A 144179-nucleotide genomic window follows, 5' to 3' on the forward strand; every position below is an offset into this window, starting at 1 on the left:
GGTAGTTGGTAATCCATGACACCAAGCGGGGGTCCACTCGTATCCTAGCCAGTTTGTCTTGAAGCAAAAGGGGCTGGATGGTATTGGAGGCACTCGAGAAGTCCAGAAACAAAATCCTGACCGTGCCACTTCCCTTGTCCAGATGCGAGTGGGCCCGATGCAGGAGGTAGAGGATAGCATCCTCCACCCCAACTTCTGTCCGATATGCAAACTGTAGCGGGTCCTGAGCATGCTGCACCTGAGGCCTGAGGAGGTTGAGGAGGAGCCTCTCCAGTGTCTTCATAATGTGTGATGTGAGTGCCACCGGTCTGTAGTCATTCATCTCACTTGGCCGGTTCTTTTTCGGAACCGGAACGATGCAGGATGTCTTCCACAGGGTGGGCACTCTCCCTAGTTGTAAACTGAGGTTGAAGACGTACTGTAGAGGCTCCCCCAGTTCAGCGGCGCAGGTCTTTAACAGCCTGGGACACACCTTGTCCGGGCCAGCTGCTTTCCTGGGGCGAACCTTCCTCAGTTCCTTCCTGACCTGGTCCGCAGTGATGCAGGGAGGGGCATGGGAGGGGGGCAGGGAAGAGGGGTCAGCTCTGGAGTTGGTTAGAGGGGGGTGGGGGATGGGTGGAGGGGACCGGTCGAACCGGTTGAAAAAATTGTTGAGCTCGTTCGCCTTCTCCACTGTCCACTCCTCCCCTCTACACTGCTTTTCGCTTTGTAGCCTGTGAGGGTTCTCACACCATCCCAGACCTCCCTCATGTTGTTTGCCTGCAGTCTCTGCTCCACCTTCCCTCTGTAGCTCTCTTTCGCCTCCCTCAGGCACAGCTTCAGTTCGCGTTGTGCTGACTTTATTGCCTCCTTGTCCCCATTTTTGAAGGCCACCTTCTTCTTGTTGAGGACCGTTTTCACCTCACGTGTTACCCAAGGTTTATTATTAGGGAAACAACGCACAGCTTTAGCAGGGGCAACCACATCCATACAGAAATTAAAGGAGTACCATGGTGATTTTCACACTTTCTCGGTTTTATGTGCTATTTGCACAAGAGGCATTGAAGAAACACAATGAGCAATGTATTAAATATGTCCGTTATGTATTTTTGGAGAAATATGCGTTTTAAATTCATCATCCTATTTTCAACCGGTTGAGAAAGTTGTCATTTTTCTACGTCACGAATACAGTAACTACTCCCATTTCCACGCCCCGTAAAGAAATCTGACAGGACACACCGTCCTGCTGTTCAGACAATGCAAATATTTGACTAACGTTAGGTTCACTTAAATTAGAGTGCCTTTAGATTATTTCTGGTTATATTCATTTAGCTAGCTAGCTAACGTTAGCTAGCTAGGAGGTTTGCTTTCATAAGGCAATGTTATCGATAACGTTAGCTTGCTAGTTTGCTTTTATGAGGACGTTATAGTTGTGCTTTTATCTTAACTTGGCTAGCTAGATAGCAAACATTATAATTGGATATAAGTTAACGTCCTTACCTTAGCTATCTATCGATACTTGATATACTACTAAGCTAGCTAGCTTGTGAAAATTCAGTCTCCCAAAGAGAGCGCGTATCATGGGGGTAGCTATGGTAACGGGGCACGGTCTGTCAATCATAGCTAACTGACAGTTCTCATTACCACGCCCAGACGGTTCGGGTGAATTTTTATAGTGGGAAATTTAGGCTTAGAAAAATACGTTTTAAAGTACATTGAAATGACTGAAGAATAAAAAAATTATGCACATTTGTTTTGTTGTTGCCTGAAGACAACTGGGAAGTGTCACGTTCAACCACCATGGTACTCCTTTAAAGGTAATCCGCCAGGCAGTGTGTCAGTCCCTCTATGTCCTCTCCATGCGAACTCTGTAGTACACTCCAGTCCGTGTAAGTGTTACTGCTGAAAATATTTAAGTTATATACGTTATTTTTTAAATTGAGTGTCTTTAAATAGGTTAGTGGTATTTTATAATGAGGATATTTCACACTATAACGTAACAGTTTTTTGGTTTGCTTTGGTTTAATGCACCGGATGTGAACTCAACTGAAACATTGCCAAAATGTGGTGGAGGGTTGAATATTCTTTTAATGCCGTCCCATCCCCATACAATAACACATCACATACTGTAGAGTACAGAAAAACATACGACAGTTAATGATGACACATTTAGGTACTGAAACACATAGTGTGATAATGATTTTGCATTATTTTTTATAAAAAATCAGATGTCAATGTTTCACCTTAAAGTTACAATCTCGAAGATTTCGGTTTCGTTCTCTTTGGCGGTACCAATGGCGAAAAGCAGTAATTGCAGGTGTGTTTTTGGACCTCACTTCCCAGAGATCCAACCGGATCCAACCAGTGTCGCCTGTGTGACGTCAGTCAGTTGGCACCTGGGCCACACCAACTATAACACTTACTATTTACTGAATAAAAAATGGTTGCTATAAAAGTAACGTTATGTACACACTCATTCATTGTCTAACATTAGGCTAACTTAAGCTGCATTTACACTGCCGAGCTGGGTTAAAATGCTGTAGCAGACCTGGGGTAGAATTAGTGATGATCAATTTTCACAGACGTTCTTTATCCACGTTTTGCCCAGTATGAACATCTTTACACTGCAGAGAAGAATTTGCGGGATTCGCTGCGGCTCGTACAGTTATGTATCTCGTACACACTAAACAGTCTTTCTCGTGAATGACTGTTGTGTGATATTTTTGAAACAACTGCCTTGCAAAATGTTACCGCTGGTGTTTCTGGTTTTGCTAGCAAACTGTTCGAGAATAAATCGGAGCTGGGTGTTAAATTAGCAATCAGAACAAGAATAATAAAACAAAAACAAAGGAGATTTCATCAAAAAAGGGCAAGGCTGAAGGACCATATGAGGAAGCGTAATAAAATAATAACGCTAATCCATACTGCTGTATTCTTTCATTTAGTTTTCTCCGGTTTGACATTTTACACTGAAATCAGACCTGGCTCTGTTCCACCTATACCCCTGGTTAATGCTCTGTGTAAAAACGGCTTTATTTCCATCAATCTAATATACTGATGAACTTGATGACAATGTAAATAACGGTAACGTTAAGGCCAATTCAGATCAATGATTCGCAACGAGCCGAAACGGTTTTAGAATGTTGCAGAGAAAATTGCAGCGGTGTGAACTGGTTAGTTGCAGAGTGTCTGAAGCCGTTGCCTGGGTTCTCAAAAGACCCACCTTGTCAAATCGCCAAGTGCAGTTAGAACGTTTACAATCAAACGTCTTGGAATTTTGCAAGTTGCATCCAGTCTCGTTGCGAATCATTGATCTGAACTGACCTTTAGTTAGCTACGCTGCACCGTTGCAACAAGGTAGCATTGCATTCGAGAGACGTTTTGCGAGGTCGGTACCAGTCGGTAGCATTAGCTAGCGTTTTTTCTAATTGTTAGCTGACATTAAATTGTGTTAATTACATTAGCTAGCTAACGCAACGTTACCTGATATGAGAGATGGATACTGTGTGCAACGTTGTCTAAACTAATGTTGCCCTTCTTGACATGGTCCGGTAGCTAGCGTTGCAAGGGTACCCTATTTAAATCTTTATAACTCCAGATGTGAACACCACAGAGACTTGAATAATGGTTTAAATGAAGCAAGACATTTATACCATTTACAATACTAACTAAACTTAGATTAGATAATATTCATAATTTTGTAAGAAATAAAGTACCACAAATGCAATTGTCTAGGCAATCAAAATCAAAAATGAATTTGCTCTTTTTTAGTTTACAATGAAATACTGAGAAATTGCATATATACATCAAGTTAAACTATACATGTCATGGATCAAAAACTTTTTGACCACAAGTTCATAAATTCTAAGGGTGGATATGTATAACTACTAAAGATCTACAAAGCAAAAAATAACAGTGTACCCAGCATCTCCAAATCTATCCAAAATGTCAAAATTATGCATTGCTGTATATCACAACATATTCACGTATTTCTAAAAAGGGCGACAACACCGTAAACAACGTGTGATATTACGCACAGCTATTTTGTGCCAAGGTGTCACAAGTGCGCATATATTTCACAAACGGATTGTCCGAGACAATATATGACCACTCAGTCTCAAAAGGGACATCTCTACGCATAAAACCAATGGTAAGGTTGTATATTTATTCAATATTTAGTCCCAGATATTGACTGTAGAATGGTATGGTATAATTTTTGAAAACTTTGTCTTTATTGTTTATTTCATTATTCATGAGCTGCATTTTCACTGCTATATTCGGCATATCTGTATTGGATGTAATGAGCTTTGAAAAAGTCATTTAATCAATTTCTGGAATGTTCCAGACTGTTTAAAGAGACAGTCTACTTGATGTATGTAAACCTTTGACCCACTGGTATAGTATATTACTATATCTGATATAGTAAATTAAAGCTGAAATGAGTCTCTAATCGATTCTTTTAAAATTACCTCTGATGTGAAGAAAGTAGATGCCCTACCTAATTGACTTGCCAAAAGAAATGTATGGTAACATGAAATGTGCAGAGTTGTGAAAAACTGAGTATGAATATCTGTAGCCTAGGTGTATGTAAACTTTTGTCTCAACTGTACATACCCTGGGCACTGTGGTTAGAAGTCGTATCGGCTGCCTGGACATAAATGCTAGATAGGAGAGATTTAGGAATCGCAAAGTGATTGGTGTAGCCCCATCGTGCTTGTTCTCAAGCCAGATGGGTCAATTCGTTTCTACGTAGGTAACTGAAAGGTAAACAGTTACGAAATTTGATGCCTGGGTTGAGCACTGCTCATTTTTTTCGACACTGGATTTAACCAAGAGCTACTGGCAGCTACTGGCTTCGAGCCCTATACCGACCTCACTCAAAAAGAAGCTCCTGATCCGGTCCAGGGGTGGAGAAGTGCCAGGTGATGTTTTTGAAAATAACAGCGCACTTGTGTGGCAGTCCTCTGTTGATAAGCCCTGACTTAAAAATCTTTCCTTCTGCAGACCGATGCCTCGGATAGAGGACTAGGTGTGGTGCTGTCACAGAAGGTGGATGGGGGAGGCGCCCGGTGCACTAAATCAGCCACAAGCTCAGAGTCTGTACAGTACCATAGAAAAGGAATGTCTTGCTATAAAGTGGGCTGTACTCTGCTACAACTTCCTGGGTCGATCCTTTAACCTCTATTCAGATCATGTCACCAACTCTCGGATTACCCTGTGGTATCTGGCAGATTACCCGGTGGTATCTGGCACTCCAGCCATTTGGGTTCGGGTTAATCCATAGGCCGGGGTCTGCAAACGCTTCTGGCTGTGGAGGAGTGTGTTAGGGCTTAGTTTGTGGGAGAGGGTCAGGGTAATTGGAAGCAATTCTTATTATTTATGTTGGCCTTTTTATTTTTCATATGCGGTAACTCTGTCATCATCAGCACCATCACAATGTAAAGACCTAAATGCTACAACTAAAACATATACATATTATAACAGTAGGCTATTTGTTGCAATATCATCCTATGTGTTCCTAGTTCAAGATTTAATAGTAAACAAATTCTGATACATCAGTTCTGTGCAAGCAATACGCTAAGCCTAAACCTTCTCAGCATCGATTAGTCAATCATATCCTCATACTTGTTCATGCATGGGTGTTCCCATGAAAGCAGGTGCACTCACATAAAACCATGCAAACATGCGGACAAAATATAAATTCAGTAAATCCTATATCCTTCTGTGGGGCTCAGAAAATTCAGTTATACATTTTTTTACCCCATGAAAGAAAACATTACATACTGTAGAGTACAGAAAAACATACGAGAGTTGCTGATGACACATTTAGGTACTGTGCCACATTGTGTGATTATGTTTTTGAATTTTTTGAAAAAAATCTTATATCAATAAATCTTAAACCTTCACAAGGAGCACATCTACAGTGCCTTTGGAACGTATTCAGACCTCTTCACATTTTCCACATTTTGTTACATTACAGCCTTATTATAAAATGAAATTCTCATCAATGTACACACAATACCCCATAATGACAAAACAAAAACAGGTTTTTAGCATTTTTTGCTAATTTAATTTTTCTTTATAAAACTGAAATATCACATTTACAGAAGTATTTAGACCCTTTACTTGGTACTTTGTTGAGGCACCTTTGGCAGCGATTACAGCCTTGAGTCTTCTTGGGTGTGACGCTGCAAGCTTGGCACACCTGTAGTTGGGGTATTTCTCCCATTCTTCTCTGCATATCCTCTTAAGCTCTGTCAGATTGGATGGGGAGCATTGCTGCACAGCTATTTTCAGGTCTCTCCAGAGATAGTTAGATTCAAGTCCGGGCTCTGGCCGGGCTACTCAAGGACATTCACAGACTTGTCCTGAAGCCACTCGTGCATTGTCTTGGCTGTGTGCTTAGGGTCGTTGTCCTGTTGGAAGGTAAACCTTCGCCCCTGAGCACTCTGGCACAGGTTTCCATCAAGGATCTCTCTGTACTTTGCTCCGTTCATCTTTCCCTCGATCCTGACTATTCTCCCAGTTCCTGCCATTGAAAAACATCCCCACAGCATGATGCTGCCACCACCATGCTTCACCGTAGGGATGGTATTGGCCAGGTGATGAGTGGTGCCTGGTTTCCTCCAGATGTGACGTTTGGCATTGTGGCCAAAGAGTTCAATCTTGGCTTCATCAGACCAGAGAATCTTGTTACCTCATTGGTCTGAGAGTCCTTTAGGTACCTTTTGGCAAACTCCAAGCGGGCTATTATGTGCTTTTTACTGAGCTTTACTGGCTTCCATCTTGCCACTCTACCATAAAGGCCTGATTGGTGGAGTGCTGCAGAGATGGTTGTCCTTCTGGAAGGTTCTCCCATCTCCACAGAGGAACTCTGGAGCTCTGTCAGAGTGGCCATCGGGTTCTTGGTCACCTCCCTGACTAAGGTCATTTCCCCCTGATTGCTCAGTTTGGCCTGGCGGCCAACTCTAGGAAGACTCCTGGTGGTTCCAAACTTCTTCCATTTAAGAATGATCGAGGCTGGGCCGGGTAGTGTAGAGGTATAAGCACTCACCTACCACCGCAGAGACCGGGGTTCAATCCTCGGCAGCGGTACTTCCGGCTTGGTCAGACGTTCCTACGAACACAATTGGCAGTGTTCGTGGGTTGGAAGCCGGTGACAGTATGAACCCTGATCGTTGCATTATCTGGGGGAGATAGCATGAACCTCCGCATGCGTTATGTTCTCCCAGTGAAACTCCTTGCTGTCAGGTGCAAAAAGCGGCTGGCGACTCCACATGTATCGGAGGAGGTATGTGGTAGTCTACACCCTCTCCGTCAAGTGATAGCGCATCGACCAGGACTGTGATATACACGGGAATTGGTATAATGACTAAATTGGGGAGAAAATGGCAAAAAAGAAAAAAATGTTTCTTAGAACAATGAAACAAGTATGATTAATGGGAACAGGATGCACCTGAGCTCAATTTTGAGTGTCATAGTAAAGGGTCTGAATACTTATGTACTTATGTCATTCTAGAGAAGAAAACTAACCTGACAGTGGTCCCACCCCTCTTGATGAACGTGCTGTGGTCAATACGTTTAAACACTCCAGAGCTAGGAAAAGCCCCGGGCCTGACAATATAGGCAGCCACCTGCTCATCTCCTGTGCAGAGCAACTAGGTCCCATTTTTCATTACATTTTCCAGCTGTCCCTCAATCAACAGAGAGTGCCGAAAATTTGGTCTACAGTCTATAGTTATCCCAGTGGCCAAACACAATCACCCCAAAGTACTAAATTACTTCAGGCCAGTTGCCCTGACCTCCTTAGTCATGAAGTGTTTTGAAAGACTGCGGAAAAAAGAGCTCCTTATAGAAACAGAGAATCTTCTTGACCCGCTACAGTTTGCCTATAGGGCTAAGTGAGGGGTAGAAGATGCTACTGTCACTCTGCTAAACCTGTTATTTAAACACATTGAAGGTAGTAAAACACATGCTAGGATTTTATTTGTTGATTTTTCATCTGCTTTTAATACAATTCAACCCCACATTTTAGTAGATAAGCTCTTAAAAAACTTTGACCTTGATTTTAACATAGTGGGCTGAATTCTTGACTTTTTAACTGACAGAACTCAGAGAGTAAGAGTGAATGGTTGCTTGTCTGAGGAGATGTCATCATCCACGGGGTCTCCTCAGGGGTGTGTCCTTTCACCACTCCTCTACATTCTTTATACTGATGACTGCCGCAGCCAGCATGACAACAGACACATTTTAAAATTTGCAGATGACTCTGCTATTGTCAGTCTCCTCCACGCCGATGAAAATGATCATGGTCCTGTCGTAGATGATTTCGTACACTGGTGTGATAGGGCATTCCTGCAATTAAATGTGGCAAAGACGAAGGACATGCTCATTGATTTTAGGTGCAAGCCCTCTGCGTCTCAGAGCACTACCATCAAGGGGCAGGTGGTAGAAGTTGTAGAAACATGCAAGTACCTTGGCAGCTTGATTGACAATAAGTTGAATTTTAACTCCAACACAAAGATGCTTTGAAAAAAGGGCCAGCAACGACTGTTCTGCCTTCGTAAACTGTCAAAGTTCCATGATAAGACCCTCATGACCCTTTTTTACAAATCCTACATTGAGTCTGTATTAACATTTTCTGTAATCTGCTGGTATGGAAATCTTAGCATCAAGGCCAAAACTGCTCTTTCCAAAATAGTGAAAGTCAGTAGTAAAATCCTAGGTGTCCAGCAAAGTAACCTCACTGACCTGTATAACAGACAGGTAGTGTGGAAGGCTAAATCCATCCTATCAGTCAGCGCCCACCCCCTTCACTCTGAGTTTCAGATCCTACCTTCTGGCTCGTGGTTCAGATTTCTCCCTGTAAAGAGCAATGGATACAGGCACTCATTCATTCCCACCGCCATTTCCCTTCTGAACTCAGGCCAAGGGGGTTGATAGTAGTAGTGTTGTTCCTTGATGATGATGATGATGATGGTTGTGACCAGGGAAGGTCAACCTAGGACCTCTGTTGTTTTCCCTGAGTCCGCAACATTCAGTGCCTGATTCAGTTTGATGTACCCTATGTAGGCTTTTATTTATATTTTATTGTCTTGTATCTATATCTTGCTGCAAAACCAATTGCCCTCCGGGGACAAATATAGTTGAAAGTTGAAGTAAATGTGATATTTCAATTTATTTTCAATAAATTTGCAGAAATTTCTAAAAACCTGTTTTGGCTTTGTCATTATGGGGTATCGTGTGTAGATTGATGAGAATAAAAATGAATTTAATCCATTTTAGAACAAGGCTGCAACGTAATAAAGCATAGAAAAAGTGAAGGGGTCTGAATACTTTCCGAAGGCACTGTATATTCTTTGTAGTTGACAAAGCGTATTTTATTCAAATTTGGATAGATTTTGGATGTTTCTAGACCCACAGATATTTTAGGCCACTGTATTGATGGAAAGCTTGTAATTCCCACTTGAAAATGATTCAAACAAAACAATAAATCTTTAGTGAAATATAAGATTATGTGATTTACAGCAATGCATTATTTGGACATTTTGGATAGATTTGGAGACACTATTTACTTTTTGCTTCATAGATCTTCAGAAGTTTTCCATATCCTCTCTTAGATTTCACACATTTGTGGTCAAGTTTTTCATTCAGGACATGTATAGTTTCACCTGTTTTATATAAGGAATCTCAGTATTTCATTGCAAACTAAAAAAGGTCAAATTTATTTTTGCTTTTTTACCTAAACATTTGCATTTGTGGCACTTTATTTTTCCTAAACTAATTTAAGTCAATATTGCAAATGGTACAAATGTCTTGCTTTATGAAAGCCATTATTCAAGTCTCTGCAAAACTTTAAATAGGGTACCCCCTAAATGGGCAAGGATTGACCAGATTTGGAATGTGCGCTATGGGGAATTTAGAGGGTACCCTATTTAAATCTTTATAACTCCAGATGTGAACACCACAGAGACTTGAATAATGGCTTAAATGAAGCAAGACATTTATACCATTTGCAATTTGATAGCCAGCATGCAGAGGGTTTAATATATTCAGGGGCTTCATCATTAAATGGTTAGAAAGTAATTACAAGGATCTGAAAACTAATTCTATAAGTCACTGGTAACCAAGGAAGAGATTCAAGCACTGGGGTGATGTGTTCCCTCTTGTATTTTTGATGAGCTAAAGACAAGCCACAGGTCCTTGGCTCAGACAAGAAAACAGAGCATTATAACAGTCTAAGTGTGATAACACAAAAACATGAATAATTTTCTCAGGGTCCCGAAGAGACAGGTGTAACAATGTATAACTATACACAGGAAATTTGTGGCCTCTGGCTCTCAGACCATGGGACTGAGTCATGTTCATCATTAACTTTTTTGGTCAACCAAGGAAGTATGCAACTGTCCCTTTCCTCTTGTGACCCTGCAATAAACTCTCTGCTTGATCAATTAAGCAGCAGCTAGGGGGCAAGGAACACCCCCTTTTTGGAGGAATGGGGAGCCCAATTTAAGAAGCTTAAACATTAACACAGTAATCAGTGGTCTATCTATTCGTTTCATTGACCGCTCCAATAGCACAAGCCAATCAAATGTTTGCATGGCCAAAATAATAAACCAATCACATTACAGAACTCACACATGGGGTTTCGTCGCATCAGTTGTTTTGAGCATAAAAGTCATCAAAAAACTTAACAACTTTGCTCTAAGGTGAGGCATTGTCTAACTGGCCAGACACATTTCCTTAAGGACAACACCAAACTTTGCTGTGCTTCAGAACTCGCACCTCACTGGAGACCAGCCTGCGTTGGCCTGCCACTGTCCGCGAAATAAATAAACCAAGCCAGTTTATTTCCCATCTACAGCTGTTTGAGGAACACGTATCTGCATACTTTTCCTCCGTATCTCCCTTGCGGCCGGGCCCAAGTGGAAGATTTGTGTATATCCATCACCTTGCCTGGAACCTGTCGCGACTCCGACTTCACAGAAGTTTCCCAAGCCCCTGCGCACCTGCCAAGGACGCTGGGACCAGCTGACGAGCCAACCAAGCATCACCTAATGGAATAAAGGACTGGCCTCTTGTATTATCACCGTTAAGCATTGAAACACATTTTATTTGACACTGACATCAAATTATGGTATAGAGTAGAATTTGATATACCTGTTTAGGTTATTTTTGTGCTGTTTGTTGTTGTTTTGTTTGTTGTGCGTATGTTGGTCAGGAATAGCAAATTCCCTGACCTTGTAGTTTATGTTGTTAAGCTTTATTTTTATGAGACTGACGATTACCAAGTAACAGATTAGCGTGTCACTAACCAATAACACAAAATAACCTTCGTTAAATGGTAGTACTGCCAACCTCTTATGTTCATCCATCACAAAATCATTTCCTCATATAATCTTATTCATCATATTATACAAATTATTGTTTTCAATTAGCCTGTTACAAACTCTTTATCATAACCAATAAATGTATATTCTTTATTTCCAAACCTTTGTCGTGTCCGTGTTATTTCAATAAGTTGGGCTCTACTAACGTATCAAATTCTGATTGGTTGTTGAATCTCCATTCATCTGAGTAAACCTCACTACACAGGACAGGTTTGATATTAGCAATGTTCTTTAAATAGAAGAAAAACAGGATGGGGTTTCTTGGTATGAAAGGCAAAATTCAAAAAAGAATAAAAAATAACCAACATTTTTAGGGAAGGATCTGATAAAAGTTCAAATAAGAAGTCAGAGGACCATCAGGTTGCTGGAATTACCAAAAATTATTAGGCCCGAAAACAAGATTTTCAGTTTTTTTGTCATTCAGTTTAAGGAAGTTGGAAGACATCCGGTCCTTCATGGCTACAAAACAGTGTTAGATTAGACAATCTACTAAGATCATTGTGTTTGATAGCCAAGTACTGCTGTGTGCCATCTAAGAAAGAAATATATATTAAAATGTCATAGTAAAGACCCAGTCAGCACATAAAGGGAAATAACAATGGAGCATTGAGGCATCCCACATGGGAGAGCATTAGTTGAGGACAGCTTATCACCAGATAAATCACTAGATAAATATTAAAACCAATTAAGGGCAGTCCCTGATATGCCAACTCACTGCCAAACATTTTAATCAGGATATCATGATCAACTACATTAAAGGCTGCACTGAGATCAAACAGTACACGTTTGATAGCGACCTCACCTGAGTCATCCTGCATTAGAATGTCATGCAGTCCTCCACAATGCAGTTTTTCTGCTATGCCCCTGACTGAGACTTGGACTGAAACTTTTCTAAAATGCCATTAGCCTCCAATGTGTCTAGTAATCAATTTGAGACCACTTGTACCTTAGAAATAAACAGCAATTTGGAGAAGGATCTAAAATTTTATGATCTAAAATTTCTGGATCAATGCCAGGTTTGAATACTGGCTAAATTAAAGTAGTCAGGAACACAGCCCAAAGTGAGGGATTTATTCTTAACAGCTAATATACAGGGGCCTACTGTTCCTGAAACCACCTTGAAAAAACTGGCAGGCATAACATCATAAGGGATGGAAGATAATCGCAAGTGCAGGACAGTCTCTGTGTTAAGTCCTTTAAAGAAATAGGTGTGAACTGAGTCAGGATATCAGTATTACAATAAGGATGGGATACAACTAAGAGGCTCTGATATCCCTTATCTTTTCAACAAAAAAGGTTGGAATTGCCTGATTCCCCCAAATTTCTGCATGTGTGATCTATATCAGTGGTTCTCAAACTCGGTCCTGAGGCCCCTGTGTATGCTGATTTTCATTCCAACCACAATTGCAATCCCAGAAGTTTAACAAGTTGTTAATTTTTTCTTAATTGGCTGCACTGCATGCTAAACAGGGATTATTTCCTCTCTTAAACCACATTTATTTATTTAAAAGGGACAACACACAGTAATCAACATTTCCGCAGTTGCATGAAGCGGTAGAGTGCCAAAGTTATCTCAAGAGCTAATTTTCATCTGTAGTCCCTTAGCAGGTGAGATGTTAATACTGGGTACAAGATAGCTACACGTACATACAGTAAGTTCCATTTTCGGTATAAAAAATGATATTGGAAAGAAAAAAAAAAAATTCAAATATAGTAAATTTACAGTGTACTATGAGAGCAGTGCTGATTTGCTTTTAGCCATAGCTTCAATTTGTGTAAAAGTGCGGTAGTTGTTGCCTGATCTGATGTCTGTAGGTATAGTGTTCCAAAAGTGGGATGACAGAAAAGGTGGATTGGCTAAATTTGCTTTTTCTATATGGCACATCACAGTCTTTCCTCTCTGTTGCTCGTGTGGTTCTTTCAGTGTATGATTTGTACTTTACAAATTGACTAAGTGGAGGAGGGGCCAAACCTTGAAGGATCTCAAAAGTAAGGCAGGCGTCATGCCAGACATGGCTATGCATGCCATGAAGAATAAACTTCCCAGGTTCATAATGTATCTTCCTCTTCTTTCAGCTTTCCCCATTAGGGGTCGCAACAGCGGATCATCCGTATATTTTCTCCCCCATGTTCATAATGTATATTGAGCTATATTGCAAACAATTACAACACAAACCTACAAATTAAAGACTGAGGTGAATGGATAGGCTCCTAATTGGTGAAAGTGGACAGCTGACCATTAAAAAGAACCATCTTGAAGACAATGAAGAATTCAACAGCAAAACCAAATAACAATGTGCCAAACCTGCACTGTGCTAATAGGTTCAGGAAACTTTAAAGAAATGAAAATATGTTAAACAACCAAATTAGGAACTATGAATTAATCTCAGTCTTTCATTTGATAATAAATACCTTGGATATTTGGTGGGTTATAATCATAGATGTTGTCATGTGCAAATTTGGCAGCACATATTTTGCATAGGTAACACTGGCAATCTTTCATTGAGCTTTTCAAAATTATTCCACGTGGCACTATTTTGCAAGCTATCTATCTTTTCAAATGTCGGTAAGTAATGTTAAAGTGAATGCCCTGCCCACCCACTCTATTCCCCTTTTTGAGCAGTAACCCAGGTAACAGTGGCGATCTTATATTCTGAATGATTTGAGAATTTAAAAAAGAAAAAACATTTTTTTTAAATTGTATTTAGCATTCACCATGCATGCTGGCAAATGACATTCAACAAATAAACAAATTATTCACATCCCTGGTATGCATGGTATTTGGTTTAGGTTTGCAGTCTGTGACAAAACACCCCCAATGGACTGTCATGATGGACTGTCTCACAAAAGCGGGTTCTTCATGCCAGAGGTCTGTTCACACTTACGTCAGAAATCGATCACTTACAAATGTGAATGGTCAATGCAAAAAAATGTGATCCAAGCAAAAAATCTTAATTGACCATAAAGACCTGTACTGTGAGTTTCAGTTTATTTTCCATTTTTTCAAAAACACATTTTTAGTCATATTTATGATGAGGTTTTTTCACATTAGTTTTTTTCTTTGGGTTTATGTAATTCATGGGTGTCTTCTTGTCCTACCCACCATGAAGAGACTTGTGGAACCAATTTATGAACAGCTGGCATTCATCATCTGATACACCTGTGCGCATGTTTCATGAATCCCACCTTGGTTTGTTGTAGGAATCAAGAAAAAAATGTAAGACAATTTTACAAATGTTTTGAGAATGAGGACCAATGACTTCTTTAGATAAAACCTTGTTGCTAAAACTAAAGAAGGTTAAAAAAAAAAAAAAAAAAAATCATATTACTGAAAAAGATTTTAATAAATCTTTTACAAGAAATATAGCACAAACCTTTGATCATTTAATCAAACAAAAGTTAACTGTAGTAGACAAATGTTAAAAAGCTATTGCAAAAACAAAACAAAACAAACAAAAAAAAAACAAACAGTTCAGCAGATTTTGGAAGCAAAATCTGCTGAACTGAATAAATGAGATGTCCATTCAGTGACGTGTCAGAACCCTGCCTTATGAGCAAACACCTTCAGGGTATCTTTGGCCTCTCTCACCAATTTTGCCAGACTTTCCTGATTAAGAAGGAAATTTTTCAGACCCTGAATACCAATGGGGGCCACAAGTAATCTGGCATTATTACTGAACATTCTGTCTTGCTATTTGCTGTCTCAATGGAGAAGGTTTTAATTCTTTTTGCTTATGATACACCCAAAGTCCCCCCTGCCTTAAGTTGTAACATTGAGGGTCCGAAAATGAGTATTTCCTGATTAACCAGGGAAAATCACATTCCTGTATATTTGATGGAGTTCATGCCACAGTTCTGCAGGGCTCAGATGTAATCAAGTTTATCCATTAGCACAGGTTATGTGCAGGGTCCCATGAGGTTCTGGGGTGAGTGTATGCTGGGGGTTGTGCTGCTCAGTGGGGCACTGGTTCCAGTGTGTACATCGAACGCCCTGTATCCAGGTCCCTCATGTACTCCTGTAGCGCCTGAAGTCGTGCGTCAATCTCCGACAGGTCAGCACCTGCATCTGTCAGGCTCTCTGTGACCACAGATGGAGAGAAGAATAGGTCTGTCGCGGCCAAAATAGCTGATTTCACAGGCATAATTCACAGAACAATAATTGAGGAATGCAGCACTGGAACCCCAGGGGTGGAATGAAAACTGAAAACACACCATATTACATCTTGATTTGTGGGAGTATGATCGTTTAAATCCACAAAGTACCAGCATTTTCAATTAGTATCAGGGGCCTCATGCTTAGAATTTACATGGATTTCAACCTATATTTTATGGTACGACCAGTCAAAAAACTACGTGTACGTATTATTCCGAAAATGTGCATACGAATGAATAAAGCTTCCAAAATCACACATACACATATTTTGTTTATAAATCACAAATATCTCTAAAAGTGTGCACTCGTGAACAAGCTTTACTACACCCGGTGAGCGCACTCAATTATGCTTATGGTGGCATCATACATATTAGCCTATTTCACTAATTAAATTGCTAGGAAATGGCAATAAAATTCTGCTAAATAGTCGTAGTTGTAATAAAACAAAAGGAAAAGTAATGGCAGAAAAGCAAGTAAAAAATAATTAATTAAAAGTGCTGTTGATGAAGATATAGGCAAGAGCACAACTATTGTTTGGTCCCATCAGCAGTACTGTATCCAGCAAAACCAAATATGTTGTTTGGCACGCTGTGACAGGATGGCCCTGGGTAAATTGTATCGACTCATGGGAGACATTGATCCTTATGCGCATGCAAATCTGCCTGGTCCCGAAAAAATGCTCACTGTATATCACTCCTTCGCAAAGCCAGTGCTAGTACAGCATAGTGCTTTAAACAGGAATAACTCACACATAGGTTTTTATAGTCATGCCTATAATGAGTTAGTATTTCACAACTGTAAAGCAATTTACATATGATTTCTTCTAGTTGCTAGTACTATCACATGCCATTGATTTAAAACACGTTCCTTAGGCCTACAGTCTATATTGAACAGTCTAGCATCTCTCCTGTGAGCATAACACCCGAAAGGCTGCACTTCTTTATTTCCTATTACTACCTCATCGAACATTAGGCGACAGCATCAGTTTCAGCATTACATTTATTTGGCAGATGCTTTTATCCACAGCGACGTACAAAGTGCATACCAAAGGTCATTGGAACAACTACAAAACACAGGTCCGATAAAGTGCAATACTCATTTCGTACAGCTATTCATAGCCAAATTTCACACAGTGAGCATTACTCAGCATCCACAGAAACCTAATTTCATCACGATTATGAAATCATGCATTGCAAATCATACTATGATTATGAAATCACACTATTTTATTCAAATAAATGACAAAATGGATTTTTGAATTCCCACATTTTTATTTATAAAATATAGCCATTTTGTTACATAGGTCAAGGGAAAACGTATCAAGGCATATTACATACACACTGAGAAAAGCACTAAAATGTGCAAAACAAGACAAAATGCTAAATGGAAAAAGTAGTTGAAATTCAAAGTGAAATATTTTTAAATAAGTTATTTTTCTGTCATAATGAATACAGCAGGCTATGCTTCTCCCTCTGCTTCACTTTTACATACGCATTGCTCTCCTTGCACTCATCAAATCCACAGAGAACGCACAGCTGTGGTGGTTTGTGTGAGCACGGACCACACACAAATTGACTGCATCCCACAAAGTTGTCTTTAGCTATATTCCGACTGCATGTGCCGACATGACACCGCGTTTTCAAAATTTATTCAGTCTCATTTTCAGAGAAAACTGAGACGCGGAACCTCCGTACAAAATAATTTCTATAACTACAATGCCCAAAATTATTAATCCCAACCCCAATGTCTTCAACTTCATCACCTGATTGCAATTAATGAATTTTGAGTCATTATATGTGCGAAATTAGTTTTGATGGCACTTGGTGAAGCAATTGATATCAAAGTGTCCATCATTCAGTTTCTGAATAGTGTGCCGGAGGAAAGAGTGACAGTCGCAACAACAGCTACTGCCTATTGTCTGGCGGAGGGTTTTGTGAAGAAAATGGCACAACATGGCCTGTATTTCAGATTGGGAAAGGGAAAACTTGTCTCATGCTTGGAATACAACTGAACCACCACAAGAAATAGTTTGTACCCACGGTCAGGAGCTTGTGTAGAGGTACACACATTTTCATGACAATTTCAAGGTTTATAAATCTCACACTGTCATGGATTTCAGCATACGATCAAATCTGTGCCTACGACCATTTAATGCATGAGGCCCCAGGTGTGTAGACCTATAGGTGCAATGCCTTTCATCATGGGGAATCACAGTGCTAGACTCTCCTTACCTTTATCTGGGGCTTGGGTCCTTCGAGTGGGAGTGCTGCACAAGGGCTTCTTGGCAGGGTATTGGCCTCTGGGCTGGAAGGAGGAGGGAGGGATGAGGGAGAGAAACAAGATTTGGAAGATCCACTTCAATCAATGGGAACTCCTAACTGGCACATCTGCATTTAGCAGACCCTTTTACCCAGAGCGATCAACATACATAGCTTATACTTACAAGGTATTTACACAGCTGGATACTCAGAAATTCAAGTTAAGTACTTTGCTCAAGGGGACAATGGCAGTGCCCCACATGGGAATCAAAATCTCCAAGTTACAAGCAAAGTTCCCAAACTACAATACTACACCGGCATTTTGGTAGGGTCATGGTCTTCTATCCATCTCCAAACATGAAAATGAATTGTCGCCCTAGACATACTCACCAGGGCTTGGACATTCCACAAAGGTTTCCTCCCTCTGAAACACAAAACCGAAATTTTCAAAAAACATTTTAACAAAATAAACCACTTACAATGCAGTACGAAGGTTTATGAGTTACTGCTAGTTACTTTATACAAAAATAATCTAGTTTTGCCAATAAAACATACTGTAATTTAGTGTTTGGCTATAGCAAAATAGCATACTGAGCAGCATGATATACAACGGCCATATAAATATACAACAATTCTTCTCAATTACATATTTCCAAAAAGTTAACCTTTTTTTACCTAAATAAAAACAAAAAAAACTTAAACATGCTGCTTGCATAAGTAATCAAATCCCACACAATATTTGTTAGAGCTCCCTTATGTAGCAAAAATGTCTAAGTCTGCTGGGGTAAGTATCTACCAGCTTTGCGCACTAAATGAGCTCTACACCATGCTGGGGAAAACGCAGTCAAGCGTAAAAGTACTTCTGGATCGCTGAGGATGAGATTAACCGATTTGATGAAGCAGTTCCATATGAGTTGCCAGCTGTCAATGGAACCTTAAAAATCCACCAGATCATCGCAAAGGAACCTGGAAAGATCCACCATTGGGAGGTGTCCTGCTCCTGCTCCTGAGCAGGCATCTCCTGTGAGTGCAATGCTCCAACAGAGGTGGACTTTCAGAACCAAAATGCAGAAGCAGAAACAGAAGACAGCCTGTCCACGAAGGTGAAACCACCAGAGGACTTAAAAGGAAAGTTCGTAATAGTCAATTACGATTACCAGCCAATTGTCGGCCAAGTTCTGAAGGTTGTGGGAGAGGGGATGGAATTCAGTTGCATGCAACAAGCAGCTGAAAGAAAGAATTCATTTGCGTGAAGTTAAGGACATCACATACTACTTCAAGTCGGATGTCCAAGCAGTAATCTCCAAACCAGAGCCGCTTACTACAAAACGAAGGAATTCGAAACTCTGCAACTCTGACTGGGAAAAGTTTACAGAGCTTTATTAGTCCAAATTGCAAGTCACGCACCAGTTAGGCTACAGAATACTACATAGGCCTACACAAGAAAACGACATACACAAGAAATCTAAAAAGAAATCCATGTTTTAAAGATGTTATTGAATGATGAGTTCAGTTTGAGAACATTGATGAGTTCCATTTGATGTTCAGACAATGGATTTGGTTAATATTCTGATGTTCAGAATACAGAAATGTTTTGTTTTGATGTTGGTGGAATTATTTTTTATGCATTTTCTTTCAAATGCCTGATGTGATGTAATGTCATGATACTACTTTGAGAAAGATATCTACTGTTTTGTGATGATTTTAAGCAAAACTAGTTTTTTGCACAATGTTTATGGAATGTTTTTTTAATTAATGCTTTGTTAGAAATGTTCACTGCTGATTTAATCCTATGTGAATGAAATTGTACCTCGTGTCAGTTAAACTATGTTGCATAGTAAAACCTGTGTTCTTTATGTGTGGCGTATGGATCATTTCTCTCTCTCTCTCTAGTATGGAAGCGATCTAAGTTCAGCTAGCCTGCACATGTTAAACATCTTATCCTGTTTTATTTACAGTTTTATAACATAAGAAATAGCTAAAAGAAAAATACTATTGCTGCTACTAATAATAGTTCATAAGATCATTATTGTTATTGCTGAAGGAATCACATTTAATCAATATTTGTGGGCTGTAGTGATACGTGTCATTCAGGGTAACAAAATATTGTCATACAGTATAACACCAGTATTTTATATTAAAATACAATAACTATGTGAGACTCAGAGAGACAAAACAAATCTCAAAGGATGAAGTGAAAGATATTTTCATAGATTTTTGCATTTTTTGAGATGTACCCATGACACATCAAATATGTGGTATTTAAAAATAAAATAATGTCATTTTTTCTGGGTAGTTATAGGCCTATTTCTGCCAGTCTAAGCATGGATATATAACCTTGTGATTATGAAAAATGGGCATAAAATTAAATTTTTTGAAAAAACACTTGACATTTTGCTAGGGTACATTCATGTGAATGAATGAAAAACATGAATTACTGGCTTATTCTTGAATATAACTAATATAAGGGCATAGGTGACACTCCAATGAACATAAAAAAATCATTTTAGGGAATTGTAATTGCAGTTTTATTTTTTTGCTACTTTGAAAACCTTGTGCGTCTTTGACCCATAAACGAGTAATTAGCATTACCATCTGTTTTATATACCGTTCAATAAGGAAACTCATCTCGCTCATGGTCACTATATTTTCTTTGCACTACAGTCAGTGACCATGTCAAACTACACCTACATGCCCATTCTGCTAAAAACATTGTTTCAACTACTCAATTTCATAATTTGTCCTCATTTCTCTCGTACTACTGCTATTTTCTGATATGCAAAGATTGGCGGGAAATGTCTGTGCTGCTGTCAAGTCTTCCTGTTCTCCTCAAATTCTCAGTGGTCAGTGATCGAGCTAAGAAAAACAGCGAAGAGGAGTCCTACCTACACGGTTTCATTTATAAGTTGATGTGCAGTAGAAGCCAGCGAATTTGTGTGCAGATGATAACGAGGATGAGGAGAAAGAGAAAGAGCAAAATTGTTAATTATGGCTTTTTGTGGAGCAATGGCTGCTACTTCTGTACGGAGGTGTGTGTGGATGCGGAGTTGGAGCCAGGAGTGGTGGGATCATGACGTGAATGGCTTCACTGAAACAGATTTCATCCAAATTTACATAGCAATTATACGCTCATATCGCCTAGTTTCACTCACTGTGGCCAAGCGGAATCGATAACGTTTCAGAAAATGTATAACTTTAAAAGATTTAATTCAATCTTCTACTGGGACTTTTGCCATTTATTGAGGATGTGACAGACAATTTCGGTGCCGCTGACTATAATCAAATGTTTTTCACATTTACTGTTCGATTGAGCAAGTACCATTCAAAGTACATTTTTATGGGTTAGTGCTGTCCAATTGTGCTAGCTACCTCACATTGACCTTGTACACCGATCAATAAAGGCTAACAGCACAGTACCACTTAATTATTGTCACTTCTATCACCACTGTAATGAACTAAAAAAAAAGGCGACAAACGACCTTTTCTGTGAGAAATGTACTGTCGAACTCACGCACATACACTATCGGCGACATTCTAAAACTCCGTTTTGCCCTCCCTATCTAGAGTGACGTAAAAGTTGCATGAATTCCGATGACTGTTCAGACTGAGGTTGCACTGCAAAAAATCAGGCCTGTATCTGATTTAGAACCACATATGGAAGTGGCCCAAATCAGAATCGAAAAGATCAGATTCCATGTGATTTGTGCTGTTCACACTGGTATGAAAAAAACATATATGAGCAAAAAAATCAGATTTGGGCCACTTTTGCCTGCAGTGTGAACGTAGCCTAAGTTGGTAACACTGCATAGTTCATTTTCCAGTTGAAGTTAAGAATGTCATGGGTTTTGAGATTGCATGGATTTAGTAAAATATTGCAATGAATGAAGAAGAAAAAGCATGCTTGCCACTTAAATGCAATTTATCCCTGTCAGAGGCTCCCTGGCCCTGATGGGTGTTTGGGCAAAGGATAAGTGGGACTGTGAGTTGACTGATATGGAGCCTGTAAATATAACAATCTCTCCGTCTGAAAGCCCAATATCCTAGTAAACATGCGGGGGCGACATAGCTCAGGAGGTAAGACCGATTGTCTGGCAGTCGGAGGGTTGCCGGTTCAAACCCCGCCCTGGGCATGTCGAAGTGTCCTTGAGCAAGACACCTAACCCCTAATCCCTAACTGCTCTGGCGAAGGAGAGGCATCAATTGTAAAGCGCTTTGGATAAAAGCGCTATATAAATGCAGTCCATTTACCATTTAAACCTAAAGCAGAAGAAGCTGTAAAGAAAACGATTGATATTTTGGAGGAATGTGGCATTGCGAAATAAACTACTTCTCCTTGTTCATCACTCTTACTCCCTGTATGTACACCAGATTGTACTTATAGATCAGTTATTGATTATTCAGAGGTTAAAAAGTGTGCAACTAAGTTAGCTTCCCTTGTGGCTGATCCTAGTACTGAGCTGACTGAAATACCAAAGGATCACAAATACTTTTCTGTTCTGGATACTGTATCGGTCATTTCTGATGTGCATTTTTTAAATGGTTTTGGACTTTAACCCCTTAGCACGCAAGCCAAACCTTGCCCATTTAGGGGGTACCCTATTTAAAGCTTTATAACTCCAGATGTGAACACCACAGAGACTTGAAAAATGGCTTAAATGAAGCAAGACATTTGTACAATTTACAATACTAACGCAGAGTACTTTATATTCATAATTTTGGAAGAAATAAAGTGCCACAAACGCAATTGTTTTGACAAAAAATCAAAAATGAATTTGCACTTTTTAAGTATGCAATGAAATACTGAGAGATTGCATATATACAGCAGGTTAAACTATACATGTGCTAGATCAAAAACTTCTTGACCACAAGTTCATAAAATCTAAGGGTGGATATGTAGAACCACTATAGATGTATGAAGCAAAAACTAAGCAGTGTACCCAGCGTCTCCAAATCTATCCAAAATGTCTAAATTATGCATTGCTGTAAATCACAACATATTCACGTATTTCACTACAAATCAACTGTTTTGACTCAAGAAAATCACTGTTGCATCATTTTAAAGTGGGAATTACGAGCTTTCAGTCAATACAGTTGTCTAAAATATCTAGGGGTCCAGAAACATATCCAAAATCTCTCCAAAATTTGAATAAAATGTTTTTTTTCATTATAAAGCATATAAATGAGCCCTTTATGAAGGTTTAAGACGAAACATTGCTATCAGATTAAAAAATAATGCAAAAATAGTGTCACACAATGCGGTATAGTACCTAAATGTGCAATAATGAACTCTTGTATGTATTTCTATACTCTGTGCTCTGGTATGTTTTCTTGTATGGGGATGGGACAACATGAAAACTATTTTCAACCATCCACCACGTTTTGGCAATGTTCCAACTCTTACGTCATCACTGTTGCATGCTTCACAAACACTACAGCTCTAACTAACACTTACACTACAGTGTGAAATATCCACATTATATAATACCACGAACCCATTTAAAGACTCTCAATTTCAAAAATAATGTAAATAACTGAAGTATTTTGAGAAGTAATACTTACATAATTAAATCTTATCTATGTTCAGTAGATGGAGACAGAGACAGTAAATAAATGATACTGTTCTATTCGCTTCTGTTTTGCTCCAGAAAACGATGTCAGCTAACTTTAATCAGCAAACATATGGCTTAGCTATGCTCAGAAGTCCTCAATAATAATAGTATTTTCCAAGAATTTACGAAAAATCATTGACAACGTTCTGTTAGCAGCGTCTTTGTTTTACTGCTACCACAGAGAATGCGTAATTGAATGTGATGATAAGAATTTTCGGTTACGCTGACCTATAAAACCGCTATTCCAAAAGCAGAATTAGACATGTTATACATCGTTAGAAAGCTTATACTCTCACCTACTGAATAAATGAATTGTCAATCAAGCCAGACTGTACTAAAAAGGGCGACGACGCCGTAAACAACAGGTGTGGTATTATGCACAGCTATTTTGGAAGATACCCAAGCGTCACAAACGCGCCTGTATTTCCCGAACGGTTGTCCAAGACAATATATGACCATGCAGTCTCAAAAGGGACATCTCTACACGTAAAACCAACAGTAAGGTTGTATATTTATTCAATATTTAGTCCCAGATATTGACTGTAGAATGACATGGTATCATAAAATACTTTCTCGTTTATTTCGTTATTCAATGAGCAGCGTTTTCACTGCTGTATAGGCATATCTTAGGGCTATTGTCGGGTTTATCTTGTTGCTATGACGGAATACGATTTTTTAGTGGTGAAAGAATATTTTTATGAATGCCAAGATAGACAGTATTGTCCATTATGTCAAGGGTGGGGGTGTTTTGTAGATGAGACTGCAGGGAGGGGGTGCGTGTTAAATGAACGACCAGAGCGACAATGGAGACAAGCATTGTTTCTCCTGAATATTTTTTCCATTGAGTTCAACAGGAAAATTAAACAGGAGAAACAATGCTTGTAGTATCTACTGCATATCTGGCAGCAGCACGGTGGTTTGAGGCTCATTTGATGTCTTGGACCCTTGATGACTTAAAGCCATTTAGCCAACAAATGTGTTCTATACTGTACCAGCATAATTTACAGCTGAATCTAGTCCCACCCTCCAATTCCCATAGAGATCCATTCAAATGCAGAGAGTTTCTGTATTGCTTGTAGGACAACCTGAAAATAAAATATCCAGACTCTGATGATGTTGATAGGTCACAGACATCAGGAAGTCATGGCATGCAAATGATATGCAACCAAATACAAAACATGACTATTTTATTTGACATTATGTTAATTTGTCTACTGTATAAGTGAATTTGCCTGTTTCTAGCTTTTCCCCAAACAGTTCACTGCAGCAAAAGTAAATGAGCAAACGGTGGCGCAGGATGTCTCAGGAGAGCATTTTTAAAATTCTTGCTAATTTTCTGACCAATTATCTGTTGTTAAGACCATTAAAAGCTTAATTTTTTGCCATTCTGGACTTGGACCATTTTTTTTGCCCAGGAGTGTACAATTTCAGTGTCTGTTCTTTGTATATTCACTGGAGTTACTCATGTTAACCACTAGTTGAAGACATTGTTTCACAGCTTAAAAAGGTGTTAAATAAAAGTTGGTGGTGATTTATAGTTTTTGTGTTAATAGAAGAGCAGTTAAAACAGACTGGCCAAATTTGGCCGCGAACACTAAAATAAGGGGGGGAGCAACGAACACTGGAGGAAGGTTAATGTATTGTCGTCACCCATAACATACAATGAAGATGTTGTTTGTTTGTGGTGGGAGCAGGTATTTTTCATTTTCCAAATTGAACTTATAGATTGCTAGAAAGCTTAATTAGGCCTTTCTGGCTTGCTGGACACAATGTATCGGTATCATTTAAATTGGGTCTGCAAAGCATAAAATGACTCGGCAGTAGTTCTGCAGACGATAACTTAAACCTACATCAGAGGTTTCTATTTTTTTTTTTGAGTTGCTGTTGCTACATGCTAAGGCTACTGCCAGCGATTCCACTTCTGCTAAGCTTGCCAATTAGTAGGCCTACAAACCACAATGGGACAGAAATGCCTTTAGTTTATTGATGAACGGAGTCAAACCTTGTCGGGAAGCTGGAATTCAAGAATAGCCTTTATGATTGCTTTTGGTAAGAGGGAGAAGACCTTCAAGGGTAAGACACATCTTATGTGTCTTACAGAGCAAACAAATGGGGGAAAAAATCTATTTAGTCCCGTTTAGTGCTGCAATCATTGTCACATTGTGTTTTTTCCAATCAGAACTGGAGAACTGAATCTGTGATCTTCACTAAACAAATATTTTGAAGCCGAAACGAGTTTAGGTATACACACTTATGTATGCGGTGCCGTGTTCACCTTCGCCCACTGAAGCAAGTACGAGAGCGAGTGCATGGCGAATGGGATGTGCACACAGTGGTCATGGAAGTCGTAGTATCATGTAGTCTCACAACAAATTGACTTTTGAAATTGAAATTGAAAAAAGAGTAAATTACACACCACTGCTGAATTTTATGCGCATTTGGTGGGTGTGGGTGTCAATGTCAAGCTGCGGTTGTAATATATGTTACAAGAATATACAGGTTGCACCAACTTGGCCTTGAAACATCTACAATTGTACAGAATGCAGCTGCTAGGATCCTTACTAGAACTAAGAAATGGGAACATATCAGTGCAGTGCTTAAATCTCTTCACTAGCTGCTTGTCAAATCCAGAATCGACTATAAGATCTTGCTGTTAACATATAAAGCTCTAAATGGTTTGGCCCCTGACTATCTTAGTGAGCTACGTATTCCTTACTCTCCTCCAAGGTTACTTCGTTCACAAGATGCTGGTTATGTGAAAAATCCATACCAAAAAGTACAATGGGCGGTAGAGCCTTCTCACATAGAGCTCCTGTTTTATGGAACAATCTCCTTATGTATGTATGTGCGGGCTTCAGAAACACTATCTGCCTTTGACTGTTTAAAACCTACTTCTTTAGTCAGTCCTATAGTCAGCCATTTCTATAGTCTTATAATCCTGTCAAATGGTCCTGTATAATCATGGAGTCTATGAAATTAAACACTGATGTCTGGGCTCGGTAGGGACCTTAGCATTAAGTGTCAAGCTCGCATCAATGAAGTGGACACACTAGTTAGCTTAACGTCAAGTGTCAAGCTGGCCCTATGGAGTTGACACACTATGTAGCTTAGCATCAAGTGTCTAGCTGACCATAACACTGTCATCTGTGTTTCTCTTCCCATGGGGCTCCCATCCCCTACCTCGCCCTGAGTCTACAGGATTGCTCCGGTCTTGTTCTTCACTCAATGGTCATGGACTGCTTCAGCCGTGTTCCTCCCCTGCCCATGCCTTGATGCTGTCTGGAGCTCCAGATCCATCATCCGGCTCCTCTAAACTGCACTACTCTAACTATATCATTTGGTCTTCTACTAGGCTATTCCTGTTAGCTTTCACCTCAGCTGTAACCTGTTTGCTCTCTTTGCTCTGTCTCTTGGCTTGCTACTCTGTAAACTGTCTTGGTGACCGTTCTCTGTAAAAAGGGCTATACAAATAAAAGTGAATTGTTATCTTCATAGAAACTCACCTGAACAAACAGATGAAGTTATTTGTGATAGCAATGAGTGCTCCCTACTTAGTCACTACAAGTGAACCATTTCAACTCACATGTAACCTTTCGTACACCGTGTTACATTGACTAACCACAAGAAACTCCAGCAAAACAAACTTTTTCCAAGGAGCAAACAAACTTTTTGAAGCAGAAAAGGCATTTCTTCAGACAACTGACCGGACGGGACAACGTATGCGGAAAAGTTCTGACTCCACCATCATGCCCTTCCAAAGCTTAAAAGCAATCACTAGAGACAATTACGCCCATGGAAGAACTTCAGTAAAACTGACAAAACATCCCAGGCAATAGCTACAGTTCAGCTTAGTCTTGATTCTGTGTATTTCTATTTGTCTTTTTTCCCCCTGATCATTCAGACGCGTAATTACATGAATCAGTCTGCAGTCTATACATAATACAACCACACCAGTGATCTCTTTCCACCCAGCTAACTCTTCAATTGAAACTCTAACTACAGCTAACAATCTAACAATCTCAGTATAGCCGGTAGTGGGAGAACAGTCGGCTTAGTTGCATGTATCGCATATGAGTTAAAGCTACGCTTCCAAACAGTGGAAACTACTGCTAACCAAAAGAAATATCAATGCCCGTCTCACATTTGCAAAAAAGAACCTGGATGATCCCAAAATCTTTTAGGAAAATCTCCTAAGGACAGATGAGTCAAAAACAAATAATTTATTTCACAGTAAGAACATCTTACCAACACTCAAAGATGGATGGTGTGAGGAGCTTTGCTGCCTCAGACCAGGACGACTTTCAACTATTGAAAGAAAAAATTACCCGCTCTGTACCAGAAAATTCTAAAGGAGAATGTCCGGTCATCTGTCTGTGAGTTGAAGCTGAAGCATAATTGGGTTATACTGCATGATTGACAGCACAAAATCAAGTCCACTCAATGGCTAAATAAACAAAATGAATGCTTTGGAGTGGCCTAGTCACTGACTTGAGCCCAACAGAGATGCGGTAGCAGGGCGTGAAACGAGCAGTACATGCTCGAAAACCAACCATTAGTTTTGCAAAGAACAGTGGGCTAAAATTCCTCCATAAAGATTTGAAAGACTGACATCACATTATAGGAAGCGTATGGTTGCAGTTATTGCTGCTAAACGTGGTGCAACATTACATTGTGTCAAATGATTTAAAACTCAGTGTGACAAACATGCAATAACAGAGGCAATCAGGAAGGGAGCAAATACTTTTTTTGCAGCACTGTGCATCAGACGTATATCCAAATTCAAATTACCCGTCCATTGTAGTTCTTCAAAAATGAATGAATGAATGCACGTCATTCTCATTTCACCATGAACTGAATAATTAGCCTAATAAGTTACTGAAAAGTGTCATGAATCCAAAAGTAACCATTTGCCTATAAGTCTTGTATACTAGTAAACATAAAAACAGAGTATAGAGCTAGTAACATTTGCATTTTATTACACAAAGTAGAAACAACATGAAATCTATTCGAATAGGGCGGCAGTGTAGTTTAATGGGCTAGGAACTTGAAAACAAAAGGTCATAGGTTCGATTCCTGTGTAGGACACTAATGTTGTACCCTTGAGTAAGGTACTTAACCTGCAATGCTTCAGTATATATCCAGCCGTATAGACGCTTTCAACGGTAACAACATAAACAAACGTTACTGCGCATGTGCGTTGTTTTGGCCCTAACTTAACTTCCAGCAGACTTCCGCAAACAATCAATAACAACAGAGTCCCTCTAGACTATTTCTGATAAGTAAATCTCATAAAAAACACGTTTTCAACGTACAAAAATGCCAAGTTACTAAAAAGTATTGATATCAAAATGACGCCAAGTTACGATACTACAAACCATATAGGCTATCTTGCCTCACCGAAATGACATAAGATGTATCTCAAAGCAATGCTACCCAATATTTCCTCAGTTCTTTCAAGTCACTTGGCCCTGTGTGTATAAGCATGCACTACATGGACAGGCCAAACATATGTGTGGATGGCTCTCTCACAGTCAAGATTGATTGAATAGGTGTGTGTATGTCCAATTTGTATTGGTATGTAGGCCTATGTATTTCGCTGCCCAGGCTTTCTGTTGCGTGAATGGTAGTATGTTTCTTGGTACAAGTGTGTTCGTGAATGTGAATATAAGATGCTGCCAGGGAAATGTCCCCATGCGGATAAAGAAGTTCTCTATGTATGTATGTACAATATGTGTTTTACATGCAGTATTTATTGTACGTAGCAAATATACAATGAACTTGCACATGTACTCAAATTCAGTTCAGAAGCAAGTATAAACATGTTTTCTGGAGAAATGTGCTTCCTGTCGTTGCTCAGCAGCAGTTTTGTACATTAATTTCAATGTTCAATGTGTTCCATGAGGCAATTCGAAATATTTGTCTCTTTGATCTGACAGAAAGTTTGCATGACATAGTGAAATGGTAAGATTAGAAAACACAGGGCCAAGTGACTTGAAAGAACTGAGGAAATATTGGGTAGCATTGCTTTGAGATACATCTTATGTCATTTCGGTGAGGCAAGATAGCCTATATGGTTTGTAGTATCGTAACTTGGCGTCATTTTGATATCAATACTTTTTAGTAACTTGGCATTTTTGTACGTTGAAAACGTGTTTTTTATGAGATATCAGTTCTTTTTGCAAAGCGTTTTATTATGAGAGTGAGAAATGCGACCCTGTAAAAAACGGGTGTGGATTATGGCTATCGTTGTGTGAATTTGTACAGTCTGATGAGCGTGTACCGTTCAGCAGTTTCGGTTTGCTATATATGTAAAACAGTGGCTGTGAGAAAGGATGCAGTGGCGTAAGCGTAAACGCATCAGGAACGCAGATGGAATATGGTATGTACTCACGGATTTGACGTCCATCCAACGAGCCTTGACTGACAAAATAATGAACACGCCCGTAGAATTATAACTCCCTAGGTCGCAACTTGTGTAGCCTTCTGTCCTGCTCCGTTGTCTGTTATTTCGTGGAGATGCAGTTTTAGTGTTTGTAAGGTTTATCCTTCTGTCCTGCTCCATTGTCTGTTATTTCGTGGAGATGCACTTTTAGTGTTTGTAAGGTTTATAAGGCATTTTGATAGGCTTATCTGCAGGTAGGAATCCTCTTCGCTGTTTTGCTAAACTAGAACCGGAAAACATGATAGTGCAGAATAGGAGCAGACGCATATGTCCCAGCAGGCTTTGCATATGAGAAAATGACAACAGTGTGAGAGAAATTAGGATGAAATTACGAAATTCCGTAGTTGAAACAATATGTTTTTAGCAGAGTGGGCATGTAGGTGAAGGTTGACATGATCACGGAGTATAGTGCGAAGTAAATGGAGTGACCATGAGCGAGCTTATATTCCTTATCGAATGGTATATATAACAGTCGCTGTGTAGCATTAGCCGTTAAAGTAGAGGTTTAAGTAACGTGAAATCCGTTGCACTGCTGTGTTTTTTTCATGTTCAGTGCTAGTAGTTATAACTATGAGTGAATCATGATTTTAAATGTAAATGTTTTAATGGGGAGTAGCAGAACGTACACGTAATTGTTTGTATGTGGCTAGATAGAGAACAGGGCAAGGTAACATGAATGTAGAAACGTGACGTTTGCTGATAAGAAGGTTTTGTACGGTAGCCAAGTGAAGAAATGTAGTTAGTAGAAATGGCACAGCGGTGAACTGGTGTAACTTTGTAATAAAAGGAATACATTTGCCGTCATGAAATGCATATGGGTGGCCATGAGTGAGTTTTGGTAAAGCAAATATAATATAAGCGTAAGAGAACGTTAGTGTAAAAGAGGAAAGTATCTGCCTGAGGACGAGGCGGGATTCAATCGTTCAACCGGAGGTTTACCAGTCTGCCAGTTTGTTAGGGGCAGCACCATGACATATGCAATGCGTGAAATATAATTAGCAAACCTATCCGTGGTTTTAAAGAACACAGGCGAGTAAGCGCAGAAGAGCTCCGGTTGAATCCATATGGCTTTGCAATATTGTAGCCGGTGAACAATTGAACGTGCAGACGGTACGTCATAATACTGTGGTGCAAAAGCAATAATTGAGAAGTAGTAGACAATTATTAGTGAAGGTAAAAGCAGGTTAAAGGAGTAACATGGTGGTTGAACGTGACACTTCTCAGTTGTCTTTAGGCAAGAACAAAACAAATGTGCATAATTATTTTTTATTATTCAGTCATTTCAATGTACTTTAAAACGTGTTTTTCTAAGCCTAAATTTCCCACTGTAAAAGTTCACCCGAACCGTCTGGGCGTGGTAATGAGAACTGTCAGTTATGTTAACTGTCAGTCAGCTATGATTGACAGACCGTGGCCCGTTACCATAGCTACCCCCATGATACGTGCTGTTTTTGGGAGACTTTTCACAAGCTAGCTAGCTTAGTAGTATATGAAGTACCGATAGATAGCTATGGTAAAGACGTTGACTTATATCCAATTAAAATTTTTGCTATCTAGCTAGCCAAGTTAAGATGAAAGCACAACTATGACGTCCTCATAAAAGCAAACTAGCTAGCTAACGTTATCGATAACATTGCGTTATGAAAGCAAACTACGTAGCTAGCTAACGTTAGCTAGCTAGCTAAATGAATATAACCAGAAATAATCTAATAGTCCTTAAAAGTCACTCTAATTTAAGTGAACCTAACGTTAGTCAAATATGTGCATTGTCTTGCCTGTAAGCCAGCCGCGCAAACTATGGGTCCGGAGTTATCCATGGGTTTACGGGGCGTGGAAAAGGGGAGTGGTGTGGGAGTACTGTGTTCGTGACGGACCAAGTTGACAACTTTGTCAACCGTTTGAAAATAGGATGGAAAATTGAAAATGCATATTTTTCCGAAAATGCAGAGCGGACATATTTAATACTGTACTCATGGTGTTTCTTCAATGCCTCGTGTGCAAGTAGCACATAAAAACGAGAAAGTGTGAAAATCACCATCGTACTCCTTTAATGAAAGGCACTCTTAGGTGGGTTTGAACCTTGGACCTTGTGTTCTCAAGACTGTAACCTTACCCACTACGCCACAGAAGGACTAGCTGTTTGTACTGTCGATGTTTCAGAGTAAGAAGGTATGGATATTTTGCGTGTGTATGCGAGTTTTCCATTGGGTCGTGTAGGTGAAGATTTGGCGGGTGTCGGTAAAATGTCCAATGGGGAGACATGTTATTAGTGGGATAGGCGGCAGGAAAAATAAGAATGAGAAGAAGAAGTAGAAGAAGAAGTAGAAGAAGAAGAAGGAGAAAACGCGAAATCCCCTTAGTTTGGGGCTTTATTGTGTGGACATGTGAAGTTGTTTATGAAATCTGTCTGTTGAAATGGGGTCAGAATGTACAGAATGTAATGTTTTTAAGGGCTGAGTGTCTGTGGCTGTTGTGGTTATTTCTGTGGGGAACCCTGAAAAGTGCCAAACTCTCGGTGCTGTATAGGTATGGGGGCATGCCCCCGCCAAGGCGTAACTTGGCGGGATGGCATACCTGCCATCCCAATTACGTTAGCTAGCTAGTTAAAACTAGGTCTAGCCAGTATTATTTGAGGTTACCAGTCAAAGAAAAGAACCGTTACTTGGCCAAACACAAATGCGATAACTGTTGACAGTATTGCACCTTGCTGAGCATCATACATTCCTTGCATAATCCATAACTGTTCTGGGTTACATGCACATTCCTGTGTAAAAAGTGCACTCTTTCTATGATATTGCTTAAAAACGATGATTAGAGACACAAACTGGGGCTAGTGGGCAGCATGTGTAGCCAATGCAATTACTGTAGGTTATTTATTTGTACAGCATGCATCGATGGAAAAACATCATGGCTCTTAATAGTTTAGGTCATCTTGCTAGGTTACCTCAACAAAAAATGATCAAAACGTAGCTAAAGCGCATCAACTACTAGCATTGATCTAACGTTACTGTGCATAATTTATACAATGTTAGCTACGTTTAGCTAGCTACCTAGCTACAATCAATTTAGTTAGCTAATTCATAACTATTGCAGGCTTATTACTGGTCAGCTAGCTATTAGCTATCGCTTACCATGAGTTTGTTACCTGAAACGAAGTCAGTGCTAGAGTGAGAGCACCTATTCGACCACCTTCGTTCGACAGACAGGAAAGCGTAAACTGATTTGCAACTATATATGAAATAGACGAAATATCGGTAACAACCGGTACCTAGTTATGTAGGAAAAAATGTCCTTGTTATCCTCCCGTGGTTATTTTTTCAGTACTTCCATGTTTTTTTTTTCCTGTGCCGGCAAATAAGTCAGAGGTGGTCCAGCTTTGGTTAGCTAGCTTTTGGTTGCTAAGGGGACGTGTATCGACCACCCCATATAAATGAATGGAACTTGACATAAATTTGCTAGGATCCTGTTGTGCCTATTTTAGGTTAATGAGAGAAAGGGTGGTCTCTATCAGCATGTCTAGCAATCCGTACATATTCACTGTTGAAACCCAAGTTGTAGGACGCAAAATAGTCTTTAGGAAAGCAGTTTGAAATTACGAAGCAACGTCTGCACCATTGGCTTTAATGGGTCGCGATGAGATCATTACGAGCGCGTTGCTTGTCTTAAGTTGATATAGTAAATAAGGCTGTATTTGTGTTACTAAATGTGTGAAGGCGATTTTTTAAATAAAGTTTATTATGTGTGTTTTTACAGGACTTACACTTTAATAGGTAATGATGTCCAGTTATTTCTCAAAAATACGAAGTAACAATAGGCAAGCACCAGCTATAATAATCGCAGGGATTCAAGCAATTCATTTCAGTTTCAGTTCATTTCAAGTTAAATTATGTATTTTTACAAATTTTCGAAATGTAGTTTGTTCCTGAGGTCAGATTGCACCCCACAGCACAACAACCTGAGCCCAACATCAGTCTGCTCATCAGTATAACTTTCACTCCGTTTATAATCTGTGTCATATTAACCAGTAAACACAAACCCAATAATAAACAAACACAGAGTGGAAGTTAACTTAGGGCCAAGCGCATAACCTTGGCAATGCGCGTGCGTCCGATGAAAGCGTCTATAAATGGATGCAATGTAGATGCTATGTAAAATTTGTGTAAGTCGCTCTGGATAAGTGTGTCTGCTAAATGCCTGTAATGTAATGTAATGAATAGTGGCATTCACATCAGATTTACGTCATCCTCAATTGGGTCTATGGCATGTAAATAAAAATCCTCATCCCAGAAAGTGCACTTTCACTGCCTGAATCATTTTGTCTAGTATGAATTATGGCTTCAAGCGCCTCTCCTATTGATAATGTTTTTTACACAACATGGCCAAAAGTATGTGGAAACCCAAACACACAAATCACACCCATATGTGCTTGTTGAACATCTCATTCCAAAACCATGGGCATTAAGATGGAGTCCCTCCTTAGCTGTATAACAGCCACCACTCTTCCCAAAGGTGTTCAATGGGGTTGAGGTCAGAGCTTTGTGCAAGCTAGTCAAGTTCTTCCATACGAAACTTGGCAAACCATTTCTTTATGGACCTCACTTTATGGACTGCACAGGGAAACCAGAAAGGGCCTTCCCCAAACTGTTGCCATAAATTTGGAAGCACACAACTCTCTAGAGTGTCATTGTGAATGTCAAGGCATTTGATAAGGTACCACATGACACTTCTTAGTAAAATGAAGAGAGTAAGAATTTCAGAGTGGATTCGGAACTGGCTACAGGGTAGAACACAAAGACTAGTAGTAGTAGGAGGGATATTATCTGAGCCGGGAGCTGTTAGAAGTGGAGTCCCACAAGGATCAGTGCTGGGACCACTGCTCTTCCTCATTTATATCAATGACTTTGACAGGGACTTAGAAAGTACATTAGTCAAATATGCAGATGATACAAAACAAAACAGCTAATAGTTTGGAAGATACTAAAGCAATCCAAGAAGATTTAAATAAAATCCAGAAGTAGGCAGAAACCTGGCATATGAAATTTAATATAGCCAAATGTAAAAATCTGCATGAGGGAAATAAAAACCTTAGGCAGAATTACTTTATGGGAACAACAACATTGGAATGTGCTCAGTTTGAAAAATGCTTGGGAGTAATGGTTGATCAAAGCCTTTCAGGTTCTGGGCACTGTGCTGTAGCAGTAAAAACGGCCAACAGGATGCTGGGATATATAGCCAAAAGTATTGAGTATAAGTCCAAGGAAGTTATACTTATCTTATGCAATACATTTGTTAGACCACACTTGGAGTATTGTGTGCAGTTTTGGGGACCATACTACAAGAAAGATATAGAGGCTCTGGAAAAAGTTCAAAGAAGAGCAGCAAAATTGATTTCTGGTATGAAAGATACAAGCTAAGAGGAAAGGCTTAAGATACTTAACCTCTTCAAGCTTAGTAAAGGGAGACTCAGGAGTGATTTGATTGAGGCTTTTAAATTCATAAAGGGGATCAACAAAGTGAACTACAAGGGATTCTTCAGGTTGAGTTCTGTTAGTAGAACAAGGGGATATAAATGGAAATTAACGTAGATTTTAAGTAATTAGAAGGTAGATTCTATGGAGAGATTAGGAAGAATTTTTTCATGCAGATAGTAGACAATGTGTGGAATGGCCTGCCAGGTCACATAGTAGAGGCAGAAACTCTGGGGATTTTCAAAACTAGGCTTGATACAGTGTTAGATACTATCTAGTCTGTAGGTAATTAGAGCACTAATTTAGTTAGGAAAATGGCGAGCATTGTTGGGCTGAATGGCCTGTTCTTGTCATTATATTATGTTATGTTATGCTATTGTATGCTGTACCATTAGGATTTCCCTTCACTAAGGGGCCTGGCCCAAACAATGAAAAACAGCCCCAGACCATTATGCTTCCTTCACCAAACTTTGCAGTTGGCACAATGCAGTTGGGCATTTGCCAAAATCCAAATTTGTCCGTCAGAGTTCCAGATAGTGAAGCGTGACTCATAACTCCACAGAACATGTTTCCATTGCTCCATAGGCACTACACCACTCCTGCCAACGCTTGCATTGCACAAGCTGATCTTAGGCTGGTCTGTGGCTGTTCGACCACGGAAACCCATTACATGAAGCTCCCAACGAACAGTTCTTGTGCTGATGTGGCTTCCAGAGGCAGTCTAGAAGTCTTTAGTGAGTGCTGCAACCAAGGACAGACTATTTTTACGCACTTCAGCACTCGGTGGTACCGTTCTGTGAGTTTGTGTGGCCTACTGGTTCATGGCTGAGCTATGTTTCAACTTCATAATAACAGCACTTATAGTTGATTGGGGCAGCTCTAGCAGGGCAGAAATTTGACAGATTGACTCGTCAGAAAGGTGGCATCCTATGACAGTGCCACGTTTAAAGTCACTGAGCTCTTCAGTACAACCCATTCTACTGCCAATGTTTGTCTATGAAGATTGCATGGCAGGAAAATTGATTTTGTCTACCTGTTAGCAATGGGTGTGGCTAAAGAACCCAAACTCACTAATTAGGTGGGGTGTCCACATACTTTTGGCCATGAAGTATATGCTTCTGAAGTATTACACCCCAGTGCAAAGTCTTCTCACTACCCTGTGTGTTTTCAGCAGGTACTACTGCTGGTGATGAAATGGCTGGAACTTAGCAAAATGTAGGTGTGGCTGTCAAACACAATCCTGGTTTTACTTTTGGTCAATGTATCATAACTGAGAGTTGCAAGTCTCAGATGCATAACAAAAAAGAAAACAATCCTACGTTCAGAAACTAGTGATTTGAAAAATATTCTGAACATGCAACCAATGTAGGGTTAAAATAATTCATCTGAAGTTTCAGCATTTGAAAATAACATCACACAAAACAAAATTTTAACGTATCCTTGGTAATTCTGTAAAATGTGAGAAAAGGTCTGAATATGTTTAACAAGGCACTGTATATATTTAAATAAATGTAAAGAGAAGATGTGTAGTGCAGGCCTTCAGGTAACTTCTCAAGCCATACAAAATATGAAAGGAGAGGAGACCATCTCACTCATCTTTAAAAAAAGAAATGAAAAAAAGCAAATCTGCATGATAACCACCCACAAGAGAATGGAAAACATAATCCCCCTCCCCCTCTCACTCACACATACACAGAAATTAAAGGGGGCCGAACATGAAAATATAAAATGAAAAAATGAAGGTCCTTATATTCATATAACTCACAGAATGGCCCTTACCTGGAGGGGAGCTCTTCGAACTCAGCCGCTGAGCTGTCAGAAGAGCGCCGGCTCCTCCGACTCTCTAGGGACAAGCTTCTCCTTCGGTCTGCACTGCCTACCCTGGTAAGCTGAGGGCGCATCTCTCTGGAGCGGGATCGACCCCTCTGTTGGCCTGGAAGCAAGGGCAACATGTCCCTTTTCACTTTCCTCTGACTGAGACAAAAAACAAGGCATGAACATGAAACCAATTCAAATTACTATGACACTGAAATACTGTTAACCCAATGCTGTCACTGTGTCACCAATAACTCATTATGATTACTGCTTCATGCCTCAGACTCTTGTATGCACTTTGTAAGTCATTCTGGAGAAGAGCATCAGTTAAACTGAAAGCAGCACAAGCTATTGACATTTAGTAAAAATAAGCATTTATCATGACATAAGTGTTCGGGATCTCAGTTTAAATTTGTCTGTCTCCATGATGGCCTGTGCCTTGGTTAAGGAATGTGTGCTTCTGCTCATTTGATATAAAAAATGAATTTAAAAACACAGAAGTATAAGACAGAGGGGAGGCTGACTTTTTGAGGTTGGTCTCTCGCTGTCGGCGTTGGCGGTCCTGGATGTAGGCAGTGGGGTCAAATCGTGGAGTACAGAGCCCTGGGGATATGGATGGAGGGAACTTAAAGTATGGAAACAGCAGAGTGAATTTTGTGGGGTTTTTCTATGTACTTTTTTTGGATTTGGATTTGAGATTTGAAAAAATGCATGAGACAAAATGCAAAACAAAATTTTTTTTTAATTTTTTTTTTTTTACAGTTCTTTTGTTGAGTCACCCAATTTTAAGCTGTGCTAAAGTCAACAGATGACTGACAAGTTTTAACTGTTGCTCTGGTGTTTCCTTTTCCATGAACTGTTCACACACAAAAGACCAGCGGAAAGAAATTGTGTATATCAAGTACAGCAGTTTGGAAAAAGCTGATAAAAAAGAAACCCATGACAGACTCAGAAATAAACACCCTATAGGTTTTCCAACAAACAACTGCAGTTGATGACTACTTCTGCGTAGTACACGTAAAAATGGGTCTGCGTAGGGGTAGTGCGGAATGTGCGGCATGCGCAACGGTTGCAGACCATGGCCACGTTGAGACCGCATACCTCCTCAAGAAATTAAAAGCACATAGTTAGCAACCAGTGCTCGCATACGTAAGGTGATGATTGGTTGGCTGATGACATGAGGTCACTGGCATACGGCTCTGGCTAATAGGTTATAACAGTTGATTCACAAAACCGATAGGCAACGTTAAATATGTGGCTAAAAGCGCTTTTGTCAGATGAATGTCCTCGGTGCAACAAGTTACATCTAGCTGAGCATTTTTGTGGTCATTGGTGAAGTATTTAGTAGGTTTGGAAATATGGATGAAGGTATTTTCTTTTGAACTGTAACCGTCAGTAACAAAATCTAATTACGCGGCCTGTGCGACCTGTATAAATATATAAATGTATAAGTATAAATGATCTGCCCGTTCGCGAGTGCCGCACACAACGCAAACTACACAAACTATGCAGACTACGCAGAAGTATAAAACAGCCTTAAGAGTTATGAAGAAAAACTTTAAAACGGTCAATGTCATCACCAGTCTCCAAAGGGCAGGCGTGAAAATATCACCTTATGCAGAACACCTACATAGAATTAGAGAGGTTAAAGTGCAAGATGTAAACCCCATCAGCAGCAAGAATCGAAAGGCCAGATTACAGGGATTACAAAAAATACAGATGAGCCAGAAGAGTTCTGGGATAAAGTTTTATGAACAGAAGAGAACAAAATAAACATTTACCAAAGTGATGGAAAGCCACGTGTGGAGAAGAGAAAGAACAGCCCATGATCCAAAACACCCCTCTCATCAGTAAAGTATGGAGTATGCAAGTATTGCTGCTTCAGAACAGGCTCACTTGTCTTTAATGATGTAATAGAGAAAAAAATGAAGACAGAAAAAGAAATATATATATATATATATATATATATATATATATATATATAATATAATAATAATAAAAAAATATTTAACAAATAAAAAAAGAAACAAAAACATATTTTGATACAGTTGTTTACAGGTCAACTAGATCAGACAATACAGTCCTCTTTAACATCCTAGATGCCGTGCATACACATGCCAAGCCTCTTACACCACCAGAATGTGTCATGTCCTCCCCTCCGTCCAACGAGGATAAAAATTTAAAAAAATATATAAATATAAATATACATCACTCTGGAACTGCAGGGAAATGTAGTCGCTTAACATAAGAAGGGGGCCCACATTGCACAGAATTTGTTTATAGACCCTTTAAGTGTGTGTTTAATTTTTTCCAACTTTATGCAATTTAAAACGGCTTTAATCCAAAGAGCATGAGAAGGGGGTGCAGAGGATTTCCATCTAAGCAAAATTAATCATCTCGCCAACAAAGTGACAAAGGAAATTACATCCTTATTCATTTTGGTCAGTTGTAATGTGGGTGAGGAAACTAGTAATGTGGGTGAGGAAACCCCAAATAATGCAATAAGAGGGTCTGGTCTGATCTGTGTGCTGTGTGTTAAAGATGTCTTTCCAGAAACCAACAACAGATGGGCAACACCAAAACATGTGTACATGATTTGCAGGAGACTGGTTACATCTTACACAGTTAGGGTTCACACATCCTTGCAAATTTTGGATAATCTTGCTTTGGTCCAATGAGCCCTATGAATGAGTTTACATTGAATGAGTCCATGTTGAGCGCAAATAGAAAAGGTGTGCACCCTTTTGAGTGCCCCCTCCCATAGGTCATCAGATATTTCCTCACCCAGTTCCTCCACCCATGAGGATTTAATGTCGTTTAATGAGGTGGTTTGTAAAGAGCAAATTTGTCTATAGATTATTGTCAAGGTACCTTTCAGAGTAGGAAGTGGGGTAAGAAAAGTGTCAAACTGTGCTTCACCAGGAAGGGTGGGGAATCGGGGATCTATGCTGCGGACATAACTCCGGATCTGTAAGAAACTAAAACAATGATGTCTGGGGAGATCGAATTTAACTGATAATTGCTCAAACGTAGTAAATGTATCGTTGATATAGAGATCTCTAAATATTTTAATACCGAGACTAGACCATGTTGAGAAAGCACTATCATGGGGGAAAAGCCGGGTTTGAGGCTACCAGAGTGGAAAAAGAGGTTCTCTGAAACCCAAAGTGACGTCTAAATTGATTCCAGATCTTCAATGTTGTTTTAACACATATTTTTGGTGAAGGAGGAGTAAGGGCCTGTAATGGAAGAGTAAGCGAGGGAAGACAATGATGTCGGTATAGATGAGGCGGCCTCCATCTCTAACCAAATTGGGGATGGGGATATCTCTCTGCTCTGCAACCAGTCCTGAATGATCTTAAGATTAGCGGCCAAATAATACAACCTGAAATCTGGTAGTGCTAGACCTCACGTCTGGTTTGGGCCTCTGCAAAAGCAGTTTTCGTATCCTAAAGGCTAATTTATGCTTCAGAGACAAAGTGTCGTACTACAAAGTGTTAGCCGGTAGAACTTTGTCGCATAACATTTTGCATTTATAGTTCAGCGACAGTGCGCGTTGTTACTATAGCAACCAGACCCAAGCCCAGCAGAGGTTTGTTTACATTCCGCAAAAAATGGCAGCACCACTAACGTCGTCATAAAATTTTTTCCGACCGTGAAAACTGCCTGACTTGTTTACATTTTGGACAGATGTGGCTAGTGGGCAAATCTATCGCTGTTCCGTCGCAGCACTTTCGACACAAGCAATATCAGAAGCGCTATACTAAAATTTCTTTCAGTCAGTTTTCATGGTCGGGAAAAATTCCATGACAACGTCGCCATGGCAACCTTTTTGCCTTCGTTTCAGTCATCCAGTCACAGCTGCGCGACACTTAAGACGGCGTCTGCAACCTTACAAAAATCAGCAGGTACGAGACACCCGTTGACGACCCTCTAAAAGTGTCGGCTTGACGTCAAAACTGTCAAATTTACATCATTTTTGGCCAGCAACATGTCCAGCGGGGTCTAATGATATCCCAGACGATATACGAATTTGAGGAATCTGGTGTGATGATAATTGGCATAACTTGTGAGCTAATAATTTACTGGCTTTATCCCCTTGTTTGTAGTAAGTGCTCCTAGACTTGACAAGCACTTCAGTAACCTGGTCTTTTAACAATGTGTCAAATTCTGGTTGCAAAGTTATAAATATCTGGAGATGGTGAAACGGCATGAACATCATCTAATTGGGCAATACAGCATGTTTACACAGATAGCCTCTTTTTTAAGTATGTTCTCATGTGCGATGTTGGAGATAATTTAACCCCTGATATAGGCTTTCAAAGTTTCCCACGGAATAGACGCAGAGATGTTTGGGGTTCTATTTGTACTTATAAAAAAGTCAATTTGATTCGAAACAAAATTGACAAAGTTTTCATTACTGAGCAGTTGAGTATTTAGCCACCAAGGCGGTCGCAGGTTATCAACAGTTTGAAAGACTACTTCCATAGTAACAGGGGTGTGGTCAGATTCAACAATTGGATTATATGAACATGAAGATATGGAATGGAGAAGTCTGTCATCTACAAGGAAGTAGTCTATGCGTGTGAAAGTGTGGTGAACCAGTGAGAAAAAAAAAAGAGTATGCTTTCCCAGTAGTAAAAATTCTCCAGGGGTCTGAAACTGCGAATTCAGACATAAAGGTTCGGACAATCCTAGCTGAGTTTGACAAGGTAGTAGGATTAGTGGGGGATCGATCCAAATGTGGGTCTAACCAACAGTCACTGCCTAGGATCAACATATGGGAGGACATATTGGGGAGTGTAGAGAAAACCGATTTGAAAAAATCACCATTGTCCCAATTAGGAGCATAAATATTAACAAGAAGTACATTCGTATTTGACAGCCTACCACTGACCACTACGTATCTACCTACTACATATTAGAACATGTAAAAGGTATTGATCTGTGAAGTAAAATAGCCACCCCTCTTGTCTTACTCTGAAATAAGGAATGGAACATCTGACCCACCCATCTGCACCTAAGGTTTTTTAATAATAATAATAATAATAATAATAATAATAATAATAAATTTATTTTATATAGCGCTTTCCATGAACTCAAAGACGCTTTACAATAAGTGGTGGAAAGCTAGGGAAGAGAGGTAGGTTTTAAGAGGTGATTTGAAGGAGGTGAGTGAGTCAGAGGTACGGATGTCAGGAGGGAGGGCATTCCAGAGTTTGGGGGCGGCAACTGAGAAGGCACGGTCGCCAAAAGAACAGCGCTGAGAGGGGATGGTTGTGAGGAGGCCGGCAGTGGATGAACGTAACTGTCTGGATGGCTGGTAGGGGAGCAGGAGATCAGAGAGGTAAGTGGGTGCGAGGCCATTTAGGGATTTGTAAACTAGGAGGAGGAGTTTGAATGTGATGTGTGATGTGATTGGGAGCCATTGTAAATCTTTCAAGATAGGGGTGATGTGAGACCGGGAGGGTGTGCGGGACAGTATTCTTGCGGCCGAGTTCTGAACCAATTGCAGTTTGTGTAGGAGGCAGGAGGGAAGACCAGTAAGGAGTGCATTGCAGTAGTCCAGTCTGCTGGAAATGAATGCGTGAATTAGTTTTTCTGCATCGGGATGGGTGAGAGAGGGTCTGAGTCTGGTGATATTGCGTAGATGGAAAAACGAAACCTTGACAGTGTTGTTGATGAGCTTTTCAAAGGAGAGGGATGGATCGAGTATGACACCGAGGTTGAGGACCAGGGGGGAGGTGGAGACAGGGGTACCGTCAATGGTGAGGGAGAAGTTGTGTAGTTTTGTGAGCTGGGGTTTTGGTCCGATGAGAATGATTTCAGTTTTTTCACAGTTGAGTTTAAGAAAATTGTGTTGCATCCAGGATTTGACGTGTGTCAGACAGGTTTCAATGATGGCAGTGGGTGGCTGATTTGTGGATGTAGAGCTGATATAGATTTGGGTGTCATCTGCATAGAAGTGGAAATTGAGACCAAAGCTGCGGAGGATGGGGCCAAGGGGAAGCATATAGATGGTGAAGAGGAGGGGACCAAGAACAGAACCTTGTGGGACACCCTGTGTGACAGCAGCAAGATCTGAGGTGTGACCATGGATAGATATGAATTCTGACCTATTTGTGAGGTACGAGTGAAACCAGTTGAGAGATGGGCCAGTGATGCCTAGGTGAGACAGACGGGTGAGGAGGATGTTGTGGTTGACTGTGTCAAAAGCGGCAGAGAAATCCAGGAGGATGAGTATGCTATATGCACCAGAGTCAGAGGATAGGAGGAGGTCATTTACCACTTTGGTGAGGGCTATTTCTGTGCTGTGAAGGGGTTGGAAGCCGGACTGAAGGGGCTTAAAGAGGTTATTGTCGGACATGTATGAACGGAGTTGGGAAGCAATAACTTTTTCCAGAAGTTTGGACATGAATGGGAGGTTGGAGATGGAGCGGTAGTTGGAGAGGGTGTTTGGGTCCAGGCCAGGTTTTTTAACAGTGGGTCAGGGACAGGTTAATGAGCTTGGTGAAGTAAGGGCAGAGAGTAGGGAGGCAGGCTTTAATCAGAGCAGTGGGGACGGGATCTAATGAGCAAGTGGTGGATCTGGCAGAGGAAATGAGTTTGGTGAGTGAAGCACTGTCAATCTGGGTGAAGGTAAAACCGGGGGGGGGGGGGGGGAAGTTGCGGTGGCAGCAGTAGTAGGGAGTGGTTCATCTAAAAGGGGGTGTGGATGAGGTGAGAGTTTGGTGTATGTTGGTGATTTTGGTGTGGAAGAACTCTAGGAAGGAGTTGCAGAGTGATGGGGAGCCAGATGTAGTATTATTTACAGGGGGGTTGAGAAGTTTGTTAACAGTGGAGAAGAGGGTGCGGGGGTTTCCGTTGGAGTATTGGATTATGTTGGAATAGTGAGAGGATCGGGCAGCGATAAGGGCATCTCTGTATGTCTGAATGTGGAGTTGGTGGGCTTGGGCATGGACAGTGAGACCAGTTTTTTTGTGGAGGCGCTCCAGGCGACGGCCGGTCTGTTTCATGGCACGAAGTTTGGGGGTAAACCAGGGGGATGGAGTGGCAAAAGTGACCAGCTTAGTTTTGAGGGGGCAAAAGAGTTAAGGGTACTGGATAGTGTGGTGGACAGCTGAATTGCGAACTCTTCAGCGGAGTGTACAGTGCAGTCAAGTGGTAGGGCAGATGTGAATGAAGCAGCAAAGTGGGCAGGGTTTATGGAGTTGGTGGTCCTGAAGGATATAGTTCGCGACTGTTTGGGCTGAGGGGCAGGGGTGGACAAGAGAAAATGAATCAGTCTGTGATCAGACAAAGTGAACAGAGACCTGGTGAGGTTTGAGATGTTGAGACCAGTAGAACAGACAAGGTCTAGAGTGTGGCCCTTGGAGTGTGTGGGGAAGTGTACATGTTGAGTAAGGTTGAAACAGTCCAAGACTACATTGAGGTCAGAGGCAGGTGTACACTGAGTGGAGTCGACATGGATGTTGAAGTCGCCCAGTAGCAGTAGACGGGAAGACAGGGAACAGGCAGATGAGAGTAGTTCAGTTCATTCAGACAAAAAATTTGATTTGGTTTAGGGGGTCGATAGATAAGAACAGCAATGACATTGTGTAATTTAAATGCAACGTATTCAAAAGATGTAACAGAAATCGGGAGGGAAACTTCGGATGGGCTGAAATTAACATGAAAAATGATTGCGAGGTCGCCACCCCTTCCAGAGTGGCGGGGTTTGCAGAAGTAGCTAAACCACCTGGGGGCGTGGCTTGATTTAACGAGAAAAAGACGCCTGGCTGCTGCCAGGTCTCACACAAAAAAAGAAAGTCCAATTTATTGTTGATAATAAGTTCATGGAGCAGGGGGGATTTGTTGTTAATGGAGCGAATGTTCAGCAAAGCAAAATTGGCATGGCGAATTGACTGTTTGGCTACCGAAGGGGCTGTGGGGAATGAACGCAAAACCGAATAATCCACGAGGCAGGTGCTGATTCCACGTGTCCTTGCAGAGCGATCGATAGTCCAAATGGATGGGATAGATTGTGCTGATGTTATAGTGGCAGTGTGGATGTTACGACGACGGCCCCGGTGGAGGTATCGGGTACTTTTTGCATCGGAGGGAGTCAGTGTAGCAAGAATTGAGAGTGAGCAGTTGCGAAGGGCTGTACTGTAACATTGTCAATGAAACCTGGGGGTGATAAATTTGGTCGTGGTTGCGGGTGTTCAATAGCAACAGTAGTGTAAGAAAACCAGAAAGAAGCGACCGTGTCAACAGCCGTAGCATAGTGGGCTAGCGGCAGCTTTGAGTGTTGTGATACCTTGAGATGAGTTTCCTGGAGAAAGATGTGAGCTTTCAATTGATGAAGACGGTGGAGCAACTTAACACGTTTAACTGGGTTATTGACGCCTCTGCAATTCCAAGTAAGAAAATCAAAACCATTCCCTCCAGCTGGATAGCCTACACCAGGCTGAGTCCTGTCTAAAGAGATAGGACGTGTAAAGGACAAGGCACAATGTAAACTGAAGAGCTTAGATGACCCTAATAGTGCAAGTTTAAAAACCAAAGACAAGTGACAAAGCACAAAAAACATAGAAACTGTACACAAATAGGGAAAAACCCCTTCCCACAAAACCTCTCTTGCAGAAGCATCTCCCCAACTGAGATGCAAGCAAAACCCTAAATACAAAAAACGTTTAGAGCAAAGCATGACAACTCTTACTCTTTGCTACCTGAGATGTGACCATTGGAACCAAAATAAACCAAACATGCATAAATTGGCCCCCAGTAGAGTCTGAGGAAAACTAACATCAGTTAAGACAGGTTAAGGTCAATAAAATGGCTTAAGTGGTAAGACTGCGACTGAACTATGCAAACAGCCAAATATTGACATTAGAGGCGGTTTGGATCAAAATAAAATGGTAACGATACAAATAAAAAGTAATACTATGAGAAAAACGATATATATATATATATATATATATATATATATGCATATCTCCATTATATCGCATTATAGTGGGGAGTCTACTGCATACTCACAAACATGGATTGGAAGTGAAAAAAAAAACAGCATTCAAGTATCAGTACACCCAGCAAAGTTGGCTTCGCCGGCCAACCAGCCTGCCAGCTAGCCTGCTAACAAGACCGGCTAACTGACCATTTGTCCCACACCATGTGGTACAACAGCCGTTTTCACGTTAAAAAAAAAAATGAAATCGGCCGCAAGAGCCGGGTCCTCGAATCTGGGCGTGGAGCTGTCCGGTAGAGTCAGTCTCAGAACCGCAGGGTAGATGAGGCCGAACTTCACGTCCGGGCAGGTGAGTAGCTGGCGCTTCACAGCTCCAAAGCTAGCCCCACTTCTTAGCCACAGCCATGGTGCAGTCCGCAAATATCGAAACTCTCCTGCCCTTGTAGAGGAGAGGAGATGCTTCTCCAGATGTCTTCAGTATGTCGTTGCGGACGTGAAAGAAATGCACCTTGATGACAAATGGTCGCAGAGGTTCTCCATCCCGGGGTCGGCTACGCAGGGTGCAATGGGCCCGGTCTAGCAGTGGTTTCTCCTTCAGGCCGAGCAGCTCCTGAAGCAGATGGGCCACGAACTCTGTCGGTCGTGGGCCCTCCACTCCTTCCGGTACTCCCAGAAGACGAATGTTGTTTCTCCGCATTCTACTTTCCAGGTCCTCGCATCTATTGTCCAGGTATGCCACCCTAGTTGTTAGGGAGATGACGTTAGCCTCTAGCTTGCTAATGCGAGTGCTGTGGTCCGTAGCACCGCGCTCCAGCTCCGATAAAACTGCTCTGTGTGCGTTGAGCTTATTCTGTATACTCCCGATAGATTTTTTAAGCTCGTCTTTGACCAATGATATCTCTGACCTGAGACTGGTAGAGAGAAAGTCAATTTTACCGAAAATATCGGTTTTGAGGGAGCCCACCATGGATTGTAGCAGCTCCACAGTCAGTGTTCCCGTGGGGCCGACATTAGCCGCAACACCCGACGGCAGTGGTGAATCAGGAGAGGGTGCAGGCTTTTTGCGGCCTACTTTTGGAGACTCCGTTTTTGGCCGAGTAGATTTCATGTCATTTCAAATATAAATTGTTTAGAGCTCTCTTCAGACACCTGACCAAACAGAAATATATACAATTTTGCAAGATTAACTATATAAATTTGGTCACTGACTCAGGAGCGATAAGGAGACGCGTCCTACATCCTTGGCTTCCAACAGCGCCCCCTTAGTCCTGTTATTTTAATTCTATATAGGATAAGGTGCAGTGATGAACATCGGAAAGTTTACAAGTTGATGCTATAGAGAAATATTACGTGTCTTCTGGTGAGATGATATGATCATACAAAGTCCACAAATTACTGAAACAGCCCAAACAGAAACTGGCTTATTTGTCGTCCATTTAACAAGTACCTCCTCCATGCTGTCTCATAACACACTGGACAACAGTGTCCATCTAGGAGTTCATAACAATATTCTTTCATCACCAAAACTTTGTATTCCGTCATAGCAAAAAGATAAACCCAAAAATAGCCCAAAGGCATAGCAATACAGTTGTGAAAAATGCTGTTCAATAAATAGCTTAATAAACAGAGGAATTTTTGCGGAATTATACAATGTCATTCTACTATCAATCTGAGAATATATGGAATAAATACACAATTTTACATGAAAAGGTGTCCCTTCCAAGATTCATGATCATTGACTGTACTGAACACTCAGTTTGGAAATAAATGCAAATAGAAAGCCTGGAAAGGTATCTAGTCTCCTTTTAATTTTATTACAAGCAATGTGAGTGGTGCACAAACTGGTGGAAGTGTTGCTTCATCGCAGCGTTGTGCAGAAACAATAATACTACAGAGTAATATACAAGCACTCGTTGTGGCATAATTGTTTGTTTCCCTTCGGTTTTGGTAAGATTTTACTAATTTTGCCAGGTCATCAGCATGGCTAAAGCAAATTCTCTGGGGAGTGGGTCAGAACTCAGGAGAGGGTTCTATCAATCTCTCTCATCATAAGGGGCAATTCTGTTTTATAATGGACAAAAAGCATTTTATTCATTTATGGAGCGGTTTTGGATAGGTTTTTGGACCCCAAGATATCTTAGACCCCTATTTTGATGAAAAGATAGTAATTCTCACTTGAAAATTATGTAAAAGTGAGTTTCATAACATAACAAAAAGAGGATATCAGAACATTCATCTCAACAATGCTCACCATTGTCCAAACTAAATTGTACCAAGTGCTCTTTTTACCTACAGGCTAGATAGTATCTAACACTATATCAAACCTGGTCTTAAAAACCCCCAGAGTTTCTGTCTCTACTACATGACCTAGCAAGATATTTCACACATTGCCTACTCTCTGCATGAAAAATGCTTCTTAATGTCAGTGCTGATTTGACCTTTTGCTAATTTCCAAATATGTCCCTTTGTTCTACTAACATAACTCAACCAGAAGAATTTCTTGTCCATGAGTCAAAACTGTTTTTGTTTGTAGTGAAATATATGATTATGTTATGATTTACAGCAATTTAGACATTGTAGATAGATTTGGAGACACAAGGGACACCAGGGTACACTGCTTACTTTTTTATTCATACATCTTTAGTAGTTCTGCATATGACCTTTTGCACATTTGTGGTCAAGGAGTTTATAATCCAGACCATGTATAGTTTTGCCTGTTGTATATATATATTAGGGCTGTGTATTGGCAAGAATCTGGCGATACGATACGTACCACAATACAGGGGTTACGATTCAATATATTGCGATACTGTAAGCATAATGCTAACGTTAGCGGTGCGCCCTTACGCTACTTCCTCTCTCAGCAGGGTTCCTGCAGATTTCAACAAGTTAAATTTAAGACTTTTTAAGACCTTTTTAAGACCACTTTGAATAGAATGTAATACCTATTTCATGGCCATACTGGCAAAAAAAGTATGAAGGAAAATTACTATGAAAGAAGAAAACCCACAAAACGATGTGGGTCGAGGCATATCCACTAAAGTCAAACCAAGCTGAGGATGTAGCATAATGCATTGTGGAATTTTTATACAGGATTGGAGCTCTTAAAATAATTCTCACCGACTGAGGAGGGGAATTTGGGAATAAGGCGCTGTCCTATCATCCTACTACTTGAATAAAGAAACTTTGAAAAGTTGGACCCCATAAAGTTTTATAAGCACACTAATATAGCATTCTTTCTTAAAATAAGAAAGCCTACTTTGTTCACTTTTGAAGAAGTATAGGCCTACACATCAGGAAAATATACTTAAGATTATACTTCTTTGCAACATTTAGTACACCAAGTATTCTCAAGCAGGCTGCAGAATTTATACTACAATGCTTAACTAGTAGTAAGACACTAGTGCTCAGTGGATGTTTAAGTTACTTCTGAGTTTTATAAACTAAAACGTGAACCAGTTAAATCAGAGTTGTCAAAATCAGACTAGTTGGCCTATATTTAAAGTTAACGAGTAGCCTACAGTTCTAATTTTATTTTATTAAGGGGGTGGTTTTATGGTTTTAAAGACTCCGCGCTACGATGATATTATACACAGATTGACGAGCATTTTTATTTTTGTGCATGGTAGGTTTGATCTAAATTCAGTTACAGAGTATAGCGCTTTTTCCTAAAATAGTATTTCTCGATGTAATTGTGTCGCCGTGTTAACATTTCTACGGTTGCGGGTCAGGCACTTTTCACAGTAAGAAGAAATTTTTTTCCGATATTGCTTGTGTCGAAAGTGCGGCGACGAAAACAACGATAGAAGATTTACCCAGGAGCCACATCTGTTCAAATTTCACTTGGGTCTTGTGTTTCTCTGACTGATCATGCGATCAGTCAGCCAAGCACTAAATGTGCTTTTCTCTAACCACGTATTGTTAAACTTACACTTCCCCATAAAGTTACAAATGTAAAGATTTTAAGATGTATAATCACGACACGGTAGCAGAATTTCTCTTTACCTCAGGCTCTGACTGACGCTAGCTCAAGCTTGGTTGCTAGGCGCAGTTGCTGAGACCCTGTCTCAGTTTACGCTGGAGTGGTAGAGTCAAATGGCTGAAGATAGATTACAACACTGCCATCAAGCAGCCGGGGGTTTAAACACAATACAAAATGAACCACTGTCTGCCACAAATCTTTGCATGTAAACTATTAATTAAAAATCGATAATGTTTTTGAGAATCGATACAGTATCCCAAAACATAATATCGCGATACTCAAGTGTATCGATATTTTCTTACACCACTAATATATATATATATATATATATATATACACAGTGGCCACAAAAAGTATTTGGACACTGAAGCCATGCTTAGAAATTTATGAATTTTATTGAATTACATAACAAAATGTCAAACCAAATAACATTTATGTTAAAGATAGATGCCTTAAGCACACTTTTCAAGCAAAACATTTCACAAAAAGATGTTGGTTGGCTTTTAAACAATAAAACAATAGATATACTGCTGAAAATGAAGACAAAAAAGTATTTGGACACTCAATAATGCCTTCAATAAAGATCACAGTTTAAGTGTTTTAGTATTTAGTTTGCCACCCTTTACTTCGCAAAACTTCTTGACAATGTCTGGGCATGGAATCAATTAGTTTCATGAACAGCTGTGGTGAAAGTTTCCTCCACGTTTCAGCCAGCAAAGCTTTCAATTCATCCACACGAGTGCATCGACGGCCTGACATTTTCTTCTCCATTGCATAGATGCTCTATAGGGTTTAGGTCAGGGCTCTGGGACGGCCATTCTAAGACTGAAATTTTCTTTTTGGCAAAGTATTCTTTCAACAGGCGGCTGGTATGTTTTGGATCGTTATCCTGCTGAAAGATCCACTTCTGTCGTTTGAATAATTTCTTTGCTGATTTCTGTAAGTTTGCATCCAAAATGCATCTGTATACTTCAGAGTTCATGATTCCATCAATGCACACACGCTCACCAACACCACTGTAAGAAAAACAGCCCCAGACTTTCACATTTCCACCTCCATGCTTTACAATACCTTTAGTGCAGTCTGGTTGGAATTCTTCTCCTGGCTTTCTCCACACAAATGCTCTGCCATCAGATCCAGGGAGGTAAAATTTGGACTCATCAGAAAATAAGACAGTTCTCCAAAAGCTGCCGTCTTTGTGCGCATGTTCTTTTGCAAATTTTACCCTGGCTTTCCTGTTCTTTAGGCTAATGAATGGTTTTCGCCGCATTACTCGCCCTCTGTACCCATGCTCATTGATCCTGTTTCTAATAGTCTGTGAACTGAGTTGTATCTGGTAATTCTTGTTGATGTCTGAGGCAATCCTTGCTGCTGTTTCTCGCCTGTTTTTCTTGATGCTACCAACAATTTTTTACAATATACCCAACTGTGGAAGATGGGAGATTAAGTTTTTTGCTGATCTGTCGAATAGAGTTGCCTTCTTTGTGCCAACAAATGATGCTAGACGTTTTCTCAGAACTTACTTCACTTTTCTTAGCCATTTTTGCAATTACTTTCAAACAACTGCTCATTTATAGAGGGTAAATGAGTCAATTATCCTTAATTTCACACAGGTGCTCCAACCACAGGTGTAGTTCATCATCAAATTAACCATGGACATGTTCCACTAAGTTTCACAATCAGTATAGGTTTGAGTGTCCAAATACTTTTTTGTCCTAATTTGGAACAGTATATCTATTGTTTTATCATTTAAAACCTAACAAACATCTTTTTGTGAAATGTTTTGCTTGAAAGGTGTGCTTAAGGTATCTGTCTTTAACATAAATGCCACTTGGTTTAAAATTTTGTTATTTAATTCAATGAAATCCATACATTTTTAAGCGTGGCTTAAGTGTCCGAATACTTTTTGGGGCCACTGTATATATGATCTCTGGCATCTGCGCAAAGGGGTTAAGTATAGAGCAAAACAAACTAATTTCACTCCACTGTTCCCACACTTCTGAAGGGTATGTATTTAAATTCCAAATTAAATATTTTATTTATTTGTCCATTTGAGTCCCACTGAGGTTATTTTTGAGGGAGTCCTGGCTGTGATACCAGACAATTCAATAAGACAAATGACTTGAATGATATTCAAATGCACACAATAAGTTGGTGTACTAAAAGAATTACCCGTGGGGGAGGGGGAGGGTCTGGGGATTCGGGGGCATATCCCTGAGGACTCTACCCTCCTGCCCTGCTCCTTAGACACTTGACCCCAGTTCTTCTCCATCCTCTCACGGGACCCTGAGCGGCCCCGTCCGCCCCCGCTTCCAAGGCTGCATTCTCGGGACACAGGTCTCTGAATTTCCACCTCCCCTCTGGAGCGGTTCCGCACAGACAGCAGGGGTGTCATCCTGCTGCGAGGAACAGAACAAGATAAGAGACACAAATGCTTGTAAACCATGAGAGACCAACCAATACTTGGTAACAGAAGTAATTAAGTAATTTCACTTTTACTTAAGCATGCAAGTAAAACAAACGCAATTCTCTTTGGCAGTGATGACCTGGGGAATGGGATGCAAGTGATTGTATAGAAAATTAGATGCAGGAGGGTTGATTAACTTGCTAGATGTGAACAGTCAGTAGTTTTTTTTTCTTTCTGTGGCAATTTCATTCAGGAGCCATAAGATATGCCAATACAGCAGTGAAAACGCTGCTCACTGAATTTTTCTAAAATTATATTAAGTCATTCCACTGTCAGTATCTGCAACTAAATATAGAATAAATATACAACCTTACAATTGGTTGTACATGTAGAAATGTCCCTTTAAAGACTGAGAGGTCATATTGTCTTGGACAATCTGTTTGTGAAATATACACTCAGGTGTGACGCCTGGGTACATTCCAAAATAGCTGTGCGTTACGGCATTGTCACCCTTTTTAGTACATTCTGGCTTGATAGACGATCATTTTATCCAATAGGTGACAGAGTAAGCTTTCTAACTATGTGTAACATGTCTAATTTCTTAATGAATCGCGCTTTATTAGCCCAGCATAACTGAATGTTTTTTCTCATTATCGCTGCCTTACGCATTCACTCTGTAATAGCAGTAAAAGACATTGCACCCAGCGAAACATAATCGTTGAGTTCCATCATATTTTGGAAAATATCATTATTACTGAGGACTTCTGCATAGCCAAGCCATATGTTTGCTGATAGACCTAGCTGACTTGGGCTGTGTCCCAAATCACCCCGATTCCCTATATAGTGCACTTTTGGTAACAGCCATTTTGTAGTGTGTCCCATCTGGGAAATAAAATAGTAGCACACTATATGTGTGGCGGTCTGCAGAAACCCGTCGGATGTCGCTGCGACTCATTGTTAGAAAAATGAGTTTTTTTGGGTAAAATGAGATCACACGATTTAGATACTGTGAAGTCTTTACTTTGTCATTGTAAATAAATATCGTGAACACTAAATGGAAAATGTTCATTTTTAGGTATTTGTAAACTTTGTTTGCTAGCAAAAAAGCAACGTTGTTAGCTTGGGACAGCAGTCTGTTTCTGTAGGTAGAGATACGCCTGCTAATTTCAGTCTTGTCTGGTGTCCAAACAAAGCACTACAACAACATTCAAAACACTAAATGAATAACTTAGTGTCTGCAAATCTAGCTGACTATAAAGAAATCTGTCATTTAATATTTCTGAAGTCGTGTGGGGTTTCACCCGGGATGAATGAGAGTTAGCCGACGTGCCTAAATTTGGCCGTTCTCCTCTCGTGATCAACAGGCTAATATTGCAATTGCTAAGGGATTATGGATCACTCAATTAAAATTAAACATAGGTTATGTAAACATTTAACATCAATAGCCTATACGTTAGTGCTTCTTTTCACATACTTTTGTCTCTTGATCAACCAGATTACACTATAAGCATGTTGGTCATGCAAGTCACGGGCGCTTTCGTCTTCTATTTCCCTTTCCATAAACTTGCTGTCAACTATTTTGATTTGTGTAAAAGCAAAGAGCCATGTAATTGTTGGAATTGGTGTTGACTGGTTGGAAAGGTTAACATCACGAGTTACAAGACCGCAGTTGGCAGTCTTAAAGGAGTAACATGGTCGTTGAACGTGACACTTCCCAGTTGTCTTTAGGCAACAACAAAACAAATGTGCATAATTTTTTTTATTATTCAGTCATTTCAATGTACTTTAAAACGTATTTTTCTAAGCCTAAATTTCCCACTATAAAAGTTCACCCGAACCGTCCGGGCGTGGTAATGAGAACTGTCAGTTAGTTATGATTGACAGACCGTGCCCCGTTACCACAGCTACCCCCATGATACGCGCTCTTTTTGGGAGACTGAATTTTCACAAGCTAGCTAGCTTAGTAGTATATCAAGTATCGATAGATAGCTAAGGTAAGGACGTTGACTTATATCCAATTGTAATTTTTGCTATCTAGCTAGCCAAGTTAAGATAAAAGCACAACTATAACGTCCTCATAAAAGCAAACTGGCTAACATTAGCTAGCTAGCTAAATGAATATAACCAGAAATAATCTAATAGTCCTTAAAAGGCACTCTAATTTAAGTGAACCTAACGTTAGTCAAATATTTGCATTGTCTTGCCTGTAAGCCAGCGGTGCAAACTATGGGTTTCGAGTTATTCATGGGTTTACAGGGCGTGGAAAGGGGAGTGGTTACTGTGTTCGTGACGCACCAAGTTGACAACTTTCTCAACCGGTTGAAAATAGGACGATAAATTTAAAACGCATATTTCTCCAAAAATACAGAACGGACATATTTAATACTTTACTCATTGTGTTTCTTCAATGCATCTTGTGCAAACAGCACATAAAACCGAGAAAGTGTGAAAATCACCATGGTACTCCTTTAACATAACAGGCACAAAACACCAACAAAGTCCAGTGATCACGCGAAGATCAGCTGATAGCTGTCAAAACATCCTTGCGTAGTTGACGGCTGCTGTCAGTGAGAGATGGCGTCTTTACAGGATAGTGATGTAGCCCGTTGTTTGAATGAATTGCCTTCTATTAACATGAGTAATGTTTCCAATAGCTCTGAAGTAAGACAGTTAATCAGTGATTAATTCACAAGTGGTCCTAATCTCAGAGACAGTGACAGTGAGGTGTCTGAATCGAGTGATGAATCAAGTGACAGGAAAAACCGTTCGTCTTGTTTTCGCGCCCGATACTGGAGAGATGGACAGCATCTTCACCAACAATGAAGACGATGAGCTGCCAGGTGAGCCAATGAAACTATTTACCTATTCAGGGCTGTCATAAATCATGATTATTATTCACTAAACAGACCATGAGTGATAATAAACTAGCTAGCTTATTCGCATGAAACAGCTGTCAGCTTTCCGTATGAAAACATCAAACGTGTCATATGGTAAGGTTAAGCCTAAATAAGTTTAAATTCAAATAAATAGATAAGGAGTTACCCTATAATACATTACAATCATTACATAAAGCGTATGAAATTAAATTGTTCTTTGAGGGGTGACTGTGTGAATTAATTATTATTATTTATTATTATCAATACCTAGGACACAAGGAGATCCACTTGGGTCAGTAGTAGACTTCGGTCTATTAAATGCATTCGTTTTCACATAGCAACATTGCCTTATTTTTTTTTAATTTTTTTTTTTTAAACAGAGTCACATCCAACTCTCGAAACCTGGCCGATAAAATCATTCCTCCTGGCCATGGTGATGTTAGCCCTTCTGTAGTCGATTGTCACTGCTGCTGCAAGCTCAATGAAGGAAAGCCTTGCCATACCAGATTCCCCAAAGAGGAGCTCCTTCATGTCCATCTGCAGTACCTCAACCTGTCTCGTGAAGAGCTTGACATTGCCATTCTCTCCAAGCTTTCTTGTGGAATGCATCTCTCTGACAACATCAAGGCCAGGAAGAGAGAGCAGACACAGCGTTTAACCCAACGTACTGATTATTACTATCATGGGCATAGGATCTGCTATGATGTATTCAAGTATCTCTATGGGGTTGGGCAGGACAAACTGAATGCATTAATGAAGCATTACAACGCTGCTGAGATGAAAGCAAGGGTCCACAAGCTGAATAAGAGGCTTCCTGCAAATGCATTAAAATTGCAGAACACAAGAGAACATTGTGGATTTCATCCTCAACTATGCCAATGTGGCCAATGTGATCATTCTTCCAGGACGCACACCAAGGCATTGGAAGGCAGATGTAAAACTGCTGCCAACCAACTGCAGCAAGAGGAAGGTCTATGAGCAGTACTGCGCAGCAGTGGAGAATGCTGGCATGTGAATGGTAACCCTGAGAACCTTTCGGTGATTATGGCAGCAGTTAGTACCCTTTGTGTCGACCATGCGCCCTGCCACTGACCTGTGCTGGTACTGTCAGTCAGCTGTCGCTAAACTTACACATGCTGTCAATCATCCAGAGGCTGAGAAAAGTGCAGCAGTCTGTGATATAGAAGAGCACTTAGCTAAAGTTGCAATGGAGAGATCCCTCTACCAACATATTTGTAAAACCACTAAGGAGGAGATGCCCCTTGGTGCAGAAATAGGACCCCATCCTGCCTGCAGCTTCCCTGGGAAGATGCATTACAGTTTTGATTTCACGCAGCAGGTCCATTTCCCACCAGACCCCTTTCAGCCTGGTCCAGTGTACTTCAAGTGCCCCCAGAAATGTGGTCTCTTTGGGGTGGCTGTCCCAAAGCAGGTTAATTTTTTACTTGAATAGAGCTGCTAGTCAGGGAAAGGTGCCAACTGTGTAGTGTCACTCCTTCACTACTTCTTCAAGCACTATGTCATGGGAAGATGTCCATTTACATGCAGATAACTGCAGTGGACAAAACAAGAACTCCAGAATGATGTGGTACTTGATGTGGAGGGTGCTAACAGGGCGTCACAAGAACATCACCACCTCCTTCCTGCTAACTGGACACACATAATTTAATTGTGACTGGTGCTTTGCTCTTGTGAAACGCTTGTTCAGAAGGAATAGGGTAGACTGTCTAAATGAAATCGTTAAGGTGGGCAAGGAATCCTCCCATGTCAACATTGCTGAAGTCTGTGGCAAGGAAAACAGAGAGGTCATTGTGCCAACACAGCACGTACTTCAGGAAAGTTGGAGGAATAAAGAAAAACCACCACTTTCACTTCTGTGAGGGGTCAGGCATCATTGAAATCCAAGAGTTCTGTGACAGTGGTGCGACCCAGCAAGATCTTCTGAGAGGAGGAGTACCCCTGCCAAGCAAAATGCCAGACCAGATCCTACCAAAGGACTCGATCCGAAGCGGCAGTGGAACCTCTATGAAGAAATAAGGCCATTTACTGCTGATACCTATAAAGAGACCACCTGTCCATGTCCAACAGTCCCCAAACCTATGAGAATTGCAGTGTTCAATGGGGAGGAGTAGGTTTGCAGTGCAGTGTGTGTGTAGGTACACAGTGAGGGGCTGCAGCAAATGAGTCAAGGAAAAACTTGTTTGTTTCTTGTGCTTTTAAATGTACAGTTTCATCACCTTGTTAAAATCTATTTGTATAATACTATTCAGAAGGTGATTGACATGTCAAATTGTAACATTCAATTCAAAGAAGACTTTTATGACAGTCGCACATAATTAACCCTAATACAATGACAATAATTTGTAAAACACTATTTTGTTTGTTGATGTTTGTTACATGTACTTGTAATGTAATTTGTCATCACTGTTAAAATCTATTAACATCTATATATCTGTTAGAATCTATTTCTATATTTCATTGAAATAATACTGGTGATGTTCAGCTATTGATATACACCAAGGTGTTTTAGTTTTTTTCATTAATACTGATTTTAGTGCTGCCTCCTCAAAACTCAAAAGCATAAGCATGTTACATGGATTATTATTATTATTATTATATCACTTCAAAGAATACTTTTGCTGTGTTGTTTCACATAATAAATACAGTGACAATCATTTAACAAAAACAAAGCTGAGTTTTGGTGTTTTTTCTTTTGTAGCTATAAATAGAATTCTGTGGAATTGAATGGAATCTTTGAGGCAGTTTTTCTCCATTCCTACTTCACGGTGCAAGAAGGCTTTAAACCATCATAACTTTGTCTTTGATTGAGATAACTTAGCAATTCAAAAACATTTGAATAGGGGTAAGTCTTGTGTTTCTAGATTTGTGACCAGTGAATTTCATATGTACACGCACATATAATGTTTATCAGGGACCGAAGACGACGTCTTCAACTTTATTTAGCTGCGATCTGCTATAATTCCTTAAAGAAATTTGCACGCCTGCTTGTTTTCATAACCCCGAAAACCCTCTCAATAATTTCTTGTGCTTTTGACAGCCTGCAGTTGAACCAAGTTTTTGTTGGATCATCAAGTGGCTCTCTGTAAGGGGTCATAATACAGATGGGCCTGGACAAGCATGGGTAACCACTGTCGCCTAATATACAGAAGCCCTCTGGAGCCTAGAAGTGATGGGTGTACACAGGACTGTTTTTCTGAAATCAGGAGACGTGTACAGACCCTGGGTACCCAACAAAAATGTCTAAAAACCTTCCCCAGTGGTCACAAATTGCCTGCAGTTGTACGGATCGGAACAGCTTACGGTTGAGGCAGCACTGGGCATCTGCTTCAGGTGGTTTGATCCGCACCTGGCAGCCATCGTTGCTGTATGAGGTTGCAATTGCCAGCCAATAAACAAACAAGAAAACTTTTATTTTATTAAATATGTCTTGGTACAGTATAATATGCCTAATATACTGAATATATTAGGCATTGTCTTAACTTAAATTAAAAATAAAAGGTCATACAATTTATTTAATCGTTTTTTGTGCAAGATAACGTAATGGGAAACATAACGTTAGCCATCCAGCTATATCTATTACAGGCATTTGGCAGATGCGCTTATCCAGAGCGACGTACAACAAAGTGTATAACCATAACCAGGAACAAGTGTGTTGAAAACCTTAGAGGGAAGTACAGTACAAAGTGCAGGGAACGACCGCATAGTTTAACTTGGAACCTGTAGGTTAATCTGATCAACACAAACAAAAGCAGCAACAAAGCAGTCTATGCAAATAATACAAGCAATAATTGAGTAGGCACGAGTGCAATAACTATGTCAACTAAGATAAACGGCTTACCTAGCTATAACCCTAAGCTAACATAGACGATTAGGGACTACAGGGAGGTAGGGAGGGATGGGGAGAGATGCAGCCTGAAGAGGTGAATCTTCAGTTGTCGCTCATTTTTCTTCATTCAGTAATATCACACTAGTCTAAATGTTTTACTGAAGTAAGTTAAATTGATAGTTATCTTTTTTAGCTAGCTTTAAACAGGAATTTATGAACTAGTCAGCTATCCACTGTGAACTAACATTACATTAACCTAACGTTTGACAAATTACAGGATGTCACGGGACATCTAGCTAGTGTAAAGGAGATTTTCTTGCTCTCGGTCATGATTGGGCTTGGGGCATTACATAGTAGGAAATCTGTTCAGTTGTTTTTCAATGGCACTGGGTGATAAAGCAACAAATAGGCTATTTCATATGGATGACTTCCTACAAGGGAAACCACGTATCGTATTCAAACATTTGTCTTTGAATAAGCAGTTTTCACTGTTTTACCAACTACACCAAGTATTTTCTCAATTTAAGAGTAGGCTATAGTTCATGATGGACACGAAAGTCCAAGCACACAAGCAAGAGGACCGAGAGGAACAAATAGCAGTTCTGCCGCTGCAGAGAACAGAGAGGGGGAAAATATAATATAGAATATAAAATTTTATTCACATACACGTGTACCGAAAACAGAATAAAAGAAATACTCGAACACTACCAAAGTTTTATAACAAGTTTATGAAGGATCACTTTGTTGCCGAATCAATAATGAATGCAACTTCCGTTATTGTGCGGCAGATATTCAAAAGATAGTAGCCGGCGCAGGGTGAAGAAAATAGTGTCCCAAAGCGAACATTTGTTCTGCCACTCTCACTCCCTATGTAGTGTGCTATGTATTTTTCACTATATAGGGAACAGTGAATGAGTGAACAAGTGAGTCACTTGGGATGCAAGCTTAGTTTTCTGCAGTAAGTCGGAAGGGGAGAACAGCACGACTCTCTGGAGGACAATGCCTATTGAACACAGATAAGATTTCATCATCCATATGTAAGTATTACTACTCAAAATATTTCGGTTATATACGTTATTTTTTCAATTGAGTGTCTTTAACCCTCTGGGGTCTAAGGGTAAAATTAGGCACACTGGTGATTGTGCGATGCTCTGACATTTGTGTAAATTTCATCAACTTTATATACAGTGATTCCAAAGTGTTTCATATCTTTGTTTTCATCAGACTCAGCTACAATAATATGGCAGCAGTAAGTAGGTCATAATCATGTGTGGATTGTAAACTGCTCTAAAAACACACAAACTGTAAACAGTAGTTTTGAACATGCACAGGAATGTTGTAATAAAACACACTAAACAATTGTGACTTTTGGTCACTGAAATGAGTTCATCAAGGTCTTGGGTATCAAAAGATGACAAAATATTTTAGCAAATCCAAATGAGAAATATTAAATACATTGCTAAAAGTTAGCGTTGTGACTACTATTTTTCAACACCAGGTGAGAATGGGAGGGCAAATGGCCTTTCTGTAATGAATATGCATTGGGTAGGACGACCTGCCAGCTAAGTAGGCTATTCACACCTGGCCGCATGCCTCCCCACCACTAAGACAAAGACTCAGTGAGCCATTTAGAAGACAGAAACAAAGACATCTTTTGATTTTCAGAACATTTATTGAAGCAAACTATACGCATGGAAGATGAGATGAGACTGGTGTACTCTTGCAACGCTTGTGTGGCCTCTTAGCTAGTGGTGAACTAGGCTGTGTTTCCTGATCAGCATCTCTGTAAATATGATAAAAACAAAATTGTTAGGAAATGTGACATCAAATCAAACTTTATTTATATAGCACATTTCCTTCAACAGGTGAAAATTAAATGTGCTTTACAAAAAAGGGGCAAACCACTAACTAATGAAAACAAAACTTAGGAAATGTGACATGGTTACATCATATACAAACTAAGAACCAAACAAACACAACCAGACGCAGAGAGGTAGCCTATAATTTTGAGAAGCAATGGTTAGAATCGTTCGTAGTGTGGGAATTTACAAGCGCACATATTAGTGAATATTCCTACAAACACACAGAGAATGTAATACAGCACACATTTACAAATAATGCAAGCTATCAACGAAACAACATTAGCTAAACTAAATAAACATTGATATTCCAGCTCAACTACACGCAACTCATCAATAACAATGCCTCAATCTGAAGTAGGCTAGGTCTGTTTAGCTAATGGTTATTATATTGCTATTTCCCGAATTTACTTACAGTATGCTAATATCGAGTGTGCGAGGACATCAGTTTTAGAATCCTAGCCACGCCACGGGCTATTTATTACCAATATGATCGAAAAACATACAGTCTACCTGGTACTTCTAACACAACCAGACGCAGAGAGCCTAGCCTATAATTTTGAGATGCAATAGTTCGAATCGTTCGTAGTGTGGGAATTTACAAACGCGCATATTGCTGGATATTCCTACAAACACACAGATACGTTGCAATACAGTACACATATTTACCAATATGATCATAAGAAATATACTTACGCATGAAGTTGATCCTCAGCTGGATCCGTTCGCTGTTCGAAATGACACCGCTCTTCATCAGTGTCGGCTTCCGGACGGACCATTTTCCAAAATTAAACGAAATGTTCACCTCAAAAGAAGTGAATTAGGCAACACTTTGACATTCTATCCCGCTTTCGCAGACTTGGCATTTCTCACATGGATCTCGCATCGCCCCTCCTTTAGTCTCCTTCTATGGAGAGTAATTATAATGTTGTTAACATGTGAATGCGATTTGGGCGGTGATTCCTGCTGAGCGAAATTCACATAGTAATGAGAAAAATCTAACGAAGCATACATGGTCTAATTAATCAAATTTAAAACTTTAAAAACAATTCAGAATTATTTGACAATGGGCGCATTGAAAAGTCGCGATTCTAAGGTTTCTGTCAATGTTTTTGTTGCGTCTGTATGATAACAGCACGTGAAGTTAATCATACAAATAGAAACGAAAGTTAATTTCATCTTGTCGAGCTCCGCCGGCGGAGCTCTCGACCCCAGAGGGTTAAATAGGTTAGTGCTATTTTACAATGAGGATGTTTAGCGTAAGCGTTTTGTTGGTAACGCAGTGTTGTTTATGTTTCATGCACCAGATTTGACATGAAGCTGGAGCATCAACAAAAGGTTTCGGCAGATGGTGAAATATTGTTTTAATGTCATCCCATCCTCATGCAAGAAAACATCACATACAGTTGAGTACAGAAAAACACACGAGAGCTAATGATTACACAGTTAGGACCCCTAGATATTTTAGACCACTGTACTGACGGAAAGCTTGTAATTCCCACTTGAAAATTATGCAAGAGTGAGTCCGAGTCAAAACAGCTGATTTGTAGTGAAATTATGTTGTGATTTACAGCAATGCATAATTTAGACATTTCGGATAGATTTGGAGACATTGGGTACACTGCTTACTTTTTGCTTCATAGATCTTTAGTAGTTCTGCATATCCACCCTTGGATTTTACACTCTTGGTCAAGGAGTTTTTGATCAAGGACATGTATAGTTTAACCTGTTTTATATATATGGGATCTCTCAGTATTTCACTGCAAACTGAAAAAGAGCAAATTCATTTTTGATTTTTTGCCTAAACAATTGCATCTGTGGCACTATTTCTTCCTAAATTATGAATATAAACTAAATGGTGTCATAAATGCTACAAATGTCTAGCTTAATTAAAGCAAGGCTTGATTCGTTAAAAGTATTTCATACATGAATGTAATGAATTAGATATTTTTTCCTAAAAACTATACAATGCTCGACATTGCCACCTGGTGGGGTATTTGGTATCGGTGGTTTTGAGACCAAATCCGTGACGTCGCAAATGTTTCTAATTTGCATTGACCAATGTGCGGTGGCCAAAACACTCACCCAGTATGAATATTTATGTAGTGTGCGCTCCAAAGCCGTGATCAAATTCTCAAATACATATTGCGCGGGTCTGCTGCTAACATTAACTATCCAGTTCAACAATGCCTTATTGTGTGATTAAAGATTGCAGAGATAGGAATGCATCTTTTCACGCATTGGCAAAAGATCAAAGTTTCTGAAAGGTCTGGAGTGATTATATAGAAAAACAAAATGGTGCACAGTTAGAAATATCAAAGGTGACAAGGTTGTGCAGTACAACACATTTTACCCCTGATTCATTCTACAATTATGAACAGAAGAGGATGGGTTTTGCCAAGACAACGTTTCTAAAGTCAGATGCTGTGCCAACTATCAATCAAGATAAGGTCTGTTTGTATTTTTACTTTAGGTGTTTTACGCATGCTACCTAGTTCAATGTGCATGAAACGCAATGTAGCTAACTAACCCAACCAGGGAATCCTAGATAGCTTTGATGCTATCGATAATCTAATTAAGCCTTTGCTTAATATGATCAGTTAACTTTAAAGTTCCTTAACGTTGATATAGATTATATTACAAATCATAATGTTAGCCGTCCTAACCTCACTTTACTTCACTGTCGATAATGTTTAGCCGAACAGACGCTTACCGGTTGAACAGACCGGTTCCGGTAAGCATCCGTTCGGGCTAGATGACATTCTGCTATTAATTGAATCAAGCCTACAAACTATAACGTTAGCGTTAACCTCATCTCCCCAATTTACTTGCTGTCTGGCTATCGATAATTTTGCTAATGTAGCAATGAGCTGTACTTATCTTGTGTAAATATAGCTAACGTTAGCTGGCGAGTGTAACGTTACTTTATTCTCCAGACTGTTATAACGTTACTGCCTCAAAAAAACCAATCGATAATGTTATGTGCTAACATAGGTTATCCTATAACGTTAGGGTCCTATATTGTAGGCTGTAAGCGATGGGCTCCATACATATACGGCTCAATATTTCTAATGCTGTTATTGCTGTACTCGTTATCCATTATTACGGTCATACGATAACTAGCTTTAACAACTGACGTTAGGTGGAGTGAGGGCTGATCCAGGTCAGTGGGAGTGAGCGGACCGGGCTGTCAATCAAAAGTGAATGCATAAATAATTAGGACAGAACTGACACACCCAGCCAGTCTTGAGTCTGCTATATTAAGAAATTCAGATTTTACATCAAAGCAGGCTTTTTATCTTTTCAAAGTCTAATAAGTAGAGAAAATACATATATATATTGTAATTTAGTAACCAAAGGAACAATTTAAATGTAAGAAAAGGGAGGCTGCAAAGGGACTTTAAAACATGTGGATGTAGCAACACTGCCACTTTTAGGGTGGCTAACTAGCGGAGCGGTGAAGCAGTAGGCTGTTTATATTGTATTATTGCCTATATTATATAATAGGTTTTGCTTTGTTTTAAATGTTTTAAAACGCAGCATTACTGTGCTACAAACACACTATCAGTGGAAGTCCCTCCTCTCCAAAAAGCCAAAGCACGATTTTCCAGAGTTTAATCCGGTCGCTGGGAAAATGAAACACTCGCCTTCAGAGATCATCTTTTAAAAAATGTGTTCTCTGATCTGCCCCTTATGTGCTTCAGGAAGCCTTGTAACATGAATGATAAAGTACTTTGTATTTTGTATCATTATCTTGATGTTGTAGCTTGTCATGCCTCCTAGTTTGACTTAGTTAGGCCAGATTAATGTTTACTGTGTGAACTGGACTAAATGTGTTCATGGCTATGAATAACTGAGTATTGTACCTGATCGGATCTGTGTTTTGAAGTTCTTCCATTGACCTTCAGGATACACTTATCTGCATGGACCCGGATGACGCCTTTTGGCGTCATAAATCACTACAATTTGTCGTCAATGAAGATTTCCGTAATTTCCGGAGCTGACTTGGTTTTATTTATTTTGTCAATGAGGGGAGGGTCTGAACTTTGAGTGACATGTATTTTTAGTCATTCGGGTGCAATCTATGGTGCTTTAACTATGTCAACAAATCACGCCCAAATCTGTGCATCGGGGAGCAATGGAGTGCCACGGTTCATGATGCTAAAGTTTGTTAGTTTGAGAGGATGAATAAGTACTTCTCTTTGGCATGGATCCATTTGAAGACAATATCGGGTGTGTTCTTTTAGTCTTTGAATCCGTCATTATGCTGAGAAACCATTTTTATTGATAGTATTTGCGTTTCTCTGCAAACGCGCGAAAACACGCTGGTATAATAAAACAATGACGGTAAATATATATATAATCCACATCGTTCCGTTGCTACCATAATGTAACAGACTTTGTTGTGTCTACAGCTGCAGTTTCTCGCTGCAATTACTAATACTGAATATAAGCAAAAGACGCAATTTATGCTGTAGTCTGCCAATGTCTCAATAAATACGGCACGCAGGTAGCAGAGATGGCGAGTTGATATTTTGTTTTCTTTCAATGTCGTATTTATTATTTGAAATATGTATTATTATTCTGTCTCTGAGGTGCTCTGAAATGTGCATTATCTGCTAAGCTGAGCAATGGATTGGAATATGTGTCTGACGCCTTTTTTTCTCAGGGAACTATCAGCACATCAATGCACAGCCCCGGCTCCAATCCCCTCAGCTCTTCAATGAACTCCCCCTGCCCCCCTCCCCTCCCCCGTAACTCCAACAGCAGTGAATATAATATAGTAATAATAAAGTAATATTTTTGTTTTCTTTGTAGCTTACTATTGTTCAAAAACAAAAAAAAAAATTTATACCATAAATAAAAGTACATTTTTATTTATGGTATATAGTTCTTGGGCATTAGTTATATATATATATGCTTTGTATTTCAATTGTGCTTTTGGAATAAAAACATATTTCTATTAGGGGTGTGCAGAGACATCATTATCTGTATCTGTTCAACCAACAAAATTATCTGTCTCTGTACCTGTATTCAGACAGAAGACCGGAAGTGGGCATGGTTTATACCGGAAGTCACGTTAAATCGGGAAAATATTGTATTTTCAAGCCTAATATTCATTGGCAATGCAATTGTTGTGCAAACAACAACTAAGTTTTATAAACTGTCTGAACCCCGCCACCACCCCCATTATTTATCTGGTGGACATTGAACAATCAGAAACTGAAAAAAAGAAATGTTCTATAAATTGAAAGATTCTGTTTTACATTGGAAATAGACCCTATTTACAGTAAAGATATATAAAAAAAATATCCTTCAGTTGAAGGGAATAATCTTAAATTCCAAAGGTGCTGCGTTCGCGTTTCTTGTTAATGTTACTGTAGTTTGTTAGGGAAATGTGAATTACTACTTTACAACAGTAATTACACAACAGTAACACATGAACCCCTTTCTGCCCCTGTAACGTTAGATAGAGGCTGTGAGAACTCAACATAGAGCTGACCTCCCTCCCCTCCCCCCCCAAGTCCGACTGACATGATATTTGGTATGAGTACTACATACACCCTGGACTTATGCTGCAGGGTGTTTTCATTGTGGTGAGAATGTACTTTTGGAAATACAGTACAAAAAACATTTTTTTCATAAAACATAAATGAAATTTTTTGCTTTTAACTACTATTTTTGATTATCTAACTCATAGAAGCAGGGTTCATACACTTTTTCACCAATGATTTTCAATGACTTTTCCATGATTTCTCCACAACCTTTAACTGAATTTCCATGACCAAAGCAAATGACTATCTCAGCGGGACGATTTAAAATGATTTATTGTAACACTAAGTAAACTTAGGTCTGCATCTGAAACATATGGTGTCTCTCTAAAACAAATAAACACCAGACAGACACACACAGATACATTCTCTCAAATTTTAATTCGAATAGTTTAACATTTTTGTCAATGTCTCAAACAGGGCTCAAAATTGCGATTTTGGTCGCATATGCTCCCGAAATTTAATCTGTGCAACCTCGAAATATAATTGGGAGCATTTGTGCGAGTGCAAATAATTGTTCTGGTGCAACCTTTTTTTTTTCTTTTTCCAGTCGAACGTCTCTTTCTCTGTACATTCGCTCAGCATGTGCCTTGTGAGCTGAGTGACCCTTCTAACCAATCGTGAGTTTGACATTCTTACCTTTAATGCTGATTTTAAATAGGTTAATATTAGCCTTCAATCACTCCCTTTCGCTGCACTCCACTGTCACGCGACACAGAGAGCTAACGCGTTAACTAATGTTACCTGAAGACAAAAGTTTATGTTGAATTTATTAGCGTTATCGAAAGCTGAAAAGTTGAAGCAAACGATTACGGCATTTTTTTAAACGTTAACGTAGTGTTTTGTGTAGCGACCTGGTTGAAACAGCTAATTTATCCGATGCAGTTTACTGGCGGTTGATTTAATTAGCGGTATTAATGTGACGAGAAGCGCTTTGTCGTTTGAATGCATAACACGCAATTGCTTGAAGAGTCGACATTTTAGGCGTGACAGCTTAACTGTTTATTGTAAACCGTACTGTTATATTGTCGTTTATCAATAAAAAATCTATTGCATATATTGATGGTGCTCCTTACATTTTGGTAGGTGCTCCTAACTTTTTGAAGTTGGGAGCACCAGTGCTACCAAGTGAAAAAGTTCATTTCGAACCCTGATATATTATTGAAGCTGCACTTCCCTGGCATATTGTCGGCACAGTAGGGCCTACGTTTACTAACTGCTACATTAGCAGAAGCATGCCTGTTGGGCGTGCCTGTAAACAGACTGAGCCAGACCGAATTAACTTCTCTCACCACCAAAATACCGCGAAGGTTACGTGCCAATTTACGTTTTATTACTATACATACTATTTTTATTATTGGATTAATTAGTAATTATATTTGATGCAACTTTAGCTATATTTCCATTACTTTTCCAAAACTTTTCAAAAAATATTATTTTCCATAACTTTTCCAGGGCCTGGAAATTGCATTTTAAATTTCAATGACTTTTCCAGGTTTTTCATGACCGTACGAACCCTGTAGAAGTATAATTTTTTTGTAGATTTTGGTTGCCAAGAGACTTCTGATAAGACTGGTATGTAATACTTGGGGCTTCTTAATTACCATGTAAAAAAAAACTGTTAAAAAAAATAAATAAATAAAATAATAATAATAACAATAATAATAATAATTAAAGCCGCAAGCGGCGTTGGGAGGGGTCCAAGCATTGGCACTATCGCGCCCCCTATGGAGCGATTTTTAAATGGCTTTGTCCTCATGATCATATACCTTCACCAAACAAATCTACTGAATATCATGATGAACAATGGATTGGAATATGTGTCTAACGTAATGAAATATTGATGACTTATGTCCAAATTTGTGCTAAGACATGCTGTCTGATGACTTAGTTGTGTCACCATGGATGTGTCCTGGCCGCTTCCCGTAAAGGCCTTTACTATGACACTAGTGTGGGTCACGATACCAAAATTTTGACTTTGATACTAATACCAGGTTTAGTATCACGATACGCAATACTGAAATTATACTTGAAACTTAAACCATGCTGATTCGATACTCGGTACCTAACGATACTGAAATGACCTTAATAGATCAGAAACGTAATGTCCACAAGGGTTGACCTCATTTTCGAATTCATGGTTATTAACAACCTTTAAGTTGAAGCCTCTTCAACATAACATTGATCTTGCCACCTCCACCCTCAACTCCTGCCTCTCTCAGTCCCTCGACTCACTTTGTCCTCTTGTCTCCAAACAAGCACACTCCTCACCCCCCTGCCCATGGCTGACTGAGTCACTACGCTCCAGCAGAACATCACTGCGTGCTGCAGAGAGGAAGTGGAGGAAATCCCGATCCTCTGATGACCTGACCGCATACCATACCCTGCTGACGACTTTCACATCTGCCCTCACATCTGCGAAAGCCTCTTTTTTCCAATCCAAGATCAGTGCATGTGTCTCTAATCCACGTAAACTATTCTCCACCTTCTCTTCCCTCCTCATTCCTCCTCCACCCCCACCTCCCTCTTCCCTCTCCGCAGATGACTTTCTGGCCGCCTTTGAAGGAAAGGTGGCTACAATCCGGAACTCCTTCGCCCATCCAGTGAGCCCCCCAACCCCCCGGGACAAACCCACAGCCACACTGACCACCTTTGAAATGCTGGAGGACTCCGATGTATTACAACTCATCACCTCTCATCGCGCACTTGACCCCATCCCATCTAAAGTTCTCCAATCCATTTCCAGCGAGCTCCTTCCCTATCCGTCTTCCATTGTTAATTCCTCTCTCTCCTCTGGTCATGTTCCCTCTGATTTTAAGATGGCTCGTGTTACCCCACTTCTCAAAAAACCCACCTTAGACCCCTCCGATGTAACAAATTATCGCCCCGTATCCCTTCTACCCTTTCTGTCCAAAACCCTTGAACGAGCAGTTCTTACACAATTAACCTCTCCATTAATTTCTCCATCAGAACAACCTGCTAGACCCTCACCAGTCTGGCTTCCGATCCGGGCACTCAACAGAGACTGCACTCCTAGCTGTGACGGAGGCACTTGCCACTGCAAGAGCCTCACGCCTCTCCTCTGTCCTGATCCTTCTTGACCTGTCTGCAGCTTTTGACACGGTCAACCATAAAATAGTCCTCTCCACCTTGGCTGGGATGGGAATTGCCGGGACTGCCCTGTCTTGGTTCGCTTCCTATCTTGCAGATAGGACCTACCAGGTCACCTGGAAGGGGTCTGCCTCTGCTTCTCATCCACTTGTTACGGGAGTGCCGCAGGGATCTGTACTGGGTCCTCTGCTGTTCTCCTTATACACCAGATCTCTTGGTTCAGTCATTAATTCACATGGCTTTTCCTATCATTGTTATGCAGATGACACACAACTCTTCTTTTCTTTCCCCCCCTCGGCCACACAGGTCAATGATAAGATCTCTTCCTGCCTGGCTGACATCTCCACCTGGATGGCCAGCCACCATCTGAAGCTCAACCTCAACAAAACTGAGCTGCTCTTCTTCCCGTGCAAGACCTCCTTGCTTCGTGAACTCTCAATCACGGTTGACGGCACCACAGTGACTGCCTCTCACTCTGCCAAGAGCTTGGGGGTGGTCCTGGATGACCAACTGGACCTCAAGGAGCACATCAAGGCAACATCACGGTCCTGCAGATTCCTCCTGTACAACATCAGGAGGATTCGACCATACCTGACGACGCACTCCACCCAGGTGCTCGTCCAGGCTACGGTGACCTCTCGCCTTGATTACTGCAACTCTCTCCTTGCAAGCCTGCCAGCTTGTGCCATACAGCCACTACAGATGATTCAGAATTCCGCTGCCCGACTCATCTACAACCTCCCCAAATTCTCCCACGTCACTCCTCTGCTGCGATCACTTCACTGGCTACCGGTCGCTGCCAGGATCCGGTTCAAAGCCCTGACCCTTGCCTACACTGCCGCCAACAGGACAGCCCCCATCTACTTGCAGGACATGACTCAATTCTATGTGCCTGCTCGACCACTCCGCTCTGCGGCAGCAGGGCGCCTTGTAACCCCTCCCACCCGCCCAAAGGGATCACAGAGCTTCTCCACCGTAGCTCCCCAGTGGTGGAACGAACTCCCCGTCCCTCTCCGAACCTCCCCCTCACTATCCATCTTCCGCCGTGGCCTGAAGACTCATCTCTTCAGACTATACCTAGACTAACCACCACCACGCTGTATTAAAAAAAAAAAAAAAAAAAATATATATATATATATATATATATACCCTTTTTCCTGTCACTTGTTACATGTTGCCCCATCCCTGCACTTCTTGGTAATTTGTATTTGTCCTAATACTGTAGCTTATTCTTCTGCCTAGTTGGCTTTGCAGATGTTAGACCAGGATAGTGTTCATTGTTCTCGGCTAGAAATAGCTGTACAAAATAAGTAATTGTACCTTACTGAACCCGTGTTCAGCAGTTGTCTACGATCATGAAAATGCACTTTTGTACGTCGCTTTGGATAAAAGCGTCTGCCAAATGAATGTAATGTAATGTAATGCATAGGCCTATAGTGTTACAACACTGAACAATAGAAAAATATGTTAAATATATTTCAGAAATTAAACAGATGTAAACTAAATAATCTTTAAAACAGGTCTTTCACCTTTAAATAGATTTAACAGCATATTTAAACAGCATATTTTAATAACAATACAGCATCTATCTATAATAAAATATTTCCAAATTGGAACACCTATTGCTACTGAAGTGAACTGAGTGAAAGCTTGCGCTGTATCAAGGAGCTGAGTGCACAAGCACAAGTCACCTCACTTGGCAACCTTAGTTGCTACTGCCTTCTAGCGAAGATTCTGACAAATTACACTTTTCATCCTCTCAATCAGTAATGCGGGAGACAATTTTCCCTGGCTTTTACATTTGACTCAAAACTACCGAACGTCGGAATATTCTAATACCGAACCGGTTCTTGTTATTTATTTATTTAATTTTTTTTAAGTACCGAGAAAGTGCTGAAGTTTTGGTATACCGTGCAACACTACGTCAGACACATATTCCAATCCATTGCTCAGATTAGCAGAGAATGCACATTTCAGAGCGTCACAGAGACAGACAAAATAATAACACATAAATGCACATTTCAAATAATAAATACGACATTGAGAAAAAACGGGAAAAAAATACGTAATATCAACTCGCGATCTGCGTGCTGGCCGCAGAGCAGCCTACCGTTTTATTTATGTAGACATTGGCAGATGAGAGAATTTTCGGTTACGCTGACCCATAAAACGCTATTCCAAAAGCAAAATCAGACACGTTATACATCGTTAGAAAGCTTATACTCTCACCTACGGAATAAATGAATTGTCAATCAAGCCAAATTGCACTAAAAAGGACGACAACGCCGTAAGCAACAAGTGTGGTATTACGCACAGCTATTTATGAAGATAGCCGACCCAGGCGTGACAGTTACGCGTATTTTTCACAAAAGGATTGTCCAAGACAATATATGACTACTCATTCGCAAAAGGGACATCTCTACGCGTAAAACCGATGGTAAGATTGTATATTTATTAAATGTTTAGTCCCAGATATTGACTGTAGAATTACATGGTATATATATTTTTTTAAATTGTCTCGTTTATTTCGTTATTCAGTGAGCAGCGTTTTCACTGCTGTATTGGCATATTTTAGGGATAATGTCGGGTTTATCTTGTTGCTACGGAATATTGCATTACATTACATTACAGGCATTTGGTTTATCCAGAGCGACGTACAACAAAATGTATAACCAAGAACAAGTGTGTCGAAAACCCTAGAGGGCAGTAGCCTACCGTTCTAAGTGCAGGGAACAACCGCATAGTTCAACTTGGACCCTGTAGGTTAAACTGATTAACACTAACACAAACAAGAACAGCAACAACGCAGTCTATGCAAAAATACAAGCAATAGTTAAGACGAGTTAAGTCACCTGCGAAACAACTGCCTAGTTACAATCTTAAGTTTACAGTCAATTTAGAGATTATACGATTTCTCTCAGCATAATGACGGATTTTTATGAGTAAACGAACTCACCCGTTATTGTCTTTAAATAGATCCATGTCAAAGAAAAGTAATGATTCATCCTCTCAAAGCTTTACCGTAGCGTATTATTTATTTAGACATTGGCAGAGTACAGCACAAATTGCGTCTTTTGTGAATATTCAATGTTTGAAATTGCAGCGAGAAACTGCAGCTGTAGACACAAGATAGTGTGTTATGTTATGGTAGCAACGGAACGAAGCAGACTATATATGTATTAGCGTCATTGTTTTATTATACCAGCGTGTTTTCGCGCGTGTGCACAGAAACTCAGAACCTATCAATAAAATGGTTTAGTTATTTCTCAGCATAATTACAGATTCAAAGACTAAACGAACTCACCCGATACTGTCTTCAAATGGATCCATGCCAAAGAAAAGTAATTATTCATCCTCTCAGAAAGCTTTTACTAACAAACTTCTGGTAGCATATCCTAGCATGCACTCTGGGTGGCACTGTCTTCCACTGCTTCTCCGACGGTCAGACCGTACCCTCACTGATAAAAACTAGACCCTACGGTGTCGGATTACTTGCGTCTCCATGGATGTCGCTTGCCGTAAAGAAGTTTACTAGGTGTCGTAACCGTTTAGATTTGGAGCCACAGCTCTTCCGCACCCCACCTAATAAAAACGGCCAAATGGCGGGCAAATAATATGGCGGACATAGGTGGTCCCAATGGCAAAGTTGTAGAGCACATTCAGATGCATCGGTCGATGAAGTTTTGTGTTGATCGGACTTATGGTGTGGCAGTTATGGCCCTTAAAAGTATGACCCTTTGTTATAGTGCCACCATGTGGTCGACATAGGTGATTTGTAGTGCCTGAGTAGTGTGGGGACATAGCAACCCACCTACCAAATTTGGTTGGTGTACAACTTATGGTTGCTGAGCCTCAGACATTTTAGCGGAGAAAGCTTCCACGCCCCAACTAAAAAGTCAAAATGGCGGGCAAACAATATGGCGAACACAGGTGGTCCCAATGGCAAAGGTATAGAGCACATTCAGATGCATCGGTCGATGAAGTTTTGTGTTGATCGGACTTATGGTGTGGCAGTTATGGCCTTTAAAAGTATGACCCTTTGTTATAGCGCCACCATGTGGTCGACATAGGTGATTTGTAGAGTAGTGTGGGGCCATAGCAACCCACCTACCAAATTTGGTTGCTGTAGGACTTATGGTTGCTGAGCCTCAGACACTTTTAGTGGAGAAAAATAATAAGAATAATAATAATAATAATAATCCTAACAAATACAATAGGGTTCCACCAGCTTCGCTGCTTGGACCTCTAATAAAATAAAATGAAGATAGTGAAAAACGGCCAAAAACATTTTAGGGTCCAAGGGGTTATCAGTATGGAACCTAATCGACTAAATGCCCCCCCCCCACCTTCATCATCATCATGATCATCAACACTTTCTAGCTTACTGCAATGTATATGCGGTTCTAAATATTTGTTCTGTCCACGAAATGCGACTAAGATTGCATTACATTCCATGCAATTTCAGACCTAAGATTCATGACACAATAAGCTACAACTTTGCAAACTTGACGACTCTTCACAAAACTGAAACATGGTCTGAAACATTCTAAAACTGACCCATTCACATCAAAGTGACGAGGAGAAGAGAAGAGACGTTGCTTACAGGAACTATTCTATCAACTTTCTTGTTTACAGTTACTTCCTTTTTGGTGTCAATACTAATCTGGCAAATATCTCGGTCAATATAGCAAAAATGAATTGAGGTAATAGTGAGTAGTGAGAAGCTTGCTGGAGAAGCAGCAGCTAGTGCTAATAAATGCATGGCTGGTTTCATAGCAGCCGAACATCCAGTCCATGGGTCCTTCAGCACCCAGCACAGAGAGTATACGCACAATTGTCGAAGGACCTAGATTCACCATTGTTTCTTAATTTCACCAATCTTGTTCCCTGAGCAGAAAAGCTGTCATGGTGGATTCGGGGGGAGACTATTTGTATGCTGAGGGCTCTTTAATGACCAGATGCTGTCTGGAGCTCCAGATCCATCATCACCCATCATCCGGCTCCTCTAAACTGCACTATTCTGAACCATACCATTTGGTCTTCTATTATTCCTGTTAGCTTTCACCTTAGCTGTAACCTGATTTAATGTAAACCCATTTTATTTGATGTCTGCTAATTTACACCAGGCTGGCTAGTGGAGGATGGGCTCCCCCTCTATAGCCGAGTTCCTCTTGAGATTTTTCCCCATTGGTGAGTTGTTTCTCAACGCCGTTTGAGGGTTTTCTCCCAAAAGAAAACCTTATGTACTTGCTATTGCAGGGGTTTAGGCCTGGTGTTTGCTCTGTTTGCTCCCTTTCTTGCCTTGCTACTCTGTAAAGTGTGTTTGTAACAGTTCTCTGTAAAAAACAAATAAATTAAAATTGAACTGAATTAATCAATTGCCACAGTGAATATTAAAAAAATGTTGTCTTCCACTGCACACACCCCTCATCCCCACGTGCGCCCCTCACCTCCCATGCACTACTGCCCACTAATAAACATTTTCTAGGGGAAACACTATGGATATATACAAGAACTGGAGACAGCTTCCGTTTACCAGTTCCATGGATTCCATTGGGAGCTGATCATTGGCGCATGAAGCCAATTGATGGAGGCTGCCATGTTTGATTATGGGGCTACGAGAAAGCATTCAAGTCATCTGACAAACCTGCATCTAGTAGCTGGCTAGCTAGATATGGAAGAAAACTGTGACTCAATGTGACAAGGAGATTTCTAACGTGGTTTACTACACAGTCAGTAACATATTGTTGCCCAGAAAAATCTAAAATAATTTCATGAGTGTTTTAAAATTTTGCCACCATTTAAAAAGTAAATACTTCTCAAATACACATTTTGACCCAGGTCTGATTGGAATGAATAATATACTTTTTGACAGAAGAGCTAGCACTTGTAGAAGAGCAATATGCATAGGGCAAACACATGAGAATCAGCTAGCAGTTGCTGTGGTTCCAGGTACAAAAAGTATTAAGGTATATCTGGAGGGGCTTACCCCCTGCGTAGTGCTGCTAGCTCATTGGTCAGACTCTTCACCCGGATCCGCAGTGCTCGTTCTGATGCCTTTAGCTCCTCCAGCTGTCTCCAGAAAGCATAAGTTAAACAAATAAACAAATAGAGCATAATTCTTTAAATCATTTTGAATGAAAAGCAATAATTTACATTAATCTTCTCCAATATACTTTCAGATGACTGCAGTGAAGTTATTAGTTTTAAAAAAGTATATAATTTTCTTTGCAATTCAATGCATACTGTATGTAATGAGGTCTGGCAACTGTCCACATACTGGCATTCTCTGGCTTGGTTCTTTCCCTGAATGCATTAAAAACCATAAGTGCAAACCAGGCATATGAATTAAAAACAAATCCAATTAACAGTATGTGGAACACCAAGCAGATTTAGACCTAAATATAAATAAATGTTACTGAACAGCATTTTTGTGGTTTTCTATTGTATTTTATTTATTTTTTTTGCTTTTTTGTATTAACCAGCTAATGCTCGTCAGCGCAGGTGACCAGTTCTGAGGCTAGTCAGCTTCCTGTTTGCTCTATCTCTTATGATGACAATTCCCCCTCTGAAGTACTACTCCACTTCTGTTACTCATCGATGTGCTTGTGTTCTATTACTCATCTATTCGCTTGTGTTGGTACTGCTCAGAATAAGACCATCTTGCAAATGGCAGTAATGTAATACCAGACCTGTTCTAGCAGAAGGCACTGCTCCTGTCCTCTCTTGCTGGCAGAGCGCTGGCTCTGGGCCCTCTCTCTGAGCAGCTGCTCCTCCAGCCCCTGAACCACGCCCCGGAGCCCGCGTGCCCCTGGTATACACCCCCCCATGCCTGCCTGCAGCCTCTCCAGAGCCTTTGTCAAGGCCTCCTTCTCTTCTTTCATAAAAGCCAGCCTGTAGGAGGAAAATGGGCAGACACATTGCGAGCACATTAAACACCAAATACCTTTGGAGCAGCAACTTGGAAACACATGGTTTTGAGGAGAACACCTGAGCAATGAGGCTGTGTAGCTTTCAGGCCCTGGACTCATTGAAAATGTGCTTAAATCTTTTCACTGGCTGCCTGTCAAATTTAGAATTGATGATAAGATCTTGTTGTAAACATATAAAGCTTTAAAGGGTTTAGCCCCTGACCATCTTAGTGAGTTACTTATTCCTTACTCTCCTTTAAGATTACTTGGTTCACAAGATGCTGGTTATGTGAAAATCCCACATGTATCTAAAATTACAATGGGTGGTATAGCCTTCTCTCATAAGCCGCGTTTCCACCAAAATTACCCGGAACTTTCAGTCCCAGGAACTGCTTTACCAGGAACTAAAAGGTTCCTTCAGCCAATGGCTGTCTGCGTTTCCACCGGGGTCTAAAGTCCCGCGAAGATTAGGCAAATTAGCCCACTGACGTATGGAAAAGCGACGTTGTCGTCGGTCCATCTGTCATATGATTTTTTCTGTAACCCCATACTACCACCGAAGTAGCCTACATTATTTTCTAATAACCGGGACAGCCCGGAGGGGTTTATTCCACTTATATACAACGGGTTGCCAACAATGACTATATATGGTTACTTTTGTATTTATTGATTTTTATCGATTTAATCACATGGAATTGAAATATTCTTCTGCAGCCGTTTGGGCATATTTTACCGTTGTCAAGCAAAACTGTCGTTGGTAGTTGAACTTGGACCGTTATGCAACAAATAGGATATAACAGACCAATAGTCAGATTGTAACTGTTTTATATATCCTCTCAAACACATTCATTATGTTTTCATGCGAACATTCGCTTTCATGTTTTGACATCCGAAGCGACAGAATGCATTCACATTTCCAATATAACTGGCAACAACAGCAGAAAACATGCACACGTTGTAAACAATTTGCTGTTTGATTACTTTCTCATCGTCAATTCTATATAGGCTAATCGCAAAATGACAAGAATAGAACGAAAACTCGGACTTGAGTGAAATTTTAAATTAGTAGTGGTACAGCCACCGTTTGTTTTCCTTCGGAGTTACTGCTAGCCGAGCAGCGAAGTGTGCCCTCCAGATGCGAACCATGCACCATAAATTAGTCCATAGTCTTCCTGGTCTTTTTGTGAAATTGAAGAATGGCAGAGTAAAATTACGGCAGTCTGAAAAAGCTAAAGGTACTATTACTAGAATTAACCTGTTATTTTACCATGACAAAAAGTGCGGAAGGTGATTTCCAGTTTGCTTTTACTGTATCACCAATGTGAATTACGCAGAACTACCGCATACCTCACATAACTGTATCAAACGTTTTGATTCAATTACAATGGGCTAACAAAGAAAATCCGGAAGAAAATATTCAGCAACCGAATTAATCCGTTTGAATGTTTTAGTACGTAATATGCTGTCCCAGCACGAATGCTTAGCATTTTATAAAACGAATACTAAAGCAAGAAAAGAACAGAAGAGCACACGTTATAATTCCAAGACGTTGGCAGGCTATAACCAAAACTAGGCTACTGCGCCGCATAACATACAAGTTTGATTTGAAGTTATTATGAAAATAAATCGGGTTGCGCCGGCATATTTTCAAACATGGCGGGTAATGGCGGAAAATAAATACAACACAAGTGCTGCGAGTACTCGACCAATCAGAAATGTTCAGCGCTGCAAGCTCCACCCAAAAGGTTCCTGTACTTTCGGAAAGTACTACCCCCCGAGCAGGAACGTTTTGGGGGGTAAAACAAAGCCCCCAGAACTAAATTTAGACCCTAGTTCCTGCGGTGGAAACGCACTTAGTTCCTCAAAAGGTTCCTAGTTCCGGGGTATAGTTCCTGCGGTGGAAACGCGGCTATAGAGCTCCTGTCTTACGGACCAATCTCCCTATGTGCGAGCTTCAGACAAACTCTCTGTCTAAGTGTAGGCTTAAAACTTCTTTAGTCAGTCCTATAGTTAGCTATTCCTATAGTCCCATAATTCTGTTCAACGGATATAATCACAGAGTTTATGAAATTAAACACGGATGTCTGGCCTGGATAGGGAGCTTAGCGTTAAGTGTCAAGTTCGCTTTAACGGAGAGAACACACTAGTTTGCTTAGGCTCAAGTGTCATGCTGGCCTTTACGAAGCTGACACACTAGGTAGCCTAGTTTAACCCCTTTGCGCACATGCCAAATCTGGCCAATTCTTGCCCATTTAGGGGGTACCCTATTTAAAGCTTTATAATTCCACATGTGAGCATAAAAGAGACTTGAAAAATGGCTTAAATGAAGCAAGACATTTGTACAATTTACAATACTAACGCAGATTAGTTTATATTCATAATTTTGGAAGAGTCACAAATGCAATTGTCTAGACAAAAAATCAAAAATGAATTTGCACTTTTTTAGTTTGCAATGAAATAGAGAGATTGCATATATACAGCAGGTTAAACTATACATGTGCCGGATCAAAAACTTCTTGACCACAAATTCATAAAATCTAAGGGTGGATATGTAGACCTACTATAGATTTATGAAGCAAAAACTAAGCAGTGTACCCAGCGTCTCCAAATCTATCCAAAATGTCTAAATTATGCATTTCTGTAAATCACAACATTCACGTATTTCAATACAAATCAAATGTTTTGACTCAAGAAACTCACTGTTGCAACATTTGGGAATTACAAGCTTTCCATCAGTACAGTGGTCTAAAATACCTAGGGGTCCAGAAACATTTCCAAAATCTCTCCAAAAATGAATAAAATGCTTTTTGTCTATTATAAAGCATATAAATGAGCTCCTTATGAAGGTTTAAAATGAAACATTGATGACAGATTTAAAAATTATGTGGTGCAGTACCTAAATGTGTAATAATTAACTCTTGTATGTATTTCTCTACAATATGTAATGTTTTCTTGTATGGGGATGGGACAACATGAAAACAATATACAACCATCCACCACATTTTGGCGATGTTCCACCAGATATGACTTTCACGTCATATCTGGTGCATGAAACACAAAAACTATTAAGCTACCAATGAACGCTTACATTACAGTGTGAAATATCCTCATTAGAAAATACCACTAACCTATTTAAAGACACTCAATTTCAAAAATAACGTACATAACCAAAATATTTTGAGCAGTAATACTTACATAGTGATGATGAAATCTTATCTGTGTTCAGATAAAGACAGTATATCAATGTTGTAGATCTCTCCCCTTGTGTCTTACTCCAGAAAATGATGTGAGCTAGTTCTTTATCTATGTTTAGAAGTCCTCAATCATAATAATATTTTCCAAGAAAATTACGAAAATCATTGATAACATTACATGACATGCAGTGTCTTTTACTGCTACCACAGAGTGAATGCACAAGTGAATGCGATGAGAAAACTTTGGGTTACGCCGAGCTATAAAACGCTATTCCAAAAGCAAAATTAGACATGTTATACATCGTTAGAAAGCGTATACTGTCACCTACTGAATAAATGAATTGTCAATCAAGCCAGACTGTACTAAAAAGGGTGACAACGCCGTAAACAACACGTGTAGTATTACGCACAGCTATTTCGGAAGGTACCCAGGCATCCCAAATGCACGTACATTTCACAAAAGGATTTTGCAAGACAATATATGACCACTCAGTCTCAAAAGGGACATCTCTATGCGTAAAACCAAATATTTATTCAATATTTAGTCCCAGATATTGACTGTAGAATGACATGGTATCTTTTTCTTTTTTTTAAATTCTCGTTTATTTAGTTATTCAGTGAGCAGCGTTTTCACTGCTGTATTGGTACATCTTAGGGCTATTGTCGGGTTTATCTTGTTGCTATGACGGAATACGATTTTTGAGTGGTGAAAGAATATTTTTATGAATGCCCAGATAAACAATATGTCATGGGTGGGGGTCTAAAATGAGCGCCACACACGACCGCGTTTTCTGTAACAGATGCAACATGAAGTCCCATCTCTTCACCTGCACAAAACGCACCCAGGCACAAAAGCTAGCACCGTTCCTTTTCCTGTTAGGAAAATTGTGTACTCGATGTCCTGACAGGCTGGAGTTTGTGCAACCTGCACAAACACAATAATTTACCATGATGATACATGGTGAAATGCAATATAAAACTACTGAAAAAAGAACTAATCAGAGACGTTGACAGAACTGCCTGTGTTTTTCGGCTCTCAACGATACGAATCGATTAATGCATGTTGAATCGATTGAATTGAATCGTTGCTTTCTGTATCGATGCATCGATCCGAATCAATTGTTATACCCCTAGTCACACACCTTCATTGCGACGGGCCTTTTGCTTTCAAACAGGTTGCAAAGCTGGAGAAGCACCTGTGATTTCTCCGCAATGATACTAAGATGTAGTTGCAATGTGACAGAGAGCCCTTTGTCTTGTGTAAAATCATGCAGATTCTCCAGTGAGTTGGGTGCAGATTGCCTGTATATCTCCATTTCCTCCTCGAAAAACACCTTGTGCATGGAAAAGTGCACTGTGTGGTAAGCTGCTGCCATGTACCACAAATTCCATCGTGTACCACAAGGGTTTGGAGCCATTCGTGCGGTTTTTCCTGAGGTGCTGAGAAAGCTCAAGTACCTCCTCTTCCTAGCACCTGCCATGTAGACCTGTGAGAAAAATCTCATGAATATGTTGACCTCTGCAAAAGGCTTCCTGAAAGCCTCCCCAACCAGATTCATTATATGTGCCAGGTAGGTCACATGAATGGCGCCGGGGTACAGGGCTTTGAGGGCACTCTTGAATGCTTTAAGCATGTATGCAGCGTTGTCAGTATCAAAAGAAATGACATTCTCTTGTTTCACTCCAAACTCATTCAGAGCACTGACCGCTGCATTTGCCACTGTTGAATGGTTGCATTTATCCAGGATGACTGTGTCAATGAGGTAGCTGCGGATTTTCCCAGATTCATCCTTGATGAGAGGAGACACCATTATGTTGAGCACGCAGGGCCCTTCCACGTCAGGTGTTTCATCAAAAAGGACAGACAAGCTTGTCACTGATGAGGTCTTTGATCACATTCTTCTCCATTTTGTATACCTCAGGTAGGTACCTCTCTTGGAGTTGTGTATGGCCAGGGATGGCTCCCCCATTCACTACTCTGTTTCGTAAGAAACTTCTCATCATGGGGTTGTTGGATCTGGACAGTGGTGTGTTGGTTGCAGAACATACCTTAATCCATTCAGTGCAAATCTGCAATAATGCAACACAAAATAAATTAATTAGCTATTATTCATAATTTGGTTTTCCAGTCTTCTAGGAAAAAAAACATTTAAAAAAGGATAGTAATAATGTTAAACACAAAATTTTATAGCAAATTAACATAGAATAGATGAACAGATGTTACAACACACAAACCATCTAACACACACACACACACACTTGGCATTTCATATTTCAGGCTAGCAAGCTAACGTTAGCCAATGTAGGGGTGGGGCAGGGGTGGCATTCGTATAAGGTATCATTTTTATTTTTACAATGTCACAGCAGCCAACGTCGCTATTAAGTTAACTGAACACATTCTAGCTTCTGATTAGCTGTCTATGTTGTGGTTGAGAAGCTAGGCAGCCAATGAGAACCCTTCCCTGTTAGCAAGATACACAGCTAAAGTTATGCCGTATACAACGACTTGGCTGAATACTTGATTCTGATTGGTCCAAGGGTGGGCATTATTTCTCAGTAAAGGGACACCTCGACCTTTTAACAGTTCAAAAAGCAATGCACTACAAAATCCAGCATTCTAAAGCGGTTTAAACAGCAATTGTTGTTACATCCCCTCCCCTTTTCAATGTCCAATTTCACAATTAATGCCAACGTTGAATCACATTTCTAGTTACTGTTCTGGGCTGTCCCGTTATTGGAAAATAATGTACTTCGGGGCTGGTTAAGTTAGGCTTCGCCTCGGCCACATCACCACCCCCGTTGCACATTATAACGGGACAGCCTGTTGTGGTTTATTCCTTACATGTTTTGGTAATGTCAACGTCATTAAGTTGAACGAGCTGCGCTGTCTTATAACATTACAATGTATCGTGTACACTTTACTTAAATGTTAATAACCCCCCCCCCCCCCCCCATCAAATACACATCCGTGTTAGTTATGAGTGCTACTGCAGCATCTTTGTGCCAGCTTTGCGAGCTGTCTCTCTTGCCCTTTCATTGAGCGGCTAATGTTAGCTAGCCAAAGTTAGCCACCATAGTAATGTTACGTTAGTTCATTGATTCCACCGTAGTGCTGCTTACCTTTTCTCTTTCTTCAGCTGCCACGGTTTTGCTACCGATTGTTGTTGTGATGGTTCTTTGGCGTTTCAATGCGATGTACGCAGGAGATTCATTTTTCCTCTTCAGATGCTGGCTGGATCTCAGATGGTCATTGATTGTAGACTTACATCTATGATCAAGTACTTTGTTGCACACTGTACAAAACAGCTTTTCTCCATCCTCGCGTAACATAGGATAGGATCTTGCCCTTTCAGCAGCGGATATGCTTCCCAATTTTGATGTATTGGCAATTGGACGGATAAATCGCTCCATAATGACAAAATGCTAACTGTCAACGTCTTGTCAGTCAACTGAGCTAACTGCTGCAAACCCATACCGCAGACAGTGGCATCTAGCGGTGGTGATTGGTACTACATTTTCTGAATGATTCTGTGGCTTGTCTACTATTCCGCGGATGGCCCAGAATTCCACAGAAATTTCTGCGATCGCGGAATCGCAGAATCCTGGGGGGACTGATTAGGATTAGGAGGAGGTGGCAAGGTAAGGTATTATCAGCGCCTTTTAATACTCAAGCAAGAGGGGTCATGACTCTTATCCATAAATCTATTCCACTGAATATTACAAATGTAATTGCCGATAAAGCAGGTAGATACCTAATAATTCAAGGCACGCTTTTGACAGAATTTCTTAATTTGGTTAACATCTATGCACCAAATAACTATGACCCCAAATTCTTCAGCATTTGTTTTACACTCTCTCATCCCTCAAAGGTCAATACATAATAGCAGGAGATTTAAATTGTACATTAGACCCCTGTAAAGATCGCATATAGACAAGACCCATACTAAAAGCTGGGAAATTATACACCAGTTTATCAAGTTGTTAAATCTAAGCGACGTATGGAGAGATAGAAACCCTGAAGTATTATTCTATTCACGTTTTTCTAATACACATAAATCATACTCCCGAACGATTACTTTTTAGTCTCTGCAGGTCGGATGTCTAGAATCAAGGAATGTAATTATGACAGTATCCTGATCTCAGATTACACCCCAAATAGCTTAAGTTATGTAGATCCAGGGCTGAAAAAGGATCCACCAAAATGGAGATTGCAACAGAAATGGCTGCGAGATCCAGGTCTAATCTCTTTCCTTGAGGCACAAATTGATTTATATTTTACAGTCAATACATCTGAAACGACTGCAAGCACCAGGTGGGAAGCTTTTAAAGCTTTTATTAGGGGCCAGATCATTAATTTTACAAGTTCCAAATCTAAAAAAGCTAAACAAAAATTAACAATGTTGGAGTCAAAAATTAAGATCTTGGAGATACAATATTATCAAATGAATATAAATTAAAGGCACCTCTTCTGAAAATGTTTACTGAATCCTTTCGGGAAGGGATCCTCCCACCCTCCCTGAGAGGGGCTTTGATTACACTTCTTCCTAAACTCAGAAAGACAAACGCTAAATGTGAAAATCTGAGACAAATAAGTCTTTTAAATTATTTGGATTTGAAAATACTCTGCAAAATCCTATCAAAAAGGCTAGAGATTCTTCTACCAGGAATTATAAATGGAGACCAAAATGGGTTTATTGGGTGGGCCGTCAGGGATTTCACAATGTAAGAAGGGTTTTAAACATCTTACATGTCCAGAGAGAGGTACCAGATACAGCTTTCCTGTCATTAGATGCAGAGAAAGCTTTTAGCCGCGTTTCCACCGAAATTACCCAGAACTTTCAGTCCCAGGAACTACTTTACCAGGAACTAAAAGGTTCCTTCAGCCAATGGTTGTCTGCGTTTCCACCGGGGTCTAAAGTACCGCGAAGATTAGGCAAATTAGCCCACTGACGTATGAAAAAGCAACGTTGTCGTCGGTCCGTCTGTCATATGATTTCTTCCGTAACCCCATACTACCACCGAAGTAGCCTACATTATTTTCTAATAACCGGGACAGCCCGGAGGGGTTTATTCCACTTATACAACGGGTTACCAACAATGACTATATATGGTTACTTTTGTATTTATTGATTTTCATATATCCTCTCAAACACATTCATTATGTTTTTATGCGAACATTCGCTTTCATGTCTTGACATCCGAAGCGACAGAATGCATTCACATTTATATGTATAACTGGCAACAACAGCAGAAAACATGCACACGTTGTAAACAATTTGCTGTTTGATGACTTTCTTGTCGTCAATTCCATATAGGCTAATGGCAAAATGACAAGAATAGAACGAAAACTCGGACTTGTGTGAAAATGTAAATTAGTAGTGGTACAGCCACCGTTTGCTTTCCTTCGAAGTTACTGCTAGCCGAGCAGCGAAGTGTGCCCTCCAGATGCGAACCATGCACCATAAATTAGTCCATAGTCTTCCTGGTCTTTTCGTGGAATTGAAAAATGTCAGTAAAATTACGGCAGTCTGAAAAAGCTAAAGGGAAGATTACTAGAATTAACCTGTTAGTTTACGCGGATAAAAAGTGCGGATGGTGATTTCCAGTTTGCTTGTACTGTATCATCAATGTTAATTATGCAGAACTACCGCATACCTCACATAACTGTATCAAACGTTTTGAGTCAATTACAACGGGCTAACAAAGAAAATCCGGAAGAAAATATTCAGCAACCGAATTAATCCGTTTGAATGTTTTGGTAGCCTACGTAATATGCTGTCCCAGCACGAATGCTTAGCATTTTATAAAACGAATACTAAAGCAAGAAAAGAACAGAAGAGCACACGTTATAATTCCAAGACGTTGACAGGCTATAACCAAAACTAGGCTACTGCGCCGCATAACGTACAAGTTTGATTTGAAGTTATTATGAAAATAAATTGGTTTGCCGCTGCATATTTTCAAACATGGCGGAAAATAAATACAACACAAATGCTGCGAGTACTCGACCAATCAGAAATGTTCAGCGCTGCAAGCTCCACCCAAAAGGTTCCTGTACTTTCGGAAAGTACTACCCCCCGAGCAGGAACGTTTTGGGGGGTAAAACAAAGCCCCCAGAACTAAATTTAGACCCTAGTTCCTGCGGTGGAAACGCACCGAGTTCCTCAAAAGGTTCCTAGTTCCGGGGTATAGTTCCTGCGGTGGAAACGCGGCTTTTGACAGGGTGGAATGGGCACACCTGTTTGAACTACTTTGGGCTTGGGGAAAAGTTTTGTAATTGGGTGAAACTTTTATATAAAAAGCCATATGCAGAAATAGTTACTAACAACAATCTATCCAAACCAATTCAGATCAATAGAGGATGTAGACAGGGTTGCCCATTATCACCTTTCTTATTTACAATTGCAGTCAAATTTTAGCAATTGCAGTAAGAGAGCACACACTGATTTCAGGCATATGTATAAGTCAACTTGAACATCGCATAGCTCTTTATGCGGAAGACGTGATTCTTTTTCTTAAACATTTGGGTGAATCTGTTCCAGCTCTTATGGATCTCTTTAAAAGATTTGGCAATATCTCCGGTTACAAAATCAATAACTCCAAATCCTCCATTTTGCTATTTAATTCGGATGAGAGAAATAACCCACCCAATCATGTTGGTCACTTCAAAACAGTTAACAGTTTTACATATTAAGGAATACAAATTACTCACAGATTAGAAGTAGTACAAGTTAATTATAATCCTGTTATAACATCTACTAATGAGTCAGTTGATAGATGGTCAACACTTCCAATCTCCCAAATAGGTAGAATATACTGAAAATGAATACCCTCCTCAATTTATTATATCTCTTTCAAAATATTCCCTTGCCACCTCCTCCAAACTCTCTTTTCTAGACTAAAGAAATTATTCAATAACTTTATATGGAAAAATAGATGCCCCAGACTTCGTTTGTCCCTTCTGTATTTACCTTAGGACAGAGGCAACTCAAGTTAGAACTATAAGGTTCTATTATTCAACAGAAAACTCGCCAGCATGGAAAGATATTGAGTCTAGCTCTGTAAAGCTTCAGCTGCCGGCATACATTTACTCTGATACTCCTAAAAACCTTAAAAAGAGAACATCTAACCATATAGTGAAAAACATGATTGCTGTATGATATGAGGTACAAAAATATTTGAAAGAAACACCTGCTCTCTCTCGGTATAGTCCAATTACAGTGCAGACCAGCTGTGCGGGACAGTTGAGCACATTTTCAACCTGAGTCTGAAGCTGGGGAGAGTGCCACAGCTGTGGAAAACATCTTGCGTGGTACCAGTGCCAAAGACCCCGCACCCCAAGGACCTCAACAGCTACAGGCCAGTGGCACTGACATCGCACCTGATAAAGACCCTGGAGAGGCTGGTCCTTGTCCATCTCCGCCCCCTGGTGAGCCCTTCAATGGACCCGCTACAGTTTGCCTATCAACCTGGCATTGGGGTGGATGACGCTGTCATCTACCTCCTACATAGATCCCTCTCTCACCTGGAAAAGGCTGGGAGAATAATGTTTTTTGACTTCTCTAGTGCCTTCAATACCACACTGCCCGCTTCTGAGGGACAAGTTGGAGCGCACAGGGGTGGACCACCAGCTCACAGCATGGATCTTGGACTACCTCACCAACCGACCACAGTATGTGAGGATACGGGACTGTGAGTCCGACATGGTTGTCTGCAGCACGGGGGCCCCGCTATACTTCAGACTTCACGCGCAACTCAGCTAACTACCACCTGCTAAAAAGTTCTCTGATGACTCCGCAATCATCGACCTCATCACAGATGACGACAGGGAGTACAGAGATCTGACCCAGGGCTTTGTGGATTGGTGCCAGCTGAAACGCCTCCAGCTCAATGCAGGGAAAACCAAGGAGCTGGTGGTGGACTTCTGAAGGTGCAAACACTCTCTTCCTATACCAGTGAACATCCAGGGAATGGACATTGAGATGGTGAAATCTTACAAGTACCTGGGTGTTCACCAGAATAAACTAGACTGGACTGACAATACAAATTGCACTATATAAAAAAAAGACTATCTGCTCAGGTCTTTTGGAGTACATGGGGCACTCCTGAGGACCTTTTTTGACTCTGTAGTGGCATCAGCCACCTTCTATGGAGTGGTCCGCTGTGGCAGCAGCATCTCGACTGCTGACAGGAAGAGACTTAACAGACTGGTTAAGAAGGCCAGCTCTGTCCTGGGATGCCCCCTCGACCCAGTGGAGGTGGTGGAAGAAAGGAGAATGATGGCTAAGCTATCATCCCTGATGAAGAACATGTCCCACCCCATGCAGGTCACCCCAACAGCACTGGGCAGCTCCTTCAGTGACAGGCTTCACTCACAGTGCGTGTAAAGTCTGCTGCTGTCAGACTTTACAACTAACACTGCTCCCAGTAGACCACACACACCAAAAACTGATAATCCACTCATGAGCAATCAACTCATGTGCAATATCACTGTATAAGGTATAAAGTATACTAAACTGTGCACTATTATTTATATTGTTTGTATATTGTTAGTATATATCTATGATATTTTTTACTGATGCTCCTTGCTATTGCGCTATCCCCTTTGCTGCTGTAACACTGCAAATTTCCCTGCTGTGGGGTTAATGAAGGATTATCTTATTTTATCTTAATTTGGGGTAATAATTATTTTGTGCCTGGCAGGGCTGATGGAGGTTTTAAATTATGGGCTGACAAGGGAATAAGACAAATTAATAATGTTTTTAGTCCTGAGGATGACAACATTAAAACATTTGAGGAACTTGTCATTATGTACAATGTCCCCCGTAAACATTTTAAAAAATATTTACAGCTCAAGAGCTTTATTGGATCTAATCAAAAACAATCCATGGCCATCCCAGCCTATCCTCACTGGAGAAAGCTCTAATTAAAAAACCCTTTGGAAAGGTAATCATATCGGAAATGTATGACTTGTTGATTGCTAGATCACTTGAATCCTCAGAATTTAAATTGAAAGCATGGGAGGATGATCTACAAGAGGAAATACCAATTGAAGAGTGAAATGAGGCATGTAATAGAGCTCAAATTCAAACCGCTAACACATTTAAAACTTCTGAAATACAATTGATTAATCAGAGTATACATTACACCAGTAAAACTCAATAAATTTAAGTCCAACATTGCAGATTTATGTAAGAGGTGTAGTGAGAATAAGGGAACATTTTTCCATTGTATATGGAAATGTCTAAGAATTATGGAATTTTGGGAAGAAGTTGGATTAGTAGTACAGGAGATTTTATCAATCCAAATAGCTGTGGAACCTAAGTGTTTTGTTCTTGGCATCTATCCGGAGGAACATAATAAAAAACGTGGAGAACAAATCTTTGTAGATGTGCCTTTCACTAGCCAAAAATCGATAGCATTAACATGGAAAAGTAATGTTAGACCAAGTATTGGGCAGTGGCTCAAGGAAATGTCTTTGTGTTTACCTTTGGAAAAAATTACATACACACTCAAGGACAAACAAGAGAGGTTTCAAAGTATCTGGGGCCCATTTCTAAATTATATTAGGGACAAGGACTTCTCATATGTTGGACGAGTCTGGGGAGGGATAATTGTAGCCTCTGCAATAGAGCAACTGTTTAAGCAACTGTTTTAGATGAATGTAGTGAAATATAAGTGATGAATATTTAGATATTGTAAATGCTTTTATTCAACCCATTTTTGTCTTTTTAAAAAATTATTATTATTATTTTATTTTAACATTATGGTAATGTAATAGAATTTTATTAATTTAATTTATTTCAATATAGTTTGTTTAATTAATATGTATGTATCATATTTATATATCATGTATATGTATATATATTTTTATATATACAGTGAGCACCATAATTCATTGGACAGTGACACATTTTTTGTTATTTTGGTTCTGTACTCTAGCACTTTGAGTTTACATTACATTATAGGCATTTAGCAGACGCTCTTATCCAGAGCGACTTACACAACTTTTACATAGCATTTTTACATTGTATCCATTTATACAGCTGGATATATACTTAAGCAATTCTGGTTAAGTACCTTGCTCAAGGGTACAACGGCGGTGTCATTAGCCGGGAATCGAACCTCCGACCTTTCGGTTACAAGCCCAGTTCCTTACCCACTGTGCTACACTCCGTCCTCCGAGTTTGAAAGAATGACAATGAGGTTGAAATGCAGACTATCAGCTTTAATTTGAGGGTATTTTCATACATATCGGATGAACCATTTAGAAATTATAGAATCTTTTGTACATAGTCACCCTCCATTTTTGGGCATCAAAAAATATAGGACAGTTTAACAATGTAGAATAAAGTAATCATTTTTAATATTTGGCCGCATATCCTTTGCATGCAATGACTGCTTGAAGTCTGCGACACATAGACATCACCAGACGCTGGGTATCTTCCCTGGTGATGCTCTGCCAGGCCTGTACTGCAGCCATCTTCAGTTCCTGCTTGTTTCAGGGACTTTTTGCCTTCAGTCTCCTTTTCAGCATGTAAAATGCATGTTCAATTGGATTCAGATCCGGTGATAGACTCGGCCAGTCAAGGATTTTCCACTTTTTAGCCATTTGCTTCTTAGCAAACTGTATTCTCGCCTTTCTGTTCTTCAGGCTTATCAGTGATTTGCATCTTGTAGTGTACCCTCTGTAGTCCTGCTGGTGTAGTCTTCTACGTATGGTAGACTTTGACACATCTACATCTGCATCCAGGAGAGTGTTTTTGATCTGTTGGGTTGTTGTCAGGGGGATTTTATTCACCATAGAGAGTATTCTCCGGTCATCCACTACAGTGGTCTTCCTCGGTCTACCGGGTCTTTTGAAATAACTGAATTCACCAGTTGTTTTTTTCTTGTTAATGATGAACCAGACTATTGACTTGGGCATGCCCAGGGTTTTTGCAATGTTCCTGATTGATTGATTTTCATTTCTGAGCTTTATGACGGCCAGCTTAATTTGCATCGACACTGCTGTCTTCCTCATGTTGTCACACCCCAACAACAATCTCCAAAGGCAATTGCAAAGTCTAGAATCAAGACTAGACATCAACAGCTCTCTTCTGCATTCACTAACAACACAAATGAATACACCTGCCTAACAAATCACATCTGTAAAGCCAATTCAACAAATACTTGTAGTACCTTAAAATGGGGGGGCCATGTACAAAAGGTGCTGTCATTTCTAAACGGTTCATCCGATATAGATGAAAATACCCTCAAATTAAAGCTGACAGTCTGCACTTCAACCTGATGGTCATTGTATCCTTTCAAACTCAAAGTGCTAGAGTACAGAACCAAAATAACAAAAAATGTGTCACTGTCCAATGAATTATGGTGCTCACTGTATATTGGGAATTTATGCATACATAATGGTTTTTTTCTCTTTACCTTTATAAAATATGTTGAAAACTCAATAAACATATTGTTGAAAAAAAAAAAGATAAGATACTGACTCGGCATGCAGTTTGCGGGTCTCAGGGTCCAGAGTTTTGGGGCCCCCCCGAGTTCTCATGGCACAGAGTTCTGCCCTCAGGGCTCGAATCTCCCTCTGAAGGGCAGCTGGGTCTGGTTTGCCCTGGTAAGGCAGGGGTAGGGGGTAGTGTATCCTGAAAGAGAGAGAGCAGAGACCATATGCATTACATTACATTTATTTAGCAGATGCTTTTATCCAAAGCAACGTACAAAAGTGCATATCATGGTCATTGGACAACTACAGAACACAGGTTCAAAAAGGTACAATACTCATTTTGTACAGCTGTTTATAGCCAAGAACACAGTTCAGTTCACACAGTGAACATTATTCCGACCTAACTTATACCAAACCAAACTAGGGAAAAGGACAAGCTACAATATTAGGACAAATACAAAAGGTGCGGGAATGGGTACATGTAACATATGCAGGCAAGAATGTCTGGATTCCACAGAGAAGGAGGTGGGACTCCTTATATTTTTTCTAGATAAGATAGAGGATTGCACAATTCTGCTCAAGAAATGCAAACTCTGTGCTATATTTTTTTCATCTCAACATACTATATTGCAAGCCAAACTAGAGCCAAATAGAAGCCAATGGAATGTAATGGTTACTGAACTGGGAAGGTAGAGTTTGAAGGTTCAAATCCCAGGTGGGTCACTGCTTCTGTACCCTTGAACAAGATACTAAACCTGAATTGCTTCAATAAATATCCAGCTGTAGGTAAAACATGGTAAACAATGCATGTTAATCCAGATGAGATAAAAAAACAATGGCATGTACAATTTGATAGACCGGACAAGGGATGAATAGAATTAACATTAAAGGTTCCCCAAAATCTTAGTCGGACCTAAAAAGACCAATGCCCAGGAATGGTGTAGTTGTGGCACAGACACACACACACACCTGTCAAACTCCACTGTATAGATGAGGATGAGGTAGCGCTTGGCACTGAGGGCTGGAGACTGCGGCTGGAGGCGAGGCCGACCAACCACACCTGCTTTGCGGTTACGAAGAAGCTCCAGGTCAGCATAGGTCAAGAGGTCAAGGGCCACAGCCTCACTGGTCTGCATGGAAGACATTGATGCAATCCATTACTAGTGATGGTGATTTTCAGTAAAACCCGATTTATACTTAGTTGCACGACCCTTTCAAAAAGTGTTGCATGACAAAAATGAAGTATTTTCAACGGAAAAAAAAGTGTCGCACAACCAGGGGTGTCGTGTTATAAGAGCGCCACTCTGGCACTTATTTTAATAGTTTAAAAAATTGCTTTTTTTAAAATGATGAACACAGTGTTAATGCACCAAATGAAACAAATAAATGATATTAGGCCTATATCCCTCAACTAATAAATTGTCTTATGAATGATTTTACAGGGTATTTTATTCTTGTTAACCCACACTGGAAGCTGAAATTGCAGCTGCTGATGAGACATTTGGAACGGTTTCGCTATTGCCAAAATTGTCAGCATTCATCGCCAGCAGTTCCTTGCAAGTCTGGTAAATAATCTGAAGCATCGGATGTTTACCACTACATGCTCAGCAAATCAAGCACAATCAGAGTCCGACCATACTGCTTTGATCAGCGACATTAAAGCTATAGAAAGTGATAACTGGCCAGACAATATCCCTCTAGGATTTGAAAAACAGAAAATCGAAAATCTCTGCCGGCGATTCAGACTTCCGTGCACGTCAACGATTAATGCATATTGAGATATCCTAGACTGCGCTGGCCAGCATGTTCCCAGCAAGCTTTGCACAAAACAAATTCCATGCAGCTCTGCAAAATGAGAGCGCAGGTTTAACCATATGAATCTGATCATTTCGCCAACTCGAACGAAAATACTTATGAGACAAGTATCTGCTCTGACGTTGATCAAACTTCAGGGAGTGCCTTTATCCCAATAGGATTCAACGTGATGTGACCACTTGGCTCCGGTCCCACCATTCAGCCAGAGACCCCCGGACAAGACAGGCATCTGCCCCATTAATGATGAGCCCGACCCTTTGTGGGAGTTACTTTAAGGGTCGGTATAAGACCCCGCCTTGATTTTGTTTTTAATTTGTATTTTTTTTTGTATATGTTGTATTTTTACAGCCTACGTGTCTACCTGACAATTTCAGCTTGTCCAGGCTACTTGATTGTGGACCATTCTGCCAGCTTGCATAATAAAGTGCCCTCTCTTTCTCTTGCGTTCTCCCCTTCTCTCACCTTCTATGCACGTGACGTTACAATAAGTGGAAGTCACAGCGGCTACACCCACTGAGTAGCAGAAAGACGACTGAGTGGCAGCGATAGCGTTCAGCTTGAATGACGTGAAAACACAAAAAACACATCTAAAATGGGAAAGAGCTGTTGTGTGATTGACTGTACGAATAGATTCAATAAGAAATCGAAGTTATCTTTTTACAGACTGCCAAAAGCTAAAGAAAAGAGAAGCAAATGGATCGCTGCAATTCACAGAAACAACTGGAATCCAGGCACCGAAATGTGGATTTGCGGTTGTCATTTTGTGTCAGGCATGCTTTCGGCAGTCTGTAAAAAGATTTCTTGGAAGCTTCGATTTCTTGTTGAATGTCCATGGACCACTGGTTCTTTGGTAAGTTGTAAGGATCTCTGTCGAGTCCAACTGCCTTTAATTTAAGCAGATAATCGCTTGTTTTACTCCCGGTTTTGCAGTTTCCCCTACTAAAGGCAGCCATGTCGCAGCATGTTTTGCCACTCAGTCCGACTGAGGGGGCGTATTCCGGTGGGGAAGTGACGTCAATGCATACCCTCTATTCGGTTTTACAACGCTCAGACTGGCTGGCCTACATCGCCCCGTTCTTTTCCAATCCTGCGCAGTCCTATCTTCTTGATTCATCTGTGACCAACTGCATGCAATCAAATCGTCTGCATCTGAGTGTATCACCGTCCGTGTGACTTTTAAATATGGACGATAATTCTCGTAAGCTATCACTTAATGTGCTGCTGACATGTTTTCCGCTTTTGGTATTTAGCAAGGGCTTAATTTGTTCTGCATAAACATTTTCAAACTTGTGCTTGTTTAAAAAGGTCATAGGCCTAGTTGTTTTAAAATGCTCTATTTCATTCGACTCTCAGTTCTGCGACCCACTGCAATCAATCTAGACCGATATCCGCAACCACTGTCCGTGTGCCTTCATTCAGCTTTTAAATACGGACGATAATTATCATTATAATTTCTAAGGTGTTGTAGGCTTGTTTTGAGATTTTGGTATTTAGCCAATTAATTGCATTTGTTCATGATAAACTTTTTAAAAAACTAGTCCTTGTTTTAAAATGCTTCATTTCACGTACCTATATTTAACAATGGAATCCCCCCAAAACAAATATTCTTTATTTACCCATTCTCGCTCTTTGACTAAGCCATGTATTACAGTGAAAGGGTATACTTTTGGAAAGCTTCTATGTACAAAATATGTTCATAATGGTCAGTTTTTTGGAGAGCTTCCATGCTCAAAATATGTTCATAATGATCACTTACCATAAAAAAGGAATTCACTTAGAAATAACAAAACCACTTGGTTTTACACCTTCCTGTGTGCTCAGACCTGCAGTCAGCTGTCAGACTAACTGTAAATCAGGCATGTAAGAAGTAAGCACGCTGATGTAATCTGCATATAGATGAAATGAGGCACAGCATCCCAGCACCCCTTTTATTAGTTATCAAAGCCTACAAAGGAATTTCACAGGGAAGTGTGAAGTGAGGGAACTCACCAACAGCCTCACACACATACAAAGCTCACCCTGATGACAACAGAGTGAGAGCCCACAAGGAGGAAAAATTACAAAGATATAAAATCAAATCATTAACGATTTACAATAATATAGTGCCCTTTATCACTGCTGCAGTGCTTTTTATGCAAGCATTTACCGATAAACAAAGAAAGCTCCAATAAACGATTGATAAAGCGTGCACTAAGCTTCCACTCCGGGCTCAATGCGAAAACTCAAAGTGAAAGTAACTGGGTAAGCAGAAGGATAGCAAAGACATGATTTCAGCTACAATAAAGCCGCAAACTACATTCAAAAGCTATGTAAATGAGCTTAAAAAAGACAACACTGTATAGTTACAGTAACGTATATATTGGTTTTCCCAGCAGGGGCAAGCACAATGGGAAGATCATAGACAGGGTAGATTTTTTCAGGTAGTAGCCTGCTTTTAGGTAATTTAGTTGAGACTGGAATGTCTAAATGAGATCATTTCTTTGCTGTTTGTAAGGCAAGAAGTTTTCCATAAGGTAAAACACTTTTTGCATTTGAAATTCTGTTTATGCACATAGAAATCCAAATGCCCCGGAAGCTCATTGGAAGCTTATAAACAAGGATTGAGAGCCCAAAGAAACAGTATGTTTTTCCTCCAAACATAACGATGGTCATTACGGCCAAACAGTTCAATTTGTGTTTCATCAGACCAGAGGACATTTCTCCAAAAAGTAAGATTTTTGTCCACATGTGCAGTTGCAAACTGTAGTCTGGCTTTTTTATGGCGGTTTTGGAGTAGTGGCTTCTTCCTTGCTGAGCAGCCTTTCAGGTTATGTCGATATAGGACTCCTTTTTACTGTGGATATAGATATTTTTGTACCTGTTCCCTCCAGCATCTTCACAAGGTCCTTTGCTGTTGTTCTGGGATTGATTTGCACTTCTCGCACCAAAGCACGGTCATCTCTAGGAGACAGAACACGGTCATCTCTAGGAGACAGAACGCGTCTCCTTCCTGAGCAGTATGACAGCGGAGTGATCACATGGTGTTTATACTTGCGTACTATTGGTTGTACTTGTGTCATGCACAAAGTAGATGTCCTAACTGACTTGCCAACACTATAGTTTTCTAACATGAAATCTGTGGAGTGGTTAAAAATGAGTTTTAATGACTTATGTAAACTTCCAATTTCAACTGTATTGATCACTAGCGTCTTGTAACAATAATCTGCATTCAATTTACATTCATTCAGCATTTTTCTGTGTCCTAGTCATTTCCGTGAAACATACACGACTGTACAAAGTGGTATTTTTGTAGAGGGGTTCCCAGGGGTGCTGATGGGTAGTTCCATAGTAGTAAGGGGATTTAGCGATCAGAGTAATACAGAGTATCAGAACTCTATCTACTATTTAAATGTAAAATATTGTTTGTTAATTTGTATTTGATTATTATTTCTTGTTATGTTTAAATGTGCGTTGTGTAATGTTAGTTTAATTATAGCTAATTGGGGTAATGGTAGGAGCTGCTGCTATAAAAGGGCTGCATTAGGCTCCTCACGGCAGTTTCAGTCTAGTTCTTATTTTGGATGTGCCAAGAGCAGGAAGATGATATTGTGTACAGGGTCCAAGGACACAGCCTGGCAACATATGCCTATTTATTTTATTTTTTTCTATAGTTTTTGTTGGGTGTTCTTGGTACTGTTCACTGCATACACCGATCAGCCGCAACATTAAAACCACCTGCATGTTTCTTTTTTCTGATTTAATTTGATTTTTTCTGTTTTTAATCAAACAATTCACACGTGGTCAAAGTGCAGACTCAGAGCTTTCATTAAAGGGTATTCTTATACATTTTGGTTTCACCATGTAGTAATCCATAGTCGTCCGTCCGTCCGTCCGTCCGTCCATTGTCCGTCAACAATTTGGTTTTCGCTCATTTAAAAGGAAGCGCCTTTGTCGATCGGGCTGATTTTTTGGTGGTGAATTGGACTTGACCACACCAAGGCTGGTTTGATCGGTGACACCACCGCTCATTCAATATGGCCGCCATCTTGAATTTGGTTCCCGCTCATTCAACAGAAAATGCCTTTGTCCATTACGGCATCAATTTTGTGCCAAAAGTATTGTCTGCGTAGGAAAAAAGGTTATGTTCACAAATATAAAAAATAAAATTGCAATTGTTTTTTCTCACTCATGTTTACAATTAAATTTTTTACGAGTACGATTCTGTTTTTCTCTCGCTTGGGGTTTTGGCATGATTTTGACATGGAGGTGGGGTGAAGGGAAGGGGGCGACTTTATTGGTCACTCGGACAAATGCATTATTGATATGCGTTGTGTTTACCTCCCCTGACTGAAGGCATGCACATCATCATTTAGGCTGCATTCACACCAGATCAGGCAATGTGGCACCATGCCGCAGGGTTGTGCGGCGGTGTGGGCGTGTCACTACATGGCCCATTTGTATAACGTCATGTCGTGAGCTTTAACCCCCCCCCCCCCCTCCATTTCCTGTCCGCTAAAGCTCAAAAAAAAAAAAAAAAAAAAAAGACACAAACACAAACCGAAGGAAGCCTCTTGGCTAGCGTTATTTTGCAGCATAGACTGCCAGCCAGACGCAGACGTTGAAGCGAGGACACAACTGGGAGCGTATTATCGTTTGGTCCATGAACTCCATAGTGCTAGGTACAATAAACTAACATGCAAAAACTGCTAAATAGCGAATCTTTTATACAGCTTAATTCTGACGTTCAGAATTGATATTTAGCTAGTAATTATTGTTTCGGTACTCATCCCATTACCCGATACTGTCAAATCACGGTGACAATCATAAAATCAAATCTTAGGAAATTAATCGCATCAGTTGCTCGGTAAACAGCGGACTGCTACATGGTAATTTAAACAACTTACGTGATTGGCCACTGCAGCGTGACGTCGGGTTGCGTTCCGGCAAAAGTTGATTCTGGTTCAACTTTCTTGCCTCTGGCCGCTGCGTTTTTTTCAGCACCCCATGCAGTCCCCACTGCTGCAGCCTAAACGCACTACCCCTATTCAAATGAATGGGAAGACTGCCATTTTTTCCGCATTGCCTGATTTGGTGTGAATGTAGCCTTACTTGGGAACATGGCGGAGCAACGACATCCTTCTCAGGTATTTAGCTAGCTATTAAACTTGTTATTGTGGATAATGAAGTACCAAGTGATGGATTGCTGGTTAAGTTACTAAAGTTAACTATTTAGCTGTCATATATCCAGCTGTTCAAAATGTCTAGTCAAGCGAATACCAATATGTATAAGCTTGCATTTCCCCAAAAAATTGTGACAATTTCAAGGGGTATGAATAATTTTGGTCTTTGAATTTTTTGTAAAAATGTAAAAAAAAAAAAAAAAAAACATAAAAACAGGTAACATTTTTCATTAATATCTCTAACACAATGTCTTACCATCTTGTGTCACCTCCTTATGTCATTTCCAGCCAGAAGAAACCTATTCGTCAAATAAAAATTCACTATAACTCAAAATTTGGCATGGGTATGAATAATTTTGGGCTTAACTGTATGCATGTCTTTACACGTGCTTCCAAAAACATGTAGATTTTGAACTTACCAAAGAATAAATGCAGATAACAAAAAAAATAATGAACGCCGACATGCTCGTGGAAACGTTTGGAAGCACAGTTAACGATCAAATCTGATCGTACATGTTTCGTGAATGGGGCTCAATGACTCTTCAGTGTTTTCCGACCTGTAAACCAACCTTATTGACAGCAGACTCTAGCATGTTGCAGAAGATTGGGAACTGCTTGAAATTCCCTGTCTTGCGAGTCAGGTTCTCAATGTCTGATGGAGAAAACAAACAATAAGACACAGAAGTGCACTCACAATGCTAAGGATAAACTCCACAAAGATTGCAGAAATCATCAACACCCCCCCCTCCCCCCCATGCCCAACTCACAAGCTGGATCAAACTCCCGCCTCCACTGGTCAGCTGTCACAGAATCCATAATCTCCACAACCAGTACCTCCTCCTCTAGCTCCAGCTTTAGAGAAAATTCCACCCCTCGGAACTCCATGTCGCCCAGAACAACCGACCCCACCTCCATTACGCTGTGTGCCAACCACACCCACCACGGACCTACACAGAAAATGGCAATGGGTTGGCACAAGATGGTACACAGCACAGGAAAATGCGCCCAAGGTGGGTGGAGTTTATACTTGATTACAAATACAGCCTGTCCTCATAAGTCTGACGAAACGCACAGCGAAACCTTTAACCATATAGCCTATGGATTTCCGGATCAAAGCACAATTTATCTATGGAAAAAATGAATGGGAGTTAACAGTCCCTGTCACAGTTTGTGATTTAAACTGCCGTTTAAAACTCTGATGATTTTATCCGGACACATTTTTCTTTTAAACGGCACTAGATCCACTGAATTCAGAGTGATATATACAACTGTAAAAAACAAAAAACATATAATTTATTATACTAACAGATAAAAGCAAACTGCCTACTTGTGTAAATGGTAGCACTGGAAACAAAGCCCTGTGTGCAATGTTGTAAATGTGCACTTATCCATTAGCAATTTGCTTTTAAAAATTATACAGAATTTTTTAAAATTGTAAACAAAATTGTGGAAAGTATTCTTTTTTCATACACAAAGAACCAAATGTCATACATTTTTTGAAGGAATTAATAAAACGCCATTAATTTCTCCCACTCTATTTTTTTGATCCAGAAGTTCCAAAAATGTGAACGAAATCAAAGGGGATGACGACATGACTTCTGAGCACTGAACTATGGTATGGAACAGACGCCACCACTTGCTTCTGTTGCCGAAGCTAGTGCAAAACACCTCTCAATTTCTCCATAGGCTATAATGAAAAACCTCACGCCTTTTTCTGCCAAGCAAATGCATCCAGTCATATTTTCAACCCAGTTATACCCATAATACTCATAAGAATAGGAATCAATGTGTGATTATACTGGACACGATTCAGTTACAAAATTATAGTTGAGTTGTTTTATTCATTGTTCTCAGGGGAGAGTTCAACACTAGACTCTGGTTGGTTGTACTGAACATGCGATGATGGCGATGTATGGACTACAAAGACCACCATGTCTTTGATGGAAATGTAGGCTAATTACAACTAGAGCCCGACCGATGCCAGATTTTTGGGTCCGATGCCGATCCCGGAGAGTCGTAGCCCACTAATTACCGATGTTTTGACCAATAATTTGTCAAAGTGCAAAATTTTCAAATCAATTTGAAAAACTTGAAATAAAAATAAACACACAGAACTTTAAGACAGATTAAAAAAATGTAAAAGATGATATTAAATTTAATATATATATATATATATATTAAACTAAACTAAATATATGAACAACCTAGGAAGGAGCTCCTTTTCTCATCATAAATGTTCCCTGCTGTGCTGAAAACCCTCTCGCTGGGAACTGATGAAGGTGGTGCAGAGAGGTACCGCCTGGCCATCTGTGACAGTGCTTTAAATTAAATTGACTGGATGAAATACGTAACGTATGGCTTCCCTGTCCATAAAAATTTGGTGATGAAAAAACTACAATGCGCTTTCGTGCAGGTTACCCGCGCTAACGGTTGATTGATTCACTTCTCCAACAGCAATCCTTCTCTCATGTTATCACGACAAAGCTAGATAACATAAATGATCTACATTAGAAGTGTTTTATTGGGTTTTTTACTGTCTGGTTAGCTTGCTACGATGACGCGTGACTAGATGACACCCGCTTGCAATCACGCTTTGGCTATTTACACAGCATCATATAGTAGCTAATATCATTATCTCAGATAAAAAACAAATGTGTGATGAATTCAATCACCATTTTATTTTGGCTGGCTATTTATCTGAGAATACAGCGATGTCCTCTGGAAATGTAGATCCTACACTGCTTATGTGCTCACTGCCACTCCATAAAGGCTTGCTAGCCAGCTAGCTTGCTAAAGTGAACCAAATATGTTAGCTAGCTTGCTCGCTTGATAATGAGGATTGATAAACATAGTGGTTGTATAAACGCATTTAATTAAAAACTTTCACTAAATATACATACCTTTATTGCGGCAATCGAATCTGTGCATACAAGTCTTGCAGTGGAGAATATTGGATGAGGCACGAGTGACAAACGTCTTATTACAGAAGTAGCGCGTCAGCTGCTGCAGTTCACACTTGTATTAGTGCTCCCTCTACTGGATAATTCTAGTAAATAGCAATTACAACATTCGAACAGACAAGTACACATAAATAATCATTGTTTTTTTGTTTATTATACTTATTAAAAAATCGGGGCACATCGGCGGCATAACTGCCGATCCCGATGTCGTCAAAAAAGTCAAATAATGGCCGATATATCGGTCGGGCTCTAATTTTAACGAGTGTAGCGAGCTATAGATCGATTGACTACATTGGTGCAGATCGTCGGGTCCCGTTTTGAATTATAAACTGCCGTCTTATCCTCGCCACTGCCCATCTTCTTTCCATTTAATTTAACACCCCCCGCCTATGGAGTAGCCACCACAAACATGACAGGCTCCATATCTGTTGCCAAACTGCATACCCAGTTGTTCGCACACAGTTGGTATACAGAGCAAAAATAATGAAAACACAGACACGACAGTTTACGATGAAATGGCAACTTTATTATGGGGTTGAGTTCACCCTCCAACTCCAATTAATATTTTCCAAGCTATCGTTGCCTTCCACTGCTCTTCTGACAGCAAAAAGGAGAATTCAATTTAAGTGGCTAGCTTGCAAAAAGTTGCTGATATTACTGGTTAGTCTATATCAGAATATTTCAGTACCGCTCAGCCACAACATTAAAACCACCTGCATTTTTCTGATTTAATATTTTATATTTTCTGTTTGTAATCAAACAATTCACATGTGGTCAAAGTGCAGACTCAGAGCTTTTATTAAAGGGTATTCTTATACATTTTAGTTTCACCATGTAGTAATTACAGCATGCCATTTCAGTGTTTTAGACTAATTAACATAATGTCAAATAAGAGAGTCATGTTTTGTATTTGGTTGCATATCCTTTGCATGCCATGACTTCCTTATGTCTGTGACCTATCAACATCATCAGAGTCTGGATATCTTATTGTCAGGTTGTCCTACAAGCAAAACAAAAACTCTTTGCATTTGAATGGATCTCTACGGGAATTGGGTGGTGCGACTAGATTCAGTAGTAAATTATGCTGATACAGTATGGAACACATTTGTTGGCGAAATGGCTTTAAGTCATCAAGGGTCCAAGGTATCAATTGAGCCTCAAACCACTGTGCTGCTGCCAAATATGCAGTAGATACTACAAGCTTTGTACTCCTGAATATTTTTCCATTTAGTTCAACAGGAAAATGAATCAGGAGAAACAATGCTTGTAGTATCTACTGCATATTTGGCAGCAGCATGGTGGTTTGAGGCACATTTGATAACTTGGAGCCTTGATGACTTAAGTTGGCAGTATACTTAGTAAGAAGAAAAAACTTCAGGATTGAGAACCACCGGAGAACATGTCCACGAACACTGTTGTCGGTATATTCAGTGAGAACACCACACCGCTTAAAGTCACTCCACGCGGCTGGGGCGTGAATAATTACGAGGCAGCTATTAGACGGGGCTGGAATCTCACCCAGACCTCTGTCTCGCGGCTACGCCATTGATGTATAAAGAGCAGGGCTACGCGAGATCGCAACACAAAACAAAAAGTTTAAAGTGGCTTTAGGTTATCTAGCTATGCAACAGAAGAAAAAAAGCCCAAGGAGATGGTACGTTCGCCCTTTAATCAGAGTAGGACGGAGAATGGACAGTTTTGTCTGTACATTCGGCAAATGCGGAGTTTAGACGAGGGGGTCCACTTTCTCTTATTTCCGAATGTGTGCTAGGTGTTTTGATGACTTGCTGCAACGAGTAGCATCATTCATCAAACATGCAGAAACTCACAGAATTCCCATCTCTTTAGAAGAGAGACTGGCGTTGAACTCTCCGTACATTAGCGTGTTAAGTCTGCCCTCTGAACGCCGTGACGTAACCGTGTGATATTTGGACCAATAGCTGAGAGGGGGAGGTCGGAGAACAAGAAATAACTTTTTGAAAGGTTCTCCCTGGAGGCCGTCGCACACTGCACCGTACAAACACACAACACCGCGTCTTTTTGTTCGTCAGTTGTTCTGATTGCTTTGTTTTGCTCAAAAAGTTCTAGGCCTACTTCGTACAAAGTATACTGCCTACTTTAAAGCCATTTAGCCAACAAATGTGTTTTATGAGAAAATAAAATATTAAATCAGAAAAATGCAGGTGGTTTTAATGTTGTGGTTGATCGGTGTATAGCCTACTACTTATAGAGTGTGAGCACCTATCGACCGGGTTCGTTCGGTAGACAGGAAAACGTAAACATATTTGCAACTGTAGTCTATATAAAATAGGCAAAATATAAGTAATAATCTGTACCTAGTTATGTAGAAAAAAAACGTCCTTGTTATCCTCCGGAGGTCACTTTTTCAGTACTTTTTTTTTCTGTGCCGGCAAATATGTCAGAGGTCGCCCAGTGCTAGCTTTAGTTGCTAAGGGGACGTGGATCGACCACCCCAAAGAGATTAATGGAACTTGTCTTTACTTGAGATCATATTGTAGAAGTGTCCCGTCTTGTGTATTTCAGGTTAATATGAAAATGGCTGGTCCCTACTAGCATTTCTAGCAATCCGTTACTTTAGCCGCGTTTCCACCAAAATTACCCGGAACTTTCAGTCCCAGGAACTGCTTTACCAGGAACTAAAAGGTTCCTTCAGCCAATGGCTGTCTGCGTTTCCACCGGGGTCTAAAGTCCCGCGAAGATTAGGCAAATTAGCCCACTGACGTATGGAAAAGCGACGTTGTCGTCGGTCCATCTGTCATATGATTTCTTCTGTAACCCCATACTACCACCGAAGTAGCCTACATTATTTTCTAATAACCGGGACAGCCCGGAGGGGTTTATTCCACTTATATACAACGGGTTACCAACAATGACTATATATGGTTACTTTTGTATTTATTGATTTTCATATATCCTCTCAAACACATTCATTAACAGCAGAAAACATGCACACGTTGTAAACAATTTGCTGTTTTATTACTTTCTCGTCGTCAATTCCATATAGGCTAATCGCAAAATGACAAGAATAGAACGAAAACTCGGACTTGCGTGAAAATGTAATTTTAGTAGTGGTACAGCCACCGTTTGCTTTCCTTCGAAGTTACTGCTAGCCGAGCAGCGAAGTGTGCCCTCCAGATGCGAACCATGCACCATAAATTAGTCCATAGTCTTCCTGGTCTTTTCGTGGAATTGAAAAATGGCAGTAAAATTGAGTAAAATTACGGCAGTCTGAAAAAGCTAAAGGGAAGATTACTAGAATGAACTTGTTATTTTACCCGGATAAAAAGTGCGGAAGGTGATTTCCAGTTTGCTTGTACTGTATCACCAATGTTAATTATGCAGAACTACCGCATACCTCACATAACTGTATCAAACGTTTTGAGTCAATTACAACGGGCTAACAAAGAAAATCCGGAAGAAAATATTCAGCAAAATTTTGGTAGCCTACGTAATATGCTGTCCCAGCACGAATGCTTAGCATTTTATAAAACGAATACTACAGCAAGAAAAGAACAGAAGAGCACACGTTATAATTCCAAGACGTTGACAGGCTATAACCAAAAGTAGGCTACTGCGCCGCATAACATACAAGTTTGATTTGTTATTATGAAAATAAATTGGTTTGCCGCTGCATATTTTCAAACATGGCGGGTAATGGCGGAAAATAAATACAACACAAATGCTACGAGTACTCGACCAATCAGAAATATTCAGCGCTGCAAGCTCCACCCAAAAGGTTCCTGTACCTTCGGAAAGTACTACCCCCCGAGCAGGAACGTTTTGGGGGGTAAAACAAAGCCCCCAGAACTAAATTTAGACCCTAGTTCCTGCGGTGGAAACGCACTGAGTTCCTCAAAAGGTTCCTAGTTCCGGGGTATAGTTCCTGCGGTGGAAACGCGGCTATATTCACAGTTGTAACCCAAGTTTCAGAAAGCAAAATAGCCATTAGGGAAACAGTTGGAAACTGTGAAGCGACATTTGCACCAATGTACTTAATAGTCGCGATTAAGGAATTCCAAGCGTGTTCCTAGTCTAAAAAATACTGTAGAAGAGATAGGCCTATTTCACACGATGGCGACCAAAACCGGATGTAGGGATACTTTGTTTCCGGTTACCGTTGCGACGGACGCGAGTCCATTTCTGACAGCGAAAAATTGAGCCTAAACAGCGACGTGTGTTCTCAGTCCCTAATAGCTCTGCCAAAGTTCACTGACCGATGTTATCCGCATTGTCGAAGCATTACCAGTGAACGTTAAGTGGTCTAAACTAGACAAGGGCTATAAATTAGTTTTTGAGAAGTTTATATTCGGTTATGAAGGTAAGTATAACGTTAGCTCTGGTTTGCCAGAAAGCTAAATAGCTAGCTTGCTAACCACAGCATGTTAGCCGATTAAAGAGATATTTCACTTCGACATAAATTATTTTCTGGAGGCGATTGTGTTTTCGTAGTGTGAAGCAACATCTGCTGTCCGTTAACAGCGTCTCTGTTCCTCTCGGCTGTCTCGAAAATGAATGAATAGGGAGCCTGACAACTGTGAGAAAAGCGATTCTGTTAATGTTGACGGTCAGCAGGGTAACACAATGTGTTAGGCTCCACAAAATTACTTGTTATACCGAGGTGAAATATCTCTGAACTAAGTTTTGTACTACCGTTACTATTTTGTGACATGTTTGTGCTGTACTTGTTCTAAGATTTATATTGCTTGTCAGATCGCCTGTGTAATGGTGTTCAGTTCACTACCGAGCTGTTTTCATCACTGATAAAAACTACCGACACATTTTAAAATCAGCTGATATATCTTAAGTAGGCTTGTCACGATGTCCGTCAATACATTTTGTAATTACAATTAACAACTAAAATAAACGTGCATCTGCAGTTTCAACATTGAATATCCAAATATGTGCTTGCTAACAAGCTAGCTGGCTAAAACGTAATTTGCTAATCATAACATAAAACATAGCTAGCTAACTGATTTTATGACATTCTTGAGTAACAAATACCACATGACTGAAACGGCGTTAGTTTTCAATGAACGATAAAAAACAAAGGAGTTGGTAGTGGACTCAGACTTTTGGACCCAAATGTATGTGAGGAGAAAAGTTCAATATTGAGTGTAATCTTATTCACAAAGCAGTAGCTAACTAGCTAGCTATCTTAATGGGTTAGTTTATGTTAGTTTGCAACATTATGACAGTCATGCTACCTAGCAAGTTTTTTTCTTATTTTGGAGCACATCTGTGGGAAAGCTGTGAAAGGGCAAATAAATTCTTCTTCGAATTGGTACACAGGGGAACGCAACAAAACTGGTTGCTCTTCGTCGCTGCCATTGTTTTGGTGGCTGTTAAGATAACCGGATGTAGGGGTCTCTCATTTCCGGTTTTCATACCCGGAAATGTGAAATAGGCCTATTGTATCCATTTACCTAAAATGTATAAGCATTAAGTTGGGTTTTTTCCCCATTTAGACAGTTATGTGTAATTTTTACAGGACTTGCATTTAAATAGGTAACGGCGTCCAGTCCGCTTTAATAAATATGAAATAAATACGGTAGCATTTCAGATGGTCGATAATATGTCCTCTCACTCTCACGTTATTCCCCTCAGGTTTATTACCAGAATTTTTAATATTGCGTTTTTATATATTCAAGGGTTTATGATCTACGTGGAGTACAAAAAAAGTTTAATCTCCAGTTACTTAGAATCTCGATAGTTGGGTTATAATCGCTGAGAGACGCTCAAGAGAGGGGTGTGTATCAACGTTACATAAGGAACTGCCACAGTTCTGGCTAGAAAGTAATAAAATAAGACTCAGAAGTCTGGCGTAACGCAGAGCAAAAACCTTGCCCATATATGGAATTCCGGTATGAAGGGAAATTTCTCTATGGAAAAAATGAATGGATTTTCACATAACCGTCCCTGTCAGTCTGTGATTTAAGCTGGCGTTTAAAACTTGGACGTTTTTATCCGGACACATTTCTCTCTTAAATGGCACTGGATCCGCTGAATTCCGATTTCGTTTTTCAACCGAAACAATTATTTTGCTAACAAAAAGCTAACACTGACTGCTGCACATGTTATTTACATCACAGCTCTTGCGGTTCCCTGGCAACGCTTGTGAAGCACAAGTAACCTAGTTATATTAAGATGTTTACAACAATATATACAACTGTAAAAAAAAAATAGAATAATGTATAATTCATTACACTAACGGGAAACAACGGGAATAAAACAGTTTTCGCGCCTCTATCGAAACAGCTCCGTGTGTGATGTAACTGTGCGACGGGTCATCTCGGCTGGCTAACCACTTAGCCGTTAGCAATTGGCTTTTTAAAATGACACAGAATTTTTTTAGATTATAAAAAATAGGTAAAAACGCATTGTTTTTTCATGTACAAAAAAAACGTCCAAATGTCATAATTTATTTTAAAGAAATTCGGAAATAGCCATTCATTCGTCACAGGGACGTCTATTTTTGAACCGGAAGTCTCGAAAATGCTAACCAACCCGAAAAGGAATGACGACACGACTTCTGAGGCCTATATGCAACCAAGGGCTGAAACGTTACAAACCCGGTTTCAGGGGGTCTTGGAAAAACGCTATGTCTACACTGCGTGACTGCACCATTGTAAAAAGCATGAAAGAGCTAGGGAGATTCATTTGATTGAGTTATGGTTTCATGCAGTTTCTTATGTAATGACAAAAAATGGTGCTTTATTGTATAGGGCTGAAACGCTAACAAAATGCCTGCAGCTAGCTAAAAACATTAGATTTAAGCATGTCAAAGGATTATTTTAGCATCCTAAGTCTACCTGCGTTAGTCTAGCTCTAGCTTGCTACTTCAGTGTAGCGACAACGTTAAAACGGTATTTGCCTTCGGCTCGGGGGGCTTCTGGTGAAACGGGTGCAGAAATTAACGGTAGTTTTTAAACATGGCAGCTAGAACTTAGCTAACGTTAGCTACTTATTACCTGCAATTTTATTAACGCTAGCTAAGTAGCTATCATTTTAGCTTCCCCTTCTTAGCCATCTACAAGCTTGTTGAAACAACGTCGCTAGCCAACTCCAACTTATTTCGAATGACAGTAACGTACTGTAGCCTGTAGCTAGCTTGCTAGCTGACACGCCACTAGAGTCCAATGTTAGGACAGGTTTTTCGGTTCGGCGGCTTATAAAAACTTAGCTCTGGGTTCTTTACCCAGTTGGTAGTGCATCCCACCACACACCAGCTTTTAGGCATTTTTCTGTTGTTTGCTAGCAGACGAAAGTGACAAGGAGGCACCTTCACGCAATACAAAAAAGTCAATGGAGAGCGATGAATTGTTTTCCCCTCCGGTGTGGGTGGGACTTAATTGCGCTCTGTCTCTAGGTAGGACAGCAAACAACCTAACACAGCAAGGTGTATGCTAAATTTTAACGTAACGTCGTTCTAACGTAACGTCAGCGATCTAGATCTAAAGGTTGTTTACAGTCTACTTCTCTGTAGCCTGCATAGTTCGTTTACGTTGTGTGCGGCACTCGCGAACGGGCAGATCATTTATACTTGTGCGGCAGGTTGCGCAGGCCACGTAATTAGATTTTGTTACTGACCGTTATAGTTCAAAAGAAAATACCTTCATTCATATTTCCAAACCTACTAAATACTGCACCAATGACCACAAAAATGCTCCGCTAGATGTAACTTGTTGCAACGAAGACATTCACCTGACAAAAGCGCTTTTAGCCGCATATTTAACGTTGCCTATAGGTTTTGTGAATCAACTGTTATAACCTGTTAGCCAGAGCCGTATGCCAGTGACCGCATGTCAGCAGTCAACCAATCATCTTCTTTACGGCGTATGCGGGCACTGGTTGCTAACTACGCGCTTTTAATTTCTTGAGGAGGTACGCGGCCTCAACGCGGACGTGGTCTGCAACCGTCGCGCATGCCGCAGAACCCACACGCACACCCATTTGTATGTGTAACGTTAAATAACTAGACTAACCTAACTACGCAACCCAACCAGTTTAAAAGACTACAAACATATCAATGACAGTTATGTTAAATAGACCAATGCCTAACAAATGACAGACGCTAGCTAAATATTTATTCAGCTACTAAGCTAGCTAGATTACAACCAATTAGGTAGCTTCGTCGCGTCAATGATAACTAGCTAGTCTAACTTCGTAGCGTTTACCAAACAACCAGCGTTATCTAGTTACCCGATTAATACATACCTCAGGATGGCGATGTGCAATTCGACAAACTTATTCCGTATCACTTGAGGCCGCAGTCTTCATGTAAGCACAGACATAGAGCTTCTACAGCTCATTTGACGAAACGAAATTTGAAATCACTGTGCTTACGAGAACCAAAGTAATATCGGGCTAACACATACTGCTGAACAACACCGATTGAATGCAGCGGTTCAATAGCCGGGAATTTGAAACAACGCCCACAAAACATTGTCGATTAGATCTATTGGTCGACGGACAAAGGTGCCTGGTGCAGTTCCAAAGCAGGGCATTGGTTTAGCTCCAAAGAGGAGTGGCCAAGCTCCAAACGGGCGGAGTTTCGTGTCACACATCGAGATATAAAGAACTGGAGATAGTTCCGTTTACCGGTTCCACGGATATCTATGGGAGGGGTTCAAAGGAGCAATTGTTGCTAGCAACAGAGACTTCAGGTTAGAGTATTTCAAACTAAAAGCTCGGTAAATGCAATTATTTCTTAAGTGCGATTTTGTCGTTTTTCTTCTTGTAACTAATACAGTTGGATATAATTGCGCATTATATACTCATATTTAAAACTATACCTTTAACATTACACAGTAATTTCTGTAAAATCACGTTCCCATCAATTGTTGCTGGTGTTTTAGTGTAGCCTGGCCATGCATTTCTATACACTGTCAGTTCAGTACTGGCTCATTGTTTACCAGATTACTGCCAAAACTAAAAATTGAAATGAAAGGGAGTATACATTTACTCTACAGACCCATATCTTCAAGATTATGCAATAATTTCTTTGAAATCACGTTCCCAGCTGTTGTTGCTGGTGTCTTGGTGTAGCCCGGCCATGCATTTCTATACATACATGTTAAAAATATCTTAACTTAAAATCCATATTATATTGTGGCGATCTTGCCTGTGTGTAACTAAATAATTGTTAGCTTGTTAGCGGTTAACTTGTCCCGCTCCGCGATCGTGTAAATACTCGTTATTTTGAATGTGTGTAGCCTGCTAGGAATCGCTTCCGTAGCGCTAGCAGCCCTCGGGTTTATGATTTTCACCGTCATGTTTCTGTCATTAGTCAATTAGCCAATACTGTTGTTGTATTCCCTGCCTGTGTCTGTTTTGCGTGTCTCGTGCTGCTGTTTCCCGCTGTATGTAAATCCGACCTTTGTGTGATGTGCCGTTAAGGCTGTGTGATTGGTTGGTTCCGTTGCGCCGGGGCAGCCAATCACGGCAAACGGGGTTTGACAAAAGCAGGCTTCGCCCAGCTATGATGGTCAGTCTACGAATTACCGTTTTGAGGAGATGTCACAAATAAAGCGAAGCTCCCCGGGAGCGATTCGAAAACAGCCAAGCCAGTCTCCGTCTCTGCTTCCTCGCGAAATCGCCACATTGGTGTCCGGAAGTGGGATTCAGCTAGCTGAAGTGGAGAAGGCGATCCGAGAGCTGGAAGACAGACTGGGGGTACCGAGGCGGCGGAAGACCGAGGCAGCAGAGACGGCGACGGGCGCCGATCTGCAGAGCTCGGTGGCGCAACGACAGAGGGCCCCCAGACAACCAGACGGAGCCAGTGCTGTTCGACCAACGCACCTGAGGGAAGCTAACGTTAGCACGCCAGCCAGCGCCAGCATGACAACCACCACGGCAGCTAGCACACAGCCGAAGCTAGCCCGGTTCAGTGGAGCAGCACAGTGGGAGACGTACCTAGCCCAGCTGCAGCTGGCTGCCCGTCACTGCGGCTGGAGTGAGAGCCAGACGGCGACGCATCTAGCACTCGCCCTGGAGGGTCCAGCGCTGCAGGTCCTGCTAGACCTCGATGCTGCCGAACAGGGCGATCTGAAGGCACTGACGACGGCCTTGGCAAGGCGTTTCGGCCAGAGGCGGTCAATGCAGAGCAGTCGGGAGAAGCTCAACAGCCGCCGCCGCGAAGGAAAAGAGAGCTGGGGGACCGTGGCTGCAGACGTGCGGCTCCACGCTCGGCAGGGCTACCCGTCCCTCGACTCGGCAGGGCAGGACGAGCTCGCGTTGCACGCCTTCCTCCAGACTCTCTCCCCGGAACGGTTGCGCCAGCACGTCATCCTGACCACGCCCTGCTCCCTAGACGACGCTCTGAAGGAAGTAGAGAGGGCGGAAGACGTTCTCTGCTTGGTTCCAGGGCAGACAACCCGGCCCCGCGTCCGCGAAATCGACTGCTACGAGGAGGAGGAGGAAGTCCGTTGGGCACGCTCACCCCCACAACAGCGGCGACAGCGCCCACCACCAGCACGACGCGGTCGCTGCTATCGCTGCGACGAGCCAGGGCACCTGGCCCGCGACTGCCCAGCACCAGCGCCCAAGCCCCGATCGCCACGGCCGGCGGGAAACGACGCGGGGGCGGCGCTGTGAGGAAACCGCTGCCCCAAGATCCCATCCTCAACCAGGAGCAGCCTGCTGCGCCTGAAACCAGTTCGGTCCCACTCGCAGAAGCAAATGTTTCATCTGCCTTTGTGAAGGCGGGAACTGAGCAAAGTCGTTCTATTATGAGAGCTGAAAGAAAATTCCAGCCCGCCCTTTTCAGGGCAGGAGAGCAGCCTGCCCTTTTGAGGGCGGAAGAGCAATCCATCCAACAGCGAGTGGGCCGACTGGGAGAGGCGGGCGGGCTATACCTGCATTGTAGGCTGGATGGGCAAGCCTGCTGGGCACTGGTCGACACGGGGGCCACCATCTCCCTGGTGCGACCGGGAACGCTCCCCAACACTGCCTGGTCCTCAACAACCACTCAGCTGCAGTCAGTGACGGGACAGAGGCTCGCCATGCGGGGCAAGAAGATGGTGAGCGTGGAGGTCGGAAACAGAGAGGTGGTGACGCACGAGTTCTGGCTGGCCGACATCAGCGACACGTGCATAATCGGCCTGGATCTGCTGGTCCACTGGGGTGCTACGGTGGACATCGCCAACGCCAGGCTCTCCATCGGTGCCACCACCCTCGCCCTCCACGCCACCCCCAAGAGGAAACGCAGGTCCAGGAGGACCCGTCGCCGAGCAGCCTCAGCCCACCCTCACCAGCCGCCGCCAGCCTCAGCCCACCCTCACCAGCCGCCGCCAGCCTCAGCCCACCCTCACCAGCCGCCGCCCCAGCTAACCAACACAGAGCGTGGCTCGCCTGCCCCACTGTCACAACCTGCGCCCCTCTGTCGAGACGGTGAGTGCTGTCTGCGAGCTGTGGCGACGCAGCTGCAGCGGCCTCAATCCTCACCAATGCCAACAGCTTGAACGCTTGCTGAAGGACAATGCAGACCTCTTCGCTGCCCGCGATGAGGAATGCACGCAGACCGAGCTAGTGCAGCACGCCATTGACACTGGTGACGCTGCACCGGTTCGTCTGCGCCCTCACCGGTTGTCACTAGCAAAGCGGCTGGGGGCAGAGGAGAAGGTTAGAGAGATGGCCGCTGCAGGCGTCATTGAGCCCTCCAACAGCCCGTGGGCGGCCCCTGCTGTCCTAGTGCGGAAGAAGAACGGAGAGTGGCGTTTTTGCGTGGACTATCGGCGCCTCAACGCCGTAACGCGCAAAGATGCCTACCCTCTCCCCCGCATCGACGAGGCGCTAGACCACATCGCGGGTCCAGTTGGTTCTGCTCGCTGGACCTCCGGAGTGGCTACTGGCAGGTCAAAATGGCGGAGGATGCGAAGCCTAAGACCGCCTTCACCATCGGGCAAGGGTTGTGGCAGTTCCGCGTGATGCCGTTCGGACTGTGCAATGCCCCTGCCACGTTCGAGCGGCTGATGGAAAGGGTGCTGTCGGCCGTCCCCCGAAGCTGCTGCGTAGTGTACCTGGACGACCTCCTAGTACATGCCAGTAGCTTCGAGCATGCCCTCGCTAACCTCCACAACGTGCTCGCGGCGATTCGCCGGGCTGGGCTACGGTTGAATCCCCGGAAGTGCCAGCTGCTCCGGAGGGAGACGGCCTTCCTGGGGCACGTTGTGAGTGAGCGAGGGGTAGCCACCGACCCAGCTAAGGTGACTGCTGTGCGGGATTGGCCGACCCCAGCAAATGTAGGCGAGCTGCGCAGCTTCCTGGGGTTGGCGAGCTACTATCGGCGGTTCGTGCGGGGTTTCGCCTCCATTGCCAGTCCCCTCCATCGCCTCACCGACAAGTACCAGCCGTTCATCTGGACCACTGCATGCGCAGAAGCCTTTGCCCGGCTCAGAACGGCTCTCACGGAGGCCCCCGTACTGGCGTATCCCGATGTGCACCGCCCATTCATTGTCGACACCGACGCCAGTAACGTGGGGGTGGGAGCCGTCCTCTCTCAGGAGGACAGCGACGGAGAGAGAGCTGTCGCCTACTACAGCGGTGCCCTGAGCCGGGCAGAGCAGAACTACTGCGTGACCCGCCGAGAGCTGCTGGCCGTAGTCAAGGCACTGAGGCACTTCCGACCCTATCTCCAAGGTAGCCACTTCCGCCTCCGCACTGACCACGCTTCGCTCACCTGGCTCCTAAACTTCAAGCACCCGGAGGGCCAAGTCGCACGGTGGTTAGAAGAGCTACAAGAGTGCGATTTCCAGATCGAGCACAGGGCGGGGCGGCACCACACCAACGCCGACGCTTTGTCCCGCCGTCCCTGTGCTGAGCTGGATTGTCAACACTGCCAGCGACAGGAAGATAAGAGCCAGATAAGAGACAGCACGCTAAGAAAGGTGAGGGGCTGGCTGGAGGCAGAAACACCGCCGCAGTGGGCTGAGGTCTCGGCTGAGGGGCCCGAGCTCAAGACCTACTACGGGCAAAGGAGGAGCCTTGAGCTGCGGGACGGGCTGCTGTATCGGCGGTGGCAGGCACCCGGGTCCACTGCTGCGACTCCTGTACGGCATGCAAGGGGCCTACCAGGCGCTCCCGCGCCCCTCTACAACGCTACGTGGTGGGGGCCCCGATGGAGCGAGTGGGGGTGGACGTCCTCGGCCCCTTCCCTGTCACTGAGGCCGGTAACCGCTATGTGCTTGTGGCTATGGACTACTTTACGAAGTGGCCCGAGGCGTACGCGGTGCCGGACCAAAGTGCTGCAACAACAGCGGGGAAGCTAGTCGAGGAGATGTTTGCCCGTTTCGGGGTCCCCGCCCAACTCCACAGCGACCAGGGGCGAAATTTTGAATCGCGGGTGCTGGCTGAGGTCTGCAGTCGGCTCGGGGTAGCGAAGACCCGCACAACTCCACTCCATCCCCAGAGCGACGGACTGGTTGAACGGTTCAACAAGACCCTGACTGCACAACTCGCTATCCTCGCCAGCCAGCACCAACGAGACTGGGACCGCCACCTGCCCCTGGTCCTGTGGTCCTACCGAACTGCCGTACAGGAGTCCAGCCTCTGCACGCCCGCCGCCCTGATGTTCGGACGGGAGCTCCGGACGCCCGTGGATTTGGTGTTCGGGGCCCCGCCTGAAAGCAGGGAACCAGCCCGTACAGAGGCCTGCTACTTCCGCCAGCTGCTGGAACGACTGCGGGTGGCACACGACTTCTCTCGCCAGGCCCAGGACACTGCGGGACTGCGGCAGAAGCGCGCCTACGATCAGCACTGCAAGGGGCAGGCCTTCAAGCCAGGTGATAAAGTGTGGGTCCACTGCCCAGTGCGCAAGAAGGGCCTGTCTCCTAAGCTGCAGTCACATTGGCGTGGGCCTGGCGAGATCTTGGAGCGGCTGAGTGAGGTGACGTATCGCCTGCGCATGCCAAATCGAGGGCGCCTGGTGGTGCTCCACCAAGACCGACTCGCACCTTACCAACCACTCGCCACCGAAAACGCAGCTGGCGGACAAGGTAGCAGCCCTGTCCCCTCTACACCACCGGCAGCAGAGGAAATGGCACAGCCCACCGCGGGCCGACCTACTCGGAAGCGACGGCTACCGAATTATTTAATCGACTACGAGGTAAATCGCCTAGAAATTGTGGGTCGTCGGGGACTAGCGACCCTTTAGGTGGGGGCTGTGTGGCGATCTTGCCTGTGTGTAACTAAATAATTGTTAGCTTGTTAGCGGTTAACTTGTCCCGCTCCGCGATCGTGTAAATACTCGTTATTTTGAATGTGTGTAGCCTGCTAGGAATCGCTTCCGTAGCGCTAGCAGCCCTCGGGTTTATGATTTTCACCGTCATGTTTCTGTCATTAGTCAATTAGCCAATACTGTTGTTGTATTCCCTGCCTGTGTCTGTTTTGCGTGTCTCGTGCTGCTGTTTCCCGCTGTATGTAAATCCGACCTTTGTGTGATGTGCCGTTAAGGCTGTGTGATTGGTTAGTTCCGTTGCGCCGGGGCAGCCAATCACGGCAAACGGGGTTTGACAAAAGCAGGCTTCGCCCAGCTATGATGGTCAGTCTACGAATTACCGTTTTGAGGAGATGTCACAAATAAAGCGAAGCTCCCCGGGAGCGATTCGAAAACAGCCAAGCCAGTCTCCGTCTCTGCTTCCTCGCGAAATCGCCACAATATGATGTTGGTCGTTGTTTCCGTCTTTTTGCTTGGTGTATGACAGTGCTTGCTTTTATGGTCTCTGAAGTATTTTAAATTCATTATTAAACTATTTTCATTATTTTGCATTCTTAAGTTTTAAGGTACAGTGCTTTAGGGTATCAGTTAACACACTTGCCTCAGTGTAGAGGTTCTGTCGACCAGAGGGAAATGCTTGCGGGATTCTGATAGTAAGGGGCAGCAGAGTAATTTTTCCTCATAAGGTTGGTGCCAATAGCCCAATCAACTCTTTTGTGAGAGAAGTGTGAAGTTGCTTTTGTTTGTTTAATCACCCTAGCTACCATGCTCATACTCAAAACTCAAAGCAGTGATTAACTGCTGAACTATTCATGCTTTCATATATTTACGTTTTCTAAAATGTTATGCTGCCAGCGTCCTGTGGAATTTAGGATTCTACAGCAATTACAATTGATATTATTCAAAATAACCCCAGAAGGGATTTTTTATTGGTGAAATGAAATGAAATTCCAAATTGTAGCCAACCTCTTTTGTCATCATCCTGGTTGTGTGGCAAAAAGCTCCTGAGCTAGGGTCTTGCTACCACGAGGAATAAAGCATTTTATTTTTTATGAATGGGTGTTTTCTAAAATTACGATGAAAAAGGAGACATGAGCCTGTTCAGTTCGAGTAGCCAACTGCAATGGAATTTTCAAGCCTCCGGGCCGGTAGTTTTAAAACTGAGACTTTTTGCACTTTTGTAGCATTTTGAGAGTAGCCTACATATTTCATTAAATGTCACATCTCATAACAATATGAGTAAATGTGTACAGTAAATACATTTTACTATACAAATAACATCAAATTTTGGTTCATGTTGCTGAAGGAAAACATAACCCCCAGGATGGCTACAGACCAAAACACGGTTGGTGACAAAAGCCCAATTAACTCTTGTGAGAGAAGTGTGAAGTCGTTTTCGTTAGTTTGTTTACTTAATCACTCTGGCTACTGTGTTCACACTTAAAACAGGCAGGGTGACTGAATGCAGTTCAGAATGGTTACCTGATAGTGTGACTACACCACTCCCAAGTATAGGGTGGGAGACCCTTGAAAGAGTTGTCTTTAAATAACGTCCCCAAGGGTAAGTGTTCAGTTGAATGAACAAGCAGAGGCTTCAAAATAAAGGGTATTTTATTACAGTCATTGGAGGACAATACATAGCATTTATTTGTTAAAAAAAGCAAAAAACAACCTCCTACTGGCTATCCCAATCCTCATACACAACTGTAACCGTGACTGGCCACTAGAGGAGGATACACATGGAGCCTGCCCGAAAGGGAATAAGATCACTATGAACGGATACACAAGGGTGAAAGCCTTACACGCCAAATATTAAAGATCACTGCAGATCCAAGCCATATATACACACAAATGGTAAATGGACTGCATTTCCACACACAAGTAGTGGAAACACAGCAAATATATGAAATCTTAGTCTAGCCCAGCCGGGAACTTGCGATTGGTCCCACTGACTACATGTAGATAGAACACATGGACCTACCACAGTCATGCGGCTTTGTCTATTAAACTAGAATTGCTATGCTGTAACTTATTTTTATGTTCACCATCTCACTCCACCTATGTACGTGTTGACTGCATTTGCACATCAATAGGTGTTCCCACACAGATATTCTGATACTTGAATTTCCTAATATTAGAAAATTGAAGTGAACTGTTAGTTATGTACCAATATATTGTTATGTTACAATATATAGTCTTCTCAGTATGTTTACAGCTTTTGAAGTTTTTTTGTCATGTGTAACTTGTACACCATAGGCAACTTCAAGAAACTTTAAAGTACTCCCGGTACGTTATATTTCACTATTGCATGGGACTGGAGTGTTCCCCACAGGTACACTCCAGGTACACTGCACTATCTGTTGACCTTCTTATTTGTGAAGAGCTCTTTCAAAGCACATGGTAAACATTTTTGAAAATGTTGACATTATAAAATGAGGTGACAATTCAAATATTCCAGGTTACCTCAGAGTTGCAGTTAGGTTGTGGGTTTTTAGACTTTGATGTTACTGACCTAGGCTGTTTTCTACACACAAGCCTGTTTTTTGTTTATGCGGTAGTGATGGACTGGTGGAGAGAAGGTTTAATTCTGAGCCAACTTAATTTTTTTCAAAGGTAACAACTTGAGTGATAACTGGCTGAAGAATCCCGAGTAGTAGTCTGGAAACAGACTGCAGTCAGGTATAAAGAGTTCATCCATCAGAGGATTCTGGATTCCAGAAATGCTCTTTCCTTTGAGCATCCCAGGTGGAATGATTGCTCAGACCCTGGAAACACAAGAACAGACACAAAAACAGGGTGCATTTACTTGAAGCAGAATTCATGTCACAGCACAGAACTGTTGAAAATTGTTGAAACACTGCAGAAAACTCAGGCAGTGTCACACAGGGGGACAGCTACATTACCTGAATAGTACTGTCTTTTGACAGGATCTCTTATAATTCCGGAGTCCACTGACTCCTTGGCACTGCATGTTTTAGATCTCCTTATTGTAATTCACCCAATTCAGTTCATCCGCTAATTAGAAAGCTTTTGATTTGCTGGATCAGATATGTTCCAGCACGAAGAGATCTAAAACATGCAATGAGAAACACTTATATGGAGGACTGCTAGAAGTAGTAGTGTGCCAATACTGTACTGTCATAAATGCAATATAATTTGCCAGTTGTCAAGCCAAGTTGTTGAAGAAAAGGTAGCACTCATTAGAGGTCATGCAGGTCAATTTAGTAAATTGGTAGGTTTGCCAAGATTTATAATGGGGGGGGGGGGGGGGTAATAGGCTTGGGGTATGTGAAGCATCTGACCTGACTGAGTCCTAAGGTGTTGTGTGCATAATAAATTGTGGTGCATTGCATTGGTGGTTGGGCAGATTTGCAGTGTATGTATCTGTGCTCCAAAATACTGATATCCAGATTATATTTCTTTTTTCAGGTTATATAAAATGATGCATTTTGTCCTATTCAACATTTCTTGTATCTATTATACAAAAGGGAATGACTGCATAGCCCGTGTGAGCTAGATACAAATATCACAGACCGTAATGTTCCAACTAGGGCTGTCATGATATCACATTTTCATAAAATTATTATCTTTGAACAACATATCATGATAACAATATTATCAACATCTACAGTAATACTAAACAAACTTTTAAAAAGAGTGCTATCACTCAACATGAACATTTAACTTTGTGTTGAAGCATATATCAATAATATTCCTGACAGATTATAAACATTCATAGTTAATACAATCTGTCACTTACTTCCTGCTTATTTCTAGTTTTACTCATTTCTACTAATCTCTACTAACTTATAGATTGTAAAGTACTAACCTCACTAATATACTAACATGTGAATATTACTAATGGACTAACACACACTAGTTTTGGGTTTTTGATAGTTTAGATCACTATACTAATACATTAACCAGTCTCCCCTTTTCCATGCTGCGCTGTAGCTCCGCCCCTTTTCTTTCTAGCCTGCTCTAACGCTGAGTTCTGCAATTGCCTGCACCTGTCTCTTGCTCTGACTGCACCTCTCTCTCTCTGCACGTGTTTTACCTGCTTCACCCAGGCCGTCTATTATCATTGTTGTCTATGTGATTCCAGTCCGCGTTTTGTCAGTCTCGTCATTGAATTCGTTTTCCTAATGTTCTTCACCTGGATGTTGTTTGTTACTCCTCCCTCACTCACTTAACCCCTCCTTGATTGTTATCTTCCCCAGTGTATAAATGTCAGTCTTTTCCACCTGTTCAGTGTCAGAACGTTGATCGAATTCATTGTGCCGATTGTTAGTAAGCCTTTGTCTATCGAGATTCCTGCGACACCTGTTTGTACGACTTCGAGTTTGCCTGCCCCTTTTGGTTTTGTTTGCTTCTGGTTTGACCTTCGCTTTGCCTTGACTTCTCTTTTGCCTGTCCCTTTGTACCTTCGCCACTCTGATCTCCTGGTTTTTGACTTTTCGCCTGTTTTTTCACTATTCTTTTGGAAACTCGATTCGGCACCGTACTCTCTCTGATTACCTGGCTTCGAACCTCGGACTGAATAAAGACAACGTTTTTTGGATTTCCCTGGTCTGCGTGTGGGTCCTTGCACAGAACATCACAGTATATGCATTATCTGTGCATATGTCCAGTGCCCATCTGAATAAAATCAACATGAGGAATAAGGAATCCATATCTAAACAGAGATCAGCGCTAGGATCACTGCATATTGATGGGCTTCTTTAACTTTAACTTACAGATGCACCCCAAAAAAGGCCTCCTTTACCTTAAGTGGCAGACGCACCCCAAAATTCATGTTGAGGTTGTATCATTCACATGACTTGCCTTACTATAGCCATTACACTTTAATATTTAGATAACTGGTCACTTATTCAAGCCTATTCGTTGAACTTGACCTGGTAATCGCGCGTGCCCGACTAGCTCTATATTCCTAGTAGCTCTTGCAGTCTGCAGTGGGATTACATTGTGTTTATCACGTTTGTTCACGACTGTTGATTATGGGTAAGTGAATACTTGGTGAGAGACCTTTTTCAGTCTGTTAGGTAATATCTTTTTAACACATGTAAATACGTGAGAAAATAAACGCTTTAAAGAATTACCATAAGCTTAAATCGCAACGTAGCCTACATAATAATCAATCTCAAACTGCATTCATTTATTTTCTGTATTAATTTATTTGCTTGGTTAACAAGGGTGCCAATTTCATGAAGAATATGTAATGATCATAATAATAATAAATAATCCGTAATCAACCATTGGGAATTTCCGTGTTGTCTTGTCATTCGCGTCAAAACATTTATAGGATCAGATTTAGTAAAATCAGCTAATCATGAAAAAGACAGTAACAGTTTAATCTTGAAGGGATATGAACACCACAACGCCATGAACACCGGAAGCTTTGAAGTACAAGTGCGATAGGCTACGTCTTTCTGTGGTGTATTTTCAAATTTACCCCACCCCCTCCGCAAAATAAGACAGCGAAACTAAGTTTGCCTTTTCCCCAGGTTCCAGTTATTTATTTATTTATTTTTACAAAACGAAAAGGCTTGAATTTTTTTAGCTGCTTATAAAATATCTGGGAGGTAACTAGGGACACACCCCCAGTAATATAAGGATGAAATATAAATCAGAGCATGTATACCTAGCATTTTAGAGCATATTTCTGTGTATAAACAGGCCATCGTGACGCGCGACAAGCCGAAAAAATAGAACTGAAGCGAAAAACTACGCTTCAGTTCGCTTGTGTCGCGCGAGCTTCGCAGCCGGTACGCGACGCGTTCGCATCTGGTGGAGACGACGTCGCCCGCTGCCGTTGTAATAACAGTACTTCAACTACGCTTCAGTTACGCGCGTAATACGCGCGTAGTGCGCTCGCGGCCGATACGCGTGCGGTGGGTGCCCGGCTTTATGGCTGCGTCCGAATAGTCTTTTTTGCTTAGGAAGGTTCCTAACTGAGTGAAATGACCCGGAAGTATCTAAGTGGCAGCCATGATAAGAGTTGTTCGAATTCTCTAAATGCTAAGGAAATGTGCTTCAATGCTTCCTATCTTATCTCCTTTAGCATAGGGCACACTGGACCGTCCTTTACGAAAGGAAAGGAGATAATGCCGTCCCACAATTCCGTACGGCAGCAACATTTAAAGCGAAGCACCATTCGACCGTTCAAGAAAACAAACGATTAACACGACTGAGTTGTGTGGTGGTTCTTAAGCTATTACATGCATAGGCTTACAATCAGATCATAATCAGCATATTAACCATAACACAGAAGTCTGTCTTTCAAGAAAAAGGGATATGAGACGTTTTTAACCAGATTGTTTTTAATTCAACATGTTTGAAACTTATGATGATATGTACAGTAGTACATGTGTAGGCCTAACATGCCTATCTTGCATTAAATTTAATGAATTATTTTCATACAATCATACTAATTGGGATTCATGTCGATAAATATGAGTGGACAGGAGGGTGATCGTGAGCAACCATTCTCAATGTGACAACCATTTTGTTTCACTTTTGTGACTGGTAGCCTATATTCCTTTTTATTTCAATTCCAAACTTGGTAATGAAGTAATATTTTTCACCGGGTGGTCCACGTTTATAGCCTGCATGAAACACGTCAAGAACGCACGGGGCGAAGTATCTAAGATGCGCTTTTAGTAGTCCATCTTCGGAACATTGTAGTTTTACCACGGCAGACCCACGACAATAACATCCGCAGTCGCATAATTACGTAGCCTAGTGTAAGTGCAGTCGGATTCTCTTAGCACCGCGGTTGTCTTTTCCTAAATCCTTTTGAATTCTCCTTCACATCTTTCCTTAACGTCATGACGTTTTCCATCGAGGTCAAGGAAAAGTGGTTAGGAAAAGACATAGGACGTATTTGTTTTGACTATTCGGACGCAGCCTATATTTCCACCAGAAGAAATTTAGTCGGCTAAGAGGAAATTCACCTGTTCGTTCTCCCACTTTGCTAGATTAACGTTAGCTACACTAACAGTAGCTCATTTCGCAACCGTCGGTCAGCTAGACTGAAAGCTGGCAGTCAAAACGAAATGATTCAGACTACTGCACATAGCTAGCTAATGATGTCAGGTCACATACTTTTTTTCATTCCATCAAACAAGACAATTAAGCGGGCAAAGCATATTTTAAAAATCCTTAGGCTATATTAATCCACTATTATTTTTAGTGAAATTGGAAGACGATCATTTTTATTAAGATCCAATTAAAATATTTTACATTTTTTTCTACTTTATTATTTAAAATTTTTGATGACGTTTCTGTTCTCAAAATAGCTATGCATGCCATGTACACTGTAAAAATGGATTTGGCTTGTTTGTTATCCTAACTAATTTTTTCATGTCAATAGGAATGTAGGTTCGTGTAAAAAATGTTTTAACTTAAAATAAATTGACAACCTCTCAACTACATGAAAGTTTTCCTTTTACGATGTTATCTTAACTAAATAATGTATGTGGAGTTGAAAATGGGGCGAAGTTGGCAACGTGTGCATCATCACGTGGCTACGTCGTGCGTCAAGTGGCTTATGGGAAAGCTGCGCGAAGTTGGAGCAAGTGAGAGACACAGAAAACCGGAAAAGAACAGAAGAAGAATTGCAGATGAGTACAAATTGTTCTAATCATATAGGTAACATTAAAAGGTGTAGCGTTTTATTCAATTCCACGACCTTCCCATGACTTTTGTGTGTAGTAAACGGAACTGCAAAAAGTAGGCTAACAGTCGCCTTGTGGTATCGTAGCCCCATCCGAACTCTAGTTAACTAGCTAGCTGGCTTGCTAACGATGGCTAGCTAACGAGAGTGGGGCTAGCAGCATGTATGATAAATTATGATCGACAACACAGTAACTTTCAAATTAACGGTAACAACAGAAAGTGGGTGGAAGAAGAATTGTAAGGTGAGTACAAATTTAGTTATAATCATATGTATAAAGTTAGCTAGTTATTATTAAAAACTGTATAGTTAGCGTTAGCGTATAGTTAGCTAGCTAGCTAACGAGGCTTCGGGTGGGGCTAGCATGTATGCTAATTTATGGTCGACTACACAGTAAGGCTAGATTCACACCAAATCAGGCAATGCGGCACCTTGCTGCAGGGTTGTGCGGTGGTGTAGGCGTGTCAGTACATGGCCCATTTGTGTGACGTTGTGTTGAGATAACTACCCCCCCCCCCCCCTCCATTTCCTGTCCGCTAACTCAAAAAAAAGGACAATTAAAGCCGCTAGCGGTGTTGGGAGGGGTCCAAGCATTGGCACTATTGCGCCCCCTATGGAGCGATTTTAAAATAGTTTTGTCCTCATGATCATATACCTTCACCCAACATATCTACTGAATATCATGATGATTGTATAAAATATTGATGACTTATGGCCAATTTTGTGCTAAGAGACGATGTCAAAATACTTAGTTGCTTCGCTATGGATGTGTCCTGGCCGCTTGCCGTAAAGGCCTTTACTACGTCATAGCACTTAGATGGCATGTCGTAACACTTAGATGGCCTGGCGTGTATGTAGAGCTGCAGTGCTTCCACACCGCAACTAAAAAAGGCGTTTGACTATTGTTGTCACAATACCTAAATTTTTACTTTGATACCGATACCAGGTTTAGTATCACAATACTCGATACTGAAATGATACTTGAAACTTAAATGATACTGATTCGATACTCGGTACCTAACGAAACTGAAATTACCTTAAGAGAACAGAAACATAATGTCTACAAGGGTTGACCTTATTTTCGAAGTTCAAAGCTTATTAACAACCTTTAAGTTGTAGCCTGTTCAACATATTAATAAGCATAGGCCTATAGTGTTACAACACTAAACAATAGAAAAATATATTAAATATATTTAAAAAATTAAACAATTGTAAACTAAATAATCTTTAAAGAGGTCTTTCACTTTTAAATAGATCTAAAAAACAGCATATTTTAATAACAATACAGCATCTTCCTATAATAAAATATTTCCAAATTAGAACACCTATTACTACTGAAGTGAACTGAGTCGAAGCTTACGCTGTATCAACGAGTGAGTGCACAAGCGCAACGTCACCTCACTTGGCAACCTTAGTTGCTACTGCCATCTAGTGAAGATTCTGACAAATTACACTTTTCATCCTCTCAATCTGTAATGTGGAAGACACATTTCCCTGGCTTTTACATTTGACACAAAACTACCGAACGTCGGAAAATTCTAATACCGAACCGTTTCTTTTTTTTTTTTAAGTACCGAAAAGGTGCTGAAGTTTCGGTATACTGTGCAACACTATGTCAGACACATATTCCAATCCATTGCTCAGCTTAGCAGAGAATGCACACTTCAGAGCGCCTCAGAGACAAATAGAATAATAATACATATTTCAAATAATAAATACGACATTGAAAAAAAACGAAACAAAAAACAAAATATCAACTCGTCATCTCTGCGAGCTGCGCACAGAGTAGCCTACCTTATCATTTATTTCGACATCGGCAGACTACAGCATAAATTGCGTCTTTTGTTTATATTCAATATTAGTAGCTGCAGCGAGAAACTGCAGCTGTAGACACAAGATAGTGTGTTATGTTATGGTAGCAACAGAACGAAGCGGACTATATATGTATTACCGTCATTGTTTTATTATACCAGCGTGTTTTCACGCGTTTGCACAGAAACTCAAATACTATCAATAAAAAGGTTTAGCTATTTCTCAGCATAATGACAGATTCAAAGACTAAACGAACTCACCCGATACTGTCTTCAAATTGATCCATGCTCAAGAAAAGTCATTATTCATCCTCTCAAAAAGCTTTTACTAACAAACTTTGGGTAGCCTAGCATGCACTCTGGCTGGCACCAAGCAGCAAAAACCAGACTTTTTTTATGAAGCTCATTTCCTGGTCTTGTTGTTCCTGGTTGTTCATTAGCGCCACTACGGTTGGCTCCAGTATAGGTGTTTTCATATCCGGTTTCCATGTAAGTCTACGGTACAAATGCGGTCAAAATACAAAGTCAATAATTTTTTCTCATGAGTACAAATAGTCACAATATGTGTATTTTATTCGTCTTATGACTGTCCATGGGTCGATTTCATGATTTATTGTGTCATTTGAGCACTGTTATAATATTTGTTGTGGACCAATGAGGTACAGTTTGCGTCACTTCCTGATTACTGCAGAGGACTAAGCTACAGTAGGGGCTACAGTCTATGGTCACTGGGGTGGGAGGTGGCGCCTCTTGGCCTTGACATTGTGGCTCCGACCACGGTCCACCTGTGCGAAGTCAGAAAATGCAGGCATCCCATTTTGTAGTGATTTAATTATGGCGTGTGCTATTTACAGCTGCAGTAGACGACCATAAAATAATCATCCTCTGAAGTCTTTCGGTAGGCGAGTCATTTTTACTATTTCCTTTAGCTTACTTAATCAAATAATTAGTTGGCAGAAAGCGTAATCAGCTTGCTATATTTGGTAGTCCAGTAGCCTATGCTAAAACTTCGCAACTTCGGCTACCAAGCTATTTGACTAGCTAGCTAACCCTAACCAGCAAATATTCAATCTGTCAAACGTGTTTGACGGCTTGTCAGTCGTGTACATTCCGTAAATGTCTACCTGGGCCATGCTTCACGCATGTGGCAAAGCTACTATAATCCCGATTTTGGGATAAACATTGCAAAATTTTCAGTTTCACGAAGCAAATTAAGAGTCTTAAGGTTTATTTGCTGAATAACATACAACACACGATGAAATCACACGCACAATTTAATGAAATTAACCATCTTTGTAAGACTGGCATTTAGAAAGGAACATGTTTTTAACATTTAAGAGACCGACAAGAGCATTTAAGACCGTGGTTCTCAGAATCGGTCCTGGGGGCTCCTTGCGTATATTGGCTTTTCTCCATTGGTTTTGATGATTTACAAGAAAAAAAATAGCCTAATAATAATTAGAAATTCAATGTACATTATTTTTGTCTTCATGCACCAGGTGGAAAACTTGCTGTACAAATTGCGTTGTCATATTTACACGCCTGCAGATCAGTTATTAAAATACTTGGTAGATTTGTTAATCACCGCTTACAGTGTTCATTTTTATTCGGTAGAAAGTGACTTGCGAACGATCGGTCAGCTAGCGTCACCCAGCAAGTGAACACCACAAACGGCAATGGAGTAGCTAGTAGCAGTTACTGGCTCATTAACTGACTGTGACGAAAACCTACGATGATAAATTGCTCGGTTAACAGCAGGTCTACCAGACAGTTATATGAAAACTAGCCTAGTCAAATCACCAGTAGCCTACACATCTCTGATTGATTGGCCATCAGTGTAGTCGATGTTCTTCTCCTGTGGTTCATATTGCTAATGCGTGAGCTAACCACGGATAGCCTACTTAGCTCACTGGCAAGCTGATATGCTAGCTAAGCATATTCGTTTTGCTGAGAAACATAAATTGAACATAACTAAACATAATTGTATTATTAATGTCATACATGTAACGTGATTACATGACACGGTACAGTCACAGATGGAAATTAAACTCCGTAAACATTTGATAATATATTTTAAAACATAACGGCAGACAGTCAGCTAGCCTCAAGTTCGTTCTGCAATCGTTCGTTCAGGTTGATCAGCTTTTCCGCACCGGACGGTCAATCACATGGTAAAAATCACAAGACCGCTTAACTCTATGGTTTTGACTCCAAATCGACAAAATGGCCGCGCCCGCCATTGAGCTTCAAAACGCGTTTTAGAGACCCACGGAGAGATGGGTGACGTCACAGTAGCTTTGTCCATATTTTTTACAGTCTCTGGCTGGCACTGTCTTCCATTGCTTCCCTGACGTTCAGACCGTCCCCTCACTGATAAAAACTAGACCCTACGGTGTCGGATTACTTGCATCGCCATGGATATCGCTTGCCGTAAATAAGTTTACTAGATGTCGTAACACTTAGATTTGGAGCTCCAGCTCTTACGCACCCCAACTCATAAAAAATTCCAAATGGCAGGCAAACAATATGGCGGACATAGGTGCTCCCAATGGCAAAGTTGTAGAGCACATTCAGATGCATCGGTCGATGACGTTTTGTGTTGATCTGACTTATGGTGTGGGAGTTATGGCCTTTTACACATGACCCTTTGTTATAGCGCCACCATCTGGCCGACATAGGTGATTTTTAGTGCCTGAGTAGTGGGGGGCCATAGGAACCCACCTGCCAAATTTGGTTGCTCTAGGACTTGTGGTTGCTGAGCCTCAGACACTTTTAGCGGAAAATAAAAGAATAATAAAAAATAAGAATAATAATCCTAATAAATACAATAGGGTTCCACCAGCTTCGCTGCTTGGACCCCTAATAATAATAATCCTAACAGATACAATAGGGTTCCACCAGCTTCGCTGCTTGGACCCCTAAAAATGCAAACCAAAGGAAGCTTCTTGCTGTCGTTGTTTTGCAGCGTAGACTGCCAGCCAGACGCAGACGTCGAAGCTGGGTACACGAAATAAACCAAGCGAGGACACAACTGGGAGAGTATCATCGTTTGGTCCAGGAACTCCATAGTGCTATGTACAATAAACTAACATGCAAGAACAGCTAAATAGCGAATCTTTTATACAGCTTAATTCCGACGTTCGGAATCTTAGGAAATTAATCGCGTCAGTTATTCATCTGATAGTTGCTCGGTAAACAGCGGACTGCTACATGGTAATTTAAACAACTTATGTGATTAGCCACTGCAGCATGACGTTGGGTTGCATTCCGGCAAAAGTTGATTCTGGTTCAACTTTATTGCTGCAGGCCGCTGCGTTTTTTTTTGGCACCCCATGCGGTCCCCCACTGCCGCAGCCTGAACACACTACCCCCATTCAAATGAATGGGAAGACTGCCGTTTTTGCCGCACAGCCCTGCGGCAAGCTGATCTGGTGTGAATCAGGCCTAAAGCTGCCCACTGTTCCATTGGAAAATGGTCGGGGTTAATTGCCTGTGTTCTGTATCTCTATGCAGTCAAAGTTGGCCGAAGTAAAAAAATATTTTAATGTGTCAGTTACTTGTACACTGCGCTGAATCAAACCAGTGATTCAACATCTGTATGCGTTATAAAAAAATATTTTTTTTGTATGGGCCGGCAGTATAAAATACTATGGTGAGAAGAAGAGCAGACATGTTTTTTCTTTATTTCACCATAGTCTTTCACATTTCGGCTTGTACAAACTATTTTTGGCGGGACCGCAACAGCGGGGTCAGCCTTACAAACATGAATGTCTGTGACTGAGTGATGAAGTTACACCATTGGTCGGTCGAGTTATGAAGTTACACCATTGGTCGGCCGGTCCAGCCATATACTAGGTTTTGACCTGGTCTTGTTTAATAACGCATACGGATTTTGAATCACTGGATTGATTCAGCGCAGTGTACAAGAAAGAACTGAATTTTTTTTTTCATTAGGCGAACTTTGGCTGCATACGAGAGATGCAGAACACAGGTAATAAACCCCGACATTTTTCCAATGGAACAGTGTGCAGCTTTACTGTGTACATTACAGTAAAGCTGCAGATGAAGCTACACCCATGCATTAACACAAAATGGTACCCTACACCCACCCCACGTGTTAACACAAAATGGCATTCATTTTATAAATTCTTGTAAAGTTAAGCGTTACCAAAAATCTACAGCATCCACCTTCTTTGAATTTTGACATAACTGCTTTGTACAAGCACCAGTATAACCATTGAAAATATGCTGAAATGCCTTTTGTGTTCTCTTCTCCCATTTTTTTTCCGGCCATAAGCACATATTTTATTTGAGCCAAACGTGCAGCGGTCATTACTTACTGCAATTGGCACGGTGAATATTTTTATCTTAGCAGAAGATCTTATTTATTTAATAAAATGGTATCAAAATCAGTGTAGCCCTTCGATTTTAAAGCAGATATGTTGAAGTGAGTGGATACCTAATAGCAGTGCTCAGCACTAAATAGTCTACGCAAAACCTTTGTTGGAACAATGTTAAACATGTAGGCATAGGCCTTAGATCATTAGGCTCTCATTTTACTTGAGATGTGAGCAATACATTTTATCTAATATTTATTATTTTTTTGGAGTTGGTGAGGTTGCTCTGCAGCAGTATTTACAGTTGTATTGTTTGTAAAAACCATATGCTCACCTATATGCTTAGCACTAATCATTTTACATGAATGGAGTTTTGCAGCTAACTAGATCAGTGCACGTTAGGGCTGTCACTTTTTATTCGAAATTCCAATTCTTGTTCGAATCTGGTTAAATATGAAAAGTTTGAACTGTAATTATGCATTCGAACTCTAAATTGTGGAATGCAATTAACGTTACTGCCTGGTTCTATTTTTTCTCATGTCGCGGATTGATGTAATGAGCCTTGACTTCCGAAAAGTGGCGTTCCACTGCCACACAAAACCAATGGCGGATGTTTCATTCATTCAAGTAGCGGAATCTAGCGAGCCTACTCAGAGCAAGCCGAGCGAGTCCATGAGAGCAATTACAACACCAGCGCACCTCAGAAGCGATATTTGGAAGTATTTTGCGTCAGATACCCTCGGCTCTCACTGCTCACTTGCATATACCTGTGCGTGCCTGGAACTTCTGTGCGATCCGAGTTTTCGTCTGCCGACAATATTGTAAATAAAAAGCGAGCTGCACTTCATTCAGATCAAGTCGATAGACTTGTTTTTCTGTGCAACAACCTGTAGGTGTCTCTCATCCAGAAAACGATGTCAGTAAGTCTATCAGCTCAGAAGTCCTCAATAATAATAGTATTTTCCAAGAAATTACGAAAAATCGTTCACAACATTCCGTCAGGCCCAGTGTCTTTCACTGCTACTACAGAGTGAATGCGTAAGTGAATGCTATGAGAACTTTCGGTTATACTGAGATATAAAACGCTATTCCAAAAGCAAAATTAGACATGTTATAGGCTACATCGTTAGAAAGCTTATACTCTCACCTACTGAATGAATACATTGTTAATGAATGTTTGTTTGCGATTATGAAATGGGATGGGATTGCAAAAGGAGAGGGAGCCAAGGCATGTTGAATTAGGGTACATTATCCACGTCCGTTCCGCTAGAGTATCAGATTACATAAGATTCGAATTAATTTGAACAAATTCCATCTTAATTGGAATTTGTTCGAATGTCATTTTGGGGAAAAAGTGACAGGCCTAGTGCACGTAGCTAGTTCTTCATGATTTACTTTAGCACTTTGAGCTGCATCTATGTATGTAAAGCACTATATAAATGTAAGAATAATTTTCTGATTGACAGTATATGTGTGTTAACATAGAGACAATCACGTGATTAAATATATCCTTTATTATTCTCTTGATTATTGTTATACCATATATCCCAATGTCAGTGATTCAAAATATACTCTTTATAGCAAATAGTTTCAAATCAAGTGTTTAGACCTTTGCATAATCTGTTCTGAGTTATGGAAAGTGAAAAGACACCCTGACTGAGAACTGGTCAGTAAACAAAAAGATAAATGATCAAGACCTAAGTGTGAAAAACAGATTGTCCCATTCTCCAGAAATTGGGAGGACTGGTGGATGACACCGCAGCCTGGAGGATTTATTGTACGGTCAAACTTATTGGAAGACAAAATAAATCTGGGAAGACCAAAGTTGTCAGACCGGGTGTCCACTGCTAAGGAGGGTAAGGATTAATTAGGGCAGGGGGCAGCTGTTTATGTGAGAAGGAGAAACACGCCTCCTTTGCCTAGTGGAAAGTTACCGAGAATGTGGATATAAGGAACGGCCTAAGCAGGGTTTCCGCCGGTGTATTTTAAGCCTGGCAGCCCACCGGGCCTAAGCATCGGGGTTTTTTTTTAAAATGCATTTTTAAGATGTTTTTTAAAATACAGTTACAGTATATTTCCCAAACGGATTGTCCAAGACAATATATGACCACGCAGTCTCAAAAGGGACATCTCTACACGTAAAACCAACAGTAAGGACTTATATTTATTCAATATTTAGTCCCAGATATTGACTGTAGAATGACATGGTATCATTTTTAAAAACTTTTTCTCGTTTATTTCGTTATTCAATGAGCAGCGTTTTCACTGCTGTATAGGCATATCTTAGGGCTATTGTTGGGTTTATCTTGTTGCTATGACGGAATACGATTTCTTAGTGGTGAAAGAATATTTTTATGAATGCCAAGATAGACAATATTGTCCATTATGTCATGGGTGGGGGGTGTTTTTTTAGATGAGACTGCAGGGAGGGGGTGTGTGTTAAATGAACGACCGGAGCAACAATGGTGGGGCTGCGAAACTCCGTTTTCGGCATAGTTGTTGTGTATCGTCTACTAATGAAACTGAAACAACGCATTTCTGTTTTCATCTCACACTTTGGTTGCAGTAGCACCGAATGTTTGAGTTTAGTAGTCTAGGCACGCCGGCGTGCCCACCACTAGGGGTTGTGCGCTAAGAGGTTAATTAATGTTTTCTATCCGAGAAGTACCGCAGGCTCCAACCGGTTTCTCTCCGTTCGAACTGTTGTATGGGAGGCGACCCCGAGGACTGCTAGACGTTGCGAAAGAAGCGTGGGAACAGCAACCCTCGCCCCATCGCACCCTGGTTGAACACGTTGAGGAAATGAAAGACAGGATGGCGACCCTGTGGCCCCTGGTGCTTGAACAAATGCAAGAGGCACAGGAAGCCCAAGCACGGGTATATAATAGAGGGGCACAAAGCCGTGAGTTCCAGCCCGGTGACAAAGTGTTGGTTTTAATCCCCACCTCGGAATGTAAATTTTTGACCCGATGGAATGGGTCGTATGAAGTCATTGAGAAGGTGGGGGAAGTGAATTACAGAGTCCGACAGCCAGGTCGCAGACGTGCCACCCAGATTTATCATGTGAATTTATTAAAGAAATGGCATGCACGTGAAGCGCTGTACTCTAATCCCTCAAAAGTGTTTGTTGCACATACCACGCCCCCTGAAGTGCCACTGGGGGAGCAGCTGAGCCCGGCCCAGAGACAAGACTTGAAAGAGCTGATCAATCGTAACCAAGATGTGTTTTCCAGCGAGCCGGGGCAGACGGACTTAGTGCAACACCACATTGTAACCGAGCCTGGGGCTAAGGTAAAGTTGCGACCCTATCACGTACCGGAAGCCAGGAGAGAAGCCATCAGGACGGAGGTAAAAGCTATGCTGGAAGCGGGAATCATTGAAGAGTCACACAGTGAGTGGTGTAGCCCGATTGTGTTGGTACCAAAACCAGACGGGAGTATTAGGTTCTGCAATGATTTCCGAAAGTTGAACGAGATTTATAAATTTTATGCGTATCCCATGCCCCGAATAGATGAGCTCATCGAACGACTGGGAACGGCCCGTTACATCAGCACACTGGACCTGACCAAAGGATACTGGCAGGTGCCCCTCACCCCTGAGGCCCGAGAGAAGACTGCATTCACTACCCTCGACGGGCTGTTCCAGTATCGGAAGTTACCCTTCAGCTTGCACGGGGCCCCAGCCACTTTCCAGCGGCTAATGGACTGCATTCTCTGGCCCCATCGGGAGTACGCAGCAGCTTATCTGGACGACATTGCCATTCACGGGAACGAGTGGGAATCCCACCGGGACCGGGTGAATACAGTGTTGCATGCATTACGAGGGGAGGGGCTAACGGCTAACCCAAAAAAGTGTCGGCTTGGTTTACAGGAGGCGGAGTACCTGGGATATACCATTGGGAGAGGGTGCGTCAAACCACAGGTGGAGAAAGTGGAGGCGATCCGAAACTGGCCCCAGCCCCTAACCAAGAACCAAGTGTGCACGTTTGTGGGATTGACCAGCTATTATCGGAGATTTATCCCTCACTTTGCCTCCCTAGCCAGCCCGCTAACTGATCTGGTCTTCAAATATTTTATCGGCTTGAGCAAGCGCGTTGTTCGATAGATACAGTTCTTCGAACAAAAAGAATGCGCTGTTACCATCAGTTGTTGCGTCTGTTAAAGCACCCGTTTTGAAAAAAGCTTTCCCAAATGATCAGTCCTTTTTTCCCCATCCACATTTGCGGCATCGCCTCCACGGTGATCCGTCGTTGACGCATAGCATCGCTGGTCCGCCTTAAAAATGTACTTTTGTCTTTTAAACCGGTGGCTACATCCACATAGCATCTTCTAAAATCACCCCAGTCACAAGCCTCGCACACGGCTCCGCAAGTGTTAATAGGGCTGTACTCCTCATCAACATGCAGGTTGAAAAAACAAATTTTTGGAGCATCTCCATCCACGTCAATATGATAACCGCAGCGGACACCCTCTGGCATCGTCCCCCACTCGCGGTGTAGACCCCCAGCATGGACTCTTGCCAACGCTGCAAAAGGCTTCTTTGGTCGCCGCAACACCGTCTGCGGCTCGGGCATCACTTCTTCTCCAGAGGTAGGTGTTGAAATATCAGCGGTAGACATGTTCGTAGGTTACACAGAGCTGATGTCCGATTCTGACAACCGTGTTGTGCAAAGGCCGTTGTTGTGAGATCTTCAACACCTCTGCTATGGCTTCCAAACCAATAGACTTTATAAACATTCTGAAAAGTGGGCGTGATCCTGTTTGCACACCCAAAATACTAAATCAGGGCGGCGCAGGCCTATGTGTGCGCACGTGTCTGTGTACTCCCCCCGCGCTTCACAGGGGACCCACACCTGCCCCGCCACATCCCCACTATGTGTCACGGGCGCTCCTGTGCCTTCTTCAAAACGTTGCCGCCTATTGATTGATGGGGATCTTCAAAACTTTGTGTGGGGGCATTGTTCTAAAGCTACAGTGGCTCCTGCCTAACTCTGTCCATGCTTACCGGCTCGCTGTGGCCATTTTGATCCTCGCTACTCAGCTGTGAACATCTACCTAGAGACCCTCCGCTTCTGTTTTGTCGCAGGAAATCAGCTAAGTAACTAACGCGTGTGCTTTTTTCTACTTTAGCTTTCTTAAAAACCTCTCTTATACCGCTTTAACACTCCCTGATTCAGCTTGTTAAGACTATGCATACATGCCTGGGCTTGTTTTCTTTAAACTAACGGCCAAAGCTCTGCTTTAAAACTTAGTTACTTACATATTCTCACATATTGCCTGTTTTACTGGTAAAGGATAAAACATTTTTTTTAAGTTTCAAGTTGCACAAACACTTTGCCCCACAAGGAGTGTAGTTACACCAAGCATTCTGAACATTTAAATTTTTTTATTAATTTTTTTTTTTTTTTCCTCTATTTTATCCCCCCATCTGGCAGGCACAACCCCCACCCTTTCCCCATACCCTTCTCCCTCACCAACCAAACCATAGCAGAGTTCAAAAGGTGAAACTGATCAATCAAATATTGACAGTATGTACATCATAGAAAACCGGACCGTATCAGAGGGGGGACCATATTAAGGGGGCGGGGCAAGGGGCGTGGTATCGATCAATCATTATTTTTGACAGGAGGTGCATCTGATTACTCTCTCTCACGGAATACGGATACGGATTGTGGAATTGGACTGGTTGCCTGATTTCCCCCCTTCCCCTTTGTGAGTTTCCCCCAATAAACTTTCCTTGTTTAATTATACTTTGTTTGTGTGTTTTAGTTATTCAACTTGTGATGTGGAAACCCCACACCCCTGGTTCTGCTACAATACGTTCATTTAAGGGTAAATTGGTATTTTAATCACAATACTTATGTTAATTTACGGAAATACATTTTTCGATTGTCCTCTCTACTTCATCTCGTCGGTAAGTACATTCTTTTTATATTAACTTAAGCAGTGTGTAGGTAACGTTAAACTAGTAGCATGAATGTAACGTTTGATACATTGTAACATCACATGATTTATTAATCGCCATCGAAATAATGACTTCACTTTATTAATAACGTTAGCTTGGTGACATTGATTTGCACAACAACGTGGTCATTTGGCTAACTTAGCTAGCTAGCCAAACAGTCAGTAACACAGATAAATAGATATTTTGTTGTTGTTGAAATGTGCCCAGCATTCCAAGGCTATACATTGTTGTAAGATTCAGTAGTCAATGAGTAGGCAGTGTTGTGCATATCCCGCTCTTACAGCTCATTTCCAGCCCAAGAGAGCAAACTTTTTTTTGTCAGTGACATTTCCTTCTGACATCTACGATGACAATCGCAACCACGTGTAGCCATTTAGTAATACGATCGCATTTCAGGCTAGAAAATAACCCGTTAATCCAGAGAAATTGCTGAGTTGTCTTAGAATCTTTATCACAACAGAATGTATGGCAGCCAGGATCAAATTTGATCAAAATTATTTATTTTAATTTATTTTGTTGTTGTTGAAATGTGCCCAGCATTCCAAGGCTATAAGAATCAGTTGCCAATCAGGACTTTTGTCAAGTTTTTTGTAGAGTGCAAAAACTTTGATATTATTTATTTTAATTTAATTTAATTTCTATTGTTGTTGAAAACACAGCATTCCAAGTCTGTACATTGTTGTCAGATTCTTTGTAAGATTATGCTATGCTGTAAATGGTTGATTTTTTAAAATGTGTGTTGAATAAATGACTTGTTTATAACAACATTTACATTACGTAGTTATATTTTCGAATCTCCAGTCAGCTTTATGTAGGGCCCTATAGAATCTGTGTTACAGCTTTTTTAAATTCTCAATTCCGAGATCCTGTCCGTGATTCTGTTATCACAGAAACTATAGGGCCCTACCTTAATGCTGCCATCAGTCTGTCACTGGCCCTCGCCAGGCCCCCATCAAAAAAGACACTTGGCCGCCGGCCCCTGTCAAAATATACTTGCCACCGGGCCTAACAACCTTTCTGGGGGAAACCCTGCTATGCATCTAAAACTTTAGAGAGCTTTGTGAGTGCTCTCTCATTCTTTCTTCTCCTTGCAAGTTGAATAAAAGTCTTATTGATCTTTGAAAGTGCTGTGACTCTGTGTTATTGGGGAAGGCTCTCACCTCTGGGTATGTGGAGATGGGAAACCGTAATTTCCCTGACAATAAGTAAAGATTATTATTACTTTAACCTGTTTAATTTAGCTGTTGAAAATATTAATTAGAGATGAGCCCAACTGCCTTTTACACTCAACTGTTGAACTGATGATAGAAATTTTAATACTGCTTTGTGTAAATAGCTTTTAGAAAAATGTAAAATGCTTATTGCTTATTGAACTACCAAATTCCATCTGTGTCTTAATTACATATAGCTGAAGAAACACCCCCTGGTATTTCTGCTGCTTTTAGTCTTTATGGTGCAATGAAAAGGACAGTGTGGATAATGTCACTCAACAATTCTCTTTTTTTTTTTTTTTTTCTCAGGTCTACGTGACCAAAATGCAGAGTTGAATGCGGTGGTCTTGTAAGTTTTCTACCTACTTCTCAGGAAATCGCAGAAGAATAATTGAACATTATAGAGCTGTTAATGGACATTATGGAAGAAACTGTCCATTGCCTTGTATCTACAGTGACTGTCCACTAGTTTTCCGATCACAACAATCCCTTAAGAACCACTTAAGAGAACATGGAGTTTTACGGCATGGACCTATTGGACTTTTAAACTTTAAAATTAATTGTCAGTTGTGTGACTTTAATGATCCAGTCACTATAAAACAATACTTGAGTCATCTTGGGAAACATCTGAAGAACAAAGAGACTGTTACCTGCCCTTTTAATTATTGTTCCTTCAAATCCTGTGTTTACTCAACCTTCACGTCCCACAAAAGTCGATTTCATAACAACAGCACACTACAAGACTTTAAATCTGAACTTGTTATTCAAACAAATGTGATTGATGAACATGTGGCTGATCAAGTACAGTCAGATGTCAGTGATAGTGAATTGGTTTCTGTGGATGACAATGTAACCAAGCAGGAAGTTAACTCTGAAGTTCAGGCGAGACTTGCATCTTTAGTTCTGCAAAGTCAAAGACAGCAATTCAGCAAATAGTTACAGAATATAGTGATATTGGTGTTCTAGTGAATGAGCTAAACAAAAAGACTCTAGATAAAGTATTGTGGCAGCATGGTTGTAACATTGATGAAAACACTCTGAATGTAATTAAAGATACTTTGTGCCAGACCAATCCTTTCAGTAACTGACAACAGAAGGTTAACGTTTTTCAAAGAAAATTTCTGTGTAATTAACCCAGTTGAATATGTTTTTGAATATGTAGATTTGTCATCAAAACAAACATTTGTCATCAAAACAACATCTTGGATGTTCTTCTGGTGTTGTTGAATAGGGGTGGTGTAATTGACAGAGTTTTAGAAGAAACCCAAAAATCACAATCTGGCCAGTACAAATCCTTTTTTGATGCATCATATTGTAAAGAAAATCCACTTCTTTCTGGTGAAAGTCTAAGTATTTTTCTGGGCTTGTATATTGATGACTTTGAGGTCTGTAACCCTTTAGGCACCTCAAAAAAGAAATATTAATTATGTGCAATCTATTGGGTAATTGCGATTTTACCTGTTAGAGACAGATCATCATTGCCTACTATATATCTTGCTGCTTTATGCAAGAGTCAATATGTTAAAGAATTTGGGTATGGGCCAATTGTTGAACCACTTCTGAAAGACCTACAGCTGCTTGAAAACCAAGGAATCTACATCAGTAGGTTAGGAACCAGTGTGAGAGGCAAAGTACTGTACATTTCATCAAATAATTTGGGGGCACATCCTTTTGCTGGCTTTCAGGAGTCCTTTAATGTGGACAAGTTCTGCAGTCCTTGCCATTCGAACAGATATTGACACATGTTCTGTAAGAAATGGGGCATTTGTATTACGAACAATAGAGTCACACAACCTGAACCTTGCTAAGCTAAAGGAGAACGAGAATTTGAGAAGTGTGGATGGGGTAAAACGTGACTGTGTCCTAAACAGACTGAAATATTTTCATTGTATAACAAGGTTTCCACCCAACGTTTTACATGATCTTTTGGAAGGCATTGTACACAGCAAAATCACTAGTGTTAAATTAACACCCACAGTCTTAATTTTAACACCAGCAAAGTGTCTATATGCATCCACACTGTAGCGTGTTAAAGGAACACTTTTGAAAGTCTTAAAAAGTTAACACCCAATTTGAGTTGATTCAACACTCTACATTGTTAAAAATCAACACTACACAACACTTTAAGATGTTGTAGTTACACTACACTGGTGTTGGTATTAAAATAAAATGTTAAAAAGGAACACTGCTATTTAACACCAACACCAGTGTAGTGTGAATACAACAAAACGCAGGGTTGAAAATTTACGAATAGTAACACTACTGGGTGTAAATACCAATAACACTATTGGGTGCAAAATCCCCCCCTACCCCACTAACTTAAAGTAATAATCTCGAAATTTTCATTAAAATAAATGTCTGTTAAGTCACTATCTATCGCTGAATTAGGTAACACAATGGTGATTGAGCATATTATTATATTAATTTATATTATTATTATTATTATTATAATTTATGATTAAAGAACTGGGTGTCTGTGGCGACATTCCCGGGAAAAAATCACAAGCGGCGCATAGATAGTGACGCGTTTTCCATCACCCATCAGTGGTTGGTCCGCCAGAGAGGGAAGGCGAAGCTAACGCAACAGGCTTGCTCTTCAACTCACTTGTGTGTGGGCGGCGTACAGTTTTTTCCGGTGTCTGCTAGCGTTAAAGGTGGGGGGTTATGGAACCCTAATAAGTTTTTGTGTAACATGAGAGGTCATATTATTTGTTGATGTAGATTTCGTATTACATTTGATGACAATGCAACGTTACTAAATTACATAGCTATTTGCACAGCTAACACTAGCTACCGGACCATGTCAATAAAGGCAACATTAGTTTAGACAACGTTGCGCACAGTATCCATCTCTCATATCAGGTAACGTTGCGTTAGTTAGCTAGCTAATGTAATTAACACAATCTAATGTCAGCTAACAATTATAAAAAACGCTAGCTAACGCTACTGACCGGTACCGACCTCGCAAACCGTCTCTCGAATGCAATGCTACCTTGTTGCAGCGTTGCAATGTAGCTAACTAAAGGCCAGTTCAGATCAATGATTCGCAACAAGACTGAATGTAACTGGAAAAATTCCAAGACGTCTGATTGTAAACGTTCTAAAACTGCACTTGGCGATTTGACAAGGTGGGTCTTTTGAGACCCTAGGCAACGGGTTCAGAGGCTCTGCAACTAACCAGTTCTCACCGCTGCAATTTTCTCTGCAACATTCTAAAACCGTTTCGTCTCGTTGCGAATCATCGATCTTAACTGGCCTTACCGTTATTTACATTGCCATCAAGTTCATCAATATATAAGCATAGGTGGAGCAGAGCTGGGTCTGATTTCTGTGTAAAGATGTCAAGCCGAAGAAAACTAAATAAAAGAATACGGCAGTATGGATTAGCGTTGTTATTATTTTATTATGCTTCCTCGTGTTCCTTCAACCTTGATGCCCTTTTTTGATGAAATCATTGTTTTTGTTTTATTCTTCTTATTCTGATTGCCAATTTAACACCCAGCTCAGCTTTATTCTCGAACAGTTTAGCTAGCAAAACCAGAAACAAGGCAGTTGTTTCAAAAATATCACACAACAATCATTCACGATGATGATGCATGAGATACATAATTGCACGAGCCGCAGCGAATCCCGCAAATTCTTCTCTGCAGTGTAAAGATGTTCATACCGAGCAAAAGGTGGATAAAGAATGTTTGTGGAAATTGATCATCACTAATTCTACCCCAGGTCTGCTACAGCATTTTAACCTGGCTCGGCAGTGTAAAGACAGCTTAAGTTAGCCTAATGTTATACAATGAATGAGTATGTACATAACGTTACTTGTATAACAACCATTTTTTATTCAGTAAATAATAAGTGTAATAGTTGGCGTGGCCCAGGAGCCAACTGACTGACGTCACACAGGCGACACTGGTTGGATCTGGTTGGATCTATGGGAAGTGAGGTCCAAAAACACACCTGCAATTACCGCTTCTCGCCATTGGTACCGCCAAAGAGAACGAAACTGAAATCTTCGAGATTGTAACTTTAAATAAAAGACAAATGGCAGAAATGGTAGAGAAAATGAACTTTGTATTAAATACATTTTTACATTCAGTATTTCAGACTTGACAATTCAATGCACATCTCAGACAAAACTGCAGTAGGGCACAATATACGTTCTCTCATCATTGTCAGGTGAAAACTGCCTGTCATAAGGTCTATAACATATCAGATCAGCCACACAAATTACAGTGAACACATCATCCACCTCCTCAATGCTGAATGCATTCAGGTGATCATCGAAATACATCGGAACAATTTTAGTGGTCAAAAGGAATGCTTCATCATCCTTGATAACGATAGTGATAATCTTGTTGAAAACAGGCATTTCATTTTCAATACTAGCGCAAACAAACATTCCAATCTGGTACTCTGTTCCATAGTGCTTCACCCAGGAAGTAGTGGAGACACTAGACACATTCAAAGTTTGACAAGACCTCAAGACCTCACCACCCTCTAGATTGCTAGTTAAGACATGTTTAACAGGACCAAACTGAAATCTTTTAAAATAAAAATTCTCCCAATGTAAAGCCAACTGATTCTGATGTTTCTTCACCAGTGTTTTATTATGTTTTTAAAATTTGTTACAGACTTCTTGAAGAAGTTGTGTTTCCCTTCGAACCTCATACACCACATATGTATAAGTGGACCTATTTTCCTAATACATCTGGGATAATGAATCATCAGATGATGCTTTGGGATCAGCCTCTTATCTGTAAACACTGACTTAAAAAGTTTGTGATGGTCAGAAATTAAGTGCTTCAAATAATAAGTCATACCATCTGTTATGAATGGTGAGAATACAATGTTGACGATCTGAATCAAAAGCAGACCTGCCAACCTGTACGCATTTTGTGAACCAACCACACAATTCTTGGTCAAAATACGCAGCTGAAACTACGCAAAAAAAAGAAGATATATATTATTGTAATTTAATTACGGAAAGCAATCAGTTAATACAAAACAATGTCGTACATTTATTCGGTATTTAAACTACATCCCTTGGATTGAACCAGATGCTACGACCTTGTGCTTGTGGTTCTGTAACCCTTCCCCGACCCACTCAACATCCACTGATGCGCAGCGGTGCTTTATTATCCACTGAGGCGTAACGCTGCATTGCTGATGTAAAATAGGAAGTGGGGAGTAATAATCAAGCACAAAAATGTGACCGTAATGTTAACATATAAAACGTTAAAACATGTTCTGTAACTTTACGAGATGATGCATTTCAAGGGGTATATCCTAATGAGATAAATCATTAAATCATGTATATAGTTAGCCGTAGTAGTAGCTCGCATGCGATTTAGCCTCATTACGAGACGTGTGAATAACTGATGGAGTAATTTAGCTGCAGTAACTCAAACGCTACGGAGACTCCCTGTTCAAACTTTGAATCGCGCACGCTCTGTTGGAGCAAAGTGACCATTGCAAAGGTGTTTGACTATAGACTGCTAACGTAGCAAATAATTCCTATTATTGCAGCCAGTCACCCGACCAGCCTTGCAGTTAGAAAATAGTCATGACCTCAGATTACGAGGATACTGACAAGGAGAGAGAGAGCAGCAGACCTACTAAAAAAAAGGCGAGTCCATGCCCCCCAGAAGTTCCTCGCAAAATATCAGTAGCAATGGCCGTGCCTCCGCCCCTCAAAACTTCTGCACCATGCATTTTGCACATTGTGCAATTATGATTTTGACATTAGCCACCAAGGAGCTTCAGGTAATAATTTAGCTAAACCTCTAGTTACAAAAGCTTACATTCCTAGATAATTTTTCAATTGAATACTTTTTTTTTTTCATTAGGCCTATATGATGTGTGCCTATATAAGCTTGATTCAATTATTTAATTATTAAATAAAAATGGAAATCATGAACAGAAACTTTTTTTTTTCATAATTGACCGTGTTTTACATCGCAACAAGTTTTTTTTTTTTTTACATTACAACATACGTTTCTGTAAATACTTGAAAATGAAAACATATGTTACAATATACAAAATAAATTATTTCCATTTTTATTAAATAATTGAATGCAATTCACTTATGGTTATCAGTTTGTATAAGCACACGTATCATATAATGAAATATTAATCATGAAAAAATTGTTTTAAGCAGGTGTACTCAAACTTTTGACTTGCAAGTATATCATAATATAGCCCAGTGCAGTGCAAGTGATATTTTAGAATCAGGTCAAATTATACAATTTTGCCTGATCACAGTCAAAACTAGAATTATGAAGAAAGGCTTGTGTGTGCAAAGCGAAGTGGTGCGAAAGCATGCGAACTAAGCGTTACACAGACTATTGTGGTACTCAAAATATTTTCCTAAGGTTGGCAGGTCTGCAAAAGTAGAATCACGTTCCAATAACTGTTGTCCCAGTCAACTAAAATCAAGGGAGTATTGCGCAGGAGGCACCATGAGTGAATAGCATTGAGGCCAAGGTCTTTGCTGCTGTCATCAACTTTGACTGCACTGGGTCTGTTCTTTCTCTCACTGTATCCATAGTTAAAGCTCTGAATCCTTTGTGAAAGGGTGTTTAAACATATGGAATCCTTCACCAAGTACTGAAAAATAAATTTTAACTCGTACTGTACAACACCTTCTAGTAGGTTGTGCATAATATCCACTGCATAATTGTCTGAGGAATTAAAAAACTGCAGTTCATTTAGAGGACAGGTTCTCTTAACACCAAATGAGTGGACTAGAGTGGGATTTTGTGCCATGGAATTGCAATGTTCTGAATAGAGCTCCTTTGTGCAAAGAATTAAGTCTGGGTCATCCTCACTAAAGACAGACTGCAAACTTGTTTTGTCTGTTAAACAAAATCAGCAACAGTAAGTTGCACTGAATGACTCAACCATACCAAAAAGGCAATTTATAGTTAAATTATCACCAGTAACCTGAATAACAGACCCCTTCAATGGTGTATCTGAAAAGGGCACTGTGGTGGGGTGGGCGTGGTTTGAGCGTCGGCTGCAGAGAGAGAGTGTGAGAGGAGCGGCTCTCGGATCCTTCGTCACGACTGTCAGCTGGAGGTAATCAGCGCCGATAATTGTTAATTGTTTAATTGCGCTGATTGCTTTCAACAGTGAGCCTGGGGTTTTTAAAAGGAAGACCGGAAGCTGGAGCGAGGAGGGCTGATGACAAGACGGCTGCGGAACTGTCGTGTTTGCGTAAATATTTTCTGTAAAAACGCATCTGTAAATAAAAGAGCACGGCAGTGCTGATTACTGAACCAACTGTCTCCCGTGAGTGTGTGTTTAAACAGGAGGGGTGGCACTCACTTGCCACAGGCACCTTGATTCCCTGTGTCTCCAGAACTTTTAAGTCATGAACAAGAGGCTGTAGGATTGCACCAAAACCATATTTCTTTAAGGCCCCTGAATGAAACAGCGCCACAAGATGAATGTTCATCAAAACCAAATTTAGCTTGGTTGGCAAATTTCTTAAAATAAAGTAAATACAGCCAAGTTTGTATATTCCCTTTTTAGATCCGAGTGAATTGGCCATTTCAAAATCATTATAATAAAGCTGAATCTGTAGCGCATGTTCTTGCTGTGCAAATAATGTGTGATTTCTGAAGTATGAACCATCATTAATGTCTTTGAAAATGCCATCTTCATGAAGCTTTACTTGCTGGAAACAGCTGCTAAGTTCCTGGTTGGAAAACATTGACTCAAGAGTTCCCAAAATAGGTACATACATGAATTTGTCATTGACTGG

The 144179-nt window shown here is 40.9% G+C and overlaps 1 protein-coding gene and 1 long non-coding RNA gene across 4 annotated transcripts; one reads left to right on the forward strand and one right to left on the reverse strand.

Moving 5' to 3' along the window:
- Window positions 1–14341: 14341 nt before the first annotated feature.
- Window positions 14342–109592, reverse strand: ccdc61 (coiled-coil domain containing 61). 3 transcript variants are annotated; one of them, XM_064308101.1, is made up of 13 exons: window positions 109419–109592; window positions 98991–99170; window positions 98793–98875; window positions 92219–92379; window positions 91296–91448; window positions 76391–76592; window positions 75688–75770; window positions 52219–52442; window positions 37639–37717; window positions 37079–37273; window positions 18171–18204; window positions 17754–17826; window positions 14342–15447 (listed from the first exon to the last, which is right to left on the reverse strand). In XM_064308101.1, the coding sequence occupies exons 2-13, from the start codon at window positions 99136–99138 to the stop codon at window positions 15323–15325; spliced, it is 1560 nt and encodes a 519-aa protein (XP_064164171.1). In that variant the 5' UTR covers window positions 99139–99170; window positions 109419–109592; the 3' UTR covers window positions 14342–15322. The 3 variants fall into 3 exon arrangements, with proteins under 3 accessions (XP_064164171.1, XP_064164161.1, XP_064164179.1); XM_064308091.1 differs by having other exon boundaries at window positions 52219–52445; XM_064308109.1 differs by lacking the exons at window positions 75688–75770; window positions 76391–76592.
- Window positions 109593–121328: 11736 nt separating this feature from the next.
- LOC135239492 (uncharacterized) lies at window positions 121329–139797 on the forward strand. The gene is made up of 2 exons (XR_010325388.1): window positions 121329–123042; window positions 136724–139797. It is a non-coding gene; the product is annotated as an uncharacterized LOC135239492 (long non-coding RNA).
- Window positions 139798–144179: the final 4382 nt, after the last annotated feature.

The sequence above is a fragment of the Anguilla rostrata genome, chromosome 1 (assembly GCF_018555375.3).
Source record: "Anguilla rostrata isolate EN2019 chromosome 1, ASM1855537v3, whole genome shotgun sequence".
NCBI lineage: Eukaryota > Metazoa > Chordata > Actinopteri > Anguilliformes > Anguillidae > Anguilla > Anguilla rostrata.

Excerpts from the sequence above, each read along its gene's own strand:
- ccdc61 (XM_064308091.1), bottom strand. The coding sequence starts at position 99,138 with ATGGAGGTGGGGTCGGTTGTTCTGGGCGACATGGAGTTCCGAGGGGTG. Across the intron at positions 37,274-37,638 it reads CGAGAGACCAACCTCAAAAA|TCAGAGGAAAGTGAAAAGGG; the intron begins GTCAGCCTCCCC and ends TTTTTGTCTCAG. Across the intron at positions 17,827-18,170 it reads TGTGGAATGTCCAAGCCCTG|CCCAGAGGCCAATACCCTGC; the intron begins GTGAGTATGTCT and ends TCCTCCTTCCAG.